Raw genomic sequence first — 144,179 nt, 5'->3', positions numbered from 1 at the left:
AAGTCCAGCAGCAGCAGCAGCAGTAACAGCAGAAAGAGGAGGAGGAGGAGGAGGAAGAGGAGGAGGAGGTGATGATAATAATGGAGGGTCAAAATAAGTTCTTAGAAGCCAAAGTTAGATAGATTGATAGATAGATACATAGATATCTAGATGATGAGATAATGAAATTGGAATCATACCTAATGTAAAAGTTTGACATCAACTTTGCTTGTATTCCATAACAACGTAGTCAAAGGTCCATCTACAGGGTAAGTTTCTAATACTATTTTCCCCTTCTTATTGGTACCACAAATGCCATGTACCTGGGTTGCAGGTTGTCATCTAGTAAAGAGCTTCTTCAACTGGCTTGGAAGGGACTCCTACCAGTGAACTTCTTGAAGGAAATGGAATATATTACTCTCAAAGACCTTGGTTTCAGTTCTTTTTCTCTAAACCTCAGTGTCCTTATCTGAAAAATGAGAGGGCTGGGCAATATGACCTTCAAAGTCCTTTCCAGCTGTACAGCTGTGGTCCTGGGATTAAAACAGGCTGTATGTCCCATAGGCACATACTATTTAATCGGGATGTCATTTCAATTCAACAAATATTTTTTCAGTACTTATTTTGTTCAAGGCACTATGTTAGATACTGAGGATATAAGATAGATATAATGCAGACTCCAAAATAAATAAGTTTGCAACCTAATTAGGTGGAGGGAAAGAAGTCTACATACACTGATTATGACAAAAGGGAGGGTGAGATACTTGCAAGGGAGAGATTCTAGCAAAATGCATTTGATAGGGGGGTAAGAGGAGGTAAGGGAGGGCATGGGGAAGGAAATTGCATTCTGAACTGAACCTTGAAGGAAGGAGAATATTGCTAGAGATGATGATGAGGGAGTTTGGGGCGGGGAGGAAGTGTTTATTACAGAAAAAAAATAAAGCAGTGAAGGAATAGATATGGAAAGGGGTCTGCTTATTTGTATATAGATGATATTTTGACTATTGTGACTTTTTTAGTAGGAAAATGATTTCATTCACTTTGTTTGACCTTGGGGAAATCACTTAATCTTCCTAGACTTTAGTTTTCCTCTAAAGTTTCTTCCAGCAAAAATCCATGAATGCTAAAAACCAAACAATTTAATTCATGCCTTATTATGGGCTATTTTACTATATGTCTCAGTCCTCTAAGAGTTGCACCAATGTGCTGATGAGAGCTCTGTAGAGGGATAGAAAGAAAAAGAATCTGAAGGCTGAGACGGTTTCTGGACCTTCTTCTTCTGACCTCTTAATGACTGACCTGCAGAGGCCTTTAAATGTGAGGCTGAGGAGATTTTAATTTATTATGGAGTCAATAGGGAGTCATTGCAGATTTTTGATAAGAGTGACATGGTAAACCTGTGTTTTAGAACATTGATTAGGCAAATAGGTGGAGTATAGACTGGAGAGGAGATAGACTGAAAGAAGGGAGACATCATTAAGAGTTTATTACACTATTCCAGACAAGGAGTTGATAAGGTTCTAAACCCAGGAATGGTGTAGGAAAATGAAAAGAAGGGAATGGATTGAGAGTTAGATAGGGAGACAGATAGATAAAGTATTTATTAAGTGACTGAGGATACAAATACAAAAATACAAGTAAGTGAGGCAATCTCTTCCTTTAACAAGCTGAAATCCCAGTCAGGGAAGCCAACAATTAAAGGAAAGCTGGAAAGGGGAGGGAGAGTCACACTAGTAGCATATTGTGGAGGGGAATGGGGAATTGCTCTAGTGTTTGGGCTTCTGTAAAACAAAACAAAACAAAAAACAACAACAAAACTGTTACTTAATAAAACTGAAATTCACATGACTTATAAACTTATTAGTTATTGGGGGTGAGGAAAGGAGAAGAGAAAAAGATGAATGAATGAATGTATGAATCAGCATTTATTAAGTGCTTACTGTGTGTCAAACACTCTGCTATGTACTCAGATATAAATACACGAAGCAAAAATAGTCTTAATTCTCAAGGAGATACAGCGAGAAAATGCACATAGGGCTATAGTGGGCAGGAAGAAGCTTTTTGCTCCTGAAAAGTACAAGGATTATGACTAGGGCCATAGATGGGTAGATTGATGTACTTCTTCCAGGAACAATGTCAGACTGGTTTTCTTAAGGTTCAAAAACTGGAGAGATTTATGAGACAAAGTTGTTGGTAAGGCTATAGAAAAGATGGAAAGGGAATAGGGGATGCCATGAAAAATGAATGAGGTCAGCCTGAATTAGCTTATCAGATGAGAAAGTCACCAATCAGAACAAAGGAGTCTCTGGGTAGAATTTCCAGAGTTGAAAAAGTTAAAACCTCCACAACATGGTTTTATATGGAGGGAAGAGTGGAATAGCCTGCAGGTGAAGCTAGAAGATGAGTAGAGAGTAAAAAGAAAACTTCAGGGTTGAGACTCTGGGGGAATGGTAGAATGGTGATACCTTTAACAGAGCTAAGGAAAGACTGAAGTGCTGGTTTTCTGCAATAGTCTAAATTACAACTATTTTTTTCATTCACAAATCAGGAAAAAAAACTTTGTCTGATTTTGTGTTTCAGTTTTTGAACCCAGAAAATATGGTTACTAGAGCTTTGGGGTGAGTTGCATATGCATAGTAACATAACATCTTCTGCATCCTCATTTCTGTCTAGTTCAAACTATATTGCAATAATCTTGACCTAAAATTCAGGGTAGTAATTTTCATATCTGAGGAACAGCAATCTTCAACTAAGTACTTTTAACTGATAAGTATTGAAGAATGCATTATCGATATTTTTAAAAGGCCTTTGCAGTTTAAAATTATCTTAAGTTCATACCATATGACACAATCACCTCTATCCAATTGAACCTAAAAGATCCATTTAACTTATTATACCAATTTTCAAAAGTGTATTCATTGCTTAAATCTCACGTAATATTGACTGCATGCTTCATTTCAATAAGACAAAGATGAGACTTACTTAAAGGGACTGAAGGTCGACAGCCTTGGGATCATTTGGGCATGAAATGTATGTCTTATTATTACTTTTTTATTTAAATAATTCCTATGGAATTATTACCTGTGCATTAGCAGAGTAGCTGTGAAGTCTAATTCCTAGTCCTTTCCTCAGTGCTAAGAACTGTACTTTCTCTTCTGGTTAGAATCAGAATTTCCAAGCCATAATCCTATTCCATCTTCTCATACAAGGGTTCATAACACACATGCTCTAAAATTTAAAACAAACAAACAAACAATGTTAGTTGCTGCTGGTCAAGTGGTCTACTCGACTGCAAAATATTCTTTTGGAAGTCTCTACTGAAAAGCTCCCAAAGCATCGTGAATATGATTATACTTTATAGAGCTCCATACATTCTATAGGAAATAAATAGTAAATATAGGAGGGCCACCCTCCACCCTATTAAATGCTTTAATGTGAAGCACTTTATATATGTCATCTCAACTACCCCATTAGTAAAGTGCTATTCTTAATCTCTTGTTACAGATGAGGAAACTAAGGCATGGAGAGGTTAAGAGTCATGTCCAGGGTTATGTAGCTAGTAAGTGACTGAGTCAAGATTTGTGCTCAGATCTTCTTCATGTCAAATCCATCATTCTATTCACTGTGTCATCCAGCTGCAATATTTCAAAGACTCAGTTGTACCCTGGGTCAAGTCATCTCTCTGGGTATACACACATATACGTATATATACATATATATACACATACATATATGTACATACATATACACACATATATATTCACACACACATACACACACATACACACACATACACACACACCCCCATATATATTCTTTCATTCTGATATAGAGGGCAAGTGTTAATCCTGTCTCCTAAAAAAGGTCATTCTAGTCATTCTATAAACTGTTTTCTTTGAGTTAATGGAAAGTCAATAACAGCACATAATGTTAGTGACTTATCAAAATCTATACTGTGACAGTATCTGAAATACATTTCTTAACTCAAAGTCCAGTTCACTGTCAGGAAACCCTGTTTCTAAGTTTTGTTTAGGTCTTCTCAAAACCTTCTATGTCTGGATTCTTTCATTTTTTAAATGCTGCATTTGAGCTATACTGGAGCACTCTGGAAGGCATGATGAAAATTAAGATGAAACAGAGCAGCCCATTGGTGAATACTACCTTGTATTCAGAAAGAACCTCTGAGTGACTTCCATGAGTTGACACTGGATATTTCTGACTATTAAAAAAAAGGAAAAAGGGGGGTGAGAGAAAGAAAGAAAGAAAGAAAGAAAGAGAAAAGAAAGAGAGAAAGAGAAAGAAAGAGAAAAGAAAGAAAGAAAAAGAAAAGAAAGAAAAGAAAAGAAAGAAAGAAAAAGGGTTTTAGAGGTAAAACATTTTCAAAGAAAGAGTTTGAAAAATACTTACTGGCTTTCATCTTAAAAAAAAAAAAGATCATTACTTCTGAGGCCTGATGTTGGCAGATGTGTAGCTTGAGTGTTGTTAAAAAAAAAAGGCAACAACAATAATACATTGTCATCTACAGAAGGACCCTCAAATGCAACAATGGCAAGAGCTGAGTTAGGTTGCAAAACAGATTTCATTGTATTTTAACATCATGCAACAGAGAAACTTCTATAACAAAATAATTAGAAAAATAGGATTTAAAAGTCAGATTTCTATTCTGTGAGTGACCACTTCTCATGGGAATTCTATGTAGACTTATTTAATTTACTCTTTAGAGGTTTTTCTACATTTTGAGTTGGAATACTATGGAAAACTCACACTATTGTGTGGGCTTATTAAGGTGATCAAATCATAGACTAAGTGCTGGCAGGAAATTCAGGGGGCAGTTAGAGGCTGACCCCTCATTTAAGATGAGGAAATTAAGGTTCAGAGAGGTGAATTGGCTTGCCCAGAGATACACAGTTAATAAGTGTCTTGGACAGAATTTGGACCCAGGTCTTCTTGACCTGGTACCTTACCCACTAAGCTAGTATATATGCCTTACTAAAACTCTTACAAACACCACCTGATTTTTCAATTCTAGATTCCACAAAATTGTTCCTTTTTCTCTTATAATGTTTCTGAGTTCAAACTTCAAATATGGCTTAGCCCATGACTCTCCAGACTGCTTCTTCATCTCTGTCCTAGACAATGCCTCATATTAGCAACACCTCTTCTCCTTTAGCCTCTTCATCCAACTGATTAGTGAATTCTTCCTCAATACCATTATTAAAGGAGGTACCCATGCCAGCCAGGCTACTAACATCATACCTGGCTCAGCCCATTACCCTCTGGACTACTGTTCCACCTCGGTCCTCTCACAGGTATCTTCTCCCCTCTCCTTGCTTTTTAGTTCCTTTTTATGTGTTTTTTTTTCTTTGTTAAAATGTAAACTCTTTGAGGACTGGGATTGTCTTTTTGATGGTATTTATATTTGTAGCATTTAGCAAAACGCTTGTTTACATAATGAATGCTTAATGAATGAATGTTCTCTCTATCTATCTATCTTAATTCATATTAGGCTCCAAGCCAGAAGAAATGAAGGAAGGAAATAAGCATTTATTAAACATTTACTATATATCAGGTTCTGTGCTAAGTTTTGCAAATATAGTCACATTTAATCCTCACAATTCTGGGAGGTAAGTGCTATTATCATCCCTATTTTGAAGAAGCTGAGGCAGGTGGAAGTTAAGTGACTTGGCCAGGGGCACATAACTAATAAGAGTTTGAGGTTAGATTTGAACTCAGGTCTTCCTGACTCCAGACCCAGTTCTCTATCTTCTATGCCACCTAGCTGCCAAGAAGAAATGGATTGTCACATCAGTAGAGTATTAGGGAAAGATTATATAAAAGTCTTATAAAAATGAAAATGAAAATCTAAGTGATAATACTTCCTGGACAAGGTAACAGGAAAAGATATGTTAATAAGAATTTCTCATTATTTCTAATGCTCTAAAGAGGATAAATCTGAGCGGTCAAAGAGACAGAATATAATGAAAAGAAATAGCAGAAAAATATGTGCACAGTATTATAGGGAAGAAAGCATTGGGTCAGCTGAAAATTTCCAATAAAAGAAGAAATGAGAAAAAAAGGAGCATCTGTCTTATTGGAACAATCCAAGAAGAGAATTTTGTTCCACTCTATCAAGTTATCAATCAACAAGCATTTATTAGGCACCTAGGTTATACCAGGGTCTGTGCTATACACTGGGGATATACATATGTACATTCATATATATATATATAGGGAGAAAATAAGCAGTTATTAAGTGCTTACTACATTCCAGGCACCCTGGTAAGATTTGGAGAGTGAAGAGCAAGGGTGACAGAGGAGTTAATAAAATATATACAGAATAAATAGGGTATATGGGGTGTTCAAGGAGGACTAGCACCTCTGGTGTGAGGGCCTGCCAAATCTTTTAAGGGCTGCTTATCCACCTTTGGTATCCATCTTCACTCAACTCTCACCTGTGGCTCCAAGAAGCTATAGCATATTCAGTGGCCACATCCTGGTAAAACCATTTTGGCAGATGGGCTAAACAGGGCTGAGGGTGACCTACAAGCCCCAAACCCATCAGTGATTTAAAGAGTTATCTACTCCAAGCATGTGAAGACTTCCTCGAGTGCAATGTGCAGATGAGTACAATTTGTTCCAATAGCCATGAAGGGGACTGAAATAGGTGCTGTGGCATGCTTAGAGTTTGGTCAGACATTGAAGACACCAAGATCATACACTGCATCCCAAGCAGTGGTTAAGTGACCTGCCCAAGGTCACATTGTTAGTAAGTGTCTGAATCAGAATTTTAACTCAAGTCTTCCTGACTCCAGTTCCAGAACCCTTTTAACTGAACCACTGTCTAGCTTCCCTCCTTGAATATCCCCATTCCCTCCAAAAAGCACAAGGTAGTGAAAAATAAAGTATTTCTTTGGGAAATAAGAAAAGATTTTGTGTCAAAGGTAGTGTTTGGACTGCATCTTGAAGAAAATGATCGACTCCATGAGGCAGAAGTGCATTCCAGAAATGGAGGCCAGATAGTGTAAAGGCTGGGAGATGGGAGACTTTGGGTTGTTGTGTAGAACAGAGGGAAAACCAGTTTGGGTAGATTGTAGAGGTCAGGAAGAAATGAATGCAGAGTGAGCCTGCAAAGGAAAGGGGTAGATTATGAAGATAATGAAGATCTAATAAAAGGAGGAGTTTATATTTTCTTTGAATCAATAGGGAGGCACTAGAATTTATTGAGTAGGGGAATGACATGGTTAGATCAGCACTAAAGGACAATCATTTTGTCAGTTGTGTGGAAAACAGAGGAAAAAGATTTAAAGCATCAAGGGCAATTAAAAGTACAGTGTGATAGTCTAAGCCAGAAAGGATGTGTCTGAACTGAGATGGGATCTCTGTGAGTATTGAGAAGGGAATGGGCATGAGAGACATGAAGATAGAAACTTCAGGTTTGGCTACTGATTGCATATGTGGTGAAAGAGATAGGAAGGAGTTAAGCTTAACTCCAGGGTTGCAAGCTTAGATATGGGAGGGATGATGATGCCCTGATGGAAATAAGGCAGTAGAAAGACAATCTGATCTCTTTAGTATATGCTGAATTTGAGAGTCTTCTGTGATATCTAATTGGAAATGTTAAAAAGACAGCTGGTGATTTGAGATGAGCTCAGGACGGAGATTTGAGTGAGAATTTATGTATCCAGAAGTCATCTTCACAGAGATGATAATTAAACCTATATGAACTGATGGTATTGGCAAGAGAGAGAGTGTCCATAGAAGAGAGAAGAAGATCCAAGACAAGGATTTAAATAGGAGAATGATATGGATGATGAGCTAACAAAGGAGACTGAGGAAGGAACAATCAAGAGATAGAAGGAAAATCAAGGCAGAATAATGTCCTTGAAAATAATAATAAAAATAGGAGAGAATATCTAAGAGGAGAGAGTGGTCAACAATATCAAATGCAGCAAAGATGTTATTAAGAAACAGGTATTAATTAAAAAAAAAACACCATAAGGATTAAGGGTTGAATGAGAGCAGTGGAAGTGGAAGCAGTACATTTACCCAGTACCTTCTAGGTGTTTAACAGAGCTAAAGGGAGGCATGATGATAACTGGAGGGGGAGGTAAGATATAATCAAAGTTTTTAAAGAGAGAGGAGACTGTATGAGTTTTTAGCATTAGGGAATTAACCAGTAGAGAGAGATTCTCAACCTCAGTAGCACAGAATCATAAAATAATGGACTTCCAGAGTAGGAATGAAACTTGGTGGTCGTGGTATAGTGGCAAGGGCTGAGGTGGTTTCAGATTCCACCGCTGACACATACAACCTGTATGACATTGAAAAAATAACCTCCACGGACCAACATTTCCTTATCTCTAAATGAGGGATTGGGCTAGATGGCCTCTGAAGAGTTTTCTGACTCTATACCTTCTTGCTTCCAGTTCATCTCAGGCCTCATTCCACCTCATAACCAAGACAGAGCTTCCTCTACAATATCCCTAACAAGGGGTCATCCACCATTTTCTCAAAAATTTCACAAGATTGCTCATTGTACTGTTGTAGAGTTCTGATTGTTAGTTTGCCCATTGTTCCACATCCTGTCTTTTGGGGCCTAGCTCTTCCAAGCTATAGATCTTCAGCTAACCCAAGAGAGCCATCACACCCAACCTCCCGTGGCACCAAGCCTTCTCTTCTCCAAACTAAATATGCTCAAATATTGAACAAGACAGATTTTAGTATCAAAGTCTAAAATCTCTACTTTTTCTTCAGGGTTCTTTTGGCCTGAATAGACTTCAAGGATCTACATTTTTACCTTTATTGCTAGTTAGTCCAAAGTGAAAATATGACAGGTCAAGGATAGATTAGATCTTGAGAATAACATATCTAGCAAAGTTCCCTTTCAGATTGAGTCGAAGGGATGATCACATTCTTACTGCCTGCCTATGTTCCAATTTCTTTAAAGTTCAGGAAGTCATATGAAGGCCATAATGAGCCCAATAGGTTTCATTAATACTCACAGTCACATTAGATGAGAGAAGAAAATTCACATGACTCTTTAAGACATTATTATGTCTTAAACCTCATAGTTTCATTATGGGACTATTAGAAAGAAGTTGGATGAAATCAATTGAACATTGGCACTTTTCTATCTCAAAGCATAGATCTGTTGTCTCAATCGTGTGTGTGGTATGGGGAGAAAGGGGGAGGAATTCATTACCTCTGTGTGTCCTGAACATTTCCTGGCCCTTCTCTTCAAACTTATTATAGTGAGAAGAAGTACTGGGGTAGTGTGCCAACTGTAGGTGAACCTTGTTTACAGGAGGCTTGGTTGGAGCATGGGGCAAAAAAAAAGTATGTTATCTCAGTTTATCATAATTGGAAATGACATGGCCTATTGGCCTTGGATGTGCCATTTCCTTTTATGGGGCAAGATCAAATCAGATTTTAAGGCAGATCCTCCATAAGGTTCCATACCAGGTTCTTACTTCCTACTTTTGTCTAAGGAACTAGGATAATTGTCAGAGAAAACTCCAAAAAGGAACAGTTAATTTTTCTATTAGTAGCAGCCTAGAATGTGACAACAAGGAGGCACTACATCATTAAAAGATTCTGATAAGTGATTTTAAAAGTCAGTAGCGTTGTTCAGAGGCAATAATGTGTCTCCTTTGAACCAAATCATGTGACCACCTACATACTGAAATTTAAAGAGTTGTGCCAACTTTTAAATTCAAATACTTAGCTGCAGAAACAACAACAACAACAACAACACATATGCACACACACACAGGTAACCTGGAAAAATTATTCAACATTACTGAATGACTTCAAACTGTCTTGTGTCCTTCCTTTACAAAAAAAGACTGGTTTGTTAACTTGATGTCACCTGATAATAAGTTTGAAATGCATAAACTCCATTCAACCTGGATAATTATTCATATGTATTTCATTGGCAATAATTCCAATTAAAATTATAATTTTCACATTGATTCAAGTTGTTTGACATAGGATTACATATAAATGTAGACTTGCTGTTTAAAACTTTGCAACTACACTTTTCCCACCCAGGAATTACAGTAATTGAAATGAAATCTGTGATGAATTTCTATTCTGTGTACTGATAATAGAAAGCTTTCTTTTCTTAGATATAATTAATATTATCCTTTATTGATTGCATATCCTCTCCAAAATTGAGAGAAAAGTGTGGCCCTTTTACTTGTGATCTCTTGAAACATTTTCAAGGGCACAAAGTTTGTAATCACTTTGCATACTGCTTTTTGTGTCTATGTTTTAATGTGCTATGTAAAGGTTATCTATGTAACAGAAAGAGATAAAAAAATAGACACTGGCTTTTAGAAACATAATACTAAACAAAATAAGATACTGTTCGTGATCTGTTGAAACTCTTTATTTGGAACGCGGGAAGACATTAAAATGACCCTCCCACTCATTTGTCATTATTTCAAAAGTCCAATTCACTGGCCTGGAGGTCTAACCAGCCAACCTTGAACCCTTGAAATAAACAATAGGATTAGGGTATGAGAGTGGGTGGAAATTGACCTCTTCTGCAGGAGTTCCTATGATATACATTATTTGGTTGGAGAGGATACCCACTGGAAAGGTTAGTAGGGCTTGTCTACCTCTATATTTCTGGAGTGCCAACCATTAGCTAAGTGCTCAGAGATAATGCATGCTGTAATTATCCAACACAAAGATTCTGATTAATTAGGCCTCTGAAAAAAAAATCTGTTTTTTAAATAAAGCACTGTCTTCTATGTCCAATACTGGTTTGATGCTGTAAAAATTTTAAATTGAGGAGGCATGAAATAGAGCAATATAAAGACAACTTTTTCCCCTAAGTGTTTACACATTCCAATTCACTAGTTAGTGTGGTGGAGCACTCCATGAATGGTATAGTATCAAATGAGAGACCATGTTGCAGGAAATGTGTGTGTGTGTGTGTGTGTGTGTGTGTGTAATCAATGCAATTAAATATCTGAGTTTGATTTTTAGAAAATAATCTAAAACATTTTCAAAACTATTCTAAAGAAGCTCAACCAAATGTGTGCTGTAAAGGACATTTTCTTATGTCCTTATGTTCTTTGAGACACTTAGTTTGTTAAATTATTTAACATAGATTATTATAATGATGTTCAGCATCACTATTTCATTTGAAGGCCTGTTAATTTCTTATAGGGATTCATTTTAAAATGTTTATAATGCATCCATTTCATTTGTTTTGGATTCATGGCATCCAAGTTATCCCATGGATTATTTTCACTGAGAAATCCATTTAAATCTGTCTAGTATACTTTTAAATTTTCATGTATATTTTTGGTCTCTCTACACAGTAGTCTGGTCAATTCATATGTGAAAAAAAGCAATCTATATAGTCTCTTGATCTCTACAGCAATTTGCCACTTAGGTGTGTCTTAAAGAGGGACTACTGATCTATAGAAAAGGAGGTTGCTTCTTTCCCTGTGTTATACAGTGAATTTGACTCAAATCTTATGGCATGTATTAATTTAAATAATTTTTGGAATTTTTTTATAATAAAAGAAGAATAAAGGAAAAAAGGATGAAAGAAAAAGGAGGGAAGAGAAGAAGGTGGGAGGGAGGGAAGGAAGAAAGGAGGGAAGGAAGGAAGAACAGAAGAAAAATCTACTAACTTAATGTTGAAAAAAGTAGTAGCATTGTGGAGCATTCATGTTGACAAAAAAGATGTGAATCCTGGTACACCGCTTGGCCCATTTTCTAGCACAGTGCCTTGCATACTGTAGGTGTTTCAGAAATGTTCATTAAGTTGAATTGAGTTGACTTGACATTACTCAGTGGCCCTGGTAATGTAAAGACACATAACAAATAAATGCCACAGTGGCAGCTTTAACTTGCTAGCCTGGCACAGTGGATTGCGCAAAGTGGGTGGTCAATGCATATGTTCTTTGATAAAGATGAATGATGATAAATTTATTGTTCTTTTAATGTATTTAAAAACATAAGATGCAAAAGCAGAAATATAACTCCTATAATGGGTAATCCATTAAAAGTTTTCTTTAGGTCAAAGCTCTTAGTAAATACTTAAGATCAGCTTAATTTTTTATAGTTGCAACTCATTTTAAAAAAAAAATCCTCAGTAATGAATTCTATGTGAGATTTAAAACGTGTATTGCATTGACATATAAGCTAGTAGTGCTGCACTGAGAAACTGCTCTTCTAGCTTTTCATTATCCATACTTCAGAGAATGTGGTAAAAATTTCATCTAATTGGCTTGCAAATAAATAAAGGTTAGGGTAATACAGTACGGTATAGAGTACGCACTAGTATACATTATGCATGTATGTAACCTTTGTGCAAAATTGTTATTTGTGTCTTTTATCAGCTCTTAGTATGTGCTCAAAGTATCCCTTTGATTATGACCTTTTGTATCATTTTTTTCAAATTTCTGTTTAGTAGCTGATTTAAACATATTTCATATAGATCTATTTAATATAGCCCATTACAATTTGCTAAACTCATCATAATCTATTTTTCTAAGAGGGTCACCTTTAGCACATGAGCAGATGAAGATATTTTATTAGCACTGATTTTTTTTAATAGGAATGTCTTATTTGGAATCAGAATAAAAAAGGATACAGCTTATATTTTATAGGAAAAATGTGTAAACAGTTAAGTAATAAAAGTGAAATAGAAAAATGGGTTACTGGAGGATGTAAATATATCCTATTTTCCCTAAAGTCTTCTATATGGAACATTTTTTCATCTCTCACTGACAACTGACATTGAAAGATTTCTAATCTGTCCTGAGACACCATATAGCTTATGACTATGGTGAGCATTATATCTGTTTCTGCTGAAAGAAGCACTTAAAATAATTCCTACATCATTTAAAATTTACTTTATAGTGGGACCATTTGGGGTGGGAGCAGGAAGAATACAGGCAAAGCAGTTCTGACTTCCATTACATCAATGTTTCGAATATTCATTGATCTTCTTTCACTATCCTGTTTAAATGGTCTTTTAAAGTCACAATTTAATTATATAAATATACACACATAAACACTTCCATAAACACATATATGTATATTATAAATATACATAAAAATATTTGTACATATAGTGTGTATGTCTTTTAGTATCAAGCCTCAGAAACAAACTTGGATATAAAGAATTGCCCTAACTCTACCTCTTTTGCTGTCCCTTTCCCCCCATTCTCTCCAAAAAAAAAAGTGTTTCCAAAATGTTTATTTACTTTCAGCTTTGTTTGCTTTCATTAAAAAATATGAGTATAAGACACTCATCAAATGCAATTCTGAAGAAATTGAGCTTTATTTTTAATCTGTTAGAAGGTTTATTTTGGGTTTGTCTGACATGAGGGTGATAGGTTTCTATCTCTTAGACTAATTAATACCTTTAATCTTTTTTAATGGTTAAACAGTCTCTCGTTTCCAGGCAGACTAGAGATAAAAGCACATAAGGCTGGAGGTTAATCCCCCATACTTTATTTCTTAATTTCTGCCACAGGGATTCCCTTTCCATCATTGCTATTTACTCAGAAGCAGTGTTAAGATGCTTTGAGAAAGAGACAACAGAAAGTTGGATTAAGACTATCATTCAAGATTAGTCAGACATTAAACTTTTAAAGATTTAATAAACAATAACTGTTAGCCTAACACAGCTCCCATTGCTTAAGAGTGTGTGTCCATTTTTGATTATCTTTTACATAATAAGTAAAAACAATGTTTTTAGAAGCATTGTTGGGAATAGATGTCACTATGCCTAGAATTATTCTAACAAAAGGCAAACATTTTGGAAACGTGGTAACAGAAAACAGCTCGAATCTACTAATGCAACAAATAGCTAGTAGGTTGCCACCAACATCCTACCTTCAACTTAACTGGTTGAAGAGTATTGGATTTTCGTTTCCTATACAAGGACTATTGTATGTCCATTTCTTGAGTTGACAGTAAACTGATTGTTAGTTTAAACGTGAGATAAACGAAGCTAGAGAAATTCGATGGTGCTTCATAGAAACATTCTGACAAACAGAATAGGTTTTTCAATAAATGTTTTCTTTCGATACTATAGGGATTATAAATGTGCACGTAAGTCAGCCTTGGAAAATATTGTCCTGATTCTTTTGCCTAAGTAGTCTGCCATATATTTGAGGCTGATGTGCTTCTTTGAGATGTAAGAAATTTAAGGAAGATTTTTATTGATAAAAATTGATTTTTTTCAGCTTCCTCCATTTTGAATTTAATGTCTTTAAGTGAATTGCAGATTTGAGTGAGTCTTCTCTATAATGTTAGGGACATTGATGTAAACTCCTTCAAATAGATTGTTTTTTAAAACTTAAAAATCTCAGCTCAGATAAAGGCATGCATCTATCCTCAAGAAATATAATTTGAGCAAGCTAGTTTTAACTTTAATGGAACTCACATCCATAAAGTATATTCTAATAATCTCTTTTCTGGAGCAGCGATTCCTTTAAAATGTAGCTGTTGCTAATAGAATGCAAAATTTTTATCAGTGTAATCATTTTTTAAAGAAAAGCCTTAAGTCCTTAAGTGTGACAAATAAAAAAATTCAGAGACTTCTGTGGTACATAAGGCCTAGAATCAAATCTAGAAATTAAACGTTTTAGAAATAAGCTAATTTATCTGGGAAAATGCCAATCCAAATTCATAAATTGAATTAATAAACTACCATTAATCATTCATATTAAGTTGTTTGATTTAGGGTATTTATTGAAGTAGATTTTATATACTATGCTATATATGAAGAAAGAAAAAAAATAGTACACTGTTCTATTTTTCCTAATATGGGCAATACTCTCATTCTGCATATGAAGATGTGTCATGTGAAAATAGGACAGGCGAAAAAGAAAATTAGTTTTCTTCCCAAAAGACAGTCTTCATACATTTGTAAGAAAGACTAAGAACAAATAATTTCACAATCTGGTGAGTAAGTTTAAATATTACTTGTTTTATTTCTTTTCAAGCCTAACTTTCACAGTAGCAAAACAAAACAAAACAAAACAAAACAAAACAAAAAAAACACCCTCCAAAAAAAAGCCCCAAAACTTAATGATTTAGTTATTAATGAATTGATATAAATTTATATCCTCATTGGCTGAGGTAGAAAGAGTGAACTGCAGATTAGAAAGGTGCTTTTTAGTATGCTGATGGAAGCTGGCCCAATCAAGTACCCTTGGATTCTAGAATCCTGACAGAGAGGGACAGTTTTTCCTTTGTATGGTGACATCTTCAATGGGTGATAAGGGAAATAATATCAAGTACTTATTATGACAATATTTGTTTTTTAGGATTTGAGAAGTTAGGCCTTTTTACAACCAATACCAAAATACATATTTTTAAAAGACTACATAGGAACTAGATTTCTAACCTCTGACTGACAAGCTACTTTTTTCAAGCAATACACAGTACAGCACCATTCCAACACAGAAAATAAATTTGTAGTAGTCCTTGAAGATGATTGATGAGGGATTTGACCTGTATTACATCACAACTAGCCTATGCCGTATCACTTTATGTAGACAATGTAAATCTTAACATATTATTATGAATAGAAAAATACTTTTATTTTTTTAAATATATTTTAATTGATGCTTTTTGTATTTATATCATAATCTTTTCTGAAGGGAGGAATTCTCTATCAAATCAAACTCTTTTATTCTACCAAAAAATAGTGAAGCACAAATACCTGATACAGTGACCACATTTGACTATGTATTCCACATTCTATACTAGCACAATGAACCTCTTTGCCAGAGGGAGGGAGTTATATTTAATTATGTTTTCTCCAAATCCATGACTGGTTTTTCATTTACTCAACATATGACCACTTTTCTTTTCACTTATGGTGCTGTAGTCATGATGTATACTGTTCTTTTGGTTCTACTTTTTCACTCTGTATCAGTTGATACAGATTTTCCCATCTTTCTGTGAATTCCTTGTATTTTTTGTTCATTTATTTTCAGAAATATTCTAACATATTCAAATACATTCATGTTTTTTCAACCATTCCCTAGTAAATGAGGACCCACTTTGTTTCCAGTCCCTTGCTATTACAAAGAATGCTACTGTGAACGTTTTGGCATATGCCAGATCTTTGTCTTTGACCAGCTTAGTGATATTTTCCCAATAGTGGGGTTGCTGAATGTGGAGAGTTTAGTCACTTTTCTTTCACATTTCCAAATTGAAAATCAGAATTGTTGGACAATTTCACAGCTCCATCAATGGTATATCTTGAATTAATGGAGGAAAAGGGAAAGGGAATAAACAATTAAATAGCACTTACTATATTCCAGGCACTATGCTAAACACTTTTACAGATATTTTCTTTTTTGATCCTCACAACAACCCTAAAAGGTAGGTGTTGTTATTATTATTCTCATTTTACAGGTGAGGAAGCTGAGTCAAACAGAAGTTATCATTCGTCCAAGGTCACACAGCCAGTAAGGGGCTGAGGGCTGATTTGAACTCAGCTCTTCCTGACTCCAGGCTCAGCTTTCTATCCACTGAGTCACCCACTGCCTCAAATGAAAAAAAGCATTTTGTTAATTTCTTTCTTTGTGAGAGGCATTAAATCCCTGGGATATAAATACGAAAAGTAAGACAGTCCATGACTTCAAAGAGATTACATTCTACAAGAAGATACAAATAGAGGTGACCAAGTAATAGTGATTTAATCAGGGAAGTTTCAGAGATGTTGAGTAAAGTTGTAGGACTGTTGATTGACAGTTGTCTTGTCCAGGAATGGTAGTATTGATTTTGCTATTATCATCAGAGATAGAAGAAGAAAATGGGGGAGATAGGGGAAACAAACACACTACTACATATCAAAAAAGACAGCCATGATGGGTTAGGAGTGGAGCATATATAGTGAACCTTTGCCAATCACAATGACCCAGTCTAGTAGTTAGAGTGCAGATTAGAACAGAGGATGGAACATTGAAACATGGAAGGGCCTCATTGTTCCCACTATTTTTCATCCTTACAGTTTGCAAAGTCTGAAGGGAAACCTCAGAGTTGTTTTTACATTTCTTTTTCTTAATAACAGCTACCATTCATATAACACTTTAAGATTTGCCAAGGTCTTCACTCACCTCTCACTTGACCATCACATGTGAATAATATGTATATATGAGTAATATATAATTAATATATACAAATCTATAACATGATATATATGAATGTGCTATAAATTCATGTAAGCATATAACATGTATACATATAATACAATAGGATATGTAATGAAATATATATATATAACATGAATAATACATATGAATATACTATAAATGTCTATATACACATATATGAATTTTTATATATCTACATATTTGTATATATGCATAATAACAAAGCTTAGATATCTCATAACAGATGTTCAGTATGTTCTGATCCATTTCCAATAGTAGCCTTGTCCATGGCTTGTAAAACGTAGCCAGGAATAAAGGTCTCTTAAGTTTCTAAAATTTCATATTTAATGCTCTGAGGGCTTAAACAAAACTGGAAACAATGAGGCATGGCATTACTGCCAAATATTTCGATACTGTAAGGGCTTTCCTAGATGTGGGTGTCCACTCCACAGATGCAGATCTTAATTCCTACATGGCATGAGGGGGAGGTTGGAGAGCACAGTTGGAGAACCCTTGGAAAAGAGAGGGGGTAGTGACTGAGAAATAAGAAGACAAAGGTTTGAAATGACTGCTGGAAAGTCTGACAATTAACAGGTGCAAAGATAAAAAATGCAGCAGCAAGAAAGACTAAGAAAAAAGGTGACCTTCACTAAAAACTTCCTCTTGACTGCTCAACTGAACACAACTTAAACTTTTGTAATAAGGCTGCCAGCTACATGTGCCCTCATAGGCAGAATGCCATTCATTGTCACAGGTAACAGCAATATTTCCTCTGTGGGGGATGAAAACTTTTGTCATAATAAGATTAAATTAAAAATCAAGCTTGTTGCTGAACTTGAAGTGAGACAAGGAAGACAGGAAAAGAAAACATATCAATGTGAGAAAATACTATTGTCACAAACTGTAAACAACTCATCATGGAGCAAAAGGGCGGGGAAGCAACAACCACAATGCTGACCCTTCTTATTAATATCCAAATTCAGTATATGATAGTTTGTCTACCTCACACACGGGATTTTGAAAGTCTATCAGTTTATCATTTAAATCATACTTTGTTTCTTCTTAAGTAGACATTATTAAATATTTTGTATACTCATTATGCTTTAAGTTTGTAATGTTTTGCTACCATTGAAACACTTCTATAAACAATTTTGCATATATGGAATTTTGTACTTTGCCTTTGATCTTCTTGAGGTCTATTACTACTAGTGGTCATTCCAAATCAAATCATATATAGAGTTGAGTGACATTTTCAGATGTCTTTCTAATTAAAAGATTAGAACTGTCCAAAAGTAGAACAGTTTGCATCATATGGTAACAAATTTCCTCTCAATGGAGATTTTTAATTAGAAACTGAATGATCATTTCTCACTCTGCTGTCAAGGTGAATCTTTTTCCATTCATGTAGTAGATTTGACCACGAGGTCTTTTGTGTGTGTCATAGACCCTTTAGCAATCTGGTGAAACCTATGGACATCTCAGAATAATGTTTTTAAATGATTAAAATAGAATACATAAGATTAAAAAAGAAACTAATTATACTGAAATATAGCTATCAAAATATTTTTATAAAAACAAGTCCATAAGTCTTAATTTATGTTAAGAATCCCCTGGAAATAGGTACAAAGACCATCTATCTCTCTAAGATTCTGTTATTCAACAGAGAGGCAGGGTTTTTTTTTTTGATAATGGAGAGAATTCTGGATTTGACGTCAGGGAGATTATTTCCTACCTCTTACACTTACCAACAGTCTGAACCTCATTTTCTGCACACATTTTCAAAAAGGGGAAAATACCTGTATTATGTCCACCTTTATGTGGTTGTGAAGCTTAATGGAAATAACATATGCACAATGATATTCAAACTTCAAAGCACCATATAAATGTCAGTTATTAGTTACAAAATGCTTCATGTCTGTTTTCTTACTTGGACTTCATAATAAGCTTGACCAGTGGGCAGAAGATGTATGAACTAGATACACTTTTCGATGAAGAAATCCAAATGGAGTTTAAGCATATTAAAGTTTACTTGAAGCCCTGTGTATTACATTTTTAATACTTCCAGAGGCCCATATTTTCAAGAACGTGGGCAATACCTCTACTGGTGAAAAATCCCAATCCCTCCACATGTTAAGAGAGTTTCAAGAATTTCTCTAGTTAAAAATATCACCAACTGGTAGTCAAGCATCTGGTGATGGAAAAACAGTGTTTTCTGGGGGAAATTAATTATAATCAGCTTCCAATACATCTTAGTGTTTGATTTTAGACACAGAATCTTAGAGTCAGAAAAATTTCTGGTTCATCTTACGGTTCTGAACCCCGCCTGTCTCCCTGACCTTCCTTCTGGTTTTGGCCTGGCCACTTCATTAATACTGAAGCTGCTTGTAGTTGTTCCCCATTCTCCTCCAGCAGCATTAGGGGCTCATCTTCGGGTGTCATGTCTTTTATCAATTTAATACTTTCTGTGGGGTTTTCTTGGCAAAGATACTGAAGTGGTTTTCCATTTCCTTTTCCAATGGATCACCTTTTGTCAGAACTCTCCACTAGGACCTGTCCATCTTAGGTAACCCTGTAAGGCATAGCTTATAGTTCCATTGAGCTATGCAAGCCTCTCTGCCACCCAGGAGGAGGCGTCATTTATAACAGATCTTTAAATATTTCAAAATAGTGATTATACCCCATTCACCTATGAAAGTATTCCTTTCTCTAGGCCAAACATTCCCAGGTCCTTCAAGTAGTACTCATATGACAGTTTTCAGTATCCTCATCATATTGATTATCCTCTTTTTGATGAACTTGAGCTTGTTTATGTCCTTCCCAAATTGTGATTTCCAAAAAAAAAAATAAAATAAAAGAATAACCCAAACATGGTCTGGCAAGTGCAGAGTACAATAGTGAATTTAGTGAACTGGAAACTATACTTCTTTTTTTCTTTTTTTGGCAGTCTGAGAACACATTAGCTTTTTGGGTTATCAAATTACATTACTGGTTTTTGTTGAATTTGAAGTCTACTAATATCTATAGCTCTTTTGCACATGGAATCTAGTTACTTTTCTTCACTTCTCTCAGTTGGTTATTTTTAACCCAAATTCAAGACTTTATATTTATCCTCCTCAATTTCATATAATCAGATTTGGCCTATTGTTTTAGCCTATCAAAGATTTTTTGAATCCTGATTATATTACCAAAGTCAACCTCCAAGTTTTGTATAATCTGCAAATATTTTAAGAATGACATCTATGTCTTCATTTAAGTCATTGAAAAACTAAGGACAAAATATTACAGCACTACAATAGAGTCCCCTTTCCAGGTTGACAAAGAACCAGATTACTTTGGGGCAGTCATTAAGCTGGTGCCAAATTCGTCTAACTATACTATTATTCCACATTTTACCCCTTAATCCAGAGGATATGCTTAGAGGGTTCATCAAATACTTTGATGCAGCTAAATATATTTATAGAATTTTCCTGACCTTTTAGTTTAGTAATCTTTCCAAAAGAGGAAACAAACTTGATATGGTATAGCGTGTTCTAAATGAAACCATATAGATTTGTTGTTATCTTTCTAAATGCTCCCAAACTAACACTTATTAATTTATTCTAGAATTTCACTAGGCAGTGATGACAAGTACTTTGGCCTTTGGTTTGAAGATCTGTAGAATCTTTCATATTATCCACCTCTCCCCCCTCCTCAAATGCCAATGGCTTATTCAGAAATAGAATCCACAAAAATTTTCTTGACACTGAGATGTTATTTAGGGGTGGAGGGCAGGCAACTTTAATTTATTGAGAACCTTTCACCTCTCTCGTGCTGGACTTTTTACTTGCCTTGATGAAAATAACAAACTTGATTGCTGTTTTAAGACATTTCCTGTGTGACTCAAATACTTAATTCCTCCCAAATTGAATAAAGTTGCATTCATGCCTAGTTTATGACTTTCACTGAATGATTCTGTAACTCATTAGTCATTAACACTTGATGCCTACAAAATCACTCAATTTTTTTTTATCTCTCAAGGCTTCATAACCTCTGAGTTCTTTTCAGTTTCTTCTGGGGTTATCATTCTGTGTATGTAACCCCCAGATAATACAACTTTTAAAACTAGCCACCTTAGACATTAGCTCACCAATGTGAGTTAGAGTTGGGGAGAACCAAGAAGGGGTGCTCCAATTCAATTCCACAAGTGTTATAGGAAGCATCAATTATGCAGGAGGAAAAGCCTTTGGCCAGGACTCATGAGACCTAGATTCAAATTTTTACACAACTAGTTGAGTGACTTTGACAATTCATTTTACATTTCTTGTCCTCAGTTTCCTGATCTTTAAAATAAGGAAATTGAACTAGATGGCCTCTAAATTTCCTTAGAGATTTAAACGATCTAAAAATATATGAACCAGACTTGGGTGATAGTTATCTTATTTGGCAAGTCTTGGTAAGGCCTTTGGAAGATAACACACTTTGCAATTGTTCATATTAAATCAATATACTCCTTATTCAATGAATAGCTTCAGCTCTTCTTCTTCCCTTATTTCATTGTGTCTTCTACCATCTAATCATTGGTTTGGATATCTCTGCTTCTACATTATCTTTTTCTTCTTTATTTTACTTATTCATTTGTTTCATTCTTTAAAGAAATATTTTTAAAGAAATATTACAGGTCTGGCACACTGTACCACCTAGCTGCCTGTAATGTAATCTTTGTTAGTTACCTCCTGAAGAAATAGGAATAATGCAATTCCAGCAGACTACTGGAACAACCCCCGTCTCCATATCTTATGAAAATGGAATTCTGGGTTCTTTGTGTCTCTCACTAACTATTGCTACCACTATCTGCTATCCTGCTCTGCCTGTGTAATGGACTTGGTCACTATGATGTGAGCTCCTTAAAGACATATTTTAAAAGGTGCTTCTTGTGTTTTCCTAGTAATCTTTGCTACCTTGTGCATGTGCAGAAAACAAAAGAAACAAAAAACAAAAACAAAAAAAACAGCCTTTAGGACTTTACCATTAATGTCCTTATGTAGCTGCAACTAGCAGCTATATGTGAGTTGTTCTTAGTGCACATTCTCATACGCTTAGTCCTTTCTCAGTTTTTCTAGTCTTTTTCCACCTGAGGGTTCAAACACTTGTTTGTTTTTGTGTGTGTGTGTGTGTGTGTGTGTGTTTTGCATTTTTATTGCAACACAAGCCTGTGAGTTTTTTTTCTTTTTTAAAGTCAATTTATGCAAGCAAGCATTTATTATATGCAAAGTATTGTATTAAGTGATGGGACACAAAGAAAGGCAAACACCATCTTTACCGTCAGGGTTCTTACGATCTAATGGGGTAAACAACAAGCAAACAACCATGTATGAGAAAGATATTTACAGGATAAATTTTAGATAGTCTAGGGAACACACTAGCATGAATGGAGATCAGGAAAGTCTTCTTATAGAAGGGGGGCAATCTGAAAAAGGACGTTGAAGCCATGAGGTTAAAGTGAGAAAAAGGCAAAATATTCCAAACATGAAGGATGGCCAGTAAAAATTCATGGGAATCAGAAGAAGGAGAATAGAAACATAAGCCAGATGTGCCAGACTCATCAAGAAGGCCAGAGTTGTAGAACATACAGCCTAAGGCGGAAAGTAAGGTGTGAGAAGCCTGGAAAGGCGGGAAGGGATAATTAATGAAAATTCTTGAACACCAAACAGAGGATTTTATATTTGACTTTGTATATTAATAGGCTGTCGCTGAAGTTTATTTTATTCTCTTAGTATTAATTTGTGTGGAATAGCATATGATGAGTGATGTGCTGGCTTTTTAATGATGGTGTATTTTTTTGTTTTGTGGTTTAAATTATTTTGTTTTGTGATTTAAAATATTGTTTTGTGTTTTAAAATATTTTTAGACATAACTGTCTAGTGATCTTTTAAACTTGAAACAAAGGCAAAGCCTTTGATATCTATTAGCTAATTATAGTAATAGATTTTATTATAGTAGCCTAGGGAAGTAATGGATTCGAAGGTATTCATATAGGCTACACTGTAGATTCTTATCCAGGCAAGAATGCAACCAGATGATCACCAAGACTCTTTTCAGCTCTAAGCTTAAATTATATTGTAAAGTTATGGAATAGGATAAAATTATAAATAGCTACCAAATAGGTTTTTAGTTTTTAACAAATTAGTGAATAAAAGATATATAATAGTAATTAAAGGAAGGTAGGGAAATTTGGGAGGAAGTATTTTTGATATTATGGATAATGACAATATCCTCCCTCAGAACATCTTAGATGTGGCACAATATGGTGATTTTTAATCTTCTTCATTTCATATATTCAAATTTTTGATGAGTCCTATTATTCATCTAGATGGCATAGTGGACAGTGGAAAAAGGAAGACCTGAGTTCAAATCTAGCCTCAGATACATACTATGTGACCATGAGCAAATCATGTCTCTATGCCTCAGTTTCTTCATTTGTAAAATAAATAATTTGGACTTGATGACCACTAAGATCCCCTTCAGCTCTAAATCTATGATCCTGTGATCTTTCTTGAAAACTATTATCTCAATGGATTTCCATAGCAACAATTATGTTCCCAGTAATTTTCTCATTGTATTAATATATTGAGAGAGGCAGCATGGTGTAGTACAGGGGTGGGAAACCTGTGGCCTGGAGACCACATGTGTGTGGCCTTCTAGGTCTTTGGGTGTGGCCTTTTGAGTGAGTACAAGTTTTGCTGAACAAATCCTTTTATTAAAGGGATTTATTCTGTGAAGTTTGGATTCAGTCAAAAGGCTGCACTTGATGATCTAGAAGGCCACGTATGGCCTCAAGGCTGCAGGTTCCCCACCCCTGGTGTAGTGTATTGAGAACTGACTTTGGCACTAGGACCATCTGGACTGAAGTCCTGTCTCTGACAGACACTGGCTTTATGAGCCTAGGCACTTCGATGTTGGTTCTCTAGACAATTCTCTAAAACTTTGCTTATTAGGCAAAGGAAAGTTGCCAACTTGCCTTGGTAGAAAGAGCTTCCCCATCTGGGAGTACTGCATATGTATGAAATCACAGCCCCTGTTCCTATTTACTATTTACTCACAAACCTCCTACCAATACTGACGTCCATGCTCTACAGCAACCTCATCTTCTTTTGCTACATAAATCAAGTTACCCTTCTGTTAATAACAACAATAATAATAACTAACCTTTTGTAGTGCTTTAAGGTATTCAAAATGCTTTATAAATATCATTTTATCTCACAACAGCCCTGGGAAATAGTTGTTTTTATTACTTCCATTTTACAGTTAAGGCAAAGGTTAAACAACTTGCCCAGGGTCACACAGCTAGCAAGTGTCTAAGGAATAGTGCCTACTGGGTATTGGTTGTGAGTAGGACAACTATACTTAGCATTGTGGGAAGGAGGAGTGTGGTTATCAAAGCAACAGAAGATATGGTCACTTGGTTTAAAGCCAGGGGAAAAGAAGATAAAGGCATAAAATGCAAACATTAAAAAAGCCAAATTGATAAGAACTGGGTTAACTTAACCAGGAAAGACTTTATAGTTCTTCAGAAATTCTTTCTCCAAAGGCTTTTATGTCAAGATTCTTCTCTTCTGTTTGAAAGGCAGCCCTGGGCTATATAGATCCCTTTGCCTAATCTGATCTTCTTCTTTGAAGCCACAGTGCATTTGTTGAGCAATCCCTTCATCTAATGTTCCTAGTTTGAACCATGTTTCTGTAGCACCAGATACGTCCATAACTTTATTTTAATTTGTTGGGGGAACAACTCCTTATGCCAGATACCATTATTATTTTCACAAGCTAGGATGCTTACTATCTGTTCTTTATCATTTAATCACCCACCCTTCCTGAGGGTAAATGACTCCCAGGAGCTGTCAGGCACTTTGGAAGGTGCATTAACTTTTCAAATACTAGGCTACTTGAAGATCATTGCAGCAGTGATTCATTTCACCTTCCAATTTGAAAAGCTTATTCCCAAGTAGTAAATTTTTCACTGGCAGGATCTGGCTCAATTGGTTTCAGTTGTGTTCAGGGAGACTGGGGACTTTCTTTTTCCTCTTACAACATTGTGCTTTTATTTTAAGAAATACACAGAGATGTCTATATTTTGGTCCTGGAAAAGATGGAAACAAAACCCCTTTTAAAACTGCAAAAGGAAGTCATCATACTGTGAGGGAAGGACAGTACCTTGAGCTCTGGTCACATAAGTCTAAATACCTTTTCTTTTAGTTTGGCTAGTGACTTGGCCCAAATGATGTCCTGTTTGGTATAAATGGGATCTACCAGTACAACATTAGTTTTTAATGTTTTATAATACAACTTTTGTTGTTGTTCAGTCATTTATGTCCAACTCTTTGTGATCACAATTGGCAAAGATACTGGATTGCTTTGCCATTTCCATTTCCAACTAATTTTACAAATGAGGAAACTGAGGCAAACAGGGTTAAGTGACTTGCCCAGGATCACACAACCAAGAAATGTCTGAGGCCAAATTTGAACTCAGGCCTTCCAGACTCCAGGCCACTGTGTCACCTAGCTGCCCATATTGCAACTTAGACCTTGGTGAAACATGCAATGTTTCATACAATGAATCCCTTCCCTGGAAAAGGGTAGAGGGATGGCATGGCTCATAGTTGAAATAAATGATCATTCCTAGAAGTTCAATGAGGTTTACAGTCCCCAAGCCTAAATCAGCATTCTTCCAAATAAATTTACAGTGCAAAGTGGTAAAATATTTTTAAAAGTATTGAGATCCAATTTACTCATTTTACATAGCCTTCACATCTTGGAGACCCAGAAGGAGTGAGGGAGGGAAAGATAGTGTATATTAGATTTGGATATTTAGAACTGAAAGGGACTTATATGGAAAGAAGAGAAAAGTGAGAAATAACATAATGTGGAGGTATATATGTGTATGTGTGTGCATATGTATGTGTACTTATGCATACATGCATGTTTAAAAAACAAGGGTTTTCATTAATAAACATTTTTTAATTGGGGAATACTGGGTTCAAGACTTGCTTAAGGACCAGGAACTTTAATGATCTGCTCAAAATTGTTTCAAATAAGGTTAAAACGTTTGCGGGAGCACAAAATGGGTGATTTTACATTTAGTGGATATCACTCCTAACATTTGAAGCATCTACAGATCCAAATAGAATAGATTCTCCCCAAAAAGTGATATATCCTTAGGAAGAGAGGCAGCATAGAGAAGCCAGGAAGGCCTAGATTTAAATCTTGCCTCTGACACATCTTGGCTGTGAGAACCTGGGCAAATCCCTCAAAATCTCAATGCTTTAAGCAATTTTCTAAGAATACAGTTTGCAGAGAAGATGCAACACTGCATTGGTAGAGATTTCCTAACTAAGTGAAATCTCAAGTCAAGGCTCTATTCTTATGACGACATCTAGGTTGATTAAAATGGCTCAACATGAAAGCAAAAAAGCAGCAAGAACTAAGATTGTTCTAAAGTCAAATTCATAAGTTCTCTGCAAACAGACGCCTGATTAATGTTTTTAAATTGGTCAAAAAATGAAATGCACTCAATAATAAAAGATACAGTATTATCTAAACAGTATACAGAAACATGAGGAATACAAACCACAAGTGGAGCAATGTCTTTTTCTTCTAACCACAAAATCATCAGGTAAAATAAAAATGAATCTTCAAAGCTTGTTAGAATGTCAGCATCCCTTCAATCATGAAATACAACTATTCTCCAGTGCTGCACACTTAAAGTAACAGCAGTGACAAATGATTTTTTTCATTGAGTTTTGATTCTACTCTAAGACCAACAGAAAATTTATTGATTTATGTGGGCATCACTGCCAAGAGGGTTCTTGGAGTGGTACTTTTCCATGATTGTAGGTTGGTAGATTTCATTTATTTCATTTATTTGTGACTAGGCCAAAACATACCTTACTGTGGGGGAAAAGGGGACCTACCTACCAGGAACTATGAAAGTGAGCAATCTGTCTATCATGCTTAACAATGCTAATGTATGCCTTGTGTCCTCCTCTGTTTGCTCAAATGTGATAAACTATTTTCTATCATTTCTTTATAGGTAAAAATACTACTGAGATTAATGGACCCTGAACTCAGAGAAGTGGGATAAGGACTGAGAAGAAAATAGAAAATATATATCTATATCTATCTATATCTATATCTATATCTATATCTATCTATCTATCTATCTACCTACCTATCTATCTATCTATCTATCTATCTATCTATCTATCTATCTATCTAATACAGATTTTTCCCCAGGGGCAGCAGTAGAGTAGATTGGAAATGACACTAGACTTGGAGTCAGATTTTAGTTCTAGGTTCTGCCACATGCAAGCTACTTAACCTTGGGGCAGTCATGTGATCTATCTGAGACTGAATTTTTTCACAACTGTAAAATGGGTAAATAATAGAACTTAGCTCATAGAATCCTAGAGTAGTAAATTACCTTGGAGATCTTTTAGTTCAAACTTAAAAATTATCCCTGATAAGTGACTATCCATCCTTTGGTCAAAAAATCTCCCTAAATAGGTAGCACATTGACATTCAATGGCAGTACCCACTCCATTTTTGAAAAGTTATAATTTTTAAAAAATCATCCATATGTGTGCCTATCTTTTATCAATCCATCTGAATGTTTAAAGGGAGAAAAAAAGTGCCAGGAAAGTGATAGAAATAGTTATCTAGATAGACAGGAAGTTATATTTAAGAGAGACAAACAGAAGGGTCGAGAGAGAGAGAGAGAGAGAGAGAGAGAGAGAGAGAGAGAGAGATAGATATTACATAACTGCACTTAACAGAATTGTGAAGACCACATACATACATGAAAGTGCTATGTTTATGATTATAAAACTGTAAAGGGGAAATTATAAGTTAGTGCAAGGCAGCTGTACAGCGCACAACATCAATTACTTCCCTATGGGATAAAGCACAATGTGGTAGCAGTGTGGATTAAAGTCACTGAGTTCCTTTTGCAGTACAAAGAGACTACTCCACATACACAATATGTTGCCAGATCTTATAATTTCTATCATTACTACATTTCTTGTATGAGTCCCCTCTCTTCACGAATACAGCCATAATTCTGGTTCGACGCTCATCACCTCTCACCTGGACTACAACAGATTTCTAATTAGCCTACCTGCTTCTAGCCTTTTCCCATTCCAATCCACTCTCCATGCAGCTTGCCAGTGATTTTTTTTTTTTTTGGTTAGGCAATGGGGTTAAGTTACTTGCCCAGGCTCACACAGCTAGGCTAGTAAGTGTTATGTGTCTGAGGCCGGATTTGAACTCAGGTCCTTCCTGAATCCAGGGCTGATGCTCTATCCATTGCACCACCTAGGTGCCCCTAGTGATTTTTCAAAAGTGTAGGTCTGACCATGTTGGTTTCCTGCTCAATTAGCTCCAATGCTCCCTATGCCTCCAGAATCAAATATAAACTTCTTTGTTTGAAATGCAAACTCTTAACCTGGCACCTGTCTACCCTGCCAGTCTTCCTACACTTTACTCCCTTCCCCATACTTAGTACAGTGTCTGGTACTTATTAAGCTTAATTAATTCTTGTTGAAGACCAAACAGTTATACCCTGTTGCATCCAATATATTTTTGTCACCATTAAAAATTATTAGTTATACATCCATGTGCTTATAACTCAGTTCTATAGATAGCATAGATGAGTAAATAAATAGATACGTCTCTAATGCCCAGAAACTGAAGGTCCTAACGTGATTTGTTCCATTTTGGAAATTAGGTAGAGGTTTTATTGTAATAGCAGGACTTAAATTTTGACAGGAATTCTTTTTGGTCAATTTGACACTAATTTGTATTGAAACAACTGCATAAATAGGGATTCCCACTCCCAGTTGATGGACTGTAGGTTTTTTTTTAAATTTGGAAAATGTTTTTAAGGGTCTTTAACAAATGGAGAAATTAATAAACAAATGGAAAAAAACTTTACCCCCAACTTGAAATGTTGCACTCGATATTTACGTACAGATCAAATATACATTAATGGCAGTGGGAAGTGTACCTTTCCATCATATTAATTTTTATAGGATGCAGCATTCACATTGCATCTATCTATTCATTCATCCATCAATCACATATTAGACATTAATTGCATAACATCATTCTACTATATATTATTGGGGATACAAAATAAGGATATAACTCTTGCTCTTGAGTAGGAATTCATTATCTAACTTGAAATATAAAGCACTCATAAAACTAGAGAATGATTTCTAGGTAAAAATACTTGATTTAAACTCCATACAAAAATATTCTCGGAGTAAGAAGAGATCTTCTGTGATCTACTATCTATGTGACCTTAGGTATTCAATTCATCTTTCTAAATCTCAGTTTCCTCTTACGTAAAATGGAACTAATACATAGACCTACTTATTAGGGCTATTGCGAGAAACATCCTTTATAGAAATAAATATAAACTATATAGTCCAAATATCTACCTGATTCATGTGTACTATTGCTGACAAGTGGTTGCTCAAATTCTGACTGAATAGTTCAAATAACATGAACCTTATTATCTTAATATCCTCTCCATTTTCAGATAGCTCTTAGAAAATCCCTCTTTATATTAACTAAAAATATGCTTCCTTGTTACTTCTGCATATTGATCCTGGTTCTGGCCTTTAGATTTACCCAGAATGCATCCAATCCCTTTTCAAGTTGGCAACCCTTAAACTGGAAAGCCTCTGTGTGTGGGCAACCAAGATGGAAGCAGCCCAAACATGGACATTGGTGAATACAAATAGTTAGGAATGAGATAAAGGCCATATAGATATAGGCAAAACAAGAGAAACAAAAAGGAGGAGATCATTTCCACGTTAAAAAACAGTAGAGAATGTAACAAGAATTAGAATATTCAGTTGTGATTTCAGGGTAGTAATAGCTCTAGAAGTCCTATTGTAGGGCCTAAAGGACATAGTATTGGGTAAGAAAATACAGGCATTAGGCATAACTGTATCATTAGGGAAGCTCACCTTTATAAGGATGGAAAGAGAGAATATAATTTAGAATAGACAGCAGGGCAAGTTAAAAAAAAAGAAAAAATACATACGTATATATATATATACATATATATACAAAAATACATATATATGTATATGTATAGACATACACATGTGTATGTCTATACATATATGTGTATGTATATATATATTATATATACATATTTATATATGTATGTGTGTTTATATGTATATACATATATCTACATCCAGCTCTGGTTTCTCGACTTCTAGTCTTACATTACCAACTGCCAATTTGGATATTCACAATAGGTTGTTCATGAGGCAATCTGTGCAAAAAAGTTTTATCTTTCTCCTCTATACTCAATCCTCTTTCAAATTTCCCTATTTTTGTCAAGGGCACTACCATTCTCCCAATTACTTAGTTCGGTGACAACCTTTGTGTCATCCCTGACTCCTTAACAAAACCTGTAAGTAGTCTGAGCTGCCTAAATGGAGACCCAGCTGGCCATTTCCAGTTGGGCAACACAGCTTGTCCTCTCCTCTCCTCCCCTCCCCTCTCCTCTCCCCTTACCTGAGACTGTTCTGCCCAAAGGTAGGTAAATTTGAATGCCCAAAATCTGCCTAGTTAACTTGGGCTTTACTGGCTGGATTTCTTTCTCAAAGACCAAGCCTTAACCAATTCACTCTGGAGTTCATAGTCTGCATAATAGGTCTCTGCCCAAGCACCACTTGATGGTTATTTTTGGGGTCCTCCTGGCTCAGAGTGAATGTAAATAGTAGCTGTTTCTCTTTTGGCTGGCAACCCTGAGGGTCTTTCCCTTCCAGTTTGATTTTTTTTTCTTTTTTGATTAAAAAGGCCACCCATTCACTGAATGGGTGTTGCCTCAGAAAGTGAGAACCTGAAGAAACCTTAGCTTAAAAGGGCCAGGGTTTCCCATTGCATCCTGAACCATCTCCAGTTGCCCTGATGAATATCTGTTCACTGCACCCAGATGGCTGTGGAGAAGAAAGTGAGGTTGGTGACCTTACACAGCCCTTCCTCACTCAAATCAAAGTCAATTGCAAGTCATGTCATCAACTCCTTGATGTCATGGTCCTCTACAAGAACAAAGGACAAACATAACAACAACAATAACAACAACTCTCATTTATCCCACATATCCAACTGGTTACCAAATAATGTTTCCATCTCCACATCATCTCTCTCATAGGTTCCCATCTCTCCACTAGCACAGCTATGACTTTAATTCAGGCCCTTTTCCCTTCTTGCCTCTTCTATCTCAATAATTTCAACTCTGTTCCCTTTTAATCAACCATCCACATAGCTGACAAAAAATGACTTTCCTAATTTTGTAACTCTCTACTCAATAAACTCCAGTGGTACCCTATTACTTCTAGGATTTAATAAAAACTGTTTTAGTCATTTAAAGCTCCTTACAACCTGATCCATTCCTACATTTCTGGTCTTAGGAATTACTCTTCTCTCAAACTTTATGATCCAGTTATAGAGGACTATGTGTTGTTTTTTTTTTTTTTCCCCACATACATCTTTCTCATCTCCATGTCTTTTTACATGGTTTGTCTCCACCCACAACCTCACTGTATTCCTTTTTTTCCCCCCATGCTTTTGAAATCCCTGGCTTCCTTTAAGACAACTCAAACACCACCATCTACAAAATCTATAGAAGCCTTTTCTGTTCTGCCCTACCCTACTTCTGTCAGGTGTTATTCCCTTCTCTTTCATCAAATACCTTGAAATAATTTTGCATATATTTTATATGTATTTAATATACATAGATGTTTTCTCTCCCTCAAATTCCTTGATGACAGACACTTTGTCACTTTAGTCTTTGCATTCCTAGCACTTAGCAAAGAGCCTCATTAATAGTAGATATTTAATAAATGCTTATAAATTGATTAATACACACAAACTCACACATATATTTATTGTTCATTTTACCTTGTTTTCTCTTATCTTAAAATGTTATGCATGTATATATAACACATGCACATATATAAATACATTTATATTCATACATATATACATACATATATTTACATTTTAAGATAAAGGAAATTCTAGTAAAACAAAATGACAAATAAATAAGGAGAAAGTCATCCGACAGTTGAATGGTCTATTTTAAGAGGTAAGGGGTTCCTCCTCATTGGCAGTCTTGCTTTTCAATCGTGTCTGACTCTTCATGACCATATTTGGGGTTTTCTTGGCAAGTTTATTGGAGTGGTTTGCCATTTCCAACTCATTTTACAGATGAGGATACTGAGGCAAACCAGGTTAAGTGAGTTGCCCATGGTCACAGCTAGTGTCTGAATCCAGATTTGAACTTAGGGAACTGAGTGTTGCTGATTCCAAGCCCAGGGCTTTATCCACTGAGCCACCTATCTTCCCCAAAAGGTATATAACTAAATATCAGAGATAAAAGAATTCTTTGCCTAGTTGACCTTATCAAATGGTAAGAAGTATGATTACAAGCTTTGCATTTCAAAACACAAGCAGGAGTGTTCATTTTAGAGAGAAGAGAGATTGGGAGACTCTAAAGGAAAGATGCCAGGATAATTATATGTTGGGCTGAAGGCAGGGAATTGGGAAATTAAGGGCTTAGTTTAGAAAAGTCATTGTGATGATGAGTCAGATTGCTGGTAAAAGATAACTAATAAATAACAATTTGAACGTGAAATATTTGGCTACATTACAATATTTTGAAGGGGTTCCTAACGGTTAATGTGTGACTTTTATATTTTGATCTCAGCTATCTAATACACACCCCTTAGTCCATAATGGAATAAGCATTTATATGGTACCTACTATGCTCAAGGTGCTGTGCTAAGCAGTTTTTACAAATACCTCATTTGATCCTTGCAATAACTCTGGGAGTTAGATGGTCCTGTTATCACTTCCATTTTACAACTGAGGAAACAGAGCAAATAGAGATTAAGTGACTTGCCTAGGGTCCCACAGCTGATGCAGGATATGAACTCAGATCTTGCTGACTCCAAGCCTAGCACTCTACCCAATGTGCCTTGAGCTGCTTCTTTCTATAAGGATTCCAAGGCATTAAGGAATCTGGGCAATAGGGGCAGAGTAGAAGTGAAGGCCTTGACAGGCCTATCTGGTGGCACAGTTAGGCCATAGTTTAGAACAGGTGTTCTTATTGTGATCTGTGAACTTTTTTTTAAGTATATTTTGATAACTGTATTTCAATAATTTTGGTTTCCTTTGTAATTCTATGTATTTTATTTTATGCATTTAAAAACTGCATTCTGAGAAGGGGAACACAGGCTTGACTAGTTTGCCAAAGGGGTTCATGACACCAAAAAAAAGGTTAAGAACCCTTGGTTTAGGAAAAAAATGTAGTGGCTTTCTCCCTCTAGATTTGTTGCCCTAGGCAAACAAGCTACTATGTCTATGCTTAAGGCTGCCCCCAGGTCTGAAAAGATTAGGGAATTAGGAATTATTTTCAATTCCCAGCTCTGCCACTTACTTATTTTGTGATCCTAGAAATTTAACTGCTTGGTATTCCAGGTTCTTGTTAATTGGATCATCATTTCCTGACTGCAGTTCTGTGAGATTCAATGATGATTTTAAAGCACCTGAAAGATATAAACATCACATAGGTAGAAATCTAATTGAAGTCAAGGTGGATGGTAACCTTGGTTATCGGATCTAGCTCTTAATAGCATTGGCACTATTTGGCACACACCCCAACTTACATCCACAAATATATTTTTTAGCTGTGTCAGCTTTACTGCAGTGGTTATTATCATCTAGAGTGGATTGTTATTTCTGATTGGATTTTTAGAAAAAGGAGAGGTCAAGAATAATACTTTGTGGTTAAGATTGATGGTTTGTTTACTTGGATTCATTCTTACTTATTGCTGTTGTTACATTATGTAAATAAAACTGCCCTTATTCCCCCAGTGCTGTTGAGCAGTGGATTTAATTAGATTTGGAATTGGGGAAGGGCACAGAAGCTTATCAGTTTTAAAGAAATTAAAAATGGTTTCTAACAACTTAGAACTATAAAGCATTATGTTCAGTTTAAAGTTGAGAAATTAAAATTAGCTCTAATCAACCACTTTTTTATTAATCGAGATTCCATTCACATTAAGTGCAACTTTATCTCCTATATGGAATTAGCAAACAAGTCAACAGGCTGCAGTGGTATGAATCTGACCAAAGAAAAGATCTTTACTTAGAAGAGCAAACAAATTTCTGAGCGGGATAAGGCAATGACTCCTGACCATCCATTATCTGGAATAATTTAGAATAGTCTTTTGCATTCAGGGCTGGTGCTGCTCAAGGTGAGAAGGGGAAGAAGCTTTCTTTCTCAAGAGTGGTAATATTTGGGGTTCCTGTCTCTGGAGCTCTGGCCTTTCAAAATAACCAGCACAGCCTAGGGGGTCTTTCTTTGACTCCAGTATGGCTCGCTCTGAGTTCTTCAGGGTCTCACTCCACTGTTTGGGCATCCCGGTGAACTTGTTGGTAACAGCATCGAAGTCAATGTGGACAGTGTGCTGGAAAGCAAGATGGTGAAGAAATTATTGGCATCTCCTTTCCTTTCTTCTTACTTCCTTTCTCTGTGCCCGAGAAAACGGAGAGGATTTTATTCTTGGCCCATTTCTCCTCTGGATCAGAGGATGGAAGCTTCGAACTATAATTGGGCAATAAAGGGTCTTTGTCTCTTGTGCTAAAAACTGTGCTGTTCTCTGGGGTGCTGGTTTGCAGCTCCCCTTCATCAGACATGATTGCGAAGGATTATCCAAAAGTCCCCAGTCCTTGAAAGGGTCTGAGACCCTGGATACTGTTTGGGTCCAGCTCCAGGGCTTTCCCAGAGAATGGACGTGGCCAAGACAGCGGAGGATAGGGCAAGGAAAGGGGACTGGCTGGACGAAGGAACAGCAGCTGTGGAAAATCACTCCCTGCAGGTAGGCTAAGATACCCAGAGCTCTTCAGGGAGCTGCAGGTACAATGGACCTCAGTCAATGGGGAAGTGGCACAACGGCCACAGAACGTGACTAGGAGGGTGGGGGAGGGGACGTCCAGCTACGGGGGATGGAATGGGGGCAGAGTCAACAGTAAACCTCCCAGAAGCCTTACATCCAAGAATCATGTCATAACAACCTGGAGGTGACTTTAGCGTCTTTAAGGCTATTGCTGTGAGCCAAAAATTCTGCTGAAGAAGAGGCTGAGAGTATGTATGTTCCCGGTGAAAAATTTAGGTCTGCCTTCTGAGGACCAACCTACTTGAGTAATCAGAGGTTTTTCACCAAAATGTTAGCCATTTATTGCATTCTTTGGCCATGGCACTCCCATGATATAGAAAAAAAAATATATTAAATGGCCTGTGCTTCTGCAAGGACATTTTTAGACCAGCTAAAGCAAAATAGCTGTTAGTATTCTAAATGTAGCATCTTTGTCCAGTGGCCCAAAGGGCACAAGGAAAAGTGTGCTAGTTTTAGATCAAGAAGACCTGGTATTGAATATGAACTTTTCCACTAGCTAGCAGTGTGACCTTAGCTAGTAGTTTTACGTCTCCAAACCTCAGTTTCTTCTTCTTTAAAATGACTATAGATATTATTGGACTAGATGTCCTCTAATATTCCATCCATCTCTAGGTATGTTTACTATGCCCAAAAATACTAAAAGAGGTCTCAAATCATATACATATAAATATTCTTGCTATAAAAGAAACTTAAATGTATTGCAGTTAAATGAAAGGTGGCATACAAATTCTTTTCTAAGAGGCTCATTCTAGGCCTTCAGAAGAAGACTGCTGTTAAAATAATTGCAATTTGTGCACCAACAGCTATTAACAAAGGATGGGGGAGTAAACAAATTGTATAAAGAATTCAATGAGGCCTTCTAAATTAAATCACCATAAATGTTAATACCCAGTGACTTCACTGCAAAATGGACATAGTCTTGAATAATGAAAATTATGTTGGAAAATAGGGGTCAAGAATGAAAAACGGAAGAGACCAAAAGCTTGCAGATCATATATGAACTTCACAATTATATATGATGAATAATTCATGAGAAAAAAATTCCAGGCACATAAAAAACACACACAAAAGTGATATTGATTATATTTTAATAGTCAAGAATTGATTACTTATGTGGTAATAATTTCCAAATATGAATACATTCATATCCTCCATTGAATTGCTAGAATGAAGAAATAAATGTACCAAACTAGAAGAATAAAAATGAGAAGAAAATGTGACATGTAATTGAGGCAAGTCCAATCTGACCTTTTATAAAGTGTCATGGTATAGGAGGAAAAAAATAGATTTGAAATCAGAGAATCACAGTTCTAATTTCAACTCTGCTACTTAATATTTTTGTGACACTGGGCAATTACTTCTCTGGGCCTCAGTTAACTTATGTGCAAAATGAGTGGTTGGATGTGATGGTCTCTGAGAACCATTGCAGTTCTAAATATATAATCTTATAATGCCATTTTCCTATTTAAAGAAGCTTTTGATGTTTAGAAAATTTGAAATGGATATAAGAACAGATATCCAAACAGAATGTGACCATTTCTTAAGGAATTTTAACTGATGCTAATTCATCACCACACTGAGGAAACTAAAAGGGACATATTTATGGTGGCAAACATTTTTTTGTTTAGTATTTTATTTTTCCCCAATTACAGTAAAAAAAATTAACATTTATTTTTAAAACTTTGAGTTCCAAATTCTCTCCCTTTCTACCCCCCATTGAGAAGGCAAACAATTCAATACAGGTAATACATGAGTAGTCATGCAAAACATTTCCATATTAATCATGTTGTGAAAGAAAACATAGGAAAAAACTCAAGAAAAATAGTTTTAAAAAGCATGTTTCAATCTGTATTCAGACACCATCAGTTCTTTCTGTGGTGATAGATAGCATTTTTCATCAGAAGTCCATCAGAGTTTTCTTGGATCATTGTATTGCTGAGAATAGCTAAGTCATTCACAGCTGATCATCTTACAATATTGCTGTTACTTTGTACACAGTGAATGTCACTTTGCATCAGCTTTTATAAGTCTTACTAGCTTTTTCTGAGTGCATCCTGTTCATCATTTCTTACAGCACAATAATATCCCATCATGATCACATAACACAGTTTTTTCAGCCATTCTCAAATTGATGGACACCCTCTCAATTTCCAGTTATTTGCCACCAGAAAAGAGCTGCTATGAATATTTTTGTACATATAGGTCCTTCCCCCCCCCCTTTTTTTAATCTCTTTGGATATAGACCTAGTCATGGTATTTCTTGGTCAAAGGGTATGCATGGGGAGGGTGGAACCAAGATGGCAAAGTGAAAGCAGTGACTTGCTTGAGTTCTCCCCCAAACCCTTCCAAATACCTGTAAAAAATGGCTCTAAACAAATTCTAAAGCAGCAGAACCCACAAAAAGACAAAGTGAAACAAATTTCCAGCCCAACATAACCTGGATGGTTGATTAGAAAGGTATACTCAGGGACAGGAACATAGTTCGGTGTGGGCTTGCAGGCCACAGCAAACCTGGAGCAGGGCTCAGATGACTGAATCACAGGCAACTGTGGTGGTTTCCAGACTTCTCAACCCATGAACTCCAAAGACAACTTGGAAGGTCAATGGGAAAAGTCTGTTTCTGCTGTGAGAGAGAGAAGCTAGATCCCAGCCGCAAGCCCTGAGCTTGTTCCAGGGCACCAACTGCTTCCTGAGCTTCCAGTCCACAGACTGAGGGGGAATAGGGTGGTTGATCAGAGGAGGATTGTAGGGATCTCTTTGCCAGTGCTGAGGCAGGAATTTCTTTCTTTGCCCATGCTTGGATCTGGTTCACAGTTCTGGGTGGCAATCCTGAGGCAAGGAGGACCAGCACTGGACCTGTGGTCCATGTAGTGGTGGTGGACAGGAAATCCTCTTCACAGTCCCAAGACAGAAAAGAGTGCTTGTGGTCACTCATAGACCAGAGCACAGGCCAGGAAAGGAGTAAACACCTCACCCCTTATCATACCACGTTGGAAGAACTGAAAATTTACAGGTCCCTAGAAGTATCCCTGAAAATAGCTGTACAAACCCCCGAAGCTTGGGACAGTACAATCTCCACATTGTAAGCAGGCTCTTACCTTAACAAAGAGTGTAAAACTAAAGTAATTGGCTGGGATCATGAGCAAACCTCGCAAAAAGAGTCAGACTATATTATCTTACCTTGGTGACAAAGAAGATCAAAACATACAGCCAGAAGAAGACAACAAAATCAAAGCTCCTACATCCAAAGCCTCCAAGAAAAATATGAATCAGTCTCATGCCATGGAAGAGCTCAAAAGGGATTTTGAGAAGCAAATAAGAGAAGTGGAGGAAAAGCTGGGAAGAGAAATGAGAGTGATGCAAGAAAATCATGAAAAACAAGTCAACAGCTTGCTAAAGGAGACCCAAAAAAATACTGAAGAAAATAACACCTTAAAAAATAGACTAACCCAAATGGCAAAAGAGGTCCAAAAAGCCAATGAGGAGAAGAATGCCCTAAAAAGCAAAATTGGACAAATGGAAATGGAAATCCAAAAGCTTACTGAAAAAAATACTTCCTTAAAAATTAGAATAGAGCAATTGGAAGCTAGTGACTTTATGAGAAATCAAGACACTGTAAAACAAATCCAAAAGAATGAAAAATTAGAAAACAATGTGAAATATCTCATTGGAAAAACAGGTGACCTGGAAAATAGATCCAGGAGAGAGAATTTAAAAATTATTGGAGTATCTGAAAGCCATGATCAAAAAAAGATCCTAGACATCATCTTTCAAGGAATTATCAAGGAAAACTGCCCTGATATTTTAGAACCAGAGGGCAAAATAGAAATGGAAAGAATTCACAGATCTCCTCCTGAAAGAGATCCTCAAATGATAACTCCTAGGAATATTGTAGCCAAATTCCAGAATTACCAGGTCAAGGAGAAAATATTACAAGCAGCCAGAAAGAAACAATTCAAGTATTTTGGAAACACAATCAGGATAACACAAGATTTAGCTGCTTCTACATTAAGGGATCACAGGGCATGGAATATAATATTCTGGAGAGCAAAAGAGATAGGATCACAACCAAGAATCATCTACCCAGCAAAACTGAGTATAATTCTTCAGGGGAAAAAATGGTTATTCAGTGAAATAGAGGACTTTCAAGCATTCTTGATGAAAATACCAGAGCTGAATAGAAAATTTAACTTTCAAATACAAGATTCAAGTGGAACATGAAGAGGTAAACAGGAAAGAGAAATCATAAGAAACTTATTAAGGTTGAACTGTTTACCTTCCTGCATGGAAAGATGATATTTATAACTCATAGGACCTTTGTCAGTATTAGGGTAGTTGGAGGGAAAACATTATATATATATATATATATATATATATGTAGATAGATAGATAGATTGATAGATAGATAGAGGGCATAGGATGAGTTGAAGATGAAGGGGTCATAGCTGGAGAATAAAATTAAGGGGTGAGAAAGGATTATACTAGGAGAAGGAGAAAGGGAGACAAAAACAGAAAAGAAAAGGCTCTTATAGTGGAGGGGAAACAGGGGAAGGTGAGAGGGAATGAGTGAATCTTATTCTCATAGGATTTGGCTTGAGGAGAGAATAACATACACACTCAATTGGGTATGGAAATCTGTCTTACCCTACAGGAAAATGGGGGGGGGAAGGGGACAAGAGAACAGGGGGATGATAGAGAGGAGGGCAGATTGAGAAAGGGGTAATCAGAAGCAAATACTTCTGAGGAGAGACAGGGTTAAAAGAGAGAATGGAATAAATGATGGGGCAGGATAGGATTAAGAGAAATAGAGTTAGTTTTTCACAACATGTCTACTATGGAAGTGTTTTGCATAACTGCACATGCATAACCTATATTGAGTTGCTTGCCCTTTCAATGAGGGTGGGTGGGGAGGGAAGAAGGGAGAAAATTTGGAACACAAAGTTTTAAAAACACATGTTTAAAAAAATGTTTTCCCATGCAATTGGGAAATAAGAAATACAGGAAAGGGGGTACAGAAATCTATCCTGCCCTATAGGAAAATAGAAGGGGAAGGGGATAAGAGAAGGGGAGGAGAGATAGAAGGGAGGGCAGACTAGGGGAAGGTGTATTCAGAATGCATGCCATCTTGGGGTGGGCAGAGGGGCAAAATGGGGTGAAAATTTGGAACTCAAAATCACGTGGAAGTAAATGTTGAAAACTAAAAATAAATAAATTTATCATAAGAAAAAATAAAAGAAAATCTAAAAGAAAAAAATGTAAAAAAAAAGAACAAAAAAAGCAAAGGGTATGCATGGTTTTATAGCCCATTGGGCATAGTCCCAAATTGCTCTACAGCAATTTGAATCTGGTTGAATCAGGTCACAGTTCCACTAACACTGTATTTGTGTCTCATTTTTCCCACATCTCTTCCTTCCAACATTTGTTATTTTCTTTTTCTGTCCTATTAGCCAATTTAATAGGTATGGGGAAATACCTCAGAATTGTTTTAATTTGCATCTCTCCAATCAATAGTGATTTAAACATTTTTTTCACATGACTATGGATAATTTTGATTACTTCATCTGAAAATTCTTCATGTGTTTTGATCACTTATAATTGGGGAATGTCTCTTATTTTATAATTTTTGCTCAGTTTTCTATATGTTTGAGAAATGAGGCCTTCATCAGAGAAACTTGCTTTGATTTTTTTTCTCAGTGAAGATGGCTAACTGTATTTCCCTCCCTTCTATTTCCCCTCTGTTTATTCCATTCTCTCTTTCCTTTCACCCTGTCCTTCCTCAGAAGTGTTTTGTTTCTGACTATCCCTTCCCTCAATCTGCCTTCCCTTCTATCACCTCTCCTCTTATCCCCTTCCCTTCCCACTTTCCTGTAGGGTAAGATAGATTTCTATACCCAGTTGAGTGTATGTGTTATTTTCCCTTTGAGCCCTTCTGATGAGAGCAAGGTTCACTCACCTCCTTCTCACCTCCCCCTCTTCCCTTTCACTGTAAAAGCTTTTTCTTGCCCCTTTTATGTGAGATAATTTGCTGAGTTCAAATCTGGTTTCAGACACTTACTAGCTGTGCAACCCTAGGAAAGTCAATTAACACTGTTTTCCTCAGTTTTTCATCTGTAAAATGAGCTAGAGAAGGAAATGGAAAATCACTCCAGTATCTTTACCAAGAAAATACTCTCTGGGGGTCACAGAATATTGGACACGAGTGAAAATGACTTAACAACAAAAGATAGAGTGAAAGAGATTCCTACTGAGGTACTTAAAGTATGAAGTAGTTTATAGATCCTTGATGAGATGGGTTCACAAGAGAGGGAAAGAAAGTAGTCTTGGGGGATCAAATGAGAACTTTGTATTTTGTTTTGTGTGTGTTTTCTTTCATGTAAATAAAGCTTATTCTGTATTCAGTATATTATTTGACTGAATACTTGCATGAGAGATGAAGACCCATTTACCTTTTATGGGGTATTAGATATAGGTCAAATTCTGTTGTTCCAAGGGAAGACCTTTAGTAGAAGCAAAATGAGTCAGAATGATTTATAAAAATGCGCCAATCTCCTCCCCATACACATACCCCAGGACAAACCTAGTCAGTGTTAACCTAGAGTTTTGATTTGGGGCTACTAATTAGACAAGAGATATTATGGCATTTAGATTATGGAAATTTTGGCTTAATGTTTCTGTATATGCTTAATAAAACCGAATAATTGATAAAATAATGAAGTTTTATAAATAATATTATGCATTAATGCCATAGAGTCATTGGAATCTATTGTCAGTTACCACAAGCTGGGAATTCCTGATTTATGTAAATGAGATACTTCTCTGAATAAAAAGAATGACTACCCCTATTGTTTGTCCTGAAATGAACCAAAGTTAACTGTTCCCCTATGTTGTTTTGTTTTCTGGATTATTGAGACTGCAGAAGGACAATGGAAGAAAAGAAAGAGCTGTATATGTTTACATAGTTTTTCTGTCTAAAGGGCTTTTCCTTCATGTTAAGCCACATTATGTGAGATTCTTCTTTTATAACTTAACTATAGGACGTTGATCTCTTGATAACATTGCCCAATGGACTTTTGTGACTTTCTTATAGACTAAGATGGGATATAATAAAAAGAAACACGTAATTATATTACAAAACTCTTATATGCAGAAAAATTTCCATATATATATACACACATATTTATATACATATATATATACTATATATCTATGTTTATATCTATCTATCTAGTATGTAGTACCCAGTAGGGGATTGGGGCCAACATGAGCCATATCTCAAAATCTTATTGCTAAAATTTCATTGTGAGAATTTACATTTTGGAAATTAGCAAAATCTACATGTCAGTACTTGATTCATTGTTTTGTTGATTGTCTAGACTTGAAAGTGATTAAAAAAAAGTTAATAATGCAGATTGAACATAAAAGTGTGGCCTATGTAATTTTCCCCCAGAGACCTGGTTGTTAAACATTTACCAGAATATTCTTGTTGGTATCAAATTCCAACTCTATTTTCTGTTTCATAATTTTTTCAAAGTTTATATCAGAATTATGAATGACAAAAACTAAAAATGGTACATGTTTTAATTTTGGATATATGCAATGTGGCAGTTCTGTTTGGAAGAAAGTAATAATATGTTGACTGTCATTTTTTTGTAAAATGCCCTGGGTACATTTCAGTTGTTGCCTATATGATCCAACCTAAATTGAAGAAATAGAAAGTTTCTGAGCTTTCACACATTTCTACTTTAAAATTTCTTTATGGAAATATGTACACCACAAAGTTCTGTCATTGATAATGTTTCATATGGAGGGTCAAGAGTGGCAACCATGCTACAACTCAGATATTAAAAATTCATCATATCAATTCAATCTTTTGTGTACAAATACACATAAATAAAATGTGTAGGATATCCATATGAGGTAAATCATAATAATTAGTCCCTTTATCTAAATATTGAAAATGGGAATGATCAGTATGGCATGCTTTCACTATATCCATGTTAAAATCCCTTTGTGCAGATTTTTGCATGATGTATGTACAGTAGGGTATATTGTTTTCTCTGTTCCTCAAAATGGTCCTAATTAACAGAATAGTAATAAACATTTTCAGATTATATTCTACCATGTTAACTTAGTGCATTAGAAGTTTGTTGTTGTTGCTACATTTCGAGGAAAAAAATGATCAAACAGTTCCTTGTGTAATAATATTTCAATATAAAAGACACTACATTTAAATGTTGTGGCTCCATGAAATAGGATCTTTACAAATTCTTAATTGTTTAAACCACCAAATAGGATAGCTTTTATAAGTGTTTATTTTTCATAGATCAAGTAAAAGTCTGGGCTATTCTTTTTTAAAGAAGCAGCTATAACCTAGGAATATAACATATGTTAAAAAATACAGGTTAATTCTGGTTTTATTACCAGGCAATATTCACCTAGCTAGCTCTGCAGCTTATATAAAAAAATAATAATTTGCAAAGAGAAGTGAGATACAGTATAGGAGCAACATAAGGAAAGTTAATTTTAGTAATTTAGCATTTATTCTGAAATTCTGACATATTTAACTTTTTTTTTAATTTTAGTCAGAGCTGTTCAGAACATACTTTAAATATTTAATATTACAATGTCCACATGATGTTTATATCAAAAGATTTAGCTCTACTAATCCCAATCTCTGTAAAGCTATTATCCAGAGCAGCTGGTTTCTAATATGCATATTAAGCCCAATTGTGTAAATCTGAAAGACAAAATGAGGTCTCTGAGTCTTCATTATTTTTTTGAGCTTCAAATATCAGTCAGCATTATATTTGAAAAAGTCACTTTCTCAAATAGTAAATATTTTACTAGCTATAGGCCTATCCTACCCCAAATGAAATAATTTTGTTGGTAAAAAATATTTCTGGGCATCAACATTGAGAGGATAAGATGTATTGAGGCCTCAAGAAGCTATTTCAAAGCTTATATAAAGAATGCAGCAAACCTTCTGTGTTTGCACAACACATTTACAAAGGAAATGTTAGGTTTCTTGTCCTTGTTTTTATTGCCTCCCTAACTCACTTTGTAAGGGCATTGTTTGTCATCATTACTTTAGTTGGAATTTGTATTTCACTTTTGCTAATGGGAGGTAGAAAATAGTAAAGAATATCTTTCTACATTCTATCAGTGATGGAATATTCTTAGTATCATTGATTTGACAAACCAGAAAAGTACCAAGAAGGAAGAAGATAAGATGGCTTAGTTCTGCCAGTAATTTATAATATAATTATTTGATATTCATAATCAGATGACCCATTATCTACAATTTACAGTCATATCCCTTTAAAAATTTTGAGTCTAAAGATGATAGACACAAAAAAGAAAGTAAAAAAAAAATAGGAAATAACAAAGCTGTATTGACTGAGTCCATGATAAATTCACATAAACTTATGTCAACTGGGCCTTCACTCCTGCATGCTGATTTTTATATTACCTTCCCATCATAGTCCCCACAGCTTATGATCAAAATGCCCTCCTCTCTCCTCAAGTTCTCTACAGTATCCCTACTCTTTCAGCAGATCACTTCATCTTCTCTATTATTGGTAAAATTCAGGCCATCCAATGTAAGATTCCTTAACTGTTCCCTTCTAATTCATCAATATTTTGCACATCAGAGAATCACATAATTTCATAGTTGGATGAGACCTCTGAAGCTATCTACTACAAATCATAACTAAATAAGAATCCTTCCCTACAATCTACCTGATAAGTGATTGTCTAATACACTGTGAGACTGCTAATCAATCCTAAATTTCTCTCTTTGCAGTTTCTACCCACAGTTCTTAATTCTTAATAAAGAAAATAAATATAATTATCTTTTCCTATGACGGACTTCTGAATACTTGAAGACAGCTCCTCTCCTCCCTCTCCTCCTATGAGCCCCTCACAGTCTTAATGACTATAGCCTAATTGGCTCTACTTCCTATACCATTTATCCCTTTTGAAACCTTCTTAAATTGATTATTCCCTCATTCTTGCATTCTCAATCTTATCTCCTGTATTGACTCTTTGCTCTCTCATGCTAATTCTACAAAGAACTTTTCCTTGGACTTTCTCTGCCTTTAAGCTATTATCCTGTTTTTCCTTTTCATTTTACCATTGTACTTTAGAAAGTCCAAATACTTCCTACCTCCATTTTAGACTATTCACTTGCTTTCTAAAGACCTCCCCCCAAATTCCATTCAAATCATTTTTAATGTTGCTAATGATTTCCTAATCACTGAATTTAATGCCCTTTTCCCATTACTTATGCTTCTTGATCTTTCCATTGCACTTCATACACTTGACTTTTGGATTCAGGGACACTGCTAAGCCGTGGTTCTACCTCAACGGCTATTATTTTCAGGCTTCTTTGAGATCCTCACTATCACGAATCAATTCTCACTCCTTTTTCTAGTACCTTAATATACTCTTCCCCTTAGAAATCACAATCACTTCTGTGATTTCAGTTGTAGATACCACCATTCCTAACTTTCCCCTGAATTCTACTGTAGGATTTCCAGATGCCATCTCCACTTAGATACACTACTATTGCTTTAAACTCAATATATCTAAACAGAACTCATCATCTTTCCCTTCCCATAACCCTGGCCACCTGCCGTGTCTTTCCTTCTTCTTTCCCATTCTTTTTTGATGATATCACCAACTACTCAGTCACCCAGACTCCAAACTTGGAAATAATCTTTGATGTTTAACTTTCCCTAAACAAAATCACCAACCATTTGCCACATCCCATCTCTCCTTTCTTCCTACTTATACTGCCACCACCCTTATGCAGGCCCCCCATGATTACCCATCTGCCTTCTTCCTTCTAAGTCTTCCAATTTTCACTCTCATTCCCAGATAATCCATTATTTGTGCTGCTGCCAGAATAATCTTCTTATATATTGATTCAGTCATGTGACTGCTCTGCTCAAAAATCTTCAGTGGACCCTTATTGCCTGCTAAATAAAATTCAGGATTTCCTGCCTGGCATTCAAAGTTCTCTACAATGTCAGTGCCTTGACTTTCTAGTTTGATGTCATAATGTTGTTTTGCACACATTGTTTGCTCTAGCCAAACCAAACTGTATGTCCCCTAATCAAGACCCATACTATCTTGCCTCTGTACCTTTTATCACACTGCTCCCCATCATTGGAATGTTCTCATCCACTAGATTCATATTGATTTTTTAAGGCCCAAAATAAATGCTGCCTCATCCAGGAAGCCACCCCTCAGAGACACATAGACTTTTCTGTGTAACACTCTAATGTTAATGTTTTATGATTGTGTATAAGATACACAACAAATTCTTTGAATGTGGGGAGGTCCACTGATATATTCCCTACTCTCCTTGAACAGTGCTTTGCATACAATGTTAATCTTTTTTTTTTTTTTCTGGTGAGGCAACTGGGGTTAAGTGACTCGCCCAGGGTCACACAGCTAGTAAGTGTCAAGTGTCTAAGATCACATTTGAACTCAGGTCCTCCTGGTCCAAGGCCGGAGCTCTATCTACTGTGCCACTTAGCTGCAGCCATGTGTTAATCATTTTTGTTAAAAAAGCTGGTCAACAGAAAACTGAATAGCAAATAGTAATTGTTCTTGGCTGGTTCATATCTTAGCTCTGCTACTTATTCCTTGTATGGCAATAAAAAAGCATCACTTCAAAAACTGTTTATGAACCATACTTCCCACCACTTTACATAGAGAAAATGGGGGGCTAGGGCTGTAACATGAGATATGCATTCTCCTAAGTCACCAGTATGTTGATTGGTTTTCCTGGATCACGTGAGTGAGTGAGTGAGTGTGTGTGTGTGTGTGTGTGTGTGTGTGTGTGTGTGTATGTTTGTGTATAAAGCAAAGGCTTCTAATGGAGGAGGAGGAAGAGCAGGTGAACTGAAGTGAGAGAGTCACCAAAATAGGTAGAAATAAAAACATTTTTAATGCACAGAAGAAAACAAAAAAAAAGATAAAATGGGACAGAAATCGAGCAGTTTTGTTACTACTTTGTCTTTTTATGGTGGCAACATGCTAGTTATAGCCCCCTCCTCAATTAGCTACTGTTCTCTTTAATCAGCTGTGAGCCTAGACATCTCCTCACTTTGACCATAAGTCCCTAAGAGACTTTGTTATATTCCTTGCTGAAATCTCAGTAAGCTAAAGTATACTGCCTGTGTAGTGGAAAAAGCATTGAATTTGAACTAAGAGCTATGTCTATGTGTCTATATTTCAAAGAAGAATTTGACCTGGTAGAATAACATTCAGCCTTAAAGACTTTCCTTAAACTAGGTACCTGACAAGTGCATGCTAAGCTTATAGTATTCTGACATGCTCTTTTACTATTCTCTTCATTTTTCAAAGATCATTGATGGTGACATAGTGATCACATCTGCAAGACATGTCAGGATAGAATTCATCTTTGTCACATGGCTTGTACTCTTTGAGGCCAGCTAGGAGCTCTCTTACTATCTCTTAACTCATATTTCTGTTCTCTCTTCAATCTTTTTATTCTATCCTCTATAGTTTCATTAAACAATCTTTTCCTTCTTATTTTTCAGCTGAGAATGCCTTTGCCCTCAACATAGAGCTTTTTTGTTGATGTCCACACTTTTTTAAATTGTGGTTCATGCTGGGCATTACCAATTCTGATGCTTTTCTCATAAGCCTCTGACACTTGTTTGAATCTGCCTTCAGTTGCATTCCCTAGCTTCAGTCCTTTGAAAACATTTTTAAAAAACTGAGCTCATCAAAGACCTCCTTGTACAGCCACATATGTCTCTTTGGACACCTTTCTTTTTCTCCTCATCAGAATCACTTACAATTGTGTTCTCAGTGATCCTTTCTTGATAGCCTTCCCTCTTTCTTTAGCTGACTTTCTTTTGAGAATTTCATCCTATCAATTAAAGTTCACCTATTTTTTTTCTGAATTTTTAAAATTCACTTTTTTTTTCCAGGCTAGGGTCTATGTAAGATTTTGTTTACACTCACTATTTATCCATAATGATCTTGAAGTTGATATGATTGTTTTCTCCTAAGACTTTAATTTATGCTGTTTCATTCATTAGTTCCATCTTGCTGATCAGAATCAATCCCAGAATAACAGTTTCCCCTCTACCTGGTACTAGTTAAAGTTTCCACGCAAAGAAAAATACAGATTTCATAAGATACTAGTTTTTATAATGTAAGCTCTTTGAGGGTAGTGAATTTCCCTGTGTTTTCCCTCCTATTCTTTGTATTCTCAGTGCTTTGTGCATAGCAGGGGCTTAATAAATATTTGCTGAATGGCAAGCAGTGCTGGCTTTCAGAGTCAGAAGACCTGGGCTTTTGTATTCTGCCTCTTTCATTTACTACTGTTGAGATTTAGGGTAAGTCATTGAATGGTCTTGGGACTTATTTTCCTTGTCTGTAGAAGCAAGCCATTGGACTAAATGACCTCTGAGGTCCCTTCCAATTCTAATTAAATGATTCTATCCATTTGATTCAATTTTAGAGAGAGAAAGAGATAGAGAGAGAGAGACACAGAGACACAGAGACAGAGACAGAGACAGAGACAGAGACAGAAACAGAGAGACCTACAGAAGATGTGTACATAGTTGAAATCTGCCATGACAACAATGTACCAGTTTTATGGTCTGCATCATGAGCTTATTATCAATTTATTTCAGCTGGTCAAGAATATATTCACATTCCAGCATGGTATAATTTCTGATTCTCCTTCCCTTTACTCTTATTTGGTGTGCCCCACCACACAAAGTTCACACAAGCATTTTTTTGCACACTAAGTGCCATTCCAATTCTCAGTTTGTTTATTCTGTTCTTTTGAACAATCTATGCCTCTCCATTTCTGTACTTACTGACAACATGAATGCCATTCTATAAAGTCAAACTTACTTTGGTGGTATAAGAACTTACAGTTTCACAATTGTAAATGTTCCAATGCTCTCTAATTATTTGCATATGTGAATTACTGGATAACTTCACTGCTACTCTTCTTTATGTGCCTTACTTATTGCTTTCCAACTGTCTTTAGCAGTTCTATATGGGTATTCTCTTTTGCTTGTTTCATTTTATTTTAAAGTTCTTATTAGATCAGTAAGCTTCCAGATGAGCAATTTTTCCAGACATGCATTAGATATACTAGATTGCCAACCCATTATTCTTATCTCTTAAAACAGGATCTGGAAACTCAAGTCCCATTTTCCCATAGGATCTCCTTAGTTAGTTTTCCATATCTTATACTTTCTCAATTTTTTTAGTGAAGTCTTCAAGTCCATTACTTTTGTGCTAAGGTTTTCATAATCCTTTAAATATCTTCTCTAGGTCTTCTATTCTGCCATTATTATTCATTCTCATGTAAATATTAAAAGGTAAGTAGTGTTCTACACATCTGGCATATCTTGATAGTGTTCTTATGTCATATTTAGGAGTATTCCCCAATGAATAAATTCTCCACTACTATAATTAATTATTTCAAATTTTTAAACTCCTCCTTTTCTCGTGTGGGAGTCACTAAGTATCTGTTGTTTTGTGGACCAGAACTAGAATTTCTTGGAACTTTAGGCACCTGTAGATCCTTCTTATCCTTCCAAGGAATCTTTAAAATGTTTCTTCCTGGAAGTTCAGATTCACCTTTTACTTAAAAGACTCTTTGATCTATTACATACCTTTGATGGACCAGAGATAATTCTTCCTCTGTCATTTTCTTCACCTCTCTAACCTTTTGGCACTGGCTTGGGTTCCCTATTGACTCCTCAGAATATTTTTTATTATGTTTTCCTCCTTAAAACATTTAACCCATCCTTTTGTAAAATTCCTCATTTTTTTTATCAGTAGGAATGGACAAAAGTCTTCCATTCATTTTCCCTTCTAGAAGAAACATCAATTTACATTTATTGAACACATAATCTTTATTGTCTCTGGAAGAACCTCAAACATTTCTCTTTTTTTTTTTTTAGGTTAGAGTATTTTATTTGTCTAAAAAGAATTATAGCAACTTAATTTTGGTGTACCTTGGAGAATTATTTTACCAAAATAATTAATCTCTCTTTTAACATCGCCTTCTAAGGATCCCCTTTTCTTATTTTTTATATTTTAATTAATTAATTTATTTTAGTTATGCCTTTCATTGGATGTGAATTATTAGGTCCCCATCTAAATTAGTGAAGTCTCTGGTTATTAAAAAAAAGAGAGAGATAAGGTTACTTTTGCATTACCTGTTTTCTTCTTGACAAACCTTGTTGGCACTTTGTGATCAAAGCTTCCTTTTCTAGAATTTCCCTAGCTATCTCTTAAATAATGCATTCTGGAATTTTGCCCAGAAATGTGTAATTTACAGATTCTATTCCCTATCCCTTTCTGAAAATTTTTTTTTCTTCTATTTCAGTCCTGTGATATGTTTCCTATTCTATGAAACCTTTCAAGTATCACTGTTGTGGCTCAGTAAGTCAATAAGCATGATTTTAGGGGCAAGCACAGTGCTAAACACTAGGAATACAAAGAAGGGCTCTATTGACTCAGGGGGAAGTGGGGGGCAGAAAACAAGACCTCTTACAGAAAGAAATATGTGAGCTTGGTCTTGAGGGAAGTCAGTGATACATCAAGAGGTAGAGATGAGGAAGAAGACTATTCCAGTAATGTAAAGGCATGGAGGTGGGACATTAAGTGTTATGTGTGTGGAGTATCAGGTGAGCCAGTTTGACTGGACCATATAGAATGTAGAGGAGGTTAAAGTATAAAAATCCTGTAAAGATAGAAAGAGGTTCATTAGACACATTGCCAGCTTTTTCAGGAACATGAATGAGAATGTAGTTTATCTGGGTCAAATGACTTGAACTCATTTGGGTAATTAGTTGTCTCTGAATATTTTATTAGTATTTTGCATATCAGCTCCCTATTAGCCCTTTTTATTTCATTCTTTTACAGTTCATTACTTTATTCAATTTCATTAGAGATCAAAAGTAACAGTTTAGGATCTTATCATCTAAGTGTTGTTGTTGTTGCTGAGGGAGAGTCTAGATAAAGGTAGACATTAAGTAATACCCTGTGCCTTCTTTTCTCCATACTAAATATCATTCCTTTTCACCCTTTCATGAGGTGAAATAAGACAAGTAAAAGAAAAGAGGTTCAGTCTTTAAAAAAAATCAGTAAAGCTTTAATCAGGCTTAGGAGTATAAGAATATGTATTTATTATTTTTCTCAATATATTTTTATTTATTTCATTAAATACATCTCAATTACATTTAAGATTTGTTTTTAAAAATTTTGAGTTCTGAATTCTCTCCTGTCCACTCTGCCTGTCCCTCCTCCCTCTCTTTGGCAAGCAATTTGATTAGCCCTATATTGCTGGTATAAATCCCAACTGGTCGTAATGCATGATCTTTGTGATTTATTGCTGTAATTGCCTTGCTAGTATTTTGCTGAAAATTTTGTATTAATATTCATTAGGGAGATTGATCTACAGTTTTCTTTCTCTGCTTTTACTCTTCCTGGTTTAGGTATTAATATCATAATAGTTTCCTAAAAGGAATTTGATTGAACTCCTTCTTTGCCTATTCTTCTAAATAGTTTATATAGTATTGGGATCAATTGTTCTTTAGATGTTTAGTAGAATTCACATGTGACTGCATCAGGTCCTGAGGACTTTTTCTTTTCTTTAATATGTTTTATTTTTTTCCCAATTGCATGTAATAAGAATTTTTAGCATTTGTTTTTCTTCTAATTTTGAGTTCCAAATTTTCTCCCTCCCTCCTCTGACCACTTCCTGAAAGAGTAATCAATTTGTTGTGGGTTATATATATATAAGCAGTCCTGTAAAACATATTTTACATTAGTCATGTTGCAAAGAAAACAGACTAAAAACAAAAACAAAAACAAAACTCACACAAAATAAAGAAAGTGTATATTTCAGTCTGCATTCAGACTCCAACAGTTCTTTCTCTGAAGATAGATAGCATTTTTCATCATGAGTCCTTTGGAGTTGTCTTTGATCACTGTATTGCTGAGAATAGCTAAGTCATTCATGGTTGATCATCATACAGTATTGGTGTTACTATGTACAATATTCTCCTGGGTCTGCTCACTTCACTTTGTATCAGTTTGTGTAAGTCTTTCCAGCTTTTTCTACTCATCATCTCTTATAGCAGAATAGTATTCCATCATAATCATATACCACAACTCATTCATCCTTTCCCCAGTTGGTGGGCATTCCCTCAATTTCTTCACTGTCACAAAAAGAACTGGTAGAAATTTTTTGTACATGTAAGACCTTTTCCTGAATTGTGGTGCTGGAGAAGATTTTTGAGAGTTTCTTGGACAGCAAAGGGATCAAATCAGTCAATATTTTAAAAAAAAATTAATTCAGGCTATTCACTGGAAGGTCAAATACTGAAGCTGAACCTTAAATACTTTGGCCACATAATGAGAAGAAAGGGTGCATTGGAAAAGATCATGATATTCAGAAAGATTGAAGGCAAAAGGAAAAGGTCATGGCAGAGGATGAAATGGATAGATAGTGTCATGGAAGCAATAAATATGAATTTGGACAGACTTCAAGAGACAGTGCAGGATAGAAAAGCCTGGAGTGCTATAGTCCATGGGGTCATGAAGAGTTGGACATGACTGAACGATTGAACAGCAACAATAAATATATAGCTTTGATTTCTTCCTCTGAAAACTTCCTATTTATAACCTTTGAACATTTATCAATTAGGGAATGACTTATAGTCTTATAAATTTGACTCAGTTCTCTATATATTTGGGAAATGAGGAAAGCTACCTGTAAAAAATCTTTCTCCCTCCAGCTTTCTGGTTTCTTTCTAATCTTGGTTGCATTGGTTTTGTTTGTGGGGAAAAAAACAAAACAAAACAATCCTTTTTAATTTATCAAAATTATCCATTTTATACCTTGTAATGCTTTCTACTTCTGGTTTGCTCATAACTTCTTCCTTTATCCATAGATCTGACAGGTAAACTATTCCATGTTCCTCTAATTGGCAATGGTATCATAATTTATGTGTAAATCATGCACGTATTTTGACCTTATCTTGGTATATGTTGTGAAATGTTGGTCTATACTTAGTTTATATCAAACTGTTTTCTAGTTTTTCCAGAAGTTTTGTCAAATAGTGGGTTTTTGTCCACAAAGCTTAGATCTTTAGGTTTATCAAATATTAAATTGCTATGCTGATTTACACTGTATACTATATACCTAATCTACTCCACTGTTCCACCCCTCTATTTCTTAGCCAGTACCAGATTGCTTTGATGATTACCTCTTTATAATACAGTTTGAGATTTAGTGAGGAGGTCACCTTTCTTCACATTTTTTTAATTAATTTCCTTGATACTCTTGACCTCTTGTTCTTTCAGATTAATTTTGTATTATTTGTTCTAACTCTGTGAAGTAATTTTTGGTAGTTTGATTGGCATGGCACTGAAAAGTAAATTAATGTAGACAGAATTGTCATCTTTATTATATTGACTCAGCTTACCCATAAGCTATTAATATCTTTTCAAATTATCTTTATCTGACTTTAATTCTGTGAAAATTCTTTGTAATTTTGTTTATATAGTTCCCGGGTTTGTCTTGGCAGGTAGACTCTCAAGCATTTTTTATTGTCTACAGTTATTTTAAATGGAATTTTATTTTCTATCTCTTGCTGCTGGACTTTGTTGGGCGTTTCCAGAAATGCTGATGATTTACGTGGGCTTGTTTTATATCCTGAAACTTTGCTAAAGTTGTTAATTATTTCAACCAGTTTTTTAGTCAGTTCTCTAGGATTCTCCAAGTATACTATCAGATCACCTGTAACAAGTGATAGTTTTGGGGCTGCTGTGGTGGCAGCAGCATCAACATAGTGCCAGCTGCTTCCTGGCTGGGCCTGTCCCCTCTCCCGGCCAGCCCCAGGACTGCTCACATCCGGTTCTGGTAGCCGCCCCCACCCTGCAGCCCCTGCTGCCGTGAACATGTGACCTGCCAGTGCAACCAACATGGCGGAGCCTTCTGTTGAGTCTTCCAGCCCAGGAGGTTCAGCAACATCAGATGACCATGAATTTGATCTGTCAGCTGACACACTGGTTCATGATTGCGATGATGAACGGACATTAGAAAAGGAAGAAATGATGGAAGGAGAAATAAACTTCAGTTCTGAAATAGAGGAGCTTGCGAGGGAAGGAGATATGCCAATTCATGAGCTCCTTGGCCTTTCTGGCCATGATAGTGCTGTTGGGATGCCTTAACGAGGAGGAGGAAGAGGAAGTGGGAGATGATGAAGATGTCAACAATGATGACAACAGTGGATGTAGTGGAGAAACACAGATAACATAAAGGATTCATTAGGCCAGGAAGATGAGACTCAGTCATCCAGTGATGACCCAGAAGGGTCTGTGGCTTCTCAGAATGCCCAGGAAATAATCCACCTATGTTGATGTAATTATTTTGATACAAAGAGTGAAATAGAAGAAGAGTCTGAAGAAGAAGACGAGGACTATATTCCATCAGAAGACTGGAAAAAAGATAGCCCCCTTGTTTTCCTTCTCTTCTCTGGGCTAAATATCCCCAATTCCTTCATCCCATCCTCATATATCATGGATTCAAGGCCCTTCACCATCCTTGTTGTCTTCCTTTGGGCGCTATAGTTTATCAATGTCTTTCTAAATCCATGATGCCCAGAACTGAATGTGCTACTCCAGATTTGGTTTGACCAGGACAGAGTATGATGGGACTGTCACCTTCTTGTCCCTGGAAGCTTGGCCTCTCAGTGCAGCTCTGGATCACATTCACCTTTTTATGTGCTATATCATACACATTGACTCAGTGAGCTCAAAGGCCACTAAAACCTCAGATCTTTTTTAGCCAAGCCTCTGTCTAAACTAACAGTAATAATAATAGCTTCCATGTATATAACATATCCTCTGCACCAGGCACTGTCCTAAGGACTTTACAAATATTGTTCCATTTGATCCTCACAGCAACCCTGGGATATAAATGAAATTATTATTATCCCCATTCTACAGATGAGGAAACTGAGGCACAAAGAGGCTATATGATTTGCCCAGGTCAGGCAGTAAGAGGGAAGGAAGGGAATAAACATAGAGCATCTGCTATGTGCCAGACACTGTGCTAAGCACTAAGTTTTTTCTTAACAACTATTACCTCACTTGATTATTATCTCACAATCCTGTGAGTTAGGTGCTGTTATTATCCCCATTTTACATTGAGGATCCTGAGCCAAACAAGTAAAATGACTTGCCCAGAGTCAGGTAGCTAAGAAGTGTCTGAGGCTGGATTTGAACTTGGGTCTTCCTAACTCCCTATCCACAACACCACTTCGCTGATACCTGTACTCCTCAAGTTGCTGTACTTACAGGGTTGTATCCTTGAGCCCAAATATAAGATTTGACATTTATTCCTATGAAATTTCATCTTAGGCTGAAGGACCAGGCCAAGTATAATAAACTTTAAACAGGAACATTTTGTAGTACATTTACATGGTATTAATAAAGAAGAGTCTTTAACAATTTAACTTAAACAGATATACACATCTTTCTTCTCTCTTCCCTGTTTTACAAATATTTTATTATTTTTTTAATTTGAATGATGGTGTATAATGTAAGTTGGTTATAGGGAGAACAAGGCTTATGCCTGGACCCATAAATCAGAAAGTAAATAAATGGTTTTTGTGTTAAAAAAAAGTGATAGGGGCAGCTAGGTGGCACAGTGGATAGAGCACTGGCCCTGAACTCAGGAGGACCTGAGTTCAAATCTGGCCTCAGACCCAACATTTGACACATACTAGCTGTGTCACCTTGGGCAAGTCACTTAACTGAGACTGCCTCACTAAAAAAAAAAAGTGATAGTTTTGTTTCCTCATTGCCCATCCTAATTCCTTCCATTTATTTTTCTTCTCTTATTGCTATAGCTAGCATTTTTAGTACAGTATTGAAAAATAGTGGTGATAATGGCCATCCTTGCTTTACCCCTGATCTTTTGCTTGTCCCCATTACAGATAATGCCTGCTGATCACTTTAAATAGATACTACTTATCATTTTAAGGAAAGATCCTTTTATTCCTATGCTTTCTAATGTTTTTTTAAAAAGAATGAGTGTTGTGTTTTGTCAAAAAACTTTTTCTGCATCTATTGAAATAATCATATGATTTCTGTTGGTTTTGTTGTTGATATGATCAATTACACTGATAGTGGTACAAATCCCATCCAGTCACAGCACATGATCCATTTTGACATATTGCTATAATGTTCTTACTGATATTTCATTTAAAATTTTTACATCATTATTCATTAAAGAAATTGGTTCATAGTTTTCTTTCTGTTTTCATTCTTCTTAGTTTACTTATAAGCACCATATTTGCACCATAAGAGGAATATAGTAGGACTCCTTACTTGTCAATTTTTCCAAATGGATTATATAGTATTTAAATTAATTATTCTTTAAATGCTTGATAGAATTCACTTGTGAATCCATCTGGACCTAAGGAATTTTCTCAGAGGGAGTTCATTGATGGCTTGTTCAATATATTTTTCTAGGATGGCATCATTTAAGTATTCTATTTTCTCGTCTTTGGGATCACTTTCAGGAAGTGATTGGTGGATTCTTTCCATTCCTATTTTACACTCTGATTCTATGATACTGAGGCAGTTTTCCTTGATAATTTCTTGAAATATGATGTTTTTGATCATGGATTTCAGGTAGTTCAATAATTAATTATCTCTCCTCAATCTGTTTTCCAGGTCAGTTATTTTTCCAATGAGATTTTTCACATTTTCTTCTATTTTTTATTCTTTTGATTTTGTTTTATTGTTTCTTGATGTCTCATGGAGTCATTAGCTTCCACTTGCTGAATTAAAATTTTATAGAATTATTTTGTTCAGTGAGCTTTTATACTTCCTTTTCCATTTGGCCAATTCTGGTTTTTAAGGAGTTCTTTTCTTCGCTGAATTTTTGTTCATCTTTTTCCATTTTTTGTGCTTCCTTTACCAAGCTGTTGACTCCCTTTTCATGATTCTTTTGCATCCTCCCATTTCTTTTCCCGATTTTTCTTCTCTCTTATTTGATTTTTAAACTCCTTTTTGAGTTCTTCCAGGAGTTCTTCTTTTGACCTGACAGCCAATTCATATTTTTCTTTGAGGCTTTGCGTGTAGCAGTATTGACATTGTTTTCCTCTTCTGAGTTTATATTTTAAGTTCATCCTTTCTGTGATCAAATTCTTTTTTTTCTTTTTCTTTCTTATTTGTCCATCTTATTTTTTGATTTTTTACTTTACAATAATGTTGAGCTCTGCTTCTGGGGTGGAGGGGGCACTGTCCCAAAATTCTGATTTTTTTTTGTGTGTGTGTTGCTGTTTTCAGAGCTCATTCTGGAGACCTGCCAATTTTTAGTTCTTCCAATGCAGTATGTTTTATGGAGAGGTGTGGTTACTGGTCTCCTGACCTGTGCTTTGTTCTGTGAGTGACCACAAGGATTTTTTCCAACTTGGACCTGTAATCAGCATCCCAGGACCCAGGAATGTGTAGCTACACATTCTAGTAGGTTAGTGCTCCTCCTCACCCTGTGACTGCAACTTGGGTCTATGGCCCAGATTCCCATTTGGGAAATTCAAAACAGTGTTCCACACAGTGGCAGCAAAGTGTATTTGTAGTCACCTTCTGATCAGCTGTCCAGCTCCCTTACTATCTATGGGCTGGGTGCTCTGTTAATCACTGTTGCTGATTTAGTTGCCCCCAAGACCTGCACTAGTTTGCTGAGGCAGGATCTGCTGCTGGCTTCCCTGGGGCCCAGAGCCTCACAGCTGACTCCTGCCTGGGCACAGGGCCTCAGTGCTGGTTCTTGCTGGGGCATGGACCCTTGCTATTGGCTTGCTGGGGTGCAGCCTGCTATTGGCTTGCCCATGCCATTGGAGTTGGACTAAATTCAACTCTCACCTCAGTCAGACAAACTTTTCCTTTCATCCTTCTAAATTTTCTTGAGCTGAAAAATTGTTTCACCCTATCCTTTTGTTGGTTCTGTCACTCCAGAATGCATTTTGAGGTGTTATTTTAAAGTTGTTTGGAAGGGAATTTGGGAGAGCTCAGATGAGCTCCTACCTTATTCCACCATCTTGGCTCCACCCTCCAGGGGATTTTTTCCTTAGAGAGTTAATTTATGGCTTATTCAATTTATTTTTCTAAGGTAGGGTTATTTAATTATTCAATTTCCTCTTCTGTTAATGTGGACAATTAATATTTTTTGTAAATATATGTCTATTTCACTTAGTCAAATTTATTGGCATATCATTGTGTAAAATGGCTCCTATTGCTTTAATGTCTTCTTCATTGGTGGTGAATTCACTCTTCATTTTTGATAGTGATAATAAAGTTTTCTTATTTTTTAAATCAAATGAACAAATGATTTATCTATTTATTGTTCTTTTTTGTTTTTATAAAACCATCTCCTAGTTTTATTTAGTAGTGCAATGGTTTTCTTTTAATTTTATTAATCTCTTCATTGATTTTTGAGATTTCCAATTTTGTATTTAATTGGGGGATTTTAATTTGTTCTTTTTCTAATTATTTTAATTGCATACCCAATTCATTGATCACCACTCATTCTCTATTTTATTGATGTACACATTTAGATATATACATTTCCCCCTAAGTACTGTTTTGGCTGCATCCCATCTTATGGTTGTCATTCTCTTTCATGAAATTATTGATTGCTTCTATGATTTATTCTGTGATCCACTCATTCTTTAGGATCAGATTATTTAGTTTCCAATTAATGTTAATCTATATTTTCATAACCCTTTATTGAATGTAATTTTTATTGCATTATTGTATAAAAAGGATGCATTTGGTAGTTCTGCTTTTCTGCATTTATTAATGAGTTTTTTATGCCCTAATACATAGTCAATTTTTTTTTGAAATTGCCATGTACAGCTAGAAAAAATTTACTCCTTTCTATTCCCATTTAGTTTTCTCTAGAGGTCTAAGATATCTAACATCTCTAAAATTCTGTTCATCTCCTTTACTTTCTTGTTTTGTTTTGTTTTGTTTTTTTCTTCTGGTTAATGTTATCTAGTTCTGAGAAGGAAAGGTTGAAGTCCCCAACTAGTATAGTTTTAGTCATTCCTCCTGCAATTCATTTAATTTTTCCTTAAGATTTTGAATGCTATGCCATTTGGTGCAAATATATTAGTATTTATATTACTTCATTTTCTATGGTACCTTTTAGTAAAATTTAGTTTTCCATTTTCTCTTTTATTTTAATTTCTTTTTACCATGTCCATCTTCAAAAGTCTGTTTTGCTTCTGACCACCACCTCCTTTAATCCTTCCTTTTGTCAGTTCCCCCATCTCTTCTCCCTTTCCCCTCCTACTTCTATGTAGGGTGATAGATTTCTATACTCAACTGAGTGTTCATGTTATTCCTTTTTTGAGCCAATTCCAATAAGATAAGGTTCAAGCTTGTGAGGGTGGGGGGGTGGCAAGCCTCCATACATCTTCCCATTTTCCTCTTCATTACAAAAGCTATCCCTTTTCCTGTCTCTTTTGTGGGAGATAATTTTTTCATTCTTCTTCTCCATTCAACTTTCTTTCAGTGTATTCCTCCTTCTTATTCCTTAATTTATTTTTTTAATCATCCCATCATATTGAATTTGCTCCCAGTCTCCCTATCTATGTATGCTCCTTCTACCTGCCCTAATAATCATAAAATTCTTAGGAGTTACAAGTATCATCTTCCCAAATGTGAACATAAACATTTTAACCTTACTGAATCCCTTATTATTTCTCTTTCATGTTTACCTTGTCTTGCTTCTCTTGAGTCTTATATTTAAAAGTCCAATTTTTTTTTTATTCAGCTCTGGTTTTTTTTTTAATCAGAAATGATTAAAAGTCCTCTATTTTATCAAATTTACATTTTTCCCTGAAGGATTATGCTAGGTAAGTATGCTAGATATTTTTGCTAGGTAAGTTATATCATATTTCAAGCCCTCTTATCCTTTCATGTGAAAACTGCTAAATTGTATGTCATTCTAACTGTGGCTCCAAGATAATTGTATTGTTTCTCTCTGACTCACAATCTTTTCTCCTTGCATTGGGAGCTCTGGAATTTGGCTATTATGTTCCTGGAAGTTTTCATTTTGAGATCTCTTTCAGGAGGTGATCCATGGATTCTTTCAATTTCTATTTTATTCTTTGTTTCTATGATATCAGCACAGTCTTCCTTTATAATTTCTTGAAATATGATTTCTAGGCTGTTTTTTTTTATCATAGCTTTCAAATAGTCCAATAATTCTTAAGTTGTCTCCCCTTGATTTCTTTTCCAGGTCAATTGTTTTTCCCATGAGATAATTTGTATTTTGGTCTATTTTTTTCATTCTTTTGATTTTGGTTTATTGTTTCTTGATGTCTCATGGAGTGGTTAGCTTCTACTTCCTGAATTCTAATTTTAAAGAATTATTTTTTCTTAAAATTATTTATTTTTAGTTTTTAACATTACTTCCATAAGCTTTTGAGTTTTAAATTTTCTCCCCCTCTCTCATCTCACCTCCCCAAGATGACATGCAATCTGACATAGGTTCTATATATACATTCATTTTAAACATATTCTCACATTAGTCATGTTGTAAGTATAATTAGAACTAATGGGAGGAAGCACGAGATATCAAAACAAAACAAAACAAACAAAAAAAAAGAGAGCAAATAGTATGCTTTGATCTGCATTCAGACTCCACAGTTCTTTCTCTGGATGTGGATAGCATATTCCATCATGAGACTTTTGGAACTGTCTTAGATCCTTGCATTGCTGAGAAGAGCGAAGTCTATCAAAGTTAGTCATTGCACAGTATTGCTGTTACTGTGTGCAATGTTCTCCTGGTTCTGCTCACTTCATTCAGTATCAGTTCATATAAGTTGTTCCTGGTTCCTCTGAAGTCTATCTGCTCATCATTTATAGTAGCACAATAGCATTCTATAAAATTCATATACCACAACTTGTTCAGCCATTACCCAATTGATGGGCATCCCCTCAATTTCCAATTCTTGGCAACCACAAAAAGAGCTGCTATAAATATATTTGTACATGTGTGTTCTTTTCCCATTTTTATGATCTCTTTGGGATATAGACCTAGAAGTGTTATTGGGGGGGGGGGGTCAAATTGTACTCACAGTTTTATAGCCCTTTGGGCATAGAGGAAGTATTTTCTTCAGTGAGTTTTTATATATATTTCAAAATGTTGTCCAATTCTACTTTTTAAGGCATTCTTTTCTTCAGTGATTTTTTTTTACCATTTTTGTTTTGATTCTTTTTTAAGTTCTCCTCAATGTTTTTTTTTGCCCCTTTTATCATTTGCTCAATTCTGTTTTTTAATTTTTTTTAGGGTTTTTTTTGCCTCCTTTGCCAAACTGCTGACTTTCTTTTCATAATTTTCTTGCATCACTCTCATTTTTTCCCAATTTTTTCTCTACCTTTCTTATTTCACTTTTAAAATTCTTTTTGTTTTCTTCCACGAATTTTTGTTAGACTTGTGTCCAATCCATACTTGTCTTTAAAACTTTGCTTGTAGGACGGAGCCAAGATGGTGGAGTAAAAGCAATGACTTGCTTGAGCTCTTCCCCAAACCCCTCCAAATACCTGTAAAAAATGACTCTAAACAAATTCTAAAGCAGCAGAACCCACAAAAACACAGAATGAAACAAATTTCCAGCCCAAGACAGCCTGGATGGTTGATTGGAAAGGTTTATTGGGCCTGGCTGGGAGAGGAACACAGTTCAGCATGGGTACACAGGCAAAATACAAAGCTGGAGCAGGCCTCAGAGGACTGAATCATGGGCTGCTGTGGTGGTTTCCAGACTTCTCAACCCACGAATGCCAAAGACAACTTAGAAGGTCAGTAGGAAAAGTCTGTGACTATGGTGAGAGAGAAACTCAGTCCCAGTCCCAGTTCTGGCACAGCCCTGGGTTGGCAGCTGCTTCCAGGGCTCTTGGCCTACAGACAGAGAGGAAATTGAGTGACTTATCAGAGGGGGATTTTAGGGACCTCATTGCTTGTGCTGAGGCAGGATTCTCTTGCTTTGCCTGTGCTTGTATCTGGGTCACAGTTCTGGGTAGGGGCCTTGGGGTGAGGAGGAGCGATAGTGTGGTGAAACTTGTTGTGGTGGTGGAGAGGGAATCCTCCTCACAGTTCTAAGGCAGAAAAGAGTGCTTGTGGACACTCAAAGACCAGAGCACAGGCCAGGAAAGGAGTAAAAATCTTGCTTTTGATCATACCACCTTGGAAGAACTGAAAATTTACAGGTCCCTAGATATCTCTGAAAACAGCCACACAAAACCCCTGAAGCTTAGGACAGTGCATTCTCCACACTGAAAGCAGACCCCTACCTACCTTAACAAGAGTTTAAAACTTAAGTAATTGACTGGGATCATGAATGAGCTACACAAAAAAAGTCAGACTGTAGAATCTTTCTTTGGTGACAAAGAAGATCAAAACACACAACCAGAAGAAAACAATAAAGTCAAAGCTCCTACATCCAAAGCCTCCAAGAAAAAATATGAATTGGTCCCAGGTCAGGGAAAAGCTAAAAAAAGTATTTTGAGAAGCAAGTAAGAGAAGTAGTGGGAAAACTGGGAAGAGAAATGAGAGTGATGCAAGAAAATCATGAAAAACAAATCAACAGCTTGCTAAAGGAGACTCAAAAAATAATAAAGAAAATAACACCTTAAAAAATAGCCTAACCCAAATGGCAAAAGAGGTCCAAAAAGCCAATGAGGAGAAGAATGTCCTAAAATGCAAAATTGACCAAATGGAAAAGGAAGTCCAAAAGCTTACTGAGGAAATACTTCCTTAAAAATTAGAATGGAGCAATTGGAAGCCAGCGACTTTATGAGAAACCAAGACATTGTAAAACAAAACCAAAAGAATGAAAAAATAGAAAATAATGTGAAATATCTCATTGGAAGAACAACTGACCTGGAAAATAGATCCAGGATAGATAATTTAAAAATTATTGAACTATCTGATAGCCATGATCATAAAAAAGCCTAGACATCATCTTTCAAGAAATTATCAAGGAAAACTGTCCTGATATTTTAGAACCAGAGGGCAAAATAGAAATTGAAAGAATTCACAGATCATCTCCTGAAAGAGATCCCCAAAGGAAAACTCCTAGGAATGTTGTAGCCAAATTCCAAAGTTCCCAGGTAAAGGAGAAAATATTGCAAGCAGCTAGAAAGAAATAACCCAAGTACTGTGGAAACACAATCAGGATAACACAAGATTTAGCAGTTTCTATATTAAGGGACCAGAGGACTTGGAATGTAATATTCCAGAGGTCAAAGGAGATAGGATTAAAGAATCACCTACCCAGCAAAACTGAGTATAATCCTTCAGGGGAAAAATGGATATTCAATGAAATAGAGGACTTTCAAGCATTCTTAATGAAAAGACCAGAGCTGAATAGAAAATTTGATTTTCAAATACAAGACTCAAGAGAAACATGAAGAGGTAAACAAGAAAGAGAAATCATAAGGGACTTATTAAAGTTTAATTGTTTACATTCCTGCATGGAAAGATGATATTTGTAACTCATGAGACCTAGTATTAGGGTAGTTGGAAGGAAAAATTATATGTATGGATAGATAGATAGATAGATGGATAGATAGATAGATAGATATATAGATGGATAGATAGATAGATAGATAGATAGATAGATAGATAGATAGATAGATAGGTAGTTAGAGGGCATAGGGTGAGTTGGAGATAAAGGGGTGATATCTTTAGAATAAAATTAAGGGGTGAGAGAGGATTATACTGGGAGAAGGAGAAAGGGAGAGGTAGAATGAGGTAAATTATCTCACATAAAACAGACAAGAAAAGGCTTTCACAGTGGAGGGGAAGTAGAGGAAGGTGAGAGGGAATGAGTGAGTCTTATTCTCATCTGATTTGTCTTAAGAAGGGAATAACATACACACTCAATTGGGTATGGAAATGTATCTTACCCTACAGGAAAATAGGGGGAAAGAGGACAAGAGAGCAGGGGGATGATAGATGGGAGGGCAGATTGGGGGAGAGGGTAATCAGAAGCAAACACTTCTGAGGAGGGACAGGGTCAAAAGAGAGAATAGAATAAATGGGGGGGTGGCATAGGATTAAGGGAAATTTAGTTAGTTTTTCACAACATGACTACTATGGGAGTGTTTTGCTTGACTACCCATGTATAATCTGTATTGAGGACAGGAATCTATCCTGCCCTACAGGAAAATTGAAGAGGAACATGATAAAAGAAGGGGATAGAGATAGAAGGGAGGGCAGCTTAGAGAAAGGGGTATTCAGAATTCCCACCATCTTGGGGTGGGGGGAGGGATGAGATGGGGAGAAAATTTGGAACTCAAAATCTTGTGGAAATGAATGTTGAAAACTAAAAATAAATAAATTAACAAAAAAAGAAAAAAACTTCTCTTGTAGCTATTTTGATATCATTGTTTTCTCTTGAGTCTGTGTCTTTATCTTGCCTGTAACCATAGTGAGTTTTTATGGTTAGGGTTTTTGTTGTTGTTGCTTTTGTTGTTTCTGTTTAGTAATTTTCCCTGCCTATTTTTGACTTTTAACTTTATAATAATGTTGAGTTATGCTCTTGCTTTGGAGAGGGCTTTGTCTTAAACTTCAGCAAAAAGTGCTATCATCCTTTTGGCCCTGGAATTGTGACTCAAGCCTCTCCTTTCCTGGGACTGCCAGGGCTAGTGGTCCTTTCTGCCTTGAACTGAGATCAGGGCCCCTGCTCCCTTGAAAGTGATCCCAAGCACTCTTCTTCCCACTGCCCTGGCCCCTACTCCCCATTAATCCTCTTTGCTCTGGACTTATGACCCAGAACTGTATATGTAGTCCTACACCTAGCGCTAGCAATTGGTCCCTTGTCTCTTTCTGAACAATTTTCCACAGACACCCCGCCCCTTACTCTCCATGAGCTGAGAGCTTGGAAAGCTGCTGTTGCCATTGTTATAGTCATCTCCAAAGCCTGCTACTGGCATTTTGGCGCAGCCTGCACTGTGTTCTGGAGCCAAGCATCACCAAGATATGACAAACCTTTCCTGCTAACCTCCTTAAGCTGTCTTGGGCTGAAAAATTATTTCACTCTGACGTTTTTGTTGGCTTGAACACTCCAGAATTCTATTTGAGACATTATTTTAAAGTTGTTTGGAAGGATATTTCAGAATGTCCAGGTGAGTTTCTGCCTCTACTCTACCATCTTGGCTAAGAACACATATTTTGAGGATTAGGGAATGATATCTTAGGAGGTAAAAGAGACACAGAAAATTGGATGAAATATTCTAGTAAAGAAATATTTCAGGGTAGCATGCAGAATTTAAAAGGTGTTCAGAAGCAACTGAATCCAATCCACAACTGAACAATAATCCCATTTACAGTACCACATACCTGACACAAATGGGCCTATAGTTTTTTTTTTGTGAAAACCAGCATTGAAAGAGAATGCTCTACCTTATTAAGTAGTGCATTTTGCTTTGGGTTAGATTTAGATTTAGTTATTGGGAAGGATTGTTTATTTTTTCCTTTTATATTGAATCTGCCTCTCTAAAATTTAAACCAATTGATCCTGTTGCCCTCTGGGGACAAATGGAAGTTGAATCTCTCTTTCAAGTCACTCAGATACTCGAAGACAGCTACTTTGTCCCCCTTACATCTTTTTTTTTTCTGGACTAAACATTCCCTGCTCTTTCAACTCGTACTCATATGGTATTAACTCAAGGCTCTTCATCATCCTGATAAGCTTTTCTTGTGATGCTCTCTAGTTTATTAGTCTCATTCTTAAAATGTGGCATCTACAGGTAAACACAGTACTGTAGCTATGGTCTTGCCAGGGCAGGAATAAGGGAAAAACTCTGGGTATAAAATGAAAAAAGAATCCACTGATCCCTTAAATTGTCAGAAGGACACTAGCTATGAACCCCATCAGCTTTTCTACTTACTATTAAATAAAGGGAATTTTTAATATTAAATAAATTGCAGCTGTAAATGGATATAAACAAAAGTTATATGGATGTGAAGAGATTTGAAAAAATTCCTGTGGTAAAGTTATATAGTACTATGAGAAAAGCTATGTATCAGGGCAACATGAGAATTTACATAGTGGTGTAAATGATGGGCCTGGTTACTGTGGTCGTGCCTGAATGAAGGCCAATACAGTGGTTGCTGATGGAAGCAAAGCAGGTAGTAACTTTATTAAATTGTTAATGTTCTTCAAAATAAGTAGGCACATGGGCTTATGGATTATGAGATAGCCAGCATTTCAAGCAACCATAAAAAATACTAACAAGCCCTTATATAGGACCCCAAGGCCCAAGTAGAGTTTCTGATCTGGCTCCCTAAAGGGACCTTGGATTTGGAGTTCTATTGCTGAATTCTTTCTATGGTTTAAACAAAACTCTGGTTTGATGAAGGTGCACATTTTCACAAGGTTGTAGGTTGGCGGTGGGGGCGGGGGGGAAGAAGAGACAGAAAGAGAGAGAGAGAGTGAGAGAGAGAGAGAGAGAGAGAGAGAGAGAGAGAGAGAGAGAGAGAGATACTAGATACTATAAAGGTTCTGAGCTTTACAGGCAAGTTTCAATTATCCATACTTAATAGAAGAACAGCACAGATAACAAAGGAATCACAGATAACATAAGAATGATTTGTACTTAGTTTCAGTTTTGGAAGCCCTTCCATGATGTTTTCTCTAATCAATTACTTTTTGTGAATGTGTAACAATTACTGGCCACCAGAATTATTGTGGGCAGTAGGGAAAGCTATCTTGACCTCAATTTACATTTTACCAGGTGGAAATGGTTATTTAATCTTTTATAGTATTCTATGTCATAACTTATGGAGATATTAAATGATATGTTAATATTGACTTGATAGCTCAGAATTCTATTCTAAGCTTTTTATTTTTCTTTTATTTTCCCTTCTAATTTCTCATTTCATTCTTTATCTCTTACTTCATTTCTTCCCTTCAACTTTTGTTAAAATCCTTGGGGCAAACCATTTTTTCTCTGAAGCTCTGCTTATGGTTATGGGGTTACTTTCTTCTGGGTTTTAATCTAAGGTTTTTATTAACTCATAGTATTTGTTACTTGTGATTGCTGTTTTCTTCTATATTTCCAGATTAAGTTTTGCTTTGGAGTTTTGTGCTTGGGGATAGTCTTTGAGTGAGGGAAGGCCCATTCAGTGAATAGGCATCTTTAAGAAGTGAGTCAAGGGATGAGCTTTTTAATCAAAAAAGAAAAAAAAAATCAAACTGGGAGAAGAAGACCCTCAAAGAGAAACAGTTAGGAGCCAGGAGGACCCAAAAAAATAACCATTAAGTGGTGCTTGGGCAGGGACCTATTGTCAAATCCTTGAGATCCTGAGTGAATTAGGTTTAAGGCCTGGTCTTTGAGAAAGAAATCTAGCCAGTAAACCTCAAGTTAAGTAGGCAGCTTTTGGGCATCAAAATTTACCTTCCTTTGGGCAGATGACTCTCAGAAAGGGGGAGAGGAGGGAAGGGGAGGGAAGGGAAGAGAAAGGAAGAGGAGAGAAGGGAAGAGAAGGAGAGGGGAGGGGTGGGGGAGAGAGGACAATCTGAGTTGCTCAACTGGAACTAGCCAGCTGGGTCCCCATTCAGACAGCTCTCAGACTACTCACAGGTTGTGGTTTGTTCTTCATTCTTGAAGAAGACCATAATGTCAGGGAGATGATGTCATGACTTGCAGTCGACTTTGATTTGAGTGAGGGAGGGCTGTGCAAAGTCACCAGCCTCATTGTTTCCCACTGTATCCTGGGCCATCTCCAGTAGTCCTGATCGATATCTGGGCACTGGACACAGATGGCTGTGGAGGAGAAAGTGAGAATTAGTGGTTCTGATCTAGGGTGTTGGTGGTTTTTTTTTTCCTTCTCTTTGCAAGATCATCTATCAGGCTCCACTGATGGAGCTCTAACACTTCTCAGTGGAATGTTGAAGATCAGACTTGGTACATAGCCCTCCCAGGACTGGTGCCCAGGAGCTGAGTTTTGGCCTTTGCTGCTCTCCCAGCACCCCATCAGTCATTCAGCCTTCTCTCAGTGTTTTGTGCAGTGACCTTTTAGGGCCAATTGTGTCTCTCACGTCTCTTCTGACAGAGCTGAGATGTCTTCAGATAGATGATTATTGTAACTGATGCTTGTTTGAAATAGCTGGTGTTTAGAGCAGTTGGCTGGCTTCAGGTCATACAGATTCTGTTGCAAGAAATCCATTGTCAAGAAACTTAACTACCTGCTGAAGTGGTCCATTTCATTTTGAAGAAGTTCTAATTATTAGGAATTCCTTATTAACACTAAGTAAGAATTATTCTGCTTGCAACTTCCATCCACGAGCATTCATTAGTTTTGCATTAACCTACAAATCGAGGCATTCTTGTCACATCATCATCATAACTTATCATTATATAACACTTTAAATTTCTAAAGCCTTTTGCAAAATTATTTTATTTGAGTTTGTCAGTCAATTAATCAACAGTTTTTTATTAATCACTCACTAGTTGCCAAACATGCTAAACTCTGCAGATGCAAAGAAAGACAAAACCATAGTTCCTCCTGCAAGGAAATCGCATTTTAATGGGACCACAACATGCAAAAAAGAAAAAAAAATGTGCTTTGAGCTTCTAAACAACTCTCAAAGATAGGCACTGCAGATATTATTCCCATTTTTGCAGATAAGGAAACTGAATCACAAAAAAGTTAAGTGACTTGTTAGGGTTACACAGATTCTAAGTGTTACAGGCAGAAATAGAACCTAGCTTTCCTCACTATATGCCACTATGCTAACCACTATTTCATCACTACAGTTCAGGACTCTAACAACTGCATCAATGTACAGCTAAAATAAGTGATATAAGAAAGTGAAATTTAACGACATTATGAAGTCTAACAACATTATAGGCGTGTGCTGGTTACATGCTTATTACTTTGTTTCTTCAGAGTTCCTTCAGAAGGAGAAGGATTCTTGGGTCATGTGTATAACAGAGGAAGTAAGTTCATTTTACTTACTGTTTGTTAGATAAATTATTTCATTTCCTCCACAACACTCTTTGTGTTAAGTAGGAATGTATCACATTATGCCCAATTTAGAGGAAAATAAGTAAAGAAATAAAACTGTTAAGGAATATTCAGTTAGTGACAATGTCAGACCTAGAACTCTGATCCTGAATTTTTATTGAACCACACTGTCTTCTAGGTTTTAATTAGAATGTTCAAATAAAAATGGTCATTGGAATAGAATTTCTTAATCAAAGTGCGTTTAATTATAATTACATGTTGTGAAAACAATAATATATGGCTCAGTGCCACATGCAATCTGCAATTATTTCATCCAGTTAAGGCACTACAGTGTCTTAAATTCCAGGTTATAGATACAAGTGTTTTTCATTGGCTTATAGAAAAGGATATGAATCAGAATAAAGTTTTTCATTTATAATATTGACTTTCAAGCACTACTCAATAAATTTCACATGAAATTATTTTCTCCAAATGTCCTAGCATATAGAAAATATTTTCTTAAGAAGAAATTATCTATAAAATGAAGGGAAACTTGGTCCCTGACTTGCATCTTGTGGAATGAAGATTAATGGGATGAAGTGCTCAAAATCGTAAGCTAACTAGAAAAAATACATATTAAAGGATTTCAACACATTATTGTTAAAAGGTTCAGTAAGTAGAGAATTCCAGTCTTGCCTATTGGAATATATGTTTTATATTTAAAATGCTGAGATCAGAGGATACTTACATGCATTTTGCATAGCAGTTATACCTTGCACCTAAAATGATTTAAAGAAATATTACAGGGGCCGCTATGTGGCATGGTAGATAGAGCACTGGCCCTGAAGGCAGAAGGACCTGAGTTCAAATCCGACCTCAGACCAAACACTTGACACTTACTAGCCATGTGACTCTGGGCAAGTCACTTAACCCCAATTGTCTTAAAACATATTATAATAGGTTAAAAAGTAATTATGTAAAAAATAATTAGAAAGGAGGTATAAAATGATGCTGACCAGCTGTTCACTGATTTTCCCTGATAATCAAAGAAATAAGCATTTTAAGGTGTTGAATATGGAGAATATGCCACAAAGATTATCATTTGTTAATTTATACTCCAAAAATTCAGAATTAATAATAATTTCAAATGATATGACCTAAATTCTACATTAGCCTTGGAGGAAAAAATTGGCTAAGACAGAATAATAAACAAAATTCTCTCTCTCTCTGTCTCTCTCTCTGTGTCTCTCTCTGTCTCTGTCTCTCTCTCTCTCTTTTTCCCCCAACCCATATTATCCATTGCATAAGAAGAATAAATGTTCTAATGTAAAATAATTCTTTCATTTACAAAAGCACATCTTAAAGTACTATTGCAACAATGTTTGCAACTGTATATAATTAAAAGGAACAAAAATATTTTATTTTCTTCATTAAAACTGCTATTTGATCCCTAATAAACTTCCTCCTGAATTAATAAATGTCCCTTTATTTTAGCAGACATTTTTCACTATTTTTGTTGTTGTTCAGTCATTTTAGTCAAGTCTGGTTCTTTGTGACTCCATTTAGGGTTTAATGGCAAAGATACTGGAGAGCTTTGCCATTTCCTTCTATGGCTCATTTTACAGATGAGGAAAGTGAGGCAAAAAGGTTGAATGACTTGCCCATGATCACATGGCAAGCAAATGACTGAGGCTTGATTTGAACTTAGATCTTATGACTCCAGGTCCAATGCTTCATCTACTGAACCATCCAATTGCTTCATTTTTCACTATAAGAGTAGTTAAAAAGGCATATGTAATTGTTGTGAAATTCTTGAGGAATTTGGTAAATTCCATTCAATTCCATTCATTTTTTTAATAAATGTTTCTGATTTTTATAAAGTTTATGTAAGATCCTAACCGGAGACTGGCAGCTAGGTGGTGCAGTGAATAGAGTGCCAGACCTGGAATCAGAAAGACCTGAGTTCAAAACTAGCCTCAGACACTTACTAGCTGTGTGACTCTGGGCAAGTCACTTAATCCTGTTTGCCTCAATTACTCCATCTGTAAAATGAGCTTGAGAAGGAAATGGCAAGCCACTCTAGCATCTCTGCCAAGAAAACTGCAGATGGGGTCACCAGGTGTTGGACATAACTAAAACAACTGACCATCACTGCCAACAAAAAGCTGGAGGCCACAGGAGAGACTAGATGACACCCTTAGGCATCTTCTTGTCTTGTAATTCTGTAAAATGTTCATCTAAGTGCAAGTAAATTTTAGTTTCTGAAGGATTTCAAGATTTTGCCTTAAGTTCCTCAAACACAACATTCATAATGCATTCATTTTTATGAGTATCTATTTGTATGACTCTAGATGACCTGTCAGTAGATGGGAATACAAAACCAAACAAAGTGGTCTGATGATGTAGCTCTTACAAAGTGTTTGTGTGGCCCAGTGATTAAAAGTGCCCATATAAAATGTAATAACACAGTGCCAGGCATTATTAGCCTCACAATTAAGACCTTTGTAAAGTAGAGAGAAAACAACTGTTTAACCATTTAAAAATAGCATATTATGTTCTGCTAACATTGAAAATTTTTCTAAAGGGGTTAGACCCTTTTTTAAAACATTGCTGTCAACAGTAGCCAGTTTGACTGACAGCCAGTGCTCCCAGTTTGACTGACATCCAGTTCCCATTCATTGTGTGCTAAATTGACCGACTTCAAAAAAGGAAGTGGGGGGGGAGGAGTAGGTGATTCCTGTCACATAGAAAATCAGGAAACTCAGAGCCAGCAGTCCCATGGGAGACTTGCTGCTTTGGAAATGATAGGGACCCACTTTTCTTTCTAATGTTCAGGCCTCTCTCTCTCCCCACACTCTACACCTCTTTTTTTTTTTGATAGGTTAAATATAGTCATGGGAATAACTGCATTCTGTATGGTGTTTGGAGCAGCCACCACACTGAGAGATAGCTTGCTATTAGGTCCCAGTTTGAATCTAGATTTCAGGGGAGGGTAGAAAATTATGGCTTTTGCTTTAATTAGAATAGTCATCATTTAAGGAAATAAGCTAAAGAGGGGGCAGTTGATTTAAAGATTTTAATAAATAATTAATGGCATACTATTTTCTTTTTAAGTTTAAAACCTCAAAGCAGGGATAACCCCTAGACCGACAGAAGAAACTATTAGTATCCCTTCAGGTGTGTGGACAGCTCTGGGAGGTGAGAAATATAAAGAAAAGTAGTTCAGGCTAGCAAATTGTCACACTAGTGGTTGGTTCTTAACAGAATCTAGGATCAGGTATTCAGCTAAACAGGGTAGAGTTCACGTCCAGAGACATCAATGAAGCTAGGGAGCAGTGGGAAAGTTTCGTGAATTTAAGACACCAAGCTTAGGGTGGTCACTTAAGAGAAGGAGGGAAAACAGCCAGGCATCCAAAGACATAAAGTCAAGCAGGTGACAGAATCATAGTACCTACTTTACAGTTAGAGCTGGAAGAGGTCTTAGAGGTTAACTGGTCCAATCTTATCTCATAGATAAGAAAACTAGTGTCCAGAGAAATGAAGTGACAGAGGTAGTAAGTAATAACAGAGGCAGAATTTGAACCCATGACTCTATAGTAAGGAGTGCCTGGAATGATTCTTATGTTGAGCTGCCAGCCACCTCTGATTAAAAGAACATCATCTATTGACAACTGCTTGAACCTGGAGACACCAGGTCTTTGGTAGAGGGAGAGTTACTGAAGGGCTCTAAGGGATGTACCCAGAAGATTAAGTTCATTTCAGAGATGTCAAATATCAGGGCAGTCAAGGAGAGAACAGAAAGTTCTTTGGAAAGTCTTTGAAAAAATAATAATTCCACTAATAGTACTTAAATGACAGAATAATTCTTAGTTAAATTTTATCTCACTTAGAAGCGCTGTGAAGACTCAGAAACCAAATAAAACCTGAGAAATTTCTATCCTCTGGCATATCTAGAATAGGAATTATTCTTTAATTTTTTTAAGTTGCAATAGTGTATGTTAAGTGTTTTGCAGATGCTGGATATAGCAGATGACTTTAAAGGTCAGATGCCAATAAATAAGATATCGCCTGACTTTAGGATGGGCAATTTGAGGGATGCACTCATTCTTTTAAGGAGGCCAGGGTTCAAATAAAAGATTTGTACCAGGCACTGAGGAAGGTTGAGGACAATCCTTTGGACTTTTTAATGATAGAGAATAGTATAATAATGGAGAATACTTAACATCCATTTATACCTGGAGCCTGAGAACAAATTCCTACTTAAGTTTCACATCACATCACTTATTAACCAGTGTCAGAAACTGCAGTTATCAGGAATAAGAGGGAATGTTCTACATTTCAGGAGGGAATTTTAAAAGAAATGACATTTGGGAAGGGTTGACCCCAAGGATTTAGTTTTTAATGCTCTTTTTCTTTTTATGGAAGAAAAACTATCCTGATGTATGAAAAAATAACATGATTATATTCCATTTCTGAGTTATTATATACAGTGATTTTTTTTGTCTTCAGAGTTTCAAAGAGAAGTTCAGTCAATAGAAATAAAAACAACTTGACACCAGCTTAAAATAATAAGTCAACAAATATTGTAAGTGCAACTATGCAGTCATTGTGCTAGATAGGTGCTGGGGATACCAAAGTCAGAAGTGAAACAATCCTTAACCACAAGGAGTTTACATTCTAATGGTAAAGATGATGATATGAACTAATACAAAATGAATACAATATAATTTGGGAAGGGTGTGTACTAGTAGCTAGAAGGACCAGGAAAGACTAATTTAGACTCATCTTCAATTAAGTCCTGAGGGAAACCAGAGATTCTAGGAGGGAGAGATGAGGATGGAGTGCATTCCAGGTGTGGCAGAACAGCTGGTGCCAAGGTACAAAAATAAGAGATGGAGGGTCTTACCTCCTTATCTGTGAAACATCAAGTACTCAGGATTGGTGCATTTCAGCACCTTCAAAGAGGAGAGTAAGATATCAGAAAGCTGGAAAGGGTAGAAAGGAACTGGTGGTAAAGAGAGAAAAATGTCAAAAAGGAGAGTTTATATTTTGATCTTAGAGGTTATAGTGATACATGAGTTTTTATAGAGTTTTAGGGGTAGGGTGATATGATAACTCCTGAATTTTCAGAAAATTCCCTTGAGAGCCATGTAGAAAGGATGTAGTAGAGTGGGAAGGAGCTTGAGGCAGGGAGACCAAATTAGGAGGTTGTTGTAGTAGTCTAGATGAGAGGTGATGGGGAGCTGAATTCAGTGGTGGTTGTGTCAATGGCCAGAAAGGTACATATTCAAGAGATATTGTTGAGATAAAAATGAGATTTAGCAACTGATCAGATGTGTAGTGTCACAGAGAATGAGGAATCAGGGATGTTATTACACATTAGAGGGATTTTTGGAAGGATAGTAGTGCCTTGACAATGCTTTAGGAAAGGGTAGAAGAAGGATATGGTTAGGACGGGTATGATGACTGTTGTTTTGGACATATTGAGCTTGAGGTGCCTAGAGGTCATCCACTTTGAAATATCCAATAGACAGTTTGTGTTGCTGGACTGGAGATCTGTAGAATGTCTAGGACAGGATCAAAAGAGTTTTCCCACATACTTTTCTTTGAGGCATGGAACTTTTAGATTGTTTTTTCATATTACTTCATCTAGTTGCTTTCTCAGGCATAACACTGAGGAAAAATGAAGAAAATTATATGTGCTAATTATCAAGAGTCCTGTGGCTCTTGGAAACTGCCTGGCCAATACATTGCACTATGATTCTTTCTATTATATTTAACACAGAAAACTTGGAGTTTCAACGAGGATCATGTGGATCCTTTGAACTATTGGACCAGAGAACAAGCTTCTCTAGCTCAATCACTCCTGCTAAGTGGTGTAAGAGATAGCCAAGGCCCCTTATCATTTGTTATTGTTCAGTCATTCATTTGTGTCCTACTCATCATGACCACATGGGTCATAGCACAACAATGCTGGCCATGGGGTTGTTTTGACAAGGATCCTGGAGTGGTTTCATTTCCTAAATGAAATGGAGGCTATTTCCTTTTCCAGTGGATTAAGGCAAATAAATGGAGATTAAGTGACTTGCCCAGTGTCACACAGCTAATCAGTTTCTGAGGGCGGATTTGAACTTGGATCTTCCTGACTTGGGGTTCAGTGCTCTATCCACTGAGTCACCTAGCTGCCTCAGCTGACCTTCTCATTTACATTATTGTAATTCACAAGGCTCCTGCTCACTCTTTCTCTGACACTCACACTTGACACAGACACATACATACTTTAAGATAGCAAGCCTAAGACACTAGCCATGTGACCTTGTGCCAGTCACAACCTCTATCTGCCTCACTTTCTTCAAATGTGAAATGGGAATTAAAACAGCATTTACTTGCCTGGGTGTTTGTAAGGATCAAATGAGATAATATTTGTAAAGCACTTGTCATAGTGGTCAGCACATAACAGGTGCTTAAAGAATGTTTGTGTATACAAGTTATATATGTGTATATATATATGTGTGTGTGTGTGTGTATGTATGTATATGAGAGAGAGACAGACACAGACAAGACAGACAGAGACAGACACAGAGACAGAGAGAAGACAGAAATAGTTGTATGCATGTATCTCTCTACATCTATCATCTATCTGTCTATCTATCTATCATAGTCACAAGGTAACTTTGTATGGAAAAGCACCAGTGGGAGCAGAGGAAAGGCTGCTGGTAGAAGGAGATCCCTTGCTTTCCTTTCATTTCTCTCACTCACTGGCCAATAGGAGGGCTCAATGTCTACTTCACTCTTCCAGCTCTTGACCATTGAAAATGGATGGAGTTTTTCAACAGCCTAGAAGCAAAACAAATTGCAGCTCATGTGACCAAATTGACTGGTTGTATTTCAATTATCAAGGCAACTTAAATTACATGGGATGCCATCGAATCCAGATTTTTGCTACTAGATTTATCCCATTGATAGCGTCAGAATCACTGAATCTCAATTGGAGGGAAACTTCAAAGTCGTCTGCCCTAATTGCTCATAGCAAAGTAGTGCAGTCTAGAATAGGGCCACAAACAGTTGCCTCTATTTCTCTTAAAGGCTTCTAGGGAAGGTAGTCTACAATCTCCAGAGCCAATCTATTCTTTGGAACAGCTCTAATCATTTGGAAAGTTTTTCTTATATCCACCTCTGAGATCTACAACTGCTACCTATTGATATAATCTCAGTCTTCTGGGGCCCCTCTGGGAACAAGCCAGGTTCCTCTTCCACATGACAGACCTTCAACAGTTGCAACAACAACAACAAAAAATGCATCGTCTCTAAGGTTTCTTTTCTATAAATTATATATCTCCCATTCCTTCCATTAATCCTTTTATGGCATGGTTTCCAGTCCCCTCACCATTTTGGTTGCCTTTCTCTAGAGACAATTAGCTTTTCAAATTTCTGAAATAAGATACCTATATCTGAATACAATATTACGTATGTAACAACAAGTCAACAAGATGGTTGCTGTGTCATACTACTGAGTCACGGTTAGCTTGTGTTCAACTAAAATCCCCAAGTTTTCATAAAAATTATTGTGGCTTTATGTTTTTTCATGTCTCAGTAATAGTATTCTGAACAAAGCAAAATTTTTGGTAATTGTGCTTTCGTGCATATTTATTTATTTCTACATATATTGATATACATATATATCCATATGTACACATATGTCCACAAAAGCAAATTATTACATGTAGTGTATCTGTATCAATATATTATTACATATTACATATATATATAACACACACACATATATACACATCTATATGAACACATATTTATGGTGATGGAATAACACCAATATGTACATATATTTATGGTGACTGAATTAATATGCATTTATAATTATGTAGTGCTGAATTGATTATATTTGTGTGATACTCCTTACTCTGTGATACGATCCAAGGAAGAGAAGAAACAATCCTACCCCTAGTGATAGGTTAGCAGCTGTTTAAATGCTGCTCCCTGCTTTTCGTGCTTTGAGGTTTTTGCTGTAGAAGCCAGTAAGATGAAAAGTATTTAAGAACATCGGCAATGGACTACAATGGCATTTGCATCCTGAATTATTCTGTTAGATTCTTACTTTGGCATGTTGTAACCCTCCTGTTGAAATATTTATAATTGCCTAGTATTGTGGGAAATAAACAATTTATTCCTATTATCTATGTTCATGTTTTGATAGGAAAAAAAGAAAACTATAAATGACTAGGTTCTAATAAGATCCTGGGCTGTTCCTACCTTGTCGTAATGGCTAGCAACGAATATTTGCATCAAGTTTTAGTTACCCAAATATTCCTTATGAGAAGTGGCTGAGTGGGTTTGATGTCTCTAACCTTGCAGCAGCATTTTATTCTATTGTTCCAGTGATAGACATATAGAGTAATACAGTCCAAAGCCTTCAGGCAATGTAGGGTTGGAATGGAATATTTACTGCTTGTATAGCATGTTGTTTCTGAAGCTTTTAATTTGGGCATGCTTTAGTAAATACAATCATAATAATGTGGTGAGATTTCACCCCTAATTTTCAATGGGAGGATTGTGTGATGGTGATTATTTTCAGCCATTTATAGAAAAATGGGAAAATGAACCGAAAGTATCACTTAGCTTCTTTAAAATATGGTACAAAAGAAAATATATTTTTGAGCAATAAGGCCTCTAAGTTTAGAAGGGAAAAACAATGATGGTAGCAAACAATGATTGCAATTTTAGGACAGCAAAGTTTACATTTTAATTTTTCTATAACACAATGAAAACGTTTACACATTAACTTAGTTATTGTTATATTTAACTCTAATTTTTTTTTCCTTATTTTAAAATTCGTCTTTGCTGGATGTAGAAACACATTGTCATAGTTGCTACCTGGAAGCCTTGGGATACCATCAAAATGGCCTTACTGCAAATTAGAATTATTTTAATTAGATGAAGTTATATTAAAAGATTTCACTATGCATATATCTTAGCATCTTTTAGCTGGTTAATATTCATTAAGAAGATACTATGCTAATGTAAACAGGCTAAACAGAATTCCAAAAACCAAAAGAATACAATGAACATTATGAAACAAACAAAACCCTAGCATCCCCTACAAAACTATACCACAAAATTCACCACTTGTGCTCTTTTACTGCCACTGTTAGCCAGCCTGCCATCCACACCTGTATTTGTGGATCAACAGAATGTTGAGAGAGATGAGACAAAGTTTATGTCCAACTCCCCTCACCCTGACTCCCAACCCCCATGGAAATAGGTAGCAGCCTCTGGACAGGTTAAGATCTGTTCTAATTTTCTGCTTTCAAAATTTCAAAGACAGCTCTCGAAATGTGTCCTGGTTATTGTTGTTACTGTTATTGTTGTTTTCTTTTAATATCCTTTGTATTTTGATGCTCTTTCCCTCTCATGATACAATATAACTTCCTTCATTAAGCAAAAAAAAATTGAAGGCTTTTTTTCTATTTTGTTCTTAAGTTATTGGTTCTAACAAAAGCTGGCCCAGCCAGTGAAATTCACAGGTTTAAAGGAAATACTGACTCCATTTCTATTGAATCACTGATTCCTTTGTACAACCAATATTCATTGAGGGCTTTACTATGTGTTTTCTCATGAAATGATCACAAAGCAGCATGGTGTAGTAGAACATGGACCTCAATTTCCTCATCTATAAGATGAGGCAGTCAGACTAAGCGATGTCCAAGATTATTGTTAGGCGGAAAAAAAATGTGTCCTTTGATTTGATCTTCCTAACTCCCATGGTTAACAACTATGTCAAATTGACACAAAATTGAAGGAGGCATGCCTAGCTCGATCTATCAAATGTTTTCTTGAATTCCAAACATTTTAAAGGTAGCCTAAGTTATTTCACATGAAAATTTGCTCCTATGACTCTGAGGGAAAACTTTTATGAACAATTTATTGAAAGATTATGTAAAATAGATATCTGGGTAAATTTATGAACTTTTTTTCTCCAAATGAAATTCTATAGAATCCTTCAATTAAGAGAGTTTTAAAAAAGAGGAAAGAAAAGAGGATAAAAAGTTCTAATATTTTTGCCTTTTAAAACTTCAAAATTTTTTAATATGCTGGTCTAGAGAAATGTCACAATCAATCTGATGCCTCCAGGGACATAGGAAGTCACATAATCATAAAATTACAAATATTTTAGACTTGTAAATAACTTAGAGATCATCTAATCCAACAATAAATACTGTAATAGTTTAAGACTGCATAAAGGCTTTTGGGGGTCCCTGTTTTCACTATGGTGGATTTAATTTCTTGGTGTCTTCAATCCCCTTATGCTGTTCTTCTTGTTTCAGAGGATGAGAAGGCTCTCTTAGCCAAGACTTAAACCTTCATCTATTTGCTTCAATAAATTCTGTTCCTCCTTTTTTAAAATTAAATTTACTGATATTTTTATATTTTACAACATCAAACATTTCTTCCAATAACCCTCCCCATCCCCTTAGTAGAGAATTGTTGTGTATAACAAACACTATTTTTAAAGAGAAAAAAAAAGAAGAGAAAAAAATAGCAAAATTGATCCATCTCTGAGCACAGTTCCTGGCACATAGTAGGTACTTAATAAATGTTTATTGACTGACCAATATATTGAAAAAGCATGAAAATATCTGTAATGTATCACACATGTGGGTGTCCCACTTCTGTAAAAGAGTGAGGGATATGTATCTGGGGGGTGCAATTGTCTTCTCATATGTGCTTTTTTGGGAACTTGCTTATTCTTTGTAATTTTACAGCATCCACCTTTGATTGCTTTTGTTGATCTTTCCATTTATGTTTGTATAGTCATTGTGCATGTTCTTTCTTACTGCTTATTTCACTCTATTTATTTCACTTTATTTCGTGTAAATGTTTCCATGCTTTTTCTGTGTTCACCAAATTCATCATTTCTTATAGCACAGCAATATTTCATTAAATTCTTGTACCACAATTAGTTTGCCATTCCAAAATTAATGGATATCTATTCTGTTTCCATTTCTTTACCACCACAAAAATACTGCTATAAATATTTTAGTGTATAAGTGTTTTTCTTCTTACAGATGACCAGCGTGGGGTATATTGTCAATTTATTTGCATAATTCCAAATTGCCTTCCAAAATGATTATGCAGATTCATTACTCCTTGAATAATGGACTAGTGTGTCTATCTTCCCACAAACCCTCTAACATTAACTAGTCTCATCTTTTGTCATCTTTACCAGTTTGCAGGGTATTAGGTGAAATTTCAGGATTTTTCTTATTTGCATTTCTTTTATTATTCACTAGTGACTTGGGACACTGCCATATGATTATTAATAGTTTGTAGATCTATTGAGAATTGTTTATTTATAACCTTTCACTATTTATTAGGGAATGGATTTTGGTTATAATTTAATACATATTTGTGTACATTTTATATATATACATGTATGTATATTGCTATGTGTATATACAACATATATTTTACACACATATGCATATATGTGTGTGCACGCACACACACACACTCACACCTATGTCAGTGTGTGTGCATTGGTTATATATCTTTGGTATCACATCCTTATCTGAGAAATTTGATACTTTTTGTATCTTTTTCTGTTATTAACCTAGATTCATTAATTTTTTAAAGTGACTTTAGTTGTCATCTGACTCAACTACAAAAATTAACCACGGTGAATTTAATTTATAAGTGTCTTCAACCACCCTTATCTTTTTCCTCCGAAGAAATAACCTTCCTGACCAAGACTACCTCTTTTATCCTAATTCTTCAATGGATCTTTTTCTTCCCTTCATTTCTATAGCCAATTTGTTCAATATTTGTTTCTCTTTTCATTTCTCTCTATGCTTCTTTCTCTGTTGATCTCATCCACTCATGAGATCTCAATTCAACTCTCCCTGTGGACAATTCCCAAATATTAATCTATATTCCTCATCTCTCCTGAGTTCTTTGCATTTCTCACCACCTACTTTTCTACTGAAACATCGCATTATAACATTCTAAACTTACAGCTGACAGGACTTTAGGAGTCCATTTTGCAGATGAGGAAACTGAGGCCCAGAGAAGAAAAATGATATCATTTGACCAAGGTCTCAAGCAGCTTTATTCTCATATCGTCACAAATTTACCAAGACATCTTTCTTCCTAATTTTTCTCTTCTTCTTGCCTACCTGGTTTCTGTCAATAGCATTAATATCCTCCAATCACATATGCCCACAACCTCAGCTTCTTCTTTGACTCCTCTCCCTTTCTTCCAGTACATTCAATGAGTCATCAAGTCTTGCTGATTTTTGGGCCTTTTGTATCTCACAGTTTTCCTCTATTACCATTGCAATGGGCAGCTAGGTGGCACAGGGGATAGAGTGCTGGGCCTGGAGTCAAGAATAGTCTGAGTTCAAATTCAACCCCAAATACTTACTAGCTCTGTGACTCTGGGCAAGTCACTTTCCTCAGTTTGCCTCAATTTCTTCATCTGTAAAATGAGTTAGAGGAGGAAATGGCGAAACCATTCTAGTATCTTTTCTAAGAAAACCCTAAATGGGGTCACAAAGAGTCAGAAACAACTGAACAGTGACATCATTACAGTAGGCAGTCATCATTTTCATTGCTGCAATAGGCTATCATCATTCACCATTAATTGCTACAAAATCTAACTAGTCTCCCTCACTCCAGTACCTGCTTCTTTCAGTCCATACTATAGATTTCTGGAATAATCTTCCTAATGCATAAATCAGACCATATCATTCATTGTTTAAAACTTTCAGGAGATCTTCATTGGTTACTGATTTAAATCTAAATTCCTTAGTCTAATTCTTAAGACCCTTACAAACTGTCTCCAACTTGCTTTGCTATCCTTATTTCATGACTTTATGACCCAAATTTTTATCCTCTATAATCCAGCAGAACTAGACTGTTCAGTGGCCTCCAAACTTGTTCCATATTTTCCTGCCATGTATAAGTTTGAACCTTATAATGTGAGTATTGGGGGGGTGGGGAAGTCAATCAATGGCATTTTCCAATCAATTTGATGAGCTACAAGATTATATGGGAAATGAGTTGACTGTTTAATAATCCAAAGTAAGTTTCCGTGAGGTCCTGGAGTGGGAGGGTTGTAGGAGAATCTAAGCAACTAGCTAGTACTATGAGTTCAGGGAACTAAATGCATCCCTTTGGAAAGTGGAAGTCAGTGGAATGTTTGAGGGATACCTTCATAGTAACCCCAAATTAATTTTCCTTCATAAGTCCTAACTGTAGAATTAGTGATGCCATGAATATAGGGGAATTTAGGGCCCTGTGGATAGAGAGAGACAGAGACAGAGAGACAGAGAGAGAGAGAGAGAGAGACAGAGACACAGAGACAGAGACAGAGACAGAGAAAGAGAGGATTTATGTTGACTGTTTACCAACTAGTATGAGTCCATTTATGTGTTTTGTATTTTCTGTGGACCAAAATACTGTTTTGTATCCAATATTTAAATTTTTACATTGAGAGAGCTGCCCTCTACTCTACAGTTCTTTCTCAGGCCATCTCCCCTTTATTGGTTATGTTCTCTTCAATTTCCCATCTTAACCCCCTGGTAAGTCAGTTTAACTTTACACAGTCTTATTCTCTTCAGTCCCTTGTCCTTTTAACCTATTGACTAGTTTGCCCTGCCAAAATCTAGGCCTAGGTTACTACCACCATCTGCTACCTCCACTACTATCCATGTCCTGAAAAATGAAACCAGAGTAAATCATGAAACCATTCTGACTGGGATCACTTCAAATTTATATTAAAAAATCCCAATTGGGTTTTCACTGTAGCAAGGCAATCTTTTTACATCTCATTAATTGATTCACTACCCTATCTCCCACAGTAAGTTTTGGCAGCCCTTTTCCTCTTCCTTCAAATCTCTAACTGTACCTCTTCCCACTATTTCAGCTGGAAATCTTTACTTATATTTCACTTTAAAAATTGAGTCAATCTTCAGAGAGTTCTGTCTTCTCCCTTCCTACTTATCTCACATCACTCAAATGCCTTCTATTACTATCTTCTTCTTTGTTTTACATGAAGAGGTGACCTTTTTCCTTGCTAAGGAAAACTCCTCCATGTGCACAAGAAATCCCATTCTATCCTGTATTCTGCAGTAGGTTACTTCCTCTAACAATGCTACTCTTTCACTAATCTTTAATCCCCCACTGTTTCCCTATGGTGTCCAAGCATGCTCATGTTTCTTCCTGATACCAAAAACCCTTCTTTGATTTATCCATCCTTACTTCTATATACTCTACCTTTAGTAGCTAAACTCCTTAATATTTGCAGTAGGTGCCTCCACCTCTTTTCTTACCATCTTCTCCTTAGCTCTACAGTCTGGCTTCCGACTTCATTCAACTGAAATTGTCTACTGCAAAGTTACCAATGATCTCTTAATTGCCAAATCTAAAAGCCTTTTCTCAATCCTCTTCTTTCTTGACCTCTCTGCCATCTTTGCTCTGTTAATCATCCTCTCCTCTTTGACTTTGTTCTAGTTTATTTTTTTTAAATTACACTATTATTTCTTTGTTCTCCTACCTGTGGGACAGTTTCTTCTCAGTCCCCTTAGCTGGAGCTTTATCCAGGTCATAACCACTAACCATAATTGTCCCTCAAGGCTCTGTCCTGGACCCTCAGCTCTTCTTCCTCTCTATTGTTTTCCTTTCTAATCTCATTAGTTACCATTGATTTAATGATTATTTTTCATATCTACTTATTCAGGCCCAACCTCTCTTTTAACATCCCGACTTGCATCCCCAACTGCCCCTTAGACATTTCCAACTGGATAGACATTTTAAAGTCAACAGCTCCAAAACTGAACTCATTATACTATCTCCCCAAACCTCCCCTCTTTCTCACTTCCCATGACTGGTACCGCAATTCTCTCCATAGAGAGAATTCTCAACATATTCAATTCTCAACTTAGATGTCATCTTCAACAATTGGCTCTCTCTCACCTTTATATGTCCCAAATTGTCAAGTACTGCTGTTTCAACCTTCATTGTCTCTCATATACATCCCTTTCTCTCCTCTAACATTGTCACTATTTTGGTGCAGGCTCTCATCACATCATTCCTGGACTATTGTAACAGCTTACTGGTTGGTCTCCATGCCTCAAGTATCTCTCTACCTATTACAGTCCATCTTCATTCAGTTGTCAAATTGATTTTCATTAAGCATGGATTTGACCATGTCAACCCCTTACTCAATAAACTCCAGTGCTTTTCTATCACCTCCAGAATCAAATATGAAATCTTCCATTTAACTTTTAAAATATTTTACACTTTGGCCCCTTCCTACTTTTCCAGTCTTATATCTTATTCGCCTTTACAGACTCAGTGATCCAATAACACTGGTCTCTTTCCTTTTTGTCAGTCACAACAATTCATCTCCAGACTCCAGACATTTTCACTGGCTGTACCTGGAATTCTCCCTCCTTATCTGTCTCTTGTTTTCCCTGGCTTCTTTTAAATCTTAGGTAAAGTTCTAATTTTTTAAATTAATTAATTTTCCCCTCAATTTATTTATTTACTTTTAGTTTTCAGTATTCACTTCCACAAGATTTTGAGTTCCAAATTTTCTCCCCATCCCACCCTATGATGGCTTGCATTTTGGTTCCCCTTTCACCCAATCTGTGTCCCTTCTATTACCCACCCCCTTCTCTTATCTCCTTCCCATTCTCTATTTTCCTGTAGGGTAAGATAGATTTCTATACCCCTTTGTCTGTGTATCTTATTTCCCAGTTGCATGCAGAAGCAATTCCTAACATTTGTTCCAAATTTTCTCTTCTTCTCCCTCCTCACCCACCCTCATTGAGAAGGGAAGCAATTTGATATAGGTTATTCATGTGTAGTCATGAAAAACACTTCCACAATAGTCATGTTATGAAAGATTAACTATATTTCCCTTCAGCCTATCCTGGTCCCCATTTATTCTATTCCTTCCTTTGTCCCTGTCCCTCCTCAAAAGTGTTTGCTTCTGATTACCCCTTCTATCACAACTCCCTCTCTTATCCTCTTCCCCCTCCCTCTCTTATCCCCTTCACCCCTACTTTCCTGCAGGGTAAGATAGATTGCCATACCCAATTGAGTGTATATTATTCCCTCCTTTAGCGAAATTTGATGAGAGTAAAGTTCATTCATTCCTTCTCACCTCCCCCTTCTTCCCCTCTACTGTAAAAGAGTTTTCTTGCCTCTTTTATGTGAGATAATTTATCCCATTCCACCTCTCCCTTTCTCCTTCTCCCAGTACGTTCCTCTCTCCCCCCTTAATTTTCCTTTTCTTGATTTGTCATAGAGTCATTAGCTTCCATTTGCTCCATTCTAATTTTTAAGGAATTATTTTCCTCAGTGAGTTTTTGGACCTCATTTTCCATTTGGCCAATTCTGCTTTATAGGCATTTTTCTCCCCATTGGCATCTTGGGCCTCTTTTGTCATTTGGTCTATTCTACTTTTTAAGGCATTATTTTCTTCAGCATTTTTTGGGTCTCAGACCTTTAGCAAGCTGTTGACTTGTTTTTCATGGTTTTCTTGCATCACTCTCATTTCTCTTCCCAATTTTTCCTCTACTTCTCTTACTTCATTTTTCAAAATCCTTTTTGAGCTCTTCCATGGCCTGAGACCAATTCATATTTTTCTTGGGGGCTTTGGATATAGAGCTTTGACTTTGTTGTCTTCTTCTGGTTGTATGTTTTGATCTTCCTTATCATGAAATAAGATTCTATAGTCTGAGGTTTTTTTTTTCTCTGTTTGATCACCTTCCCAGCCAGTTACTTGACTTTTTAACTCTTTGTTAAGATAGGCTCTGCTTCCAGTGTGGAGGGTGTACTGTCCCAAGCTTTAGGGATTTTGGACAGCTGTTTTCAGAGATACCTCTAGGGACCTGTAAGTTTTCAGTTCTTCCAAGGTGAAATGATCTAAAGAGAGGTGTTACTCCTCTCTTGACCTGTGCTCTGGTCTGTGAATGACCACAAGCACTCTTTTCTGCCCTGGAAATGAGAGGAAGGCTACCTCTCTGCTGCTGCACAAGTTCTGCTATGCCAGTGCTTGTCCTTGCCCCAGGACTGCCACCTAGTAAGCAAGACAATACTGCCTTGGCATCAGTAAAGAGATCCCTACTGTCTCCCTCTGATCTCCCTCGATCCTTCCACCATCTGTGGGCCAAGAGCTCAGGAAGCATCTGTTGCCACTGTGGCCACTGCCCTGGGGCTGCACTTGGGTCAGGGCTGGACCTTGCTACTCTCTCAGCCAAGTCCAATAAACTGTTTCCACTGACCTTCTAAGTTGTCTTTGGCATTTGTGGGTTGAGAAGTCTGGAAACTGCCATAGTTCCCCTTGATTCAGTCCCCTGAGAGCTGCTCCAGTTTTGCTGTGCCCCAATCTTTGCTGACATATGGCCCTTGCTGAACTGGGCTTCTCTCCCATCCTGGTGTAACAAACCTTTCCTGTCAACTATCCAGGTTGTCTTGGGCTGGAAATTTGTTTCACTCTGTCTTTTTGAGGGTTCTGCTGCTCTAGAATTTGTTTAGACACATTTTTACAAGTATTTGAAGGTGTTTGGGGGAGAGCTCAAGCAAGTCCCTGCTTTTACTCCATCTTGGCTCTGCCCCATAAAGTCCTAATATTAGCAAAAGCCTTTCTTAATCCTTTAATCTTAGTCCCTTATCTCTGGAATTATCCTGAATTAATCCTGTATATATCTTTTTGTTGTTGTTGATTCATTCAGTTTTGTCTCACTCTTCACTGTTCCATAGACCATAGCATGCTAGGCCTCTGTATCCTCCACTATATTCAAAAGTCTGTTCAAACTCATATTTGTTGCTTCCATGACACCATATATCCATTTCATCCTCTGCCATCTTCTCCTTTTGCCTTCAGTCTTTCCCAACATCAAAGTCTTTTCCAATGAGATTTTTCTTCTTACTATGTAAAGTATTTAAGCTTCAGTTTCAGTATTTGTCTTTCTAATGAATAGTATGAATTAATTTCTTTAAGTATTAACTGGTTTGATCCCTTCTGTCCAAGGGACTCTCAAAAGTCTTAGCACCACAATTCAACATTTGTACTTTTGTGGATTCAGCTTTTCTTATAATCCAACTCCCACAGTCATACATTACCACTGGAAAAAAAAACCATAGCTTTGACCATACAGACCTTTGTTGGCAAGGTGATATATCTATTTTTTAGTTTTCTATTCAGTTTTGCTATAGCTTGCCTTCCAAGGAGCAAGCACCTTTTAATTTTGTGGCTATAGTTGCTGTCTGTCTTGATTTTGGAGCCCAAGGATACAAAAATTAACATTGCTTCCATTTTTTCATCTCTGTTTTCCAGGAAGTGATGGGAACAGTTGCCAGGATCTTACGGTTGTTTTTTTTTTTTTTTATGTCAAACTTCAAGCCAGTTTTTGTACTGTTCTCTTTCACTCCCATCAAGAGGTTTCCTAATTCTTCTTCGCTTTCTGCCACCACCTGCATATCTGAGATTGCTGATATTTCTCCTGACAACCTTAATTCTGGTTTTTGATTCATCCAGCCCGGCATTTCGTATGATGTACTCTGCATGAAAGTTAAATAAATAAGCTAACAATATACAGCCTTGTTATACTCCTTTTCCAACCTTAAACCAAACAGTTGTTCCATGTTCGATTCTAACTCCTGCTTCTTGGCCCACATAAAGGCTCCTCAGAAGACAAGTAAGATTATCTGGTACTCCCATCTTTTTGAGTACTTGCCACATTTTCTTGTGATCCACAGAGTTGTAGGCTCTAGTGTAGTCAGTGAAGCAGAAGTAAATGTATTTTGTGGAACTCCCTTGCATTCTCCATAATCCAGTGAATGTTGGCGATTTGGTCTCTAGTTCTATCTCTTTGAAAACCAGCCTGCTCTTTTGATAAATCCTGGTTTATACACTGCTGAAGCCTAATTTACAGAATCTTAAGCATAACCTTGCTGGTATGTGAAAAGAGTGAAATTGTTTGGTAGTTTGAATATTCATTGCCATTGTCCTTCTTCAGGACTGAAATGTAAACTGATCTTTTCCAATCCAGTGGCTACAGCTGAATTTTCCAAATTTGCTGGCATATTGAATGCAACATTTTAAAACCATCGTCTTTCGAGTTTTAAGTAGCTCAGCTGAAATTCTATCACCTCCACTACTCTTATTGTTAGTAATGTTTCCTAATGCCTACTTGACTTCTCTAGGATGTCTGGCTCTAGATCAGTAACTACAACATAGCGGTTATTGGTAATGTTAAGATCTTTTTTGTGTAGTTCTTTTACAGAGTGTTACCACCTCTTCTTAATCTTTTCTGCTTCTGTTAAGTCCCTTCTATTTTTGTCTTTTATCATGCCAATTTTTGCATGAAATGTTCCTTTGGTAGCTCTAATTTTAAGCTGTTGCTTGTCTTTCCCATTCTATTGTTTTCTTTTTTTGCATAATTCATTTAAGAAAATCTCATCTGATTCCATAGAACTTTGTACTCCTTTTATAACTTCTAGGCTGTTTTGCATTTTAGGTATTTGTGTCCATGTCTTATCATAAACTCTTTCTAGTAGGGACCACTGTTTTTGTTTATTGCTTTTGTTTTGTTTTGGAGGGCTGTGAGTTTTCTTCTTCACCTGGCATGATGAAATGAGGAAATAGATGTTTTTTGAACAAGCATGGAATGAATGTGTATTGGAATGCAGCATTTTCAGGGTCCCTTTGCCTTCAAAATATTTTAAGGATCTCTCATCTTATTCCAACCTCAAATTGAAAACACCACCACCACCACTGCCACCACCACCACCACTACCACTACTATTACTACTACTACTACTACTACTACTACTACTACTACTATGAATTATAAATATTCCCAGAAAGAATTCTTTATGTGTCCTAGAACATAAAAGGATAACTTTTCATTTATCCTTTCAAATGATTTTGCCTTATTATTGTTATTGTTCTGTGTGTTTGTTTGAGATACTTCTTATCTCCTTGTTTATAATATTTTGGGAATATTTTAGTCCCTAACACAATTGGAAATGATTAATAAGATGAAAGTTATGAAAGAGGGCAGTAATTATTTCAGATATTTCAAACACTATTTTTAATGAGATGTAGAGGTATAAACTTAAAGAGACTATAAAGTCAGATTGATTGACTATTTAAAAAACCATACTTGCATATATTCTCACAAAGGGTGTCTGGCACCCTTCAAATTTGTCACTTCAAGGGATGACGTGCACAATCCAACAATGCTACCACTTGGAGAAAAAAAAGGAAATTTCTTTAGGGAATGTCTTTAGAATCTGTAGTATATCCTTTTGAATATCTTTAGTGGTGGTAAATCTTTTTATTTTTCACTATAGAAGTGAAACTTGAGATGGGAGTGATGGAACATAACAGCTGTCTTCACTTATTTAAAGAGCTAACATGCAGAAGGGGAACTAGGTTGGTTTGATTAACACCCAGAGGACAGAACTAGGTAAAGTGGACAAAAGGGAGAGGGACATATTTAAGTTCCATGTGGAAAAAAATGCCAAAAATTAGAACTATCTAAAATTGAATAAGTTGTCTCACTAACTCACAAATTCCATGCCACTGAAGCTCTTCAAGAGAAGTCTGGATGACCATGCATTAGGGATGTTATACATAGGATCCTTGTGTGGGTGTGAGTTAGATGGGATGAGTTGTACAAAGTCTTCTGGTTCAAAGGTTATGCAGTTATTAGTTTTGATTCTTGAAAACAGCCAAAATCTCTGAGTCATGCCTGATGAATAAAATTGTGATTAAACTGGTTAATACTATTTAGGGTAAAAAAAATGGTTACATAATAAAATAATATGACTGATTTGCTTATGTGGATAGTAAACAGGCCTTCAAAGCAGTTTTTTAAAAGAGATCCAGAAAAAAAATTTTGAGCAATGACAATATCATTAAAGTAAGTATATAGTCTTTTGAGGAGACTTCTGTTACAAGAACCCTTCATCTGCATATCTAAGTCCAGTTTTGTTTAAGAAAAATACTACCTTGCACACAACAGGCATCTAATATATGTTTATTTAATTGAATTGAATTTTTAGAAAACCATTTACATACTATAGAATACCAACTCTTATTCCTGCATATATTTGTGTCTTGAAAGGCAAAATAGATTGTGTGCAGTGTTCTAAGAATTGGTCCATCAATTCACTCTGTGACCTTGGTGGACAAGCCATTTGACCTCTCTCTCCCACTGCTTTTCCATCTGTAAGCTGAGGACAAAAACATTCCCTTCCTTAACAATAGATTTATTTATTTATTTATTTATTCATTCATTTATCCATTCATTCATCTATTTCTTTGTTTATTTGTTTATTGGTAAGTGAAAGATTTACAGAGTCTCAGAGAGAAAGCAAAAAAAAATCACATTTTTAAACACAAAAGTAGTGAGATGGTAATGTGTAGTTGGTTAAATTGTGTATATTTAAATAACATTTTCCATAGATGTATATAGTGTTACAATTTTTTCCAAAGAATCAGAATCTTGAGGCATTCTTAGCTTCTCAGAGAAGATGTCCAGCAAGATTTGATTGCTTATCTGAGAGCAGGAAAGTAAAGGAAGTGTTCCTGCCATCATGAAACCTTTCTCTCAGCCATTCTGTCCCCACAGATTTTTTTTTAAATTTTAACTGGAATAGTCACAAAATAAAGCTTAACTTTCTGGAAGAAGAATAAGAAATGGGTAAATCATTTACCCTGGAAACCAGATAGAACACAATGTGTCAGTTTTTTTTTTCTTCTAAAAAAAAACAGGTGTTTTAATTCTTCTGCTTGATGATTTGCTGGCGAAAATGAAAATCGTTAACAACTTTTCATTAACTGGTAGATTGTACATCTTTGTTATTTCACCAAATGAGAATTGTAGTAAGTAGAAATCTAAGCTTAAATCCTGCCTTGTTGTTTAGGTGCATAATTCTTTCCCTACTTTGCATGTCTGGAACTAATGTGGTATTAAGTGTATTCTAATTTTAAAGAATTTAATACATGCATAATCTGCTTTACAAGCAGCGATTAGATTTTTTCATATTAAAATAAATCAGCAGGACAACTGAGAGGGCACAACTTAGGCCATATTCATTTTTACAAAATCCTTTAAAACACACTTGCACATTTACACACACACACATATACGTTTCTTTCTGAGAGCATAGATATGTATTACTGTTCTAAGCTGTATTGTTTGTAGCTTTCATCAAAAAGAAAGTTTACATTGAAAAGATGATATGATCAGGACTCTATTAAGGTTTTCAGTGTTCAAATAGATCAAAGAAAATGGAGAATGGATTATTCTACAGTTAAAACATTTTAGTTACATTTATTACTTGGTATATAAATTTCCAGATTTTGTTATTATTTTAAACATGTTCTGTATCTAAGATCACCTCGGCTTCTTCCATACCCAATGTAAAACTTTTTTTAACTGTTCTGAATACTGTCCTAACCTTTCAGCTACCTAACACAAAATGAGTGTTTTTTTCTCTCAGAGTGGTTTCTTGCTATCTCCCATCGCCTGAAATATCCTATGTCTGTAAGTCTAATGAATCTCTTCATCGAAATCTTATTTCATACCTTCAAACTAGAATATGTATTTTGTTAACTAAAGTTAGTAGATTATAATCATATCATACAAAAAAAGGATAAATTAGGGAGACAGTATGTACTTCATGAAGATATTAAGTAGAAGACTCCTACAAATAATGCAAGCTTCTTTTGTGATTTGAACTGTTGCTCTATTTAGGCCAAATGTGTGTGTGTGTGTGTATGTGTTTAGAATACTTTCCTAGAAATACATCAATTGAATATGGGGGTTGTCTATGTTTTTGTGAGTGTGCATGTGTGTACAGACTGCAGTTGCAAAGTCCTGTTAGGAAACCCCACAAATCCTATCTGGAGGCAGAAAAAAATGGATTTATTATCTCTCAGGGTCCTTTCAATCTTACTACTTTATGATACCCTTGTATCTTTATTCTTGTCCTCTCATATGGATTTTATTTAGTATTTATTCACATAGTTTCCAAGGACTGCTTCTGTAGTTAAAAATGCAATTTGTTACACATTGTATTTTAAACTTAGGTCACAAGTATTTCTTTTAAAAAGAATTAGTATCTTTTTCAGGCATTTAAAGGAAGTTCTTCTGGTTTACTGACAGAAGTCTGTCATATATGGAAATATTTTATGCAACTTTTCTATATAGTCCCATATAATTCTATGAATATGTAAAAGAAAAAGCAGTTGTTGGAGCTATTTTTTCTAAAAATGGAAGTAATAATATTGGTGAAGCTTAAAGAACTCTAGAGAACTATGTCTAGCAGTATAAATATACCTTATAAGTAAATAGAAATTAAAGTTTTTTTTTAATTTTTGTTACATGAATTGTGTACTTTCTTTACCCGTTGATGGTCCCTAGTAACAATGTCTGCTGAAAAAGAAAGGAAAATACTTTTTTCTGTAAAATTCACACTCAATATTGTCTCTATAATTTAAAATCCCCCATTTTAATAAAATACCATCTCTACACATCAACTTATGCAAAAACAGGTAAAAAAATAGAGATGTGGGGGGGAAATCCTGAAGTCCGGTTTTACATGACTTCTTAACACTTTTTAAAAATGGAGTTTTTAAAAATTATTGGAAAATTTTTAGGGATTAGGTTTTTCTACCCTAAAGGACATATACCAGGGACAAATTTATGAGGATCCAGTGTATTATGGTTTTTGTGCAGGTGAACAGCTTGTCTTAGTAAAAATATTCTGATGTGCATGGAAAGAGATACATCAATGAATTGGTTCCCTTACTAAAGGTTATCAAGTCAGTTTCTTCCCCCTTTCCATTCCTCGCTTATTCCCCTCCCCCATCCATTTCTGAGCTTCCCTCTCTCTTTCTATATTAGTGTGATTTGGTCTTGCAGAGATGGTGTTAAGGTATGATACCAAAGCTCCAGCTTCTCTTTATTTATAAATTTAAGGTTACCCTGATTTTATTCTATAGGTCATTGCATGTGTTTTCATCTTTGTCTGTTCTTAGCAAATTATTTAAATATATGTGTATGTGTGTATACATGCACATACACATATATATTCAATTGGATTTTGAACAAACAGCACATTCTCAATACACAAAAAGGACCACATTCTTGTATATTATACAAATCACTTGATTTTTTTCTTTGAAGCATTAGTGTGATTACACTTACACTGAGTTTTTTTTTCCCTTAACGAAACTAGCATCCAATAATTCAAAAGACAAGAAACCCTGAAACAGTATTTCACAAGAACAGAGTTTGAGCATCTCCATCCCTGAAATCCTGAGGGGAGTGTTTTCATCTTTTTGTTTATATTTTTTTGTAAAATAAACAGAACAAAACATCACTAGTAACAAAAATTACCACTAATAAAAACAGGAAGAACTATTGTCCTAGATTTCTTTTACAAAGTGTTTATACTGCCTTCTAGAATTAGGAAACTATGCAGTAGTTTTGTTTAACATATAAGTCATTGTCAGAGTACTTTAAAACATTCATTTAGAGTTACACTATAACCAATTATGTCTATAATCAAATATTTCACTGATTATAAAATTCATTAATCTTTTTTCACATCTCATTTAGATAAAAAAGGCAGCTATTTCTAATCACACACTCCCTGTAAACACCCTTGCTTAGCCAGACCACATTAACTCAATCTTTCATTATTTTCTTTAAAAATAATGATATTTTCTTCCCATGGAATTTATTTATTTTAACTCACCTCCCCAGAGCATTTTATAAAATGAACAAATGATTCATACAACTAGAAAAATTAAACATTGTTTTAATACTTGAGGGAACAAAGATGACTATACTTTAATGCTTTCCAAATATTTCTTAGATATCAAGGGCTAATTCATTTTTAAGACAAATACTTCTGTTATCATAGAATGCTAATAATATTTGTTTCTTTTCTTCAATGATTCAGAACTAATCAATTAATTTAAAAGATATAGTGTAAAATTCTTGTTTTGTAAAGTGGGTAGTTATAAAATATTAAATATAACTACATATTTATATTTTACATAACTTTTCTTTATGGAAACCTATTTTCTTTAATACTCTTATTGCATTGTTATTGAAACAGCGTATTTCAAACTAAAATTAGTTTCTGTTATCTTTATATATCTCTATTGTGTACAAAATTGAATGGAATTGTTTTAGATATTTGAAGTTTATGGATTACATATGATAAATGGCAATTTCCTATTTTATATTGTGCCCTAAGAATACTCTTGTAATACCTTACGGTCAAACCTAATGAATGTTTATTTATCATTATCAGTGGTGTAAAAGCAGATAACAATGGACATGAGATAAAATTAAATTTATCAATTGCTGTTTTAGTTATTATATTTTAATGAAAGAATGCAAGATATTTATTTATGACACTCAGGGAAGCAAAAACTTTGAACTTAAATTAAATTGTTTCTATAAATATCAACTATTTTCTTCTTAATAATAGAAGTATAAATTATTATAGAATTGTGTACCTTAAAATGAAAAAAAATTGCTACTAAATAATAATAAAATTCAATCATTCCAATTAAGTTTTTATTTTGAAAAAATCCTTGTACTTTCTTTACATTCTTATGATACAGTGTCAGTTTCATTGTGATGATACATTTATTCACTCATGTATCTGTTCATCTTATGTTACATCATATAATCTTAACACTTGCCTTGCTGGAAATATGAATTTTGAAAGCTCCTTGCTAGACACGGCTTTTAAATATTATACCTTATCCCTGAAAAAAAATGATTTAAGTTCAGGCTGAATTTCATTTTAAAAGATGCAGATAATTTTTTCTAAGAACATGTGATAAGTAAGTATCCATTTTCATGTTATCATTAGTAATAGAAGCAGCCTCACTTAGGCACCCTGCCATTCTGTTTAATACAAGTGTATCCTAGTGTAAAAAGCTTGTTACACTCATTTCTAATAGCAAATTATTTCAGCTCTCCTTTATAGAAGACACTTGCACCTAGTATTTTCAAACATATGATGCATACATTCACCAAGAGGTTAACATCAACATAAGCCCTGTAATATGTATGCAGAAGAGATCCACAAATGTAACCCAGCAAATATTCAATTTAACCTTTGGGTCAGCATACATGTCTAAATACACACATGGTTACAAATGAGACATACCCAAAAGCAAAAGAAAGTTTAGCTTTTTCTTCTTTCTTTCTTTCTTTCTTTCTTTCTTTCTTTCTTTCTTTCTTTCTCTTCCTTTTTATTTTTGGTAAATGTCACAATGATAATAGAAGCTCTCTCCAAAGAAGTGGAGTGTGTGCTGATGGGGAAGGGAGAGATAGTTATTTCAAAATGATAAGCCAACATTGGATGCTGTTACCATTTTAATTTGACTATAGTAACAAACCACAAATAGCCAAAACTATCCGTTAAATTGGAGATACAGCTGCTCACTTTTAATTTCCACACTTTTGATTTGTGCTCTGACTTTCCAACTTTTCCATTTTCAGGCAGTTGTACCATATGAAACTGACAGCAATTGTTCTGATTCATGGTTTAGGAGGAGTAGCTGATTAATCCCATGTCAGCAGTCTTGACCCTATGTGAAACATAGAACCAGAGAAGGCCTACTCAACAATATATCAAGGGACATAGTTGTTTTATTCCTCTTGCTTTTAAGTATAATGTAAGTTTAGAGTGGTGCAGGGGTAGTAATTATAGCATTTGATTTATTTCTTATTTATGTTGCTAAAGAAGTGATTTTCCTCTTTATTTGTACAATTATTATTTCCTGGAAAGAAACGTGCCAGACCCTTATGTTTTCATTTAATTGATTGTGCATGTTCTATAAAATAATAATAATAATAATTTGGCTTTTTTCTGAACTAAAGTCATTAATTTTTAAAATAATTAGTCATAAAATTATTTTATTATTAAGAACCTTTGACTAACTAGGGCCATATTTCAGTTTCTCATTTTAATCTCTTTTCTTTTGGAAGGATCTTGAAAGTTTCCCCCATATAATGCAAATAGACAGTATGTACAATAAAATTACTACAAAAGATATCCAATTCCAGAACCTTATTTAATATGACACTTTCCATTTTAAAGAAGGATGCAGAGGTACATTTTTTTTTTCCTGAAGCACTAAATACAAGCTTTGAACAAATCATTTTTGCCTTAGTAATACTATTTTCACAAAAGCCTTAAAATGGGCATAGCCTTCCATGGTGCATTAGTTGAAAATTTTTACTGTTCTGTGTTTATGTTCCCTGAAATTGTGATAAAACAGGATGAATAAAAAAGCATCATAGTTTTCAAAATGAACTGCACATGCAAGGGAGTCCTAATATAGGTGTTTTATTTATGACCATTAAACAAAGTGACTTGCCAAAGGAAGTTGGAAATCTTGCTACAACATGCTAATTCTTAAAGCAGAGGATGCTCTGTTTGGTGGTCACAGAAGAGAATGTGAATTTCTTATTGTAAGCCATGCACAACTAGTAAAAGGCAAAAAAAAAATGTACATAGTATAACTAGGTAGAGCTGAAATCTGCTGAAATCTTCTCATGTAGACTGCATAATAGCACTTCAAATGGCCCCTTTCTGTCATCCACTGTAACCATCACACTCCCATTTCTGCTGCAGTCAGGTGAACTGTCAAAGACCTATTACGGTTGGCTGCATAGAATTCTGAAGGAAGACAAATCTGTACAGTTTTTTCCCTCAGACAATAAATGGTTCTTTTTGGGCACATTTAGATTTTTCCTAAGCAATTCTGAAACAGAAAATAGGAGGTGTTTTCCTATGTTCTCCCCTCCCACGCCCACCCTTACTAACATGCAAAGTGCTTTATTTTGGCTGAAACCTTTACTACGAATGTGTAGCTTTTTGATGGAGGTACATTTGCATTTTTGTAAATGGATAAGATTCGATTTTATTTTCACTTATTCACTACATATGGTACAGAACTTTAGAACTGAATGGATCATGCTGGTTTGTGTTTAGTCTCCATTTAAAACACAGTGCACCAAGTTGCCTTGTGAAATATATACATACATATACACACATATACATCCACATATATGCATGTATATGTAAAATATAAAAATAGCCAATGATCTTGCATGACTTAGAAGTCAAAATTAATGAAGTTTTGAAAATGAAACATGCTTTTTAAGTGTGTTTTTTTTAAATAGTGCATGATCAGAAAGGGAAGGCAATATTTTGATATGTAACAATGTGTCTTCAGATTAGCCCAACTTCATAAATAAATGTTTTAAAAAACAGTATAGAAATTATGTTCCTCCCCCAAAAAATAGCCTTTCTTAAGAGAGGAGTGCTCTGTACATTCTGTTGATAGGTATAGCCTCAGCAAAAATCAAATTGGGAGTTTATTATGTGTCTTATAGCTTCAATACAGACAAGACTGTCTTTTAAAGAAAACATTGTTTTTGATGGACCACCGTGCTGAGTTTTTGATAAAAATTAAAAGGTCTTTCAAAATTGTCTTCGTGGTCTTCCCCTCCCCAACATACACCTTACCTTTTTTCAGGTAACAATTGTTCTTCCATACTAGCCAGGAAGGACAATCACATCTTTCTTATTCCCAGAAAGATGGCAAGAAACAGCTTCATCCCCCTGCCCCCCCCTTTTTTTTGCCTCTTGGATTGTATTTCTTTTTAAACTTCCAAAGCCCCTTCTGCTTCATTTATGCATGTATGTCTATTAAAACTGCACGCATCTCAAAAGACATTCAAATACCTTGTCAATAATGTAGTAAATTAAACAACTGGCATCAGAGAAGCATCTCTCAGTGAATTTCCTCATTAGCAGTCAACTATTTTTGGATTGTTCAAAGATTAGAGCTCTACCATTTGGCAAATTTTAAATAGGACATCCTTTATATTTAATGTGAAAATATAATAGACAGTAAGTAAAGTCATTCATTTTGATCGTTTTAGGAAAAAAATGTTAAAATTCAACCTAATTTTCATGAAAACAACAGCTTTATTTACTAGGTTTCATACAGCTCTTGTAAAAATATGATATAATTTTGCATTTTGAAGCATTGTGATAGCATTCATCAAAAATAAAAGCTAAGCGGAATACAAATTACGTATCTCTCAATCAGAGGGAGTTTTGTTTCTAATGTCTAGAATATATTATCGAAGGAGAGTCTTAGGGTATCTTTACTAATCTGATGGTTCTTTCTGCCTTTTTTTTTCCCTCCTGAGAGAGGCTGCATGTAGCATCTAGAAAGAGCTTGATGTTTCTCAGATAGCATGGTTTAGAAAATGTTGTTTGCAAGCTTATTTGCTTCTGTGTTATGTTTATAAGCAGGAGAATATAATTCATTTCTGCATATCTACTAGACTGGACAAATCAAGGTGACAATCCATGGTTAGCTCTGTCAGGCCCTTTGTCCCGCAACTGCTGTGAATTGAAAATACAATGGAAGCTAAGTGGAATATATAACAGTCCAGCTGCCTTGTTGTGACAGCACAGTCCCACTATTACAGTGTGTCAGCTCATGTTTGTAGACCAGTAGCCAATCCATAAGATGACAATGCAAATTGTGTGAAAATTCTTCTATAAGATAACAAATCATGTCAAGGGGGTGGGGGTGGGGACAGAAAATGGAAACTTGTCTTGGAAAAATAATGACTCCTAAAAGGTTATATTTTTGGTACAATGATCACATTGATATGCAGGGCCCACTTTCCAACTCGCGTGTGCTCCTCCAAGATGTAGGTAGGTGCTTATGCTAAAATCTATCATCCAGTGTCTGTTTGCGGGGCTCTACATTAATGTTACTTTTAGGGCTGTTTATATTTCATTTAAGCATGCAATTAATCATCTTTACTGTGTTGATGCTACTAGCATCAGCAGTGTGACTTAATTAAATTTAAAATTATTGTACAGTAAATATGGGCTTCCAACTAGCCAGTCCAAATTAAATACTGTGGTCTATTTCTTACATTTTCCAATTTAAATGTTCATCCAAAAGGTTACTTTTCACAGACCTAGACCTCTTACAAAAAAAAAAAACAGCTGTTACCCAACTACAATAGCTCTATTCCCATGTGGACTGTACACCTATCTATTATCTCTGTGTACAGTATATAAATACACATGTAATCGCTATTTATTACATTCCATTTAATATTCATGTAATTGTATGCCTAATGTTCTTGAAGTCCCATTTTTCTACTAATCATTCTTCTCTTTTGTCACATCAGCCCCTGAGCTGCTTTAAAAAAAAATAAACAATCTCTCCTCCATTTTGTTTCAGTCTAGTAATCAAGCAATTAGTACACAAAATGGAGGTGCTCTGTTGTGCTGTGCTCTGTTCTGCTCCGCTGTCTCTTCCACAGCATGTGTGAGTTGGATGGCTTTACCTGTTTGGAAGCACAGGCAGAACAGCTCACTGCTGATCTTGTTAAACTGGCTTCTGAAGAATGTCCTCGTGATGTCAAAGAAGTGGCTCTTGCTTAGGGGAAACCTTAGAAGATTGAGACCTTTCTGGTGTTAACACTAGAGAATTACAATGCATGCCTTACATGCACATCTGTAAAAGAACCTGGCCCTAAACAGACCAAAAACCCCACCCTACCCCACCCCCAGCAAAAACAAAGCAAAAAAAAACAAAACAAGAAAACAAAGGCCTATTTGCAAAGCATTTATTCCCAAAATTTCAATAATCAGCAGGATGACCAGCATGGAGGGTGCCAAATTTTTTAAATTGTTAACTTCATTTAAAAAAACAAGTTTATGTTTGGTGCATCCAGTGTTCCTCAGACAATTCATAACATGTCTAGCTAGGTATCAGACCAGAAATACACTTTCACTCCTATCATACATATAATAAAGCTTTTGAAAACTGGAAATTTGTCATCTGTTAAGTACAGCTCAGGACTTCTGTGTGAAAAAGAAAAAAAGAGCACAAGCTTTTTTTTTTTTTTAAATGCAGTGCTGCCAGGTCTGCACTTTTTGAAACTGCATATTTATCAGCTCATGAATTATTTATGAAACTGGAAAGGTGGGGGAGAATATGAGGAAGAAGAGTATATAAAAAAAGTCCATGTATGCTGGGTATGCTTGGAAAGGGACATGGATGTCTAGAATATGAATGAATGTTAACTGTTTGGCTCAAGGGTGGTTACATGGTGACCTTTCCTGGGTGTCAGACTTGGTGTCTGGTCATCCCCCACCCCCATCCTTTAATTCTTATGTTGTCTGCTCCCCTACTTTCCTGGTAGATGTAGTGTTAGAAGTTTAGGGGAAAATTAAAAGATTGTTTTTCTGGGAAAATGAAGTAAGCATTTCAGGTCCCCATAAAAATCTAAGGTATTTAATAAATACTAATCTTTGACTGTCAGGCAGTGTTATTGTCAGGACAGAGAGGACAGATTGAGGATTAATGAAATGTTTCATAATTTAGAAATGAAATTATCAGCAGAATGTCCAAAGTACGGATCAACCAAGGACCAAGCATGATCTGGGGACAATTGAACATTCCCCCACTAAGTCGAATCTTGACTTCAATCTCCTGGGTAAAAAATGAACCTCTAGTCCTCACTGAGCCCTGGTACTCAAGCTGGTGATTTCATCAAAGGAAGCCCCTAAAGCCTCCTCCTCTCCCATAACTCCACATTTAAAACAAAAAAAAAAACCCATGATTTTGTGTGTTCCCATCAAGAAAAAATTGACCTGTAAAATTCAAGATCCACATAGGACCTGCTTTTTGAATCTGGGAAAGTTACAGGATTTGTTCTTCATCAGTATAGTGCTCAGTATAATGTGTGACTATGGACCTTCCTGCCTCACTTGCCAGTGGTGATATTGGGAGACAGAAGTGATCAGAAGGTATTTTGGATTCAGCCAAAACTCCCTTTCATATCCCTTCCCCCAAGAACATAAGAGGGTGTCTCTAGACCCCTAAAGCTAACTTCAATATCAAAGGACATTATAAACATGGAATTCTAATGGCAAATTGTAAGACAAATAAATATATGTTCTTGCACCCCACAGAATTTCCTATATAAATTAAGTAGCACAGGAAGTCTGCTAGCAAAATTAAGCAATAGAAATTTATTAGAAGGTGATGGGATTTTAAGGAGAGGGTAGAGAGAGAGAGAGAGAGAGAGAGAGAGAGAGAGAGAGAGAGAATGTATTCTGATTAAGGTAATCATGAAGATTCTAGTATCAGTAAGTTAAAGTCGAAAGGAAATCTCTGTTTTATTTCTCTCTGTTACTATTATTAGATTAATTTGAATTTATTAACATTTTTTTCCTATGGTTGATCCAAACAATCACCTGAGGTGCCATTCTTCCTATCAACACAGAGATGTACAATATGAAACTGGGCTAGTAAAGTGTATAAAAATGTTTAGCCTAATCACTCCCTAATGACAGCGACTTATGTCCTTAGTGCAGTCGATTTGTTTCCTGGGTTTTAAAAGTAGATTATTTCCATGGTGCAGGCTTAGTGTAAGCTGTTGAGAAACCACAAGCACTGCACTTCAGCCTGAGTTTGGGACGATCGCCAAGGGTAATCTGATTAAAAGGGCATTTTTTTTTATAACATTGTGCTGCTTTGAAAATTCTGTGTAGCCAGATAGAGTGGAGGCCAAAAAATTGCTTTTTCAAGGCTAACAAATTTGCTTAGGCAAAATTAAAAGCTCAATTGTTCTTTTCATCCAAATTTCCAATGGATAAACAAAATATCTTTGGTAACGCATCTGTTACAGACACACCAGTAATTTCATGATTTATTTCATTATTTTTTTTCCTTTTTTTACTTGGCCTTTAATCACTTGTGATCACTACATAGGTGCAATCCTACACAGCCTTGTTTTAATAAAGGTTTAAAAAAAAAGGAAAATCTTTTGTTCTAGTTTTGTGAACCCAAGACTTGACATTTATAAACTAGCAACTATGAAAAGTGATCACTTGTGATCTGCTCTAACAGCCAGCACCAGTTATAGTTTAATCTGAGAAGTTTAGCAGCTGTAAGTTGTTAAAAGATAATTATCATATTTCAAATCTTGGGTGTCTTTTAAAATATGGAATATATTACTAATTAAATATGTCATGTTTGCACACATCAGAATGCACTCAGAAGATCCCATCCTACACCACCTACCTTATGTAACTACTCTCCCAGTCTTTAGCTGGATCTAAATAGGCAAGTGAAGACAGATAACTACATCAAGTCCGTTTTACCAACAGCTCTGCAGGAAGAGGGATGGTCAATTCATTGGAGAATATCCATCCATTAGAATTGCATAGGGCTGTTCACACCCAAGTGTTTGTCCATACTACTTACATCAAAGTGTTTGAGACTCAATCAGCTTTCTGCATTCCCTGCTTCTAATGGATCTTATTGGCCTTAGGTCTCTATGGGAGAGATACAGGGCAGGTTGTTTTCTAAAAAAACAAGCTTTTCCAAAAGCCCATTAGATTTGTATATAGTGGAAGACGGAGAAAGATGATGGGATTGGTGTGCCATGTATTATATAGGGTAAGCCCTGAAAAGGAAAGCAAACAATAAACAATGTTAGTATTTCAGTGACACTTTTTAAAACCATTTATCTCATAAAAAATCAGCATAAATTAACTAATGAGGGAGATGAATAGGTCCAGTTTAAAAAAAATCATGCTCCATATTTCTTAAATATTAGAAATATAAAAATGTATTTTTCTAAAAGGAGATATTGTAGTTGAAATGAATTTTTTTATTCATATACTCTACAACACCCAGCATGTACCATGGAGCTTGGCATGCTTAAGTACTTCATAAATGCTTTTTCATTCTTTCATTCATTATTTCATTGCAGTCTGTCAGGGAAGTGTTATGATTTTCTAACAGTAGCCTATTTGTTCTTGGGGAAGAGGCTTGCTGACCAATGTACTTCCTCACATAAGTGAAGTTCATAAATAAATGCCTCTTTTCCTATGACCTAAATTGTCTCACCTCCTCTGCTTTTTAAAGCCTATGTCTCCTATGTTTTGATGGCAGAATGATTGTGAATATATGTGGTTTCCACTGAATCTATGATACGGTAGTATGGATTTCATATGGTTTACTTTCTCAAGTTTTGATAACTTGGAATGCTCTAAAGAAAAAAAAGGGCGATACTAGAACCCCAATCATTCTACCGGCTTGGCGTATATTTTGTCTCAAAGTACCTACTGTATTCCTTTGTAATAGAAGACAGATTTCCTCCTGCACATTTTCAACTTCCAACAAACATTCATGTATATTTGTTCCAGAATGTGTGATTCAGCAAAGCTTGTGTAGTGGCAAAATATGATATGTCTAATAAAACTGTTTTCAGAAATTGGGTCATGTTTCAGGACCATATAGTATCTTCAATCTACAACTAAACTCATCCATGTCAGTGGGGGGAGGTCCTATGGATTGAGAGCATTTTATGATCTCCCTCCTGCAGAATTGAAAGGATAATTTGACTCAGCTACCTTAGTTTGAAGTCTTGGAGTTATATGATAGAGGATTTTTCAATCCCAATGACAATGTCATTTTATGGGATAAGAAGCAGTGCTTCAGGGTACTAGTGTCATAAAATTTATTTTCTATGGCCAGATAGACAAAGAGAAATGTCATTACAATGGAGAGGTACAGGTGAAGGGGCAGAGGGTTTTTTTCTTCCTACATGCACTATATTTGGTATGTTATCTGTATGCTTAGGATTTTTTAAACCTCACAAGAAAATAAGAGATCCTGAAATATAATCCCACTGTTTTGTAGAGTTTATTCTATTTATTAACTATTTTAATGTTTTGAAGTTTAATTTTGATTTTAAACTTGGCTTTTAAAATATACCTTAAGAGTTCTGAATTTTGTACCACTTAAAATGAGATATTCATATAAGATAGATGCCCTGCTGTTCTAGGGAAGAAAGGGAGAGACACCATTAAAAAAATCTTGATAATCAAGGACACCTGTGATCCTATGCGGTTTTCTGGAGCACAACTCAGTAAAGCTGTTCTCCCACCCAAAGTAAAATGTCTCTTATTCATAAGACATTCTAGCCTTCTTCCCAGAAAAAAGAAAGAGAACCATCCTACATCAGGATCAGCTGCTGTTTCTTCTTCTTCTTCTAAAAAAAAAAAAGAGGTTGTTGCTACTTAACATAAAGCCCTGTGACCTTACTCCCATTGCTGCTTTGAAACACCGAGCTATTTAATGATGCAAATTACAAACAGAGGGAAAACATCAGAAGAATCTGTCTGGAAATTAGCTTGTTTGACTGAAAATTAGCTAGCTTAATCGAACTTGCAGGACCCAGATTTTCTCTGCAGAAGCCTGGCTTGGAGCTTTTGTCCATTTGCATTATCTTACAGCTCAGTGGAACGTTTGGAAGTGTGAGAATTGGGGGTTGGGTGGGAATCTGGTTTTAGTGACTAAATAGCTGCCTTGATATCCTGGTTATATTTTTCCCAAAAAAAGCACTCATAATATTAGTTACTGTTTTTGTTTTTATTTTTGTTCTCCTAGAACCTTTTGGTTAAATTATAAATACTTCTAAAGACAAGAGAAGATGGTGAATTATTCTCTCCATTAAGTAGGAAAGAAAACAACCATATTACTCCATTCATAGGAAAACCTTTCAGTGATGGAGATGAACATTTTGCTTGAGTTGGAGGGCATCGGACAGTCCAAAACATGGCTTAGTTCATGGAGAAAGCTTCATTGTAATCACTATATTTAGTTATATACTTCAGTGCATTTTGGAAAATAAGACCACATTCAATGCTTACTAATAATTTTTAAGGTTATAACATTGTGACCTGGAATGACAAAAGCTTTAGTCCTTGAAAATGTGTATACATATGTGTATATGTAGTAATTATTCAATTAATTGAAGGGATTCAGTGAGCTTCAAAGCAGCATTTTCATTTTCTAAAAGAAACAACCGGTATAGGAGAGCTCTGTTAAATAACTTCAGAATATCTATGCCTTCATACTCTTTGTGAGGTCAAGATGCATGATACATTGCAGTTTGCAACACTAGGCTTAAATATCTAAATGTCCTGCCCCCTTAACTGGACAGTTCCTCTTTTGTATACTCAGGTAATATAATAGACATGTACATTTGACAATTATAGAACCTCTGCTAACAAATACAATCTGTTCCCTAACTGAAATACCAATTTGTGAGTTCTTTGTTAAAGGGATACATGGGAGTATATTTCATTTTAAAATACTGTAGGAAAGAAATAGGGTTCTGTCAAACATTGTTGGAAATATGCAAGAACAGAAAAAGAAAAAACTAAAGATAATTTGCTACTACAGTTTGGTGATTAAATAATAAAATAATTTTGATGATTTGGAGCAGAATTCTTCTGATGTCATCATAAGAAGCATAATCAGGAATCATATTGCCCTCCAAGATATACATATATACATATGTGTGTATATATACACATGCATACATATGCATACATACACATATTTATACATAGATATGTATACATACATTATGTCTGCATTTATGCATGTTTATATTTACCTATATATATGATCATTTGTATTCTTTAGATTTTATTGAATATGTTTGATAATAGTTATAGGACTACTTTTCAGAACTCCAGTAATTAATAAATGTGTCAAATTTAGTCATTAGTAATATATTGCATTTCCAACATTTTACAAATCAAATAAGCTCTTGTAGTTCTATTTGATTATATGATTTGTTAAAATTTTAAAAAATAATAGTATTTTCATAATGATTCATTGGACTATAGATTTCTAAACCATGGCAGTTTCTAAAGCATCGTTCTTTATGGGCAGAATCACATAACCAGATAACTGTATGCATAGATGATATAGATACAGATAAATATAGCTATAGACATTGATACATAATGGTAGAGATAGAGACCGAGATAGGTACTGCCATTACTTAGAACATATAAATAGTACCAATTATTTAGTTAAAATTGTAAATATATATTTATAAGTATATATAATATATATTTAAAACTTGGTCTAATCAGTACTATTTCTATGTTTAGTATTATTTCTAGTATATGAAATTCTACAGTTTGGTATTTTATAAGATGCATTTAAATATCTTTCTGCTTTCACTTTTATTATTCTTATCACCATTTGGTTTATTAATATTTTAATATTGCTTTGAGGTTTACAAACTACTTCACAACAATCCTGTTAGGCAGTGAATTCAATACTATCTTCATTTTTTCTTACAGATGAGGAAATGGAAAGCCAGAGAGGTGACAACCAAATTAGCAAAACTGGGAACTCTCAGAGCCAGGACTTGAACACAGATTCTCTGACACTCCAATACAATGTTCTTTTACCTCTACAACATTTTAAACATGATAAACAGTTAAGATAAAAATAGCCTCCTATGTAAGCCAGTTATGAATCTATTTGGTTGAATCTTTTAAAGTCAGGAATATGCACAAACTGTTACCTGATCAAGTTGACTAAAATTAGTCGTGTTCTTTTTTATTTTCTTTACAAATAAGATATAACTTGGAGGTCAGTAAATTAATTCAAAAAAATCAAATTTTTTATACCAGTCTGTATCTGTGGCTATGAAAAAAGGTTAAGACATTTTGTGTTTTATAAAATTATGGGTTTGTGATTTGTTTGTTTATTTTCAACATTCAGAAGCAGTGCTTATATTTCTTTTTACTCATGGTTTAGTAGTCTTCTTTAATCAAAGAGAATGTTCAGCTAAGGTTTGTGAAAAAAAGTTCCACCTTTGAAAGGGCACTTGGACCCAGGTGATACCATCCTCTGTAATAGAGTCATGCTATGTATTATTTAAACTATAGAACCTTTGTCGTTCTCCCTCCCTCTTCCCCTAGTCCTATTTATTTTTTGAATAGGTGATTACTTAACAAATCATCCTTAAAGTTTATAATCCCTAGGGACTCCATGGACTGATAATGTAAAGGCTGTAACAACAGAGGAACAATAAAATACATAGATAATATCCCATATAGTACAATTTATTCTATTATTTGTAGTGTAGTATTTCTCTATGAAACTTGTGTCCATGAAAAAGTTTCATTATCCTTATTAGGTTGACATAGAGTCTTGTTACGGACTTGATCATTTATGCCTACTATGACATCACAGTTGATGAAAAGGTAGAGTTTATTAACCTTCAAATTTATTTCAGAAGTAAGACATGTTTACAGAGAGGTTGATATATTTTCTACCACTCTAGGTAGCAAATAGATACATTTGTTTGGGGAATTTAGAAAGATTCACTGGGTGAACCAATGTCATAACTATTTTATTTACATGTATATATTCAATAAGAAAAAAAGGATCACATTTAAGATTCCTTAAGAGATTGTAATAATATTACAGCCTTTTACTTTCATTTTTATACATTCAAAACTGTTGTTCTCCATAGGTGGGGGAGGAAGTAAAATTAAGCTACTGTGTGAGCATGTTAGAATGCAGGCCTATCTGAGCTTTACATTCTTCCATTTCCAGGTCAATCAGCCCTCCAAAAGTAGGTGCAGAATGGGAAGAAACCCCTGCAGGTGAATAGCAACAGTTCTACCAACCAGCAGCTACACTTTGGACAGCTGCTCAGTAGGGGAATAGATGATTATCACTCCTTCCCCCTCTTCTGAGCATCTCTTCCTTCCTCATCACGGTCTAGCAGCATGCACTGCAAATGTGCAGGCTGCTGTGCTTGCAAGAATGCCTGACATTCTCCAATATAAACCTGCTCAAAGGAAAAATACCTGAGGGGATTTTAAAGTAGGGAAAATGGGAGGACAGTTAGTCTCTCTGTTATACACTTTCCTGGACCTAAGGGAAGAAAAGAGCTGAGTTTGATTAAAACTGGAATAGATTGCAACACATTGCATGCCACTATTTTATCATTACACGTGTGACTCCCTTGTCACTGGAAGACCTACATATTACTAGGGCTTCCTTTTAAAGACCAGGATCCCATCAACATTTTCTTTTATACCCATATACTTTTCCTACCAGAAATACTCTACATTTCTAAATTAATACCAACACAGACATGAATTGGAATTTATATTTTGGATCAATTTAGTTGGTTTTCTTATTTTAACAGCAATAAATGATATTTTCTCCTCCTTCCTCTCTCATTCTGAGGACCCCTCTTAGTATATCGATGGGGAGAATCAGGTCCTCCTTTGGTATTTTTTTTTCCTTAAATTGACTTTGTTGGCTCATTCTCTGACCCTAGACATGCCATTTATGGGCTTCTAAAATGCTGAAGGAACTTATATATAATTATTAGCAACAATAATAATTTACATCCATTTGCCTATCTTCAAAATTAATATGTTCTTTTTCTGCTTAAGGGACAGTAACAATCCATAATGATATTCTGAGACTTGGCTATAATATGTGGTAAAAAGCCATTAAATATTATAGTATATGTTCATCAACATTTTCCATATTTGAAATCTAAGTAACAGGGAAAAATCTATTTTAAAAACATTCCTTTCTCCTTTAATTTTCTAGTTGCTTTTGAATGTTTTTAGATAGTCTTGCCAAACTATGTTTTGTGAACTCTGAACTCTAACTTTCCTTACTGTGATTGCTCTGGACAAAAAAAAAAAAAAAAAAAGATTTAGGCATCATTCCTACTTGCCCCCACCTCATTATAGGTGCCATTTGTCAAAAATTAATGGTATTGAATGTGCAGAGTGCACATTCCTGCCTGTCATGAAGACCTACCATAAGGCATTCAATAGGGAGATGGGTTTGAAAGCCTCACAAAAGAAAGGATATATCCTAACCTCTCTTAAAATCAAATTTTAAGTATACTAAACATTTAAAAAAAAAACCCTTTTTCTTAAAATGCATTTATTTTTACATATCTTGGCATTTCTTTCACAGAACTGGAACTAGGAATAATTAGAACAAACTGTTCTAGGTGTTATTTTTACTGGATCAGGTGGTGAAACTGCCAGAAAATTTAACCTGAAAATTCTGCTGGCGGCCAAATCCCTGCATCTAGTTTTCTAGTCCAAAGCAAGGAAAAAGTCAACATTTTTGGGGGGTGGATAAGAAGCGGGGTACCTATTTAAGAATATAGACACAAATGTTACAATTATCTGGTGTGTCCCTGTGGATATACTAAAGCAAATAAAAGGAAAGGAGAGACCCAAATACTGTGTTTGACCTACTTCTGACAATTCCCTTTGCACCAGACTAAACTCAAATGACGAAAGAAAGTTCTTCTATGAGTGCTATGATTAGTCTTTCATATCAACACAGATATTTCAAATAGAAAAGAATTCTAAGGTCACCTTGCCCGTGCTCCAGCACTGCAGGCATGTTTCCTGGCCTCTGATTGTACTGTGTAATAGACTGCGGCAGATTTAGATGTTAAAGAAGCATACATGATCATAAGGGAAAATTATTTTGCTAAACTACTTTTTGTTCTGAACATTTTCAAAGTCCAAAGTGTATAGGACGTATATGTTGTAGCCTCCCTCCTCTCTTCCCTTCTTATAGTTTGCCTCCTCCCCTTCACATGGAGAGTCATTCTAAACATTTTTTTTGGTTGTTGTTCTCCAGGTTTCATTTGTTGGGCAAAGATCATCATGCTCTGATTTAGTGTTTTCAAATAAGTGTGCCCTCCGCTGTAGTACTCTATTGAGAGACAACACAGCCCAGGCAGGAGAGTTCGGCATGGCCACTAATAAAACACAAGTGCTGCTTTGTCAGGCCACGAGTGATTACTTGAACAAGTGCCAACGAAGAAACCAAACATTAGAGCTCAGTGCTTCAGACCCTCAAGACAAAGGGCCAATTGACTTTCCTTATTAGTTTTTGTGCCAAACATGTAAACACAGTTTCTTCTCTATCTTTGATGCTCAAAACATGCCAGCTTGTTAACATCTTGGGTGGTACTGTGGTTTATGAGGCTATAAAGACTATTATAGAGTTGTTGTTTTTGTCCTACTGGAAGAGATTGGCTTTTCCTATTTAAAATTTCTTTGAAAAGGAAGTGAGAATCTTTGGGAAGTTTTCAAGTTCTTTATGTTTTTCCTGTTCACCCAAAGAAAATGTTCCAGGGCATATGTACTGGGGGAGGAGGGAGTAAGCAAACTAAAAACCACTTCCTACCCTATTTCTAGTTTGGAATGTGTGAAGTGAGTTTTAAATTTTGTCCCATCAATAAGTCATGTTTCTAAAGTTGCAACAAATTTTGTTATTTTTTAAAAGTAGCCTACAGAATAAAATTAAAGACTAATGAATCAATTGTTAATGGTCATGCAGTCTTGAGATTGCTTGGTTTTCCACAAGAGTTTGGTTTCACCATAAGAGCTCTATCTTGAGGTGACCAGCATTACAATTTTAAGGCTGTAGGTTTTTCCTTCCATATGTTATGACAGATAAGTTGTTATTATTCCAGTTTCTCACCAGTACTTAAACTTGAATTACTCTAACAGTATCATAATTCAATTCCACAAATGTTTATTGTGTCCCTTAAGTGCAAACCACTGTGTTAAATTGTCTCACTTCTTCCCATTGCCTCCAGATCTACCTCCCAGAACAATGAAAAACAAGTCTTACCCTCCTTCCACATGACTGCCCCCCAAATGGCATGAACAGTTTCTTCATCCATAAAATATACTACTTTTTCCTTTTTCTCTAAGTCCCTTTGCAACCTTAAATCTATGATGGGGTTGGTTGATTTTTTTGTTTGTTTGTTTTTAGATAGGATCTAGGTTGTTATTACTTGTTCCTGAACAGGAGAATAAACTTATGAAAGTGACATTTGAGTAAGATTGTTGTGCCAATGAAAGGAATTATTGAAGGAAACACTAGAGGAGGGAAACACCAGAAAACTAAAAATAGTTTTTTTTTGTTTTAATTCTATAGTTGACTATTATCCAAAAGTGATATACATTTTTGCTTATATCTATCTCTAGATTATATAAGCAACATTGCTCTAGGTTGGGTTGTGGGGGCCCAATTCAATTCTACTTCCCTACCAGCCTTTCAAAGGGCCTTTGGCCTGTGAGCAATAGGACATCATTATGAGCTGAATCTCACTCAATTAAACAAGTATAACTTTCCTTGAGAATGATGGTGACATTTATGAGGATTAACACACATACACATTTAGGGAAAAATTTTAGGTGACCCAAATATCTATATTTATCCTAATGTTTCCTATAATTTGAGACTATAGTGTTGAATATTAATAATTTTAACCCTAATATTGCAGACACATATTTTTGTTAAAAAGATGCAATTAGATTATGTATCAGTACATTCCCAAAAGCCCCATTTACTTACTTATTTAGATCTTTTGTCCTATTCCAACTCCTAAACTTAATGACAAAAAGAAGCAGGGGGTAGAAGGAAGAGGGGGGAAATCATACATTATAGTAAGGTTGTATGACTCTTTGGTCAGGAAGCAAGTGAGGAATCAAGAAAAAGGCATGGCCTCATTACTTCGCTGTTGATGAAACTACGAATTGGTCCAACCACTGTGGAAGAGAATTAAGAATCATGTGAGAAAAGGCACTAAATTCTTCCTATCTTTTGATCTCATGATTACTATACTGAGCATATAGCCCAAGAAAGCCAGTAGCCATAACAGAAAAATACAAAGTTTCCATATATACCAAAATATTCATAACAACTCTCTTTTTGGCAGTAAAAACAGAAACAAATTGGCTTTTCAGTTAAGGAATGGCTAACAAGTCATTGCATATGACTGTAATGAAACAGTAGTACTATATTATCAGAAACAATGATTTTGAGAAATGCAGGGAAGACTTGTAGGAAAGGTTGGAGAATGGATTAAAGAGAAGAAAAATATCTACCTAATAACTACAATAATGAAAATTATCAGAACTGTAAAAAGTAATTGAACTCTGATAAATTGTTAGGAACAATGAGTTTTGGTGAACTGATAAGGAAACATGCCTTCTGCCTCTCCATACAGTAAAGAATTACAGATGTGGAATGCAGTCTATATTGCTAGGCAGGGTCACTATGTTGATTGAGTTAGCTTAATGTTTTTACTTTGTTTTAAGGAAGCAGGTGAGGTGTTAAAGGGAAGTATCTATAGTATAAATAAAAGGCAACAATAAAAAGAAAAATTTAAAAAAAACAGGCATGTCCTACTCTTGACAAGAACAAAGGAAAAATCAAGATGTAGTTGGCCTGGCCTGGCCTGGCCTGAGCAAAATAGGGAAAAAAATGTAGCTTGATATGAAAAATGAATCAAAAATAAAAGAGATCCAAAATTCTACTTGTACCTTCTCTTTTTCTTTTCTGCTACAATAGAAATAGTTAAGTCATAAATAAGAATGTTTGATGAAAATTACCCTCTTGATTCCTAGCATATCTGTGGTCTATTCCTTAATCCCAGTATTTACAGTAGAATTGAACCTTCTACATTCAAGATCTATGTCAAATCTGGTGGTAATTTGTGGGGTGTGATCCTTTTTTAAGGTGAAGACAGATTTTGATTTGAAGTTATTCAACCCTCTTAACAATAGACAGCTATTTACTTGCTCCATCATTGCTGGTATTTTCTATGCTCTATTGTTCTGGTTGGAGGTGTACGGGGAAGAGTGAGATCATAAATACCTCATTCCAAATTACTAAAAGGTAACTAGGCAGTAACTTGATAATTTTCTCTATTTCTACCCATTATTTGTGTTACCTTAAGCAGGTGACTTGACCTTTATGAGCCTGTTTTCCAATCTGTGGTAACCTAAATGATCTCTGAATTCCCATGCAGCTTTAAATATATGACCATATTATATTTAGTATATAGAAAAAGTTCCAATCACAGTAACAGGTAAGAATTACAGAATGTGAATGTTAGAAGGGACCTCAGTGAACATCACTGCATCAATTCATCCAAGTCTTCCCAGGTTTCTCTAAAATCACCCCTTCATTGTTTCTTTTGGCACAATACTAAACATATTCATATATTTTAATTTGTCCAATTGATGGGCACCCTCTTAGTTTCTAATTCTTTGCCACCAAATAGAGCTGATATGTTTTTGAACATATGGCTCTTTCTTCCTGATTCCTTGATCTCCAGTTATATAGTAGTGGTATCACTGAGACAAAGGGTTTACAAAATTTAATAGCTTTGGGGGCATAATTCCAAATTACTTTCAAGAATAGCTGGACAAGAAGATGACGGAAGGAAAGCAGTGATTTGCTTGAGCCCTCCCCTCATACCTCTCCAAATACCTATAAAAAATGTCTCTAAACAAATTCTAAAGCAGCAGAACCCATAAAAAGACAGAGTGAAACAAATTTCCAGCCAAAGACAGCCTAAATGGTTGATCAGAAAGGTATATCGTGTCGGGTGGGGAGAGGAGTTCAGTTCATCACGGGTGCACATGCCACAGCGACCCTGAAGCTGGCCTCAGTGGACTGAATCACAGGCAGCTGTGGCAGTTTCTAGATTTCTAAACCCATGACAACTTGAAAGGTCAGTGGGAAAAGTCTGTGACTTTGGTGAGAGAGGAGCTTGGTCTCAGTCTCAAATCTCGAGTGCCGCCCGGGGCCACAGCTGTTTCCTGCCCACAGAATGAGGGGGAATCGAGTGGCTGATCAGTGAGGGATTGCAGGGATCTCTTTGCCAGTGCTGAGGCAGGAATCTCTTGCTTTACTGATGCTTGGATCTGGGTCACAGTTCTGAGGGGTGGTCAGGGGGAGAGGAGGAATTCTGGTGTGGTGGAGCTTGTTGTGGTGGTAGAAAGGAAATGTCTCACCTCTTATCATACTACCTTGGAAAAATTGAAAATTTATAGGTCCCTAAAAGCATCTCTGAAAACAGCTGTACAAACCCCCAAAGCTTGGGACAGTACATTCTCCACATTGGAAGCAAATTCTTACCTTAACAAAGAATTTAAAACTCAAGTAATTGGCTGGGATCATGAGTTAGCAGTGCAAAAAGAGTCAGACTATATTATCTTACTTTGGTGACAAAGAAGATCAAAACATACAACTAGAAGAAGACAACAAAGTCAAAGCTCCTACATCCAAAGCCTCCAAGAAAAATATGAATCAGTCCCAGGCCTTGGAAGAGCTCAAAAGGGATTTTGAGAAGCAACTAAGAGAAGTAGAGAAAAAACTGAGTGATGCAAGAAAATCATGAAAAACAAGTCAACAGCTTGCTAAAGGAGACCCAAAAAAATACTGAAGAAAATGACACCTTAAAAAATAGCCTAACCCAAATGGCAAAAGGGGTCCAAAAAGCCAATGAGGAGAAAAATGCCCTAAAAAGCAAAAAGGAAATCCAAAAGATTACTGAAGAAAATACTTCCTTAAAAATTAGAATAGAGCAATTGGAAGCTAGTGACTTTATGAGAAATCAAGACACTGTAAAACAAATCCAAAAGAATGAAAAATTAGAAAACAATGTGAAATATCTCATTGGAAAAACAACTGACCTGGAAAGTAGATCCAGGAGAGAGAATTTAAAAATTATTGGAGTATCTGAAAGCCATGATCAAAAAAAAAGCCTAGACATCTTCTTTCAAGAAATGATCAAGGAAATCTGCCCCGATATTTTAGAACCAGAGGGCAAAATAGAAATGGAAAGAATCCACTAATCACCTCCTGAAAGAGACCCCCAAAGGAAAACTCCTAGGAATATTGTAGCCAAATTCCAGTTCCCAGGTCAAAGAGAAAATATTACAAGCAGCCAGAAAGAAACAATTCAAGTATTGTGGAAACACAATCAGGATAACACAAGATTTAGCAGCTTCTACATTAAAGGACTGCAGGGCATGGAATATAATATTCTGGAGAGCAAAGGAGATAGGATTACAACCAAGAATCACCTACTGAGCAAAACTGAGTATAATCCTTCAGGGGAAAAAATGGTCATTCAGTGAAATAGAGGACTTTCAAGCATTCTTGATAAAAATACCAGAGCTGAATAGAAAATTTGACTTTCAAATACAAGACTCAAGTGGAACATGAAAAGGTAAACAGGAAAGAGAAATCATAAGAGACTTATTAAGGTTGAACTGTTTACTTTCCTGCATGGAAAGATGATATTTATAACTCATGGGACCTTTGTCAGTATTAGGGTACTTGGAGGGAAAAAAAATTTTATGTATGTATATCTATATCTATATATATATACATATATATACATATATATAATAGATAGATAGATAGATAAAGGGCACAGGGTGAGTTGAAGATGAAGGGGTCATATCTGGAGAATAAAATTAAGGGGTGAGAGAGGATTATACCAGGAGAAGGAGAAAGAGAGAGGTAGAATGGGATAAATTATCTCACAAAAAAAAAAAAACAGAAAAGAAAAGGCTCTTACAATGGAGGGGAAATGGAGGAAGGTAAGAGGGAATGAGTGAATTTCATTCTCATAGGATTTGACTTAAGGAGGGAATAACATACACACTTAATTGGGTATGGAAATCTGTCTTACCCTACAGGAAAATGGGCAGGGGGAAGGGGACAAGAGAATAGGGGAATGATAGAGAAGGCAGATTGGGAAAGGGGATAATCAGAAGTAAATACTTCTGAGGAGGGACGAGGTCAAAAGAAACAATAAAATAAATGGGGGGTGGGATAGGATTAAGGGAAATAGAGTTAGTTTTTCACAGCATGTCTACTGTGGAAGTGTTTTGCATAACTACACATATATAACCTACATTTGGTTGCTTGCCTTATCAATGAGGGTGGGTGGGGAGGGAAGAAGGGAGAAAATTTGGAACCTAAAGTTTTAAAAACACATGTTTAAAAAAATGTTTTCACCTGCAACTGGGAAATAAGAAATACAGGAAATGGGGTACAGAAATCTATCCTGTCCTACAGAAAAATTGAAGGTGAAGGGGATAAGAGAAGGGGGGGGAGGAATAGAATGGCAGGCAGACTAGAGGAAGGGATATTCAGAATGCATGCCATCTTGGGGTGGGTGGAGTGGTGAGATGGGGTGAAAATTTGGAACTCAAAATCTTGTGGAAGTAAATGTTGAAAACAAAAAAAAAAATAAGAATTACCATAAAAAAGTAAAAAAAAAAAAAGGAATTGCTGGACAAGTTCAGAAGCTCATCAACAGGGGATTATTGCATCCCTTTTTTTTAAGCCCCTCCAACATTTGTCATTTTCCTTTAATGTCAATTTTGGTAATCTGATTTGTGTGAGGTGCAATGTTAGCATTGTTTTAATTTTCATTTCTCTAAATATTAGTGATTTATAGCATTTTATATGGCTATTGATTGCTTGGCTTCTTCCCCTGAAAAATCTTTACTCCTATTCTTTGACCACTTATCAATTTGGTTATGAATCTTATTCTTATAAATTTTAATCCATTTCTTATATGTCTTAGAAATTATATCTTTAAAAGAGAAACATGCTACGAAGCTATTTTCCCACATTTACCTGCTTCTCTTCTAATTTTAGCTGCATTGCTTTGGTTTGTGCACAAAGATTTTTTTAATTTTGTGTAATTAAAATTGTTCATTTACCTCTTGTGATCATCTTTATCTCTCCTTTGTTCACAAATTCTTCCTCTTTCTATAGATTTAATAGGTAATTTCATCATTTCTCCCCTCATTTGTTTATGATATTTCTTTTCATGTCCAAGTTATGTACCGATTTGGAGCTGATCTTTATGTACAGTGTGAAATGTTTGCTAATACCTACTTTCTGCCAGATTGCTTTCCTGCTTTTCCAAAAAGTTTCTTGTGGTTATTGTCAAACAGAGTCTTACTGCAGAAACTAGGATCTTTTAGTTTATCAAAATCTAGGCTACTGTGCTCATATCCTTCTGTATATATTTACTTAATCTATCTGATTGATCAATCTTTCTATTTCATAACTAACATCAAATTCTTTTTTGTTTTTTGTAAGGCAATTGGAGTTAAGTCACACAGTTAGTAATTGTCAAGTGTCTGAGGCTGGATTTGAATTTTGGTCTTCCTGACTCCAGGACCAGTACTCTAGCTTCCCCTAGCTGCCCCATCAAATTATTGTAATAACTACTTCGTAGTATGGTTTAAGATCTTGTACTGATAGATCCCCTTCCTTCTTATTTTCTTCATTAATTCTCTTGATGTTCTTGATTATTATTCCAGAAGATGAGTGTTATTTTCTTCTATTTCTATAAAGTAATCCTTTGATAGATTGATTGGTACAGCACTGAATCAGTAAACTAATTTAAGTAGCATTATGATCTTTATTAAATTCATTGAGCTTACCAATTAACAGTTAATATTTTCCAATTATTTAGATATGTCTTTGTGTGAAGAGCATTGTGCAATTGTATTCAAATAGTTCCTTGTGTGACTTAGCAAGTAAACTATCAAGTATTTTATACTTTCTGTAGTTATTTTAAATAAATTTTCTCTTTTGTTCTGTTTCCTGGATTTTGTTAGTATTATAGAAATGCTGATGATTCACTCCTATTATAAATCAAAGCTGCTCACAATCTATATAAAAGTTGTGATATGTTATTGTACTCTCCTTGCTAATATTTTATTTATAATGTATTTTATATTATTTAAAATCTTTTATTTTTTAAAATAAATATTTGTTGTGGATATTGGTCTAAAGTTTTCTTGTTCTGTTTTGACTTTCCCTGGTTTAGGTGGTCAAGACTGAATTTACATCCTAAAAGGAAGGAATTTAGTAAAACTTTGTTATTTCTTCTGCCCCACCCTTCCTCTCCAGGTCTTCCCCCCCAAACCCCCCCTGCAACCAGTTAGTTAATTTAATATTAAAATTACTTTTTTAAATGTTTGATGGAATTTGTTTTTAAATCCATCTGGTCCTGGAGTTTCTTTTTCCCTTTTGAGAGTTCATTTATGTCTTGTTAAATTTATTTTGTCTAACATTTGGTTACTTTAGTTTTCATTTTTTATTCTGTTAAGTGAAGTATTTTATGTTTTGTAAATATTCAGCCTTTTCATTTAGATTGTAAATTTTATTGATGTGTAATTGGACAAAATAGTTCCAAATTATGTCATTTCTTCTTCATTGGTTGTAAATTCAAGTTTTTAATTTTGGTACTGGTAACTTTGTTTATTTAAAAAAAATCAAGTTAGCTAATGCTTTATATATATTTTTTTATCATTTTAGAAACACATCCTGATTTTTATATACTAATTCAATGAGTGTTTTTGCTTTTATTTGTGTTTATCCTTTCTTTGAATTTCAGAATTTTTATTTTGCTATTTAATTGTGGGTTTTTAACTTACTGGTATTTTCAAAGGTATTTTTTTTCAGCTGCATGCCTATTTTTTTATTTGTTCTTTTTTTTTTAATGAGAAAAGTGTTTAAATACATAAAAATTTCCCTGAAGATTACTTTGGCTGCATATTAAAATTTCTGGAATGTGGTCTAATTGTTGGAAATTTTTTATGTTGATCTAATTGCTAAAGATAGGAATTTTTGTTGTTATCTTTAGTGAAAATACTGATTGTTTTAAGATGAAGTTATTTAATCTTTAATTAAATTTCAATCATTGCTTCAGGAGGCTTTATGCATTTTAATTGTATTGTAGTTTATAAAAACAGGTATGTTTAATATTTCTGATTTTCTGAATTTTAGTGAGTTTTTATGTCCTAATATATGGTAATATTTTTGTGTGAAGATGCTATGAATAGCTAAAATATGCATACTCCTTTATATTCCCATTAAATAACTTCCAGATGCAGTGGATAGAGCACTGGCCTTGAAATCAGGAGGACCTGAGTTCAAGTCTGGCCTCAGACCAAACACTTAACACTTACTATCTGTGTGACCCTGGGCAAGTCACTTAACCCCAATTGCCTGAAAAAAAAAAAAGAAAAATAACTTCCAGAGATCTATCATATCTAACTTTTTAAAATGTTATTCAGATCCTCACTTATTTCTGTTCATTTTTAGCTGGATTTATCTATATCTGAGACAAGCACAGTGAGTCCACCCACCATTGTAGGGTATTGTCTACTTCTCCTTGTTTTTGTTGTTTTTCTTTGTCTAAGATCATGATTGCTTCCCCTGATTTGTTACTACAGCTGAAGCATAATAGATTTTGCTATAGCTCTCTATTTTAATGCTATATGCACCTTTCTAGTTGATTGTGTTTCTTGTAAAAGAGATATTGTTGGGTTTTACTTTCAAATTCATTTTTTGGCTGGGATTCCTAAAATCTAGCCACTGCTGGGATTCTTATAATCCAGCCACTGCTTAGATTCTTATAATCTAGCCAATAAGCCAATAGCTTACTAATGTTCAGACTCCTTAAGAGTCTGCCCAATATGATGGGTGTTCTAATAATAATAATCTTGTCTTTGGCTGAAAGAAGACTTGAGTTGAATTCTTTTGGGCAGGACCCGTGTGTTGTCATTTTGGGGCCCCAGCAACCCTGAACCTTTAAACTACATAATTTTGGTAGCCCATATGGGGAAACTGCCTAACTTCAAGTTCTTCTCCAGCCAAGACTGGAAGGTTTGTAAGCTTCCCCCCTCTCCTCCTTTCTTGCTCTGCAGTTAGGGTTGCTCCCCAAGCACCAAGGCTTGGAGGTGCTTTTCGGGCAGAAAGTTACAAGGCTATCTCTCACTTGTCCTGATGCTCTCAGGCTCTCAGTCCAATGGGTCTGTTCAAGACCATGGACCTGGGTACACCTTCCGCAGCATAGAGGACAAGGATGGACACCCTATCTGGAAGTGTATGTTCAATTCTGTTAATTCCCTCGGCACTAGGGAATTGGGGGAAACTGCAGTTGCTTTTTGGTTCCCTGAGGCTTACTTACTCCCTTCCCTCTGCACCTCTGAATTCTCCTTCATGGAGGTTATAGGGAAAGTTAGAACAGCAAAAAATATCTTGGCATATTCTGGAGGTTTTGTAATTGTGATCATTAAGGAGTTTTGAAACACCTATACAACCTGGTCACTCCCTTCCCTTGAGTCAAGAGGGTATCTATTAACCCCTCTCATAGGAGAAGAGAGTTTCACCCTTTTTCCCTTAGTTTGATTTTGCCTTACCCCTCCTGGGAAAGGAAGGAGGGGGGAGGGGCAGCAGCTACGGAGTGGGTGCCCCTGGCCTTGGCCTTGGGCTCTAGGGCAACCTTTGCCTGGAAGCATCACCCAGGTTCAGCACATCCTGCTCAAGGTAATGAAGCTAACCTCCAAACTTGGGTAAGCATGCTTTTTTAAATTTGTAGTTTTAACTATTAATGATGAGATGTTGATTCTCTGTGTAAAGTAATTTGGAAGTGCATTTAACAAAACTGAAGTCACCTGATTGATAATGGGTTTGTTTCAAGTTTCAAACTGGTGAATTTTCTGTATCAGTTATGTCAAGTAATTTTTCATAATTTGGTTACCGCAAAAATAATTTAGCTCTTATTGGTTATTGTTTTAATGTGTAAACTAGCCAAAAAGTTTGTTTGGGTTATGTATAGCTTGCTCAGAATTTGCAAGTGTATAGAAATCTCTAATGATTGACTTTTTACACCAGGACAAATTTAAATTTGAAATGTAAATCCTGGAAAAGTTTTTCTTAAGCTGTGATTAGTAAAACTTGCTGTTTGAGGTAAAAGCTCATAGGATTTTAAGTTTTGAGTTCTGATGGATCATAATCATCCATAATCAATAGTCTACCAACTTGAGAGAAATACCACAAGCTACTCAGAAAATGTGAGCTAAAAATGAACAAAAATAAGTGAGGATCTGAATAACATTTAAAAAAGTTAGATATGATAGATCTCCAGAAGTTATTTTTCTTTATTTTTCCAGGCAATTGGGGTTAAGTGACTTGCCCAGGGTCACACAGCTAGTAAGTGTTAAGTGTTTGGTCTGAGGTAGGAAGTCAGCATTGGGAAAAGCTGAGAGGACAATTTTAGCCTCAGTATAAGATGGGATCCTCCTGGCTCAGTTTCCCCTTTATGTTCCTTTGAAAGGGAATATTACCCATCTGGCTATTCCTGAGTCTGGCTATGAGATGGGTTTGATACTGCATGGTTGGAAAATTGAATTATCTGAATCCAAACAGAGCTAAGGATGTTTTATCCTCTAAAAGTTGGGCCCTAAATCTAGTCGCTGCTTTATATCTGGGCCCTGCAGTCTTTTCTGTCAGATTTGTGTCTTCCAGACTACAGGCCATTCACCTAGAGCTGGTAAAAAACGAGTACCAGCCAATGGCCCCCCCATCATTCCCTGGATGCAGCCTGTGCTTAGCTCCAGTCAACCTCCTCTTTGGGACCCCCTTGAGGCAGGGACAGCTCTGCACCCCTTGCCAGCAGGAAGCAGTTTCAGAAGCTAAGACCTTTGCCCCTTACCAAAAGAATTTGGGTCCCATTAGTTTGAGGGGGGAATGATGGGGTTGGGATCTAGACCCCAGAAAGGAAAAACCTTGGCCAAATCTCTGACATTGTCCTGAAGCTATAATCCCATCAACTGGCCTTTCAATGTGGCTATACCCAATCTCCCAATTCTGTTAATCTAGCCTGGCCTTCCTTTGTCTTACCTCCCTATGTATGGCTCCCCAGCCATTTTCCACCTTTAATCCTAGCTAGGCTCCATTCTTCCTTGGCCAAGAGGTCCAGGTCCCAGGAGTTCTGTTCACCCCAGCTTACTGGCCACTCCTAGGTACTTCCCAGAGTCTTTCTGTATATGAGGTCCATCTTGTCTCCATTAAAATGCTGGGATTCCTAAAATCTAGCCACTGCTGGGTTTCTTATAATCCAGCCACTGCTTAAATTCTTATAATCTAGCCAATAAGCCAATAGCTTACTAATGTTCAGACTTCTTAAGAGTCTGCCCAATATGACGGATGTTCTAATAAACCTTGTCTTTGGCTGAAAAAAAAAAAAAGAAAAATGAAAGAAAAAAATAGAAAAAAATCCATTATTCTACCTTCTTTTGGGGGGTGGGGTGAGGTGGGGTGGAGTGCATCTCATTCACATTCACAGTTATGATTGATCATGTAGTTCTTTCCACCCTTATTCTCAATATTTTTTCTTCTATTTGGTGCTGCCTGGTTACAGAGAAAAGGCACTTTCTTTAAAATAGAGGTCCTTGGAGGAACTGACCAATCAGAGAAAGGTAATGTGGGATAGACTAAAATTCTGCTTTAAGAAAGTCAGAGGCAGTGTGAACTAATAGAGTTAGGAGTCTGTTGTGACATGGAGGAGAAAGTCTGGACATTCAGAAGTGGAATCAAGAAGGGAAACAAGCCAATGTCCTGAAGATTAGTGTGTGGGACAGAGACCACTACTCAAAATCAAAACAAAGACTTAGTTACCTTGAAAGCAGAAAGGAGTTTATTGTTTTCTCATGAGAAAGGGAACCACCTCTGGTGGCCCTAATGGCAAGGGCCGGGGAGTAGGCATATCAGTATAAGTTGGTTACAGAAGGCAAGGCTTATTTATATCCTAACAGGAGTTCCTCCTCCCAAAACCTCCTTCCACTTTATCCCATTGACTGGGCTTCAGGGGGCACAATCTATTCACGGAAATCTTCTCCAGCAACAGAGTATGCAAGTTTGCCTGGAGACAAGAAAATGTGGGAAATCTTGCAAGCGTTGTAGGTTGGGGGTAGGGCTATTCTATTCTTTCTGCTATGTGCTTAAAAACAGGGTCTGAGGGGGTTTTGACAAGGTCAGAAGGGAGTGTTTCAACAATACAATTAGAAGACCATCTGCAACAGGTGCCTCCAATTTCTCTCCTCCCACTCTCTTACTATCTGACTTCTGACCTTATCTCTCTCCAGTGATCTCCTAATTGCTACCCTTTATGAGAACTATTAACAAAAACCACTAACCCTTTGAGTAGGCTTCATGTCTGAGAGATCATCATCTCTCACATTAGTTTTAACCTCCAAAATCCAAGACTGAAGACCCAAGACAGCCTTTGGAGAAGATCTAGAAGACATGCATATATCTCAGACACCATAGCTAACAACCATGAACTTTCAGCCAACAAGTCTGTTCTACAGCCAAAATGGAAGCCAAGAATTTGATCATGAACTGGGAAAAAAGAATAAGCAAAAAGTAGACCCAGACAACATTGAATTCAGTTTGTACATACCTTGCTGTCTTCAAGTGTCCTTGGAAGTTCTAAAGTAAGAAGTTCCAGCATCCTTCCCAGAGGTCTCATCTTGTACAAGACCCCTGGGGGCAGCAAGGTGGCACAATGGCTAGAACATAGAGCCTGGAGTCAGGAAGACCTGAGTTCAAATCTGGCCTCAGGACACTCATTAACTGTGTGATCCTGGGTAATTCATTTAACCCTGTTTGCCTCCATTTCCTCATCTGTAAAATGAGCTAGACAAGGAAACGGCAAACTACTCTAGTATCTTTGCTGAAAACAAAACAAAACACACAAACAAACAAGAAAAAAAAAACACAAAAAGGGGTCATGAAGAGTCAGACACTAACGAAATGACTGACCAACAACAACAACAACCAGTAGTCCATTTGAATCTCTAAGACTTGGCTCAGGAACTGAGTCATAGCTAAGGTTATTCCAACTACAAGGGATTCATGTTTCTTCTTTACTCCAAATTCCAGCATTCTCACTTCCTAGCAGACTCTACATAATATTACCTGTTTACTGGATATCACATCATCTCACTTCTGCTGAAAAATTCAAATATCCCCAGGACCCTCCACTCTGATAGATGTGCTTTCACCTTTTCCTGTAAGGGCTCAGGCTTCCCTATTATTTCCCTGCTGCCTCATCTGGCTACAGAATTGTTTCTCTTCCCTTGCTTTCCAGTTTGCCTTTGGGTGTGCTATTTTCCCCCATTAGAATGTAAGCTCTTTGATGGCACCTGATCTCAGCCTTGGAAGAGAGCTTAGGATTCCAGGAGACAGAAATGAAGAGGGAAATCATTCCTGGCATGGAGGGTCCAAAGACACAGAAGTAGAAGATAGAATGTCATGTGGAGGAAGCAGCAAGGAAGCCAGAAAGGGAAAAATATTCATTGGGCCTTTAGATATTCTTTATGAATATCTAATAAGTTTTTCTTTTTGGTATGAAATCTTGGATGTTGAGTAAGGACTGAGCTCTGGACCAAGACTGTCTCAGATTTCTTATATTCTTCAGTAGGAATTTTCTGATGCCAAATTAGTTGCGCAAAACTACCGGAAACCTTTCTACATTCCACCAAGTTACAGAGTTTCTTTCTTCTATGTAGTCTCTGATATTAAATGAATGTTATATGGTAACAGTTTGTTATAACTCCATGATCTTGTATGAACGAGTGAAAACATTGATTCAAGACTTACCAGGCATGAAGTCCTATTTTAAGCCTTGGGGATCAGATCGTTCCTGACCTCAAGGAGCTTACACTCTAATTAGGAGAAATAGAAAATAGAGTAGAGCGGAGGTCAGGAAAAAATATTTTTATTTTTACATATAACTTCCCTGGGAAGTTATAGGGATAGTGCATGAAACAACAAGAGCAGTGCATTGACTGCCCTTTTTTAGTATAATTGTAGTGTGAATGTTATTAAATGTTTTCTAAAAAAGAGAGGTGGAAGTTGGTAGAAGTAGGTGAAAAAAAAATCAAGTCTGGTACCTACAATTCTGAGCGAGAATTTTAGCACTGTGAATATAAAATGCCCACTCAGAATCCTAGGAGTAATGTTTGTAGGCTAAATATCTAATATAGCTATGGCTCTTGAGCCTTCACCAGAGGATTTGCCATTTAAATGAGTCACCCAAAATGACATCATTAACTATTAATCAGAAAAATGTTTACTAAACAGAAGAGCCAAGGTAAAACTAATCAACATACAGCACTTAGCCCATAAACTTGAATCTCACTGACCCACCAGTTTACAATGTTTATAATGGAAATGGGCACAAACTTTCAGAAAAATAGTAAAGCAATACAAGAATAGGTGAAGCCAAGTACTTGAAGCAACTTACTTCTGGACTGTGAGCTTTGGTGATGGTCTTCTTGTTATCTATCATTTTAAGGAATACTCAATTTATTCCTATGCTCTCTAGTGGTTTTTTTTTTAATAGGAATGGGTGTTGTATTTTGTCAAATGCTTTTTCTTCATCTATTGAGATAATCATATGATTTCTGTTAGTTTTGTGTTGATATGGTCAATTATGCTGATAGTTTTCCTAATATTGAAACAGCCCTGCATTCCTGGTATAAATCCTACCTGGTCATGGTGTATTATTCTTGTGATAAGTTGCTGTAATCTATTTGCTAATATATTATTTAAAATTTTTGCATCTATATGCATTAGGGAAATTGGTCTATAAATTTCTTTCTCTGTTTTGACTCTTCCTGGTTTAGGTATAGGCACCATATTTGTTTCATAAAAAGAATTTGGTAGGACTGCTTCTTCACCTATTTTCCCAAATAGTTTATGTAGTATTGGAATTAGTTTTCTTTAAATGTTTGATAGAATTCACTTGTAAATCCATCTAGCCCTGGAAATTTTTTCTTAGGGAGTTCATTGATGACTTCTTCAATTTATTTTTTCTGAAATGGGGTTGTTTGAGCATTTTTTCCTCTTCCATTAATCTGGGCAATTTATATTTTTGTAAATATTCATCCATTTCATTAAGATTGTCAAATTTGGCATACAGTTGGGCAAAATAGCTTTTAATTATTGTTTTGATTTCCTCTTTATTGGTGGTGAATTCACCCTTTTCATTTTTGATACTGGTAACTTGGTTTTCTTCTTTCTTTTTTTTAAATCAAATTGACTAAAGGTTTATCTATTTTATTGTTTTTTTCATAAAACTAGGTTTTAGTTTTATGTATTAGTTCAATAGTTTTCTTAATTTTAATTTTATTAATCTCTCCTTTGGTTTTCAGAATTTCTAATTTGGCATTTAATTGGGGATTTAAAATTTGTTCTTTTTCTAGTTTTTTTTTTTAGTTGCATGCCCAATTCATTGATCTCTTCTTTCTCTATTTTATTCATGAAAGCATTTAGAGATATTAAAAATTCCCCTAAGGACCGGACCACTTTTGCTGCATTCCATAAGTTTTGGTATGTTGTCTCATTATTGTCATTCTGTTGGATGAAATTATTGATTGTTTCTATGATTTACTGTTTGATCCACTCATTCTTTAGAACTAGATTATTTAGTTTCCAATTAATTTTTAGTCTATCTTCCCATTGCCCTTTATTACATGTAATTTTTGTTGCATCATGATCTGAATAGGATGCATTTAATATTTCTGCCTTTTTGCATTGGATTATGAGGTTTTTATGCCCTAGTACATGGCCAGTTTTTGTGTAAGTGCCATGTACCACCAAGGAAAAGGTATATTCATTTCTGTCTCCATTCAGTTTTCTCCAGAGATAAACCATATTTAACTTTTCTAAAATTCTATTCATCTCTTTAATTTCTTTCTTGTTTATTTTGTGGTAGATTTATCTAGTTGAGGGGGATGGGGTTTGAGGTTCCTCACTGGTATAATTTTGCTGTATTTATTCCTGTATCTCCCTTAACTTCTCCTTTAAGAATTTGGATGCTATTCCACCTGGTGCATATAGGTTTAGTAGTGATATTACTTCATTGTCTATGGTACCTTTTAGCAGAATGTAGTTTCCTTCCTTATCTCTTTTAATTAGATCTATTTTTGCTTTTGCTTTGTCTGAGATCAGGATTGCTACCCCTGTTTTTTTTTTTTTACACTTTAGCTGAAGCATAATATATTTTGCTCCAGTCTTTTACTTTTACCCTGTGTGTAACCCTCTGCTTCAAATGTGTTTCTTGTAAACAACATATTGTAGGATTATCATTCTTAATTCACTCTGCTATCCATTTCCATTTGATGGGAGAATTCATCCCATTCACATTCATAGTTATGATAACTATCTGTGTCTTCCTCTCCATTCTACTCCCCCATTTACACTTTTTTTCTCTTCCCTTTCCCTCCTCAGTAGAGTTTTGCTTTCGACCACTGCCTCCCTCAGTCTGCCCTCCCTTTATTAGCCCTTTTCTTCTCCTTTACCCTTTCTACTTCTTCCCTCTATTCTATTCACCCCCTTCCTTTTTCTTTTCCCTTTCCCTTTCTACTTCCTATATGGTAAGTAATGATTTCTATTCCTAACTGATTATGTTATTCCCTCCTGGAACCAAATCTGATGAGAATAAGGTTCAAACAATGTTCATTTCCTTCCCTTCTTTCCCTCTACTATATTACCTTTTCAGCACTTAATTAGATTTTTTACCATCATATCAAAGTCAACTTATGCCCACACTCTTTTTCTAATTATACCCCCTTTTAAATGTCATAATAACATTACAGTTCTCAAGGGTTACAAGTGTCATCTTCCCTTGTAGGGATGTAAACAATTTGCCCTTATTAATAGCATTGTTTTATTTTTTCTTTCCTGTTTACCTTTTTATGCCTCTCTTGAGTCTTGTATTTGAAGGTCAAATTTTCTGTTGAGCTCTGATCTTTTCATCAGGGAGGTTTGGAAATCCCCTATTTTGTTGAATGTCCATTTCCTCCCCTGAAAGGGTATGTTCAGTTTCACTGAGTAGTTGCTCCTTAGTTGTAATCCAAGCTCCTTTGCCTCATGGAATATTGTGTTCCATGTCCTATGATGTTTTAATGTGGAAACTGTAAGGTCCTACATAATCCTGACTGTGGTTCCATGATATTTAAATTGTATTTTTTTTTCTGGCTGCTTGCAGTATTTTCTCTTTGATCAGGTAATTTTGTAATTTGGCTACAATATTCCTTGGTGTTTTCAATTTGGGATCTCTTTCAGGAGGTGATTGATGGATTCTTTCTATGACTAATTTACCCTTTGGTTCTAGGACCTCAGGGCAGTTTTCTTTGATGGTTTCCTTAAGGATGTTGTCCAGGCTCTTTTTTTCATCATGGTTTTCAGGTAGACCAATAATTTTTAAATTGTCTCTCTTGGATCTATTTTCAATGAGGTGTTTTACATTTTCTTCTACTTTTTTAAAATTCTTTTGTTTCTGTTTGATTGATTCTTGCTCTCTCATAGAGTCATTAGCTTCCACTTGTCCCATTCTAATTTTTAACGAGTTGTTTTCTTCTAATAGGTTTCTACCTCTTTTTCCATTTGGCCCATTTTACTTTTAAAGGAGTTTTTCTCTTCAGCGAGTTTTTGTGCCTCCTTTTCCATTTGGCCATTTCTACTTTTTAAGGACTTGTTTTCTATAGTTAATTTTTGTCCTTCCTTTTCCAAGCTATTGACTCTCTCTTGCATACCTCTCATTTCTTTTCCCAATTTTTCTTCCACTTCTCTTATTTGACTTTTAAAATCTTTCTTGAGCTCTTCCAAGAAGGCTTTTTGAGCTTAAGACCCCTTTGAGATTTTGGATGTGGGTATATTGTGCTCTTCTAAATTTGTGCTTTGATCTTCCCTTTCCCCATAATGAGAATCTATGGTTATTGTCTGTTTCTGCTTTTTGTTAATGGTGTTTACCTAGTTCCTGACTTAAGGGAAAAAAAAATTGAGCTCTCTTGCTGGAGTGAAGGGGGCACTTACCCAAGCTTCTTTTCCTGCTCACCCAGGCCTTGCACTTGACTGTTTGACTCCTGTTCACCTGGGCCTTGCACAGGGATGTTTCACTGCTGGTTTATGTCTGTTGGCCTGGATCTTTGCCTCCTGGAGTTCTGCTTCCCAGAGTTGTGCTGAGGCACTGGGTGATTTAGCTGCTGGAGAATGCCATTGCCCATGGTGGTTTTCCAAGCTAGTGTCAATCAGTTCTGCTGTCTGTATTGAGGCTCTCAGGGGGTCTGCTGTTAGCAATTGCCTGCTCCACCAATCTGGGTCTCAGGATCTCCCCCTGGTATTCTGAGGTGGAACTTGCCACTGGTTTGCTAGGACACCTCCCATCCTGTACTGCTTCCCCTCCCCCAGAGCAAGAGGGGACTTTCCTGTTAATTGCCCAAGCTTCCTGGGCTACAGGAATGCTGTGCCCTGGCTAAGAGTTTTCCCAAGGTTGATATTTTCTGGGCTTTCAGAGGTCAATAAGAGAGGGTGAGAGCAACTTACTTCTTATTCTGCCATCATGGCTCCTTGGTCTTCTTTCATAAAGACTCTACATCATGCATTAACTCTTTGGTGAGGCCACTCCTCTACTTTGTCGTTCTTTGGCTACCTGGATCCACTTCTCTTGGGGGCTGCTATTTTCTGGCAGCTAAATCAGTGTTAAGCACTTTTAATAAAAACAGAGACCCTAATCCTAAAATTTTAATTGTTAATTAGGTCTGCTTCCTTAGTTAGGCTGTAAGAAAATTCTCTCTCTGTGTGTAAAACAATTTCCCAAAATCTTGAATCTGTGAATTATTCAGAACTTTTCACTGATCTCTGAAGGGATTTTGACTTTCTCAAAGTGGCAAACCTCAACTGAGTTTCCACCTTTCCAGCTATAAAGGTGGCAATAAAAAGTCAAAGAACTTAGCCTTTCTTTCCCCCAAGAGGTTCTTCAATCAGCAGAGGATTTTCTTTTCCTCCTACCCTCTCTTTGGATCACTAGAACTGTCCTCCAACCAGATGAATTCCCAGCAGCAGCTACAAAGGTTGCCTTCTCCCCTGGACTTGGCAACTCTCAGATCAACTCAGCTGCTTTTCTCTTCTTCCTTTTCCACTCCACTTCCAAATGTAATATCTCCTTCTTTGTTTCTTCTGTCTTACCTGCTTTATCTTTTGTTTCTGGTCACTGATTTACTCCTACCTCAAAGCAAATTCTTTTGGTGTAAAATAATTCCCTCTGTTGCAGAGTGAGAAATCAAAATTCACATTTTGTCCAATATGTCACAGATTGGAAAAGGACCATTGTCCTACTATTAACAAAACATTTTATTTAACTGACTTTTTCAGCTATCACCTCAAAGACCAAACAACTGTCATTTGTAAATAATCTTATGGGAAACAAAATACTTGAGCTACCTTGGCCTTCAGTGTTATTTTTTTTCTCTGAGGGGCTATTACTTTCTTTAGGTCTACTCAACATTTTCCCTTTAAACATTGCTTTTTTTTGTCCTTAGGTCCTCTCAAAATCCTCTGCATTTCTGCCCCCCTTCCACAAATAAAATTGACCATAGCCAAAATAACCTTACAGAAGGAAAGTAATTTCCTTGAACTCTGTCCCACATCTGGTTTCTAATTTAGCTTAATAATCTGATCTCTTAGGAAGGATCTTCTCCAAAATTGTGGATCTTGGAAGTGTTCTTTCTGAATGTTTCTATTAAAATTCCTAGAGACCTCTTTGCATTTGAGGTGACTCCAGGTTCAAATCTAGCATTCCATTCTAATTCACCAGGTTGCTCTATGAGTGTGCAAGTTCTGGTAGATCCCAGCAAGATTGAAAGGTTTTAGAATTTGTATCTGGTGATAGATTGTCTGTTGTTAGAGGATCAGGCTAGCTAACTTCAAGGAGTTTTATCTCTAGGTCAGTCACAAAGTGATTAAAAACTTTTGACAATAGAAAATAACCAAAACATTTGAGCAAAGTTTTAACTAGATTGAGATGATCAGCTCTTTTCCCAAGGATGCTGAATTCAGGAGGTGCTACATTTGGATGATCAAAAGCCATTTTCCTGACAGTTGTGTGTGGCAAGGTGGATGGGTGGAATACTTATGAGTCCCTAAATGCGCAAGGAAGCACCCTTAACTACCTCCCCACATGCAATTGTTGAAACCTCTCTTGCACTGACACCCAGAACTTGGCTAGCAACTTCTTGCTCCTCTGGAACACAAATTGGTTTGCTGAAGATTTGGGCTTTGGACTGCTGTCATGCAAGGGTCTAGGGTAAGTTGCAGTCAGGGATCTCTTCTTTTTGTAAGCCTGATGTCCAAATGACAGACATTAAGTCTCAGTCAGTGAGTTGAAGCCCACTGCAGCCCTAAAACTCTGGCAGCCTCCCACCTAAACTGAAGCTGAGAGGGACTGGCTTTCTGATTAAGTAGTGCCTGAATCACTTAAACTTCTGTGCTTAAATTCACTATATATCTGGGCATAGGGTGAGGGGAAATTGTGTAGAGTTTTCCCACCAAGGGTTTGGTCAGTCTAGCTTCAGAAGTATATAGCCCAGCCTGTTTAGATCTTCTCAGGTTATGATGGGTAGGGAGGGGGCATTCAGTCCAAATGAAGATAAACTACTAGCATGAGCTTCTTCCCCTACCATCTCACATGAGGGTCCTCTGGCTTCTTTCCCCTGAGGTCAGGCCTTGTCAAAAATGGAAAAGAGGAGATGGATGAGGAAAAGTGAACATAAAAATCTGATTCAAAGTGAAGTGAGAAGAACCAGGAAAATATTAAACACAGTACCAGCAACATTGTACTATCATCTGTTCTCAGCAATATAGTGATCCAGACAATTCTGAAGAACATATGATGAACAATCCTATCCACCTCCAGAGAAAGAACTGATGGAATTTGAATGCAGATCAAAGCATACTTTTTTAACTTTATTTTTCTTGTGTGTGTGTGTGTGTGTGTGTGTGTTTTGCTCTGTTTTCTTTCATAACATGCCTAATATTAAAATATGTTTTGTAGGACTGCACATGTATAATCTATATCAAATTGATTGCTTTCTCAAGGAGAGGGGAAGGGTGGGAGGGAGGGAAAGAATTTGGACATCAATATCAAAAAAAGAATGTTAAAAATGGTTCTTACAAGTAATTGCAAAAAAACAAAAATATTAAAAAAATTATCATAAACCAGCAGGGGCTGGTTGCAATGACTTCATGGTTAATTCCACTGTTGAAGTGGACAGAAGGAGATGCAGAATAAAGAGAGCTTCAAGTGATTGGATGTTCAGACACAGAACCCTAGTGTACTGTAGCTGTATTGATTTCAAGTGTATATGGAAACCCCATTCAGTGAAAAAGAGGTCAATTTAAAGGAAATATTTCCTAACAATCAGAGCTATACAAAATTAGAGTAGGTTGCCTCACAAAGTGATGATTTCTTCCTCCTTGGATGTCTTCAAGAAGATCTTTAACTACCATGTGTAGGCTACCCTAAGGAGTCCTTCATATTTTGTTTAGATGAGACTAGATGGCCACTTAGGCCCTTCTAACTCTCAGATTCTTGATCCCGATTTCTGGAAACATAAAGGGGCCATAACCAATCTGGTTGGATTAGTCTGTTGCATCCTAAGTTCTCAGCACCAACTCCTCATAGGCTGGGCCTTTCATGCCTCAGGCAGTAAGAAAGCTAAAAAATGACAATCTTGAGAATGACCCCCACTCTCCTGCAGAGATATCTTTCCCACTTTAGTATTGCCCTTTTTTATGATGAATGTGGAAGAGAGGGGGATATCATTTTATAGGAATTGAATCCTTTTTTATCTTATTTTAAGGTTTTATTGACTCTTATGATCCACAAGTATCTGATTGCTTTGTAATTCTAAATTGGATTCGTTGAGATGGCCTGAACTGGAACTGGTCAAGAATGCTATGACTCTAATGTTTACTAAAGTATAGAGGAGTAATGACTTATGTTGATTGAAGGAATACTTGACACCAATAGAACCATGAATTTTTTGAACCAAAATATGTCAAACAGCAAAAATAAAAGGATGGAAGAAAAATGGAATATCATGTTCCAAAATACTTCTCAATTCTGTTTTCATTCCTCTCAAGTGACTTTTAGTTTAACAGCAACAGCAACAACAACCACAACCACAACCACAACCACAGCTATATCCACAAATTGGCCAATTACTTTAACAAAATTAGTTTTTTGCTTACCCTGGAATTAAGTATGGGCAAAATTTGACTCAAAGAAAATTTCTTAAACTTTCATTTTTTTGGTTAGTGTTTTATTGCAGGAGATGAATTGTGAATTCATAGAGACATCACAATCAAATAAATGATTACCTGGAATATTTAATTTTTATTCATTTCTATAATCAAATAGATATCCAAAAGGAAGTACATAAGCAAAAGTAAACTGTACAAACCTATCTATTGTTGGAACTTAGTTCAATTTTTCATTAGCTCTTGTTTCATCCTCAGGCCTTTGAAAACCATGTTCTCATGGTTTGGAATGGTCCCTTCACAATCCTCGTTGACATCATGGTGTAAAAAATTATAAAAGGTAAGCAAAAGAACTCAAAAAACATTGCTATCTGGGACCATTTAGTACAGAGGCAACTGTTGGACATTTTAAGTAGCTCCCAATGTAGCATAGTACAGTAATTGATATTCCTGATGGTGTCATGTCATTAAGGAAATGTTACAGTATATCAATAGCTAGCATTTATATAATATTTTAAAGTTTGCAAAGTGCTTTACAAACACTATCATTTTAGCCTCATGACAACCCTGAAAAGAAGTTGCTATTATTGTCCCAATTTTACGGAGGCAAAAAACGAGGCAGACAACAGTTATTTGACTTGTCCAGGATCACACAGTTAGTGTCTGAGGACTGGATTTGAACTTAGGTCTTCCTGACTCTAGAGCCAGTGATCTCTCCAGTGTATCACATTACTGTGTTATAGAGTTTTATATACTTTGTTTACTAAATGAAGAATTTATATCTAAAATTTAATTAAAAGCTTTTATTAAATGTTTAAAATTAAATGACTTTTATTGTTTAAATATGTCTAAATTCAGCTATCCAATAAACCCAGTTTTAGATAACGCCATTCCCTCAGGATTTTGGATAGTTGTGATTTTTAAAAAGGGGGGTCTCTTCACATTCCACTGACTATTTCTTATTTCAGAAAGGGTGTGCTCTCCAGTTTGGTCAAACTAAAGCTAAATTCATGACAGATGTCATCCTTTTCTTTCCTCTAATCAAGTGGTTTGGTTATTTTACTGTGTTCTCCTGTTGTTAGGCTACATGACCATTTCAAGTGTAATACCACTCCATCAGTCCAGAATTATCCATATTGCTACCAGGAAAGGAAATCTTCCTATTGGTTTTAAAGTCCTGTCTAAAAAAGATGAGGGTCAAACCAACCTGAATTTTATGTCAGTCATTTAAAAATAAATCCCTTTATGTATGTTAAGGATCATCACCTGAAGACTGGTAATAAGGAGATGCATTTTTTGACCCTGACAACCTAATAAGTTGTTGAGGAGGTACTCTCATCAATGAAAACAAATCATTTCAGATAATTCTAGATTCCTGCATTTGATGATAAAAAAAAACTATTGAATTTATGGTTTGATATAAAATTCTTCTTTTCTTCTCAGGATCAAATGCTCAATATATTCTTTTTCTTATACCTCTCTCATTTCTTTTCCCAATTTTTCTTCTATCATTCTTATTTGATTCTTTAAAATCATTTTTGTCCTTTTTAGCTCTTCTAGAAAGTCTTGTGTCCAATCTGTGTTTTGATTTGAGGCTTTGTTTATACATATTTTGACATAGTTTTCTTCTTCTGAGTTTCTATCTTGAGCTTCCCTGTCCCCATAGTAGTTTTTTAATAGTCAGGCATTTTTGTTGCTTTTTGCTCATTTTCCCAGACTATTTCTTGACTTCTAACTTTATGGTAAAGTTGGGCTCTGCCTACCCCTGGGGAGGATAGTATGTCATTGCCTAATGCTTCAGCCTTTTTTGCCCTGCTATTTTCACATCTAGTTCTGGAGGCCTGTAAATTTTTTCTACTTCCAAGTACATATGATTCAGGGAGAGATCTAGAGACCACAATTCCTCTCCTTCCTGAAAATACAACCTGAAACTGGTGCTCCTCTCCACCTTGGAATTGGGACCTGGAACTAGATAATGGGCAATGGAGTTGCCAAATGGCACCAGGTCCTTTGCCCAGTGTTAGCACAGGGCAAATCTGTAATCTGTTTCTGACCAGGTGTCTAATCTCACTGAACTTACTATCTGGGTATCTGGACTTTAAGTATTCCCCAAACAGTTACTGCTGTCATCACCCCTCAAACCCTTCCTGCCAGCTTATGCCTCCAAGACCTACAGCTGGTTTCAGCACCTCACTGCACTCCTGGCCAGCTCCTACCCCAGGACCACAGACCTCTCTTGTCTTTCTAAGTTGTCCTGGACTAGAAAAAAGTGTGTCACCTAGATTTTTTGTTTGTTATGCTGCTTTAGAATTCTATTTGACAAGTTATTTTAGAGCTGTTTAGATGGAAATGTTAGGAGTGCTCAGTGAGAAAGTTCCTATTAATTTACCATATTGGCTCTCTCTCTTAAACTGATTCTCAATATATTCTGGGGGGAAAATCTCATTGAAGTCACATTCTAAATATTAGGAATAGCACTGACATCAGATACATGTCCAGGAAAATTTGAAACATATCTAAAGTGTTTTTGAAAATTTGCATCCCAGTTTAATTGAAATGATTGTTTGCATTTACAAATTAAATGGAACTTACCTATTATGTCCAACATGTGCATTAACCTCAACATATGCTAGATATGGAACTTCAAAATAATTCAATAAAAATATCTGCTCTTGTTAAAGGGAATCTGTATGCTTGAATCTCCCTTGCCTTGCCTTTATTAAGGGTATGACTAGCCAGCCATCATCCTCCTGTCCACCACTCAGTCTCATTTCAACCTGTCTTCCCTTGGCTCTGGAACTTAACTAGTTCTTATATCAAAACTTGTCAATCCTAAATCCTTAGTCTCTTTAGATCCCTGTGAAATGAATGATCAACTAATCTGAAAATAACCATTTGAGTTAGGATGATAATTTTTTATGTTTTGCTCCTCCTAGTTCACATTTTTATTTTAACAGAGACTTCCAGGGATTTTACCTATGGGAGTGAGAGAAAATTCTATAGGATAACATAGGGTCCTATGACAGAGAAAGTGGTGAGTAGCCATGGGGCTGATTTACAGAGTTGTGGTAGGAAGAGTTCAATATTTGTAAAGTCATGTCCTCGAAATAGGTGGCTGCCTATTCAGGGTGTGAGCAAGTCCAATCCTAATACCTCCACTACACTTGCTCTGAGAGATGCTGTAGTAAATCATGGGTGAGAAATGCTTTAAACTCCTTGGAAAAAAAGACACTTACTTGAACATTTCTTTTCTCTGAAGTCTTATTTCCCCCCAGTTATTCCCATTCTTCTTTCATTCACATTTCACTTTGAAATTATTTTGCTTCTCCAGTCGATGTGAATCAGAGCTTATTTTACCTTATATGCTCCCTGAAATTATTTCTTCTTTCCTTCCAGCTGTTATATTTTATTTTTCTTTCAGAAAAAAAGTTTAAGACCAATTCATTACAGTTCTGGTGTTGAGTATTTGGGGTATGTATGAATAATGATACTCTTAGGTAGCTTGATTTTTTTTTTGTCTTTTTTTTTTTGCCTCACACTCTAGAAATTCTGCAATCTAATATGACTTGGAAGACCTTCCAATCAAATTCACTGAATTGAATATGTCCTACATAAAGCCCAAAAAGGAATGTGCTCTGGGCAAAGGGAAAAGGACTAGCAGGAGAATTTATTGTTATAACTTGTGTGCCCTCCTCAGACCAAGTCATTTGTATATAAATTGCAACTGTTGTGACAGAAAAAGCATGGCCAATGCTCCACATGGCTCTGTTTAGAAAACAGTTCTGCTGAAGCATATTTCATAAATAAGTTCTAAATAGATTAGAATCAGTACCAATATGTAACAAATGCTGTTCTTCATGTGTTGAAGTTTTTCTAATACAGTCTGAGATCCCCTCTGGATCAACACACCAAATGCTTTGCCAACTGCTAGCTGTGGAGGGAGATATTATCTGGTGTTAGTTCAATGAGTTAGGATTTCAGGGTTCTATTTTTAAGTCTCTCCAAGGTGTCTTGTAGGGCATTAAATCTCTGGTCTTCTTTTCCTTCTTGGGGAATGTGGGTCAAGGCATAGTTTCCTCAAAGGCTCCTTGAACTATGCAATTGAATCAATCAATTTATTAGCATTGATTAAGCACCAGTCTCTGCCAGACTTTGTGTTAAGCCTTGGGGACACAAGGAAAATAACAAAAATTGTCTCTACCCTCGAGGAGTTTACATCTTAATGGGAGAAACAGTGTGTGAGTGTGTGTGTGTGTGTATGTGAGTGTGTGTGTATGTGTATATGAAAATAAAAGAGACTGAAAAGTAATACAGTGGGAATGGAAGGTCATCTACAGGGGAATGGTACTATGTGATAAGAGGACCAAGAAAGGCCTCCTTGTAAAGGTGGCACCTGAACTGAGTCTTAACAGAGGCTAGAGATTATAAGTACTGGGGGTTGAGAGGGGAAAACCTTCCAGGCATGGAAAGTAGCCATTGCAAAGGCAGACAGATAGGAAATGGAGTATCATGTATACTTCATAGCAAGTAGACTAGTATGACTGGGTCAGAGATTTTGTGGAGGCAAGTAGAATGAAGAAAATCAGAAAGTTAGGGAAGGGGCCTGATTGTGAAGAGCTTTTGAGGTCAAACAAAGGATCCTGGAGTATAAGAGAGTTTTTCGAGTGGGTGGTAACATGGTCAAAACTATGCTTTAGATACATCCCTTTGCCAGTTGTGTCAAGGACAGATGAGAGTAAGGGAGAGATTTGAGGTAGGGAGACCAATCAGAAAGCTATAACGATAGCTCAGGAAAAAGATTATGAGTATTTGAACTAGAGTCATGTGTGTTCGATTTGAAAAAGGGGATACATTTAAAGAGATGTCATAGAGAAAGAAATCATAAGATTTGGCAATTAGTTGGATATATGAGGTATATGAGAGGAAGGCATAAAGGATGACACTAAGAAGGAACCAGGAAAGATGGTAGGGACATTTACATTCAGAACAGGGGAATGTTTTCAGGAAATATAGTAAAATCAATTTTGGAAATATTAAATTTGGGTGCCTATGTGACATCTATGCCAATAAGAAGTTGGTGATTTGAAGCTGGAGTTAGGGGGAGAGATTAGGGTTGGATACATAGACCTGGAAATTATCTGAACAAAGATTACAATGGAATCTATGAGAGCTAATGAGGTCACCAAGTAAGAGAGCATAGAAAGAACAAAACAAAGCAACCCAGTACCAGGATATGAGCCTTAAATGACACTCACAGCTACTAGGCATGACATGATTAGAGATTTAGCAAAAGAAACTGAGAAGGAATGGTCAGACAAGTAGAAGGACAGCTGAGAAAGAGTAAAGTCATGAAAACCAGAAGAGAAGAAAGCATCAAGGAAGATGATGTAGGCAACAGTGTCAAATTTTGCAGAGGTCAAGAAAGATGATTATTGAGAAGAGGCTGTTAGTGTCAGAAATTCAAATGTCATTGGTAATTTTGGAGAGAGCAGTTTCAGTTAGATAAGGTTATTCAGTCAAGAAGCATTTATACCCTCTTTTATTTCCCTTGGCTAGGCAATGGGTTAAGTGACTTGCCAAAGGTCACACAGCTAGTAAGTGTCAAGTGTCTGAGGCCAAATTTGAACTCAGGTCCTCTTGACTTCAAGGCTGGTCCTCTATCTGCTGCACCACCTACCTGCCCCCAAGAAGCATTTATTAAGCACTTATTGTGTGTCAGACACTGTGCTAAGGTCTGGAGATAGAAAGGAAAGCACTGTCCCTGCCCTCAAGAAGCTTTGTTATACCTCGGGAGACAACATGAAAGTAATTAGACATTGGATATATAAAAGTAAGGAACCAGATAGCTGAGATTTTGAAAGCAAATGAGAAGAAAGGAAGTGAAGACACCAAGTGTAGAGTTTTTTTCAGTGAGTTTTTCTGAGAAAAAGAGTAGAGATATAAAATGATAATTAGTAGGGGTGGTGACAGTGAAGATTTTCCTTAAAGATTGAGGAAACTTAGGTTTGTTTTGGAAACATCAGAGAAAGAGTCACTTTGTTGGAAGAGATTGAAGATGAGGGAAGGAGGAGAGGTGATCTTGTGGGTCATCTCCTGTAGAAATGAGGAAGTGATGGATCAAAGATACACATAGAGAGGTTGTGTTTGGCAAGTAGAAGGCCCAGTCTCATCTTCAGAGACTACAATTGAGGAGGAAGTAGTAAAGGGCAATGTTAGGGGAATGTGAGATGAGGAGAGAAGAGAGAATTCTCAGTGAATGTCCTCAAAGTCCTCAGCAGAGAGGGAGACTTGAAGAAAGAAGAAAACTTTTAGAACAATTACTGTAATGAGTAGGACAGGGAGCTAATTAGGATTGTTTGCTGCTATGAGGGCTCAATTGAGATGAAATTTCAAATTTATAAATTTATAGTGGACCCTGTCAGAACATCTTTGTGATTTCCCCCAGTTTCCTTCAGCAGTACATAAACAAGAAGGAAGGAGGTTGGTGGAAGAAATATCCACTTAGTTAGTGATCAAGGAGACAGAAAATGAAGAGAGCAAATATTAAGAGAAAGCCAAAGAAGAAAAGTAATAGGAAAATATTTGTAATCAGAGCTGTTTAAGATTGATCAAAGTCCATAGTAATAACACTAGTTCTTAAAAAAAGGTTTTCTCCCTGCATCTTTGCAATAGACCAGCCCCATTTCTGGAATCTTCTCTCCTTTCACCCTCATTTTTTATGATCTTCAGCTTTCTTTAAAGCTCAGTTCTGGTATCACTCCCTAATGAGGCCCTTCCTTATCCTCCCAGTTCTAAGTGCTCCCTGACTGCAATTACCATACATGGCAATTTTTTTTACTTTTCATAGGTTGTGTATTTACTTGTATGAGTGTATGTTATTTTGCCAATAGAATGTAAGGTAAGGGCATAAACCGTTTCATGTTTTCTTCTTCTGTATCTCTGGTGCCAAGCAGAGTGCCTGGCACATAATAGGCACATAATATGTGACTGTTGCATGAATAAATTAATGAAGGAAAGCATCTGTTTCTGCATATTAGTCGGTTCTTTGTGGTTCAAAATACAATTAATTTGAAACAATTTTGCAGGATATGAAATTTTTTAAAAGGTCAGGCCCTTCCTATCTTCATCAACTTTAATGAAATTTTATTAAACGTCTCCTCTATGTAAGGCAGTAAATTAGGTTACTAGTATTATAGAGAAAAAACAAAAACAAAGAAACATGTTCCCTAAACTCAAGGTCCCAGAGTCTACTTCGGTGAGAGTCAGGGGAAAGGAGATAGTAGTATCAGGATGAAATATACACATTGGTACATTTAAATATCTTCATACAACCCTGGTATCCCTCTCAAACACTATATTGTCTTCTTCTTTTGAAACATTTCTTGTAAGCAATGTCTGTATTTCTATACTGCTTCCCTTTCTCATTTTTCATTCATGCATTCATTAAGCCCTTGTAATATGATTTTTACCTCCACAACCCTACTGAAAATGCACTATTCAGTGATCTCCAAAATACCAAACTCATCAACTTTCTCTTTGTTTTCATCTTCCTTAACCTTTCTGCAATATTTTGCACTGTTAACCATTCCTTGGATAGGACGTCTGGGAGGCAAGATGGTGGAGTAAGCAGTAAATTGCCAGAACTCTTCCATATTCACCCCTGAACAACCATAAAACACCACTCCAAATCAAATCCTCAAACAATAGAACCAGCAAAAAGACAGAATGGAACAATCTTTAAGCCTGGGAAACTTGGAAGATCTATAGGAAAAAAAAGTCTATCTCACTTGAGTAAAAGGGGCCAGCATTTCAGGACAGGAAGCATCCCAGCAAGCCAGAAGCAAGCTATGCCTCAGCAAACCAGTGGGAGATGTTGAGCTTCAGTGCAGTACAGCAGAAAAATGCCAACACCAGGACCTCCCACATGATTCAACATAGCCAGGGGAAGCAGACTCCAACTGTGAGAACTGACATAAGCTTCAGTGTAACCTAGAACAAACAGGCAACCTCCAGAGGTCAGACCACCATATGCTGCAGTATATCCCTGGGGAAATGCAAAAAACCCACACCTGACTAAGCATATAAAAAATAATTAAAGGATGACAAAGAGGAGTACATTGGATGCAGAAGGAGGGGAGAGGTAGAATGGGGCAAATTATTTCACATGAAGAGGAGCAAAAGACCTATTACAGTGAAGGGAAAGATGAGAGGGTGGGCTATAGGCACCACTTGAATCTTATTGTCATCAGTATTAGCTCAAAGAGGGCATCATATACACAATCAGTTGAATATAGAAAGCTATCTTACATGACAGGGAAGTAGGAGGGGAGGAGATCAAGTAAAGGGTGGGGAGGGACTGATAGAAGGGAGGGCATATCAGGGGAGGTGGTAGTCAGAAGCAAAACACTGGTGAAGTGTGAAAGGGTGAAAGGATAGAGAGGACAAACAAAAGGAAAAAAAATAGCATGGAGGGAAATTCACAGGTAGTAACCATAACTTTGAATGTGAATGGGATAAACTGTCTCATAAAATGGAAGCAGATAGTAGAGTGGATCAAAAACCAGAATCCTACAATATGTTGTTTACAAGAAACACACTTGAAGCATAGAGATACACACAGAGTAAAGATAAGGGGCTGGAGCAAAATCTATTATGTTTCAGGTGAAGTTAAAAAAAAAGCAGGCAGGGATAGCAATCCTGATCTCAAAGTAAAAGCAAAAATAGACTTAATTAAAAGAGATAAGGGATGAAACTACATCTTGCTAAAAAGGTACCATAGACATGAAGCAATATAATAGGAAACATATATGCACCAAGTGGTGTAGCATCCAGATTCTTAAAGGAGAAATGAGTTACAGGAAGAAATAGACAGCAAAACTTTACTAGTGGGGGACCTCAACTGTACCCTCTCAGAACTTATTAAATCCAACCAAAAAATAAACAGGAAAGAAACTAAAGAAGTAAGTAAAATATCAGAAAAGTTAGATATGAGAGATTGTTGGAGAAAACTGAATAGGAACAGAAAGGAATATACCTTTTGCTCAGCAGCATCTGGCACCTACACAAAAATTGACCATGTATCAGGGCATAAAAACCTCAAAATCAAATGTAGAAAGACAAAAATATTAAATGCATTCTTTTTGGATCCTAATGAAATAAAAATTACATTCAACAAGGACAGTAAAAATTAATTGGAAACTAAATAATCTAATTCTAAAGAATGAGTGGATCAAAGAACAAATTATAGAAACAATCAATTTTATTAAAGAGAATGACAATGACAACACAACATACCAAAATTTATGGGATGCAGCCAAAGCAGTACTTAGGGGAAAATTGTTTCTCTAAAATTTTCCATCAATTAAATAGAAAAAGAACAGATTAATGCATTGGCCATGCAATTAAAAAAAACTAGAAAAAGAACAAATTAAAAATCTCCAATTGAACACCAAATTGCAAATCCTGAAAATCAAAGGTGAGATTGATAAGATTTAAAATTTAAAAAACAAACGACCAAAAAAATCTATTGAGCTAATAAATAAATCTAGCAGCTGGTTTTATGGGGAAAAACAGTAAGATAGATGAGCCATTGGTTAATTTCATTAAAAAAAGAAAGAAGAAAACCAAATATACAGTATCAAAAATTAAAAGGGTGAAATCACCACCAATGAAGAAGAAATTAAAGCAATCATTAGGAAATATTTTGCCCAATTTTATGCCAATAAATCTGATAATCAGTAAAATCAATGGATATCTATGACTATGTAAATTACACAGATTAACAGATCAAGAAATAGAATGTCTAAATAAACCCTTCTTAGAAAAAGAAATTGAACAAGCCATTAATGAACTCCCTAAGAAAAAATCCCCAGGACCCAGTGAATTCAGAAGTGAGTTCTACCAAACATTCACAGAACACATAATTCCAAAATTATACAAACTATTTGGAACAATAGGTGAAGAAGGAATTCTATCAAACTCTTTTTGACATAAATATGGTGCTGATACCTAAACCAGGAAGAGCTAAAAAGAGAAAAAGAAACTATAAACCAATTTCCCTAATGAATATTGATACAGAAATTTTGAACAAAATAATAGCAAGGTGATTTCAGAAATATATCACAAGGATTATATGCTATGACCAAGTAAGAGTTATACTAGGAATGCAGAATTTGTTCAATATTAAGAGAACTATCAACATAATTGATGATATCAATAACAAAATCAACAGAAATCATTTAATTGTCTGAATAGATGCTGGAAAAGGTTTGACAAAATACAGCACCCATTTCTATTAAAAACACTAAAGAGCATAGGAATAAAGGGAGCATTCCTTAAAATGATAAGCAGTATTCTCTAAAACCATCAGCAAACATTATCTGTAAAAGCCTTCCCAATAAAATCAGAGATGAAGCAAGGATGTCCATTATCACCATTGTTATTCAATATAGTACTAGAAATGTTAGCTATGCCAGTAAGAGAATAAAAAGAAATAGAAGATTAGACCAAGACAATGGAGAAACAAAGGTATCACTCTTTGCAGATGATATGATGGTATACATAGAGAACCCTAGGGAATCAACTAAAAAACTACTTGAAAAAATTAACAACTTTAACAAAGTTATAGGATATAAGATATACTCACATAAATAATCAACATTTCTTTATAAGACCAACAAAGCTCAGCAATTAGAGACAGAAAAATAAATTCCATTTAAAATAACTATAAAAATATAAAATAATTGGGAATCTACCTGCCAAGACAAACCCAAGAACTATATGAACATAATTACAAAAACTTTTCACACAAATAAAGTCATATCTAAACAATTGAAAAAAATATCAATTGCTTATGGGTAGGCTGAATCAATAAAATAAAAATGATAATTCAGCCTAAACTAATTTATATATTCAGTGCCATATTAATCAAACTACCAAAAATTATTTCATAGAGCTAGAAAAAATAACAGAATTCATCTGGAAGAACAGAAGGTCATTAATTCCTTGAATTAATGGAATCAATGAAATTAATTTGGGACACAGACCTAGTAATGGTATTTCTGGATCAAAGTGTATGCACATTTTGGTTGCCCTTTGGTCATGGTTCCATGTTGCTCTCTAGAACAGAAGAGAAGGCTCTCTAGATGCATCAACAGTGCATCAGTATCCCAAATTTCCTACATCCTCTCCAATAAGGATTAATGAAAAGGAATTAATGAAAAAAAATACAAAGGAAT

This window comes from Vombatus ursinus, unplaced genomic scaffold, assembly GCF_900497805.2.
Source record: "Vombatus ursinus unplaced genomic scaffold, bare-nosed wombat genome assembly UNPS02014812.1, whole genome shotgun sequence".
In the NCBI taxonomy this organism is placed as follows: Eukaryota; Metazoa; Chordata; class Mammalia; order Diprotodontia; family Vombatidae; genus Vombatus; species Vombatus ursinus.
The sequence above is the reverse complement of the archived record's forward strand: the minus strand, read 5'-3'. Positions refer to the sequence as shown.